Source organism: Podarcis tiliguerta, assembly GCF_965153285.1.
Source record: "Podarcis tiliguerta genome assembly, chromosome: 5".
Lineage (NCBI taxonomy): Eukaryota > Metazoa > Chordata > Lepidosauria > Squamata > Lacertidae > Podarcis > Podarcis tiliguerta.
Window position 1 is genome coordinate 94,803,056 of NC_139538.1, and position 121,896 is coordinate 94,924,951.

At 42.2% G+C, this 121,896-nt stretch overlaps 1 protein-coding gene across 3 annotated transcripts; it reads left to right on the forward strand.

Moving 5' to 3' along the window:
* The first annotated feature begins 27,700 nt into the window (after positions 1 to 27,700).
* On the forward strand, positions 27,701 to 118,780 carry MPPED1 (metallophosphoesterase domain containing 1). Of its 3 annotated transcripts, XM_083440940.1 has the most exons (9): positions 27,980 to 28,221; positions 29,833 to 29,993; positions 43,276 to 43,333; positions 44,599 to 44,873; positions 49,915 to 50,096; positions 73,552 to 73,777; positions 106,362 to 106,477; positions 113,221 to 113,334; positions 116,795 to 118,780. In XM_083440940.1, exons 4-9 carry the CDS (start codon positions 44,722 to 44,724, stop codon positions 116,911 to 116,913), a joined length of 909 nt encoding a protein of 302 aa, XP_083297066.1. In that variant the 5' UTR covers positions 27,980 to 28,221; positions 29,833 to 29,993; positions 43,276 to 43,333; positions 44,599 to 44,721; the 3' UTR covers positions 116,914 to 118,780. The 3 variants fall into 3 exon arrangements, with proteins under 3 accessions (XP_083297064.1, XP_083297066.1, XP_083297065.1); XM_083440938.1 differs by lacking the exons at positions 27,980 to 28,221; positions 29,833 to 29,993 and adding an exon at positions 27,701 to 27,825; XM_083440939.1 differs by lacking the exon at positions 29,833 to 29,993.
* The last annotated feature ends 3,116 nt before the right edge of the window (positions 118,781 to 121,896 follow it).

A 121,896-nucleotide genomic window follows, 5' to 3' on the forward strand; every position in this document is an offset into this window, starting at 1 on the left:
AATTCACAGCACCGCTAGATCCTCCACAGATAATAGTATGTTTTACATGTCTTTCTAGTCAACATCCCATCAATAACACAAAGTGGCCATTATAATCCAAGTGATCCTTCCTGCACCCAGAGGGGAGTTTTGTGCGTGTATGATGAGTTATTATAATTATAATTCAATTTCTCTCTTGGTTTTGCATTAAAGTAAATACACAGCATAGTGCCATTGTTTTTGGAAAGGAAAATATTAAGAGATAATTAAGCCTTTAAATGTCATGCTAACTGGTGGGGGGTTGGGGGGGGGGAGACAGTGTGGTCTATAGGGCACAATTGGTCCTCAGGTAAAGAATGCTAAAAATGAATGTTGGAAATGTAAAGAGACCGAAGGCACTTTCTTCCACCTTTGGTGGACGTGCCCAAGGATTAAGACCTTCTGGGAAATGATATATAATGAAATGAAAAAGGTATTTAAATATACCTTCTTGAAGAAACCAGAGGCCTTTCTCCTGGGCATGGTTGGCCAATTGGTGTCAAGGAAGGATAGAACCTTTTTTATGTACGCCACAACAGCAGCAAGAATACTCATCGCAAAGTATTGGAAGACACAAGATTTACCCACCCGGGAAGAATGGCAGATGAAGCTGATGGACTATATGGAAATGGCGGAAATGACTGGCAGAATCCGAGACCAGGGAGAAGAGTCGATGGAAGAAGACTGGAAAAAATTTAAAGTATATTTACAGAAATATTGCAAAATTAATGAATGTTAGAAGAATGCTGGAATGAAGCTATATGGTTTTAGCAGAAATGTTATAAAGAATTAAGTGAAAACTGATTGTTAATGGGCTAAAGTGGAAAATTTAAAGTTAGATTGAGTTAAGAAAATTTATAGAACAAAAACTGAGAAAGAGGGAAAGGATTTGCTGAATTAGCATTTGAACTAGAATACAAAAAAGGGAAGTGTGAGGAAGTTGAGGAAATAAGTAAATGAAAGATAATAATATGGAATTTGGATGTGTTTTTTTCTTTTTATTATGCTGTTTTGATGTATTGTTCTTTTTTCTTTTTTCCTTATTTTTGATGTATTGTTTGTTAAATTTTTCATTGTTTCTTTTTTCTTTTACACTTTTTTCTGTAATTATAAAACTTTTAATAAATTTTTTTTTTAAAAAAAGAATGCTAAAAATGAGTGCCAATTCATTTGAGAGCCTTGCTTTGAGAAAAGTGGGAGGCAAATGAACTGAGAGGTTTCAGAACTTCTAACCCAACCCCTCCACCAAAGCAAGTCATCTGAGGCCCAAATAATCCAAACAAATACTTACCCAGACTCTCCTTGAGAATCAAAAACATTTTTTTGACCATAAGAGAATTTTCTCTCTCTTTTCCATTGCATTCAGGCCAGGTTGTGTGCAGAAACACGCTGCAACATCTATTATCATTTTTCAAAACAAGCATGGTACTTCAAACAATGCGTTTACCGTCACATCTAAGCTTGGCCTCGAAGCACAGGTAACGGCTCTGGATTTCGGTCTATGTCTGATGGATTTGGATGCTCGACCCTGTACCACCCTCACAACAGATCATACCGACTCAAGGTTTATTCTCAGAGATGCCACCACCATGGAAGAGAGGGTTGAGAAGAGGGCTGTGACACATAAGGACAATGAAAACTTCCAGTCTGGACCAACAGCACCGTTGCACAAAGGACCCCTCAGTTTAAAGGACCTCTCAGTTCAGAAACTAGACTATACATGAATCCTGTACAGAAACTGGACTCAGAAACAACTCTCCTTGAGTTCAAGGGGGCTTCCTCCCAGGCAAGTAGGCACAAGATTGCAGTCTTCATTTCTTTACTGGGCTGATCTACTACAAGACTGCAACAGCCATGCTGTTACATGCAGAATTGCTTTGATGTTTATCGGAGCTAAAGGAATACAGCTTCTGTCTGTCTACCAGAGACAAGTAATAATTATCTGAAGGGTGGGAGAAATGGAAGGAGAACTGCATGAAGAACAATGGATAATAACAAAGGCTTTATTTAATCTGTTTCAAAATAATAATAATAATGAAAAAGGTCTAGACTTGTTACCACCCAGCTTCATCTAGAAATGCAAGGAATGTAAGAATTGGCGCAGTCTATCATTTGGCACCGATGTTGCATATGTTCTGGAGAATTATCCTTAAATTTGTCTAATCTTATAGCAACACACCTCCCATGGTACAAAGAGGAAAAACAACAAGGATATTTCCATTTGGACTGTTTTGTATTAGATTTATTACAATATAAAAGGTAGCTCCATACAGTAAGAGATCCCCATCTCTTGCAGACCTGCTGGCAGGGCCGGCCCACCCAGGAGACAAGGCAGCCCAAGGCCAAGAGAGGCAGTGCCGGCAGCAGCACTGGTTTCTGGCAAGATCTCGCTGAAATCTCATGAGATCTCACAGCGTGCACAAGATCTCACAAGATCTTGTCGGAAGCCGTGGTGCCAGCAGGGCGAGGAGGCAAGTTCCTGTTTCGGTGCAAGTGGCAAAATGGGACTCACCACCTCTGGTTCTGGGCGATCCATTGTATGTGAAGATCCCTGGAGAGTAATGGTCCATGTATTCGTCTAGCCAATCAAACATATTGTAGTGAACAGAATGATGTCACAAGGCTATAGCTACTCAGATTTGACTAACAACTTTATTGTATTTTATGCGCTGTAAGTCACCTTGCTATATTTTATGAAAGAGCAGATAATAATTGTTTTTTGAAAATAAAAGAATAAACAATACAACTAAAGGCAAGTGAAAGAATGTATAATTGCCAAATTTTCAAGTAGCACCAAAAAAATAAAGTTCATTTATTGAGATTCTGCCTGAACCACTTTGTAACTGATATTGCAATACAGATTCTCACTCTCTCCAGTTAAGTTATTTGGAATCCTTCAAGATTTGGGGATAGTGACTGATTACCTGAATTACCAAATGTTTCAACAGTGCTGATTTATTTAATTGCTATTTCTATAAATGCACACACACAAAGCGGGCATGGGGACGTGGGAATAATGCCATATAGTTAAGTCACAAGGTGGTATTGGATATAGTTCTATCTGAGTAGAGTCAGGATTTTTCAAGATTTTTCTGCTCTGGTTAGAGAGAGACAATGAAGTCCTTTCCCCACTTTCTCAGTTTACTTCACCTTAATGATTGCAAATGGTATTTATGACTTACTCAACTATTTAATCATGCAACCTGCAGCTGCTCATTTCCATTTGAATCATAGAATCCAAGGCAGAGTATACAAGGTTCCAGGTCAGTCACCCTCCTTCTGACCAGACCTAGTCCCTGATGGTCTTCAGCAAGATGTGGCCTTTTATACGGTCAGAGTCAGACCATGCTCTCATCATATACCCACCTGATCCGCTCTATGGAATATTAATCTGGCTCCCTTCCGATCACAAGAAAATAATAAATAGAGTTTTCCCCACCTCTGTTTTGCAGTCCTTTAGATGCTGGAATTTGTTTCTTGCGCTAAGCAAGTTGTACTCAGGCTACATCAAAAGCATGTCTATACAGTGGTACCTCGCAAGACGAATGCCTCGCAGGACGAAAAACTCGCAAGACGATAGAGTTTTTCGTTTTTTGAGTTGCTTCGCAAGACGAATTTCCCTATGGGCTTGCTTCGCAAGAGGAAAACGTCTTGTGCCTTTTTCTTAAAACTGTCAATACATTCCTGTGGGAAATCGTCAATGCATTTCCTATGGGAAACTGTGCTTCGCAAGATGAAAAATTCACAAGACGAAAAAACTCACAGAACGAATTAATTTCATCTTGCGAGGCACCACTGTAATCCCAATCACTGGTTCAGTTCAGAAGTATGATTACAACCTTAAGCATGATGGTTAAATGTAAGGATATCAGCTGTTAGGATTGCTACTGAGGTCAGGATTTTAATAAGTTCCGTGTTGTGTACTGCCAGGATATCAGATTTATGCAGTTGCAGTTTGGATACTAGCATTTTTAGCGTCAGCATTTTTGTAGCAACAAACCAGATAATGTCAGGGATTATTGAGTCCAGATAGTTTGGGTGCCTGCCTGCCTGCCTCCCCTCCCACTATGAGAACCTTCATCAAATTGGTCTTTTACCAGAAGGAGAATGCAACACTTTTCTTTCACCAAAACCAAGCAAGACAATACAAAGGCTAAAAAAGGAGACTGTTTAGCTTTATATCTTTGGAAAACGTTAGTGTTAACCACATACAGTACATTACATATGCATTTTATTCGCCGCTAATAAACTGCAGGGTTCATTTCTTTCCAGCAGGCAACATGTTCCAAGCAAGTTTCCAACACTTTTATTTTTTCCAGTTGTACTGCAAGACTCTGAAGAAAAGAAGAAACTGAATAGAAGCGTAATCGAATGCATTCCTATTTAGCTTGAAGGGAGCAATACACACACAAGATGTCCTGGGATTAACAAGTTAAGATCCAGCAGATCTCCGGCCCAGGCAGCCAATTCCCAGCTACACTAGTGCAACGCCTGCACCCTGGCTATGCCAGCTGAACAGAGACCGGTGGATCTTATGCTGGCGTAAGCCCTAAAAATATTGGTAATGCAGGAGAGTGACAGCCATGAGCAGGGCCAAGCAGTGTCAGGGGGAGACTAAGCTGCACCCTAACTCCATGTAGCTCCATGCAGCGCCGTCAGAGCAGCAGAATTTACAGTGGCACAAATGGTGTAATTGTCAAACTCTGTTTCAAAGGCTCGTTTTCCTTTTGCCAGGCTCAAACAGCTCAGCCAGCGGTAGCTGCACTCTGGAATGGAATAATTTTTGCCATCTTCCTAAAGTTATAGGAGGACTGCAGCCTGAACCTGCTGCCTGCTTTGGGAATGCCAGTGACCCCGATGGCATTACTACACCAACAAGGCTTTTAACATGTAAGGATCAACTGTATGAGGATTGATTCAGCTTTGCTGACCAACAAAATAATATGTAATACAACAATAATATTTAGTACACGAATTTCAATATTTATTGCAATCATTAACAGTCTCCACATACCACTAACTGAGAATTCCTTGAAGATGTATTTCGTGTTTAGATTGTTTATTATCCTGGGACATAAGACAGATTAGTGAAGCTGGACTATTCCTCTTAAGAGTGGAACAGAGTTTTTCAAGAAACAAAGGGTTCTTTCTGAAAAATTGAGTTCCACCTTGAGTACCATTTGCCATATCATGGGCCAATATCATTAAACTATATGTGTTTCCTTGATTCCCCTGGACATCAGCTGCTGCTGGTGGTGGAATCATATCATCACAGAGTTGCAGAGTTGGAAGGGGCCCTAAGGATCATCTAGTCCAACCCCCTGCAATGCAGGAATCTTTTGCCTCATGTGGGACTCGAACCCACAACACTGAGATTAAGAGTCTCATGCTCTACTGACTGAGCTATTCCAAGTCCAGACAAGGTAAAACACGGTGCAATGACTTCAGGACACAGCAGAGATAGACACTTCTCTCTCTCTCTCTCTCTCTCTCTCTCTCTCTCTCACACACACACACACACACACACACACACGGTATCTCATACATAATACACCCCATTACTTGTTGTGCATTCCAATAAGCTGCAATTCCATGTCTAGAGGTTCATTGAAATGAACTGCAAGTTCAGCTTAGGCTACTCATCAGTGTTTTATTCTTACCAGTCTTGTTACCCAGTGCTATTGCTATCTGCAATGAACAGATACTATGGCATACTCACTAAGAGACAGCGCTGCCAACCAGAAAATCCCCTGTCTGTCACCATTTCACTAGTGACCTCAGGCAATCTGCTCTACCCCAGCTCCCTCTCCTCTCTGCTAAATAGTGACAGTAACTTACCTAGTGGGTGGTGGGGTTGGAAGATTAAGTAAAATAATTGGCCTCCTGGCCACTGTCTTATTTTGTATTGTAATTTCAATGTATCTGGTACTGTATGTCACCTTGTGATTTCAAATGAAAGGCAGCATATAAATGCTTTAAATAAACACATTGATATAATATGTACCTTGATCATCTACAGCATCCAAGATTGTCAGCATGTACGTATTTCCTTGCCAGAAAACAGCAGTTTGTGATATTTACAGTCTGCACTATGCTCTCCTTTTGGTGTCCTCCCCCTGTTGGTTTCCTGTTGTGGCCTGGGAACAGGTGAGTGTGGAAATCTCGCAGTGCGATAGTGTGAGTGTGCTGCCTGGTTAAAAACTCTTTGCACTTTGACAACTAGCATGTCAAGGAAAAGGCATCCCTGGCAGGCTAGCTGCCTACATGCAGGATCTTGAAAAATATATCTGAGGAAAGATTTGTACATGCATCATCCTGCCTCCATCCAATCTGTGGGACGTTCCAGCAAGAGCTGCACCAAAGGATTCTACTCATTGTGTAGGTCTGCTGAATGTCAGAAAGGGGGTCACACCGAGGACTGGAGGGCTGGTCTCCATCTCCAGAGGTCCTTCCTTTGGAGCCGTCTTCCATGAAGCTGAGCTGGCTAATCTGTGTTCCTGCAGATGTGGATGAAATGAGCTTCCACCCCTCCCAGCCAGCTGGGCTAAGGGGCAGAGATTATGCAGCATCTGGAAGGCCAAAAGTTAGCCACTTGCACTATAAGGCTACATAAAGGTTTAAAATGCAACCAGGTTTTAACAGCGGAGGGAAACAGGTTATATGCATTCTCTTTGCATTGTGTGTTTTATAGTTTGAAATTATCTTCTTCTTGAGACTATGGGATAGGAAATTGGGCAGAGACAGTGAGTGGATATTGGTGATCATCTGCCACATGGTAACTTACTATGGCCATACTGCTAGAGGTGCAAATGTGTGATAAAAGGGGCATCCGCACGCACTCACCATGTGAACAACCACGCCACCACAAGGTTATTTCACATGCCACAAACTGAGTTAAGTCATTACAGAAGAGCTCCCCTAATATCTGGCAGTAAGATGTTGGGCTGGAAAATCACATGCATGGATTGAGCTCATTGCTTTTGGGGATTTAGGATATAACACTTCGTAGTTACATAAAAACTTTAGCTCAGAGTGGCAGAGAAGCTTTTACACTTATTTCTCCCCGTGTTTGACATTAGATGGATGGACAAATGTACACACACCACTCAGCCCCATCACTGATTGACAGCTTGGCAGCCTTTCCCTTCAGAAGTTTTAGACAACACCTCCTATCAGCTCTGCCCATTGGTCATGCTGGCTGAGGAGCTGGAGGCCAACAGTATCTGGGTACATCAGGTTGGGAAAGATGGCTCACAGCAGGATGTGGAAAGTGCTGAGGTGGGTGAAAAGTCCTGCATCTGATCGTTCACATTGTGTGTGTGTGTGTGAACTCATCCTCAGAACAAGAAAGTTCTGTTCTGTTTCAACCTCTACCCTATCAGCTACTGCAAACACATCCCCACTGTAACCATTACCGTCACCCCTGTTTTTCATTTGCTTTGTGGTTTGAATATTGTCCAAATATTCCTGCCTCCAGGGGCACATCTGCTTGTATATATTCCTTCTTGTTTATATAATGAAAAGCCAAATACTGGTGCCAAATGGTGGACCCAAGAGAACTTTAACAGGGCATCCAAGTCCTGCGATTTGGCACAACAGTGAGATTTCCATATTTGTACATTCAGGCTGCGTGTATATTAATTATTATTTGTCAAGTACTGACTGTGCTTGGCAATGTGGAAAGCATGGAGGCAGACATAAATTCTGCTACACACAAAAACACTCTCTTTTTCTTTCTTTTCTAAGTCTATACTGTAAACAAAAGAAAGAATTTGACGGTGATGGTGAAACGCGGTAACAAGTTGCTAAGGTGTCCTGTTGTCATAAAAGAACATGGCAGGAAAGAGAAAGCAATTCTGAAGATGGCAGCATAATGCTACGTTAGGAACCAACCAAGAACAAAGATATTTCACCAAGAACCCAATAAATTTGCTAGTTTTGCTGGCTACCAGAGACTGCAAAACTGAGGGGTGTCATTAGGGATCGGTAGCCAAAAAACAACAACAGGTCAGCTGCAGAAAAGAAGAGGCAAGACAGACTTCTTTTTATCCCACACTATCTTTTAGTTAGAGGGGACGCGGGTGGCGCTGTGGGTAAAAGCCTCAGTGCCTAGGGCTTGCCGATCAAAAGGTCGGCGGTTCGAATCCCCGCGGCAGGGTGCGCTCCCGTCGCTCGGTCCCAGCGCCTGCCAACCTAGCAGTTCGAAAGCACCCTCGGGTGCAAGTAGATAAATAGGGACCGCTTACTAGCGGGAAGGTAAACGGCGTTCCGTGTGCTGCGCTGGCTCGCCAGATGCGGCTTTGTCATGCTGGCCACATGACCTGGAAGTATCTCCAGACAGCGCTGGCCCCCGGCCTCTTAAGTGAGATGGGCGCACAACCCTAGAGTCTGTCAAGACTGGCCCGTACGGGCAGGGGTACCTTATCTTTTAGTTAATCTGTACATCTTAAATGAACAAACAGTTTTGATGCTGGGCTCCGTCAAAATTTGCTAGGCCTGTCAAAACCCATGGGACTCTTGCCTTGATCAGCTCTGGGCTCCGTTCCTGAGACCAGAGTGCTCTGCCCCAGCTCCAACACAAATTCGAGGGCAGAATGTATCCCAGCGTTACCCATCCGTCCGAGTCACAAAGCTTGTGGCTTCCTTTGGGTGGGTGGGCCAGGCATTTTGCAAGCCTGAGCGAAGCACCAAGCAGAGGCCTAAAACCATAAGCGGCCATGGGCTTGTTGACTATTGTCTGGCGTGAGCTGAAATGTTGTAGGAGAGAAACGTGTCGGTGAATGAAAATAATAAAGCTTTCGAGAGCAGTATGGGCGTTATGCTTAAATGTGGTGAACATTTCTTTTATTGTAATACCATGTAAATAGCAAAAACCATGAAAGCCTAACCGCCCACATGCAGTTCTTTTAGCCTGTGTTGGAGGGGGAAAGCGCAATTCTGTACGTTTCTCCTGCTATGGAAAACAGCTGAGCAACATACGAGTGGCATTCAGGAAGCAGAGAAAAAAGCCAGTTCCTGCCTCATTAGCACTTTATTTTTGTCAGTCTGATATACCTTGGGAAAAGATTTCTGCTTTTCAGGCTCAAAGGCATCATTTTACTTAGCACTATAAATGCAACCCTTCTTAATTTAGGAAATGCTCTGCCGCACATCTCATTTCCAGCAGTTTCCCCCACAGGATGAACCCACTTTCTGTACCAGACCCAGCCATGTTGTCCGGCTCCATCTTGGTTTTTAAGGATGTTTTAGTGACTAGTCAATCAGTATGATATAGAGCAGGTGTGGGGAACCTTTTTCAGCCTGGGGACCACATTGTCTCCTGGACAGCCCTCTGGGTGCACGTCCAGTGGTGGGTGGGGCCAAGGGCCAGGTAAAGGTAAAGTAAAGGTGCCCCTGCCCGTACGGGCCAGTCTTGACAGACTCTAGGGTTGTGCGCCCATCTCACTTAAGAGGCCGGGGGCCAGCGCTGTCCGCAGACACTTCCGGGTCACGTGGCCAGCGTGACAAGCTGCATCTGGCGAGCCAGCACCAGCGCAGCACACGGAATGCCGTTTACCTTCCCACTGGTAAGCGGTCCCTATTTATCTACTTGCACTTAGGGGTGCTTTCGAACTGCTAGGTTGGCAGGCGCTGGGACCGAACGCCGGGAGTGCACCCCGCCGTGGGGATTCGAACCGCCGACCATGCAATCTGCAGGTTTTACCCACAGCGCCACCCGCGTCCCAAGGGCCAGGTAGGTGGGGTCAAAAAAGAAAAGTGGCCAGAGCCACAGGTGTCCCTCTTACCTTTGAACATATTGTCGAGATGTCCCAAAATTCAGAACATTTGGCTAAAACATGATGAATGTTTGGAATGATGATGCTGTACAATCAAGTCATTGTAATACTGGGATGTCTGATAGATGTGGGAACTGAGCAAGTATATATAATTATAGTGCTGTTTTTCTAGAAAAAGAGGTGCCCAAGCTCACCTTGTTCTCTTAGAGTGGCCATGGCACCCACCTGAGAAGTGTCGGAGCTGAGCTCTGGCTGAAAAAAAGTTATACATTTATCATTTGTTATTGGCAGAGAGGATTTTGATAGTTCAGCATTGGACAAAAGTAAAAGTTACTTGGAAATTAATTATTTGTCCTTGTTGAATTGTTTGCAACTCAGTTATTTGATGCTTGATGTATGAGATGAGAGACAAAGATTCAGTCAAAGAAACTGTAATACAAAACAGCATAGGCAGCATCTCCTCTTAACTGTGATCTCATTCAGACTTCTCTGGACACTAATGACAACCTCTTTGAGAGTTTTAATTATCGGATGTGTTTTCATTGACTGGCGGATCTTTCCTTAACTTGTGATGCAATGGTGAGTCACCAAGGTGAAGTTTCCAAGCAAGCTCTCCCCCTGGCTCCTGATGACCCCACCTCCATTCTGCTGCCCCTCACGCCACTTCTTCCCACAGGCTCACCTTCAGCTCATTTCCAGAGGCACCTTTGGGAGGGTGGCTGCTTTATCTACTTGGAGGTGGGTGTGCACAAAACAAAGAGTTTGGCAGTCCAGATGCAGACCATAGTTCCCTTCCACTCCAACCAACAACATTCTGTCCCCTTCGCTGCCACATTCTGGACCAACATACGTTTCTGGAGATACTTCAAAGGCACATCCCATGCAGAGACCACTGCAGTAATCCAGCCTGGATGCAGAGAAGGCCTGTTGTGACCATGGCCAGATCTATTCTCAGGAACAGGACATGTTTTGGAATATTGTGCATTTTTGAAATTTTGACAAATGGGTACACTTAGAAACAAGCCAGCATTATAAACTGGGCTCAGAAACAGATGATGAGCCAGTGCAGTTTAAAAAAACAACTGGTGAGGCATATCGTCTGTGTGGTTCCAGTCAGCAGTCTAGCTGTCACGTTCTGTACTTTCTATAGTTTTACTCTTCACATTCTGCTGTGAGTAACCAGAGGAATCTGACTGGCCATAGCTGAAAACAGAATATTGTCCTTAATGAACCATGGCAAACACCCGAAGGCAGCCCTGTTTCAGGAAGCTTATAATATTTGATGTTTTGGTGTGGTCGTGGCTGGGGTAACCCGGTCAGATGGGCAGGGTACAAGAAAATAATAATAATAATAATAATAATAATAATAATAATAATAATAATAATAATGTCATTTAAATCCCATTGACTTGGATGTCCCATTGTCAACCTGGGTTACAAACTAGCTGGTAATGTTACAATGCTGCTTTTAGGAGTCCAAGAAAATTGGACTATGCAAGCAATGTCATCACCAGTTTTCCTTAAGAACATAAGAGGAGCTCTGCTGTATCAAACAAAAGGCTTATCAAGGCAGCATTCAGATGGCAGTTTATTCTATTTCCCCAATGTTTCCTTACCTGATAGTTTCTGCATTTTATTTGGTCTTTTGCATCACATAAAACCCACGTCTGGCAATCTAGCGGAATACAGTGAAAGTTTAGCACTCATTTCGGTGTTGATTGTTTCTGGAAAAAATCCATTTGCAACCCCATTAAGCCAGAAAATCACAGCAGTAAAGTGACAAAATTTGCAGCTGTATACTGGCAAAATGCTATTTCCTGCCATTTTCATGGGTGAATCAGAATCACACATGCGCAGAAGGTGTGGGGGAGTAGCAATGCTATCCGGTGATGTTCCTTGTGCCACACCGTGGCCCACTGAAATGAAATGAAATTTAGCATGACATGCTGGTGTATTGCTGCAACAGTCACAGTTTTATAACGCAACAGGTACTATAGTGTGAAAGAAACGTTAGAAATTGGGAGAGAAGCTCTGCTCTTTTAATCAGTTAAAAGAACTCATAACCCACCTACTCTCAGCAGCCAGAAGCATCATAGCCAGACACTGGAGAGACCTGTCAGGAGTAAGCATGGGCCAATGGTACCAAATAGTATGGGAAACAGCCCTCCTAGAAAAATTAACTAATAAACTGAAACTGACACAGGGACAAACAGAAGAAGACGCCTTCACCCCGGTATGGCTCCCCTTTATCACATACACAGCCCAACAGGACAATGACAATAACCCACCAACAGCATACAAATCAATATGGCTAACCTGATCCAAAACACCCACCCACCTCACTCACACACGAAAACAAAGATCACCACAGCCAACCACAAGCAAACAATCACACCCTAGGCCAACCCCAACCTCTCTCACCACCAAAGGAACACAAGTGAACAACACAAACAACGCTGACACCAAACTCTACATACATTACACATAATAGAAACACCGCCACCAGACCCCACCCCCATCCATCTTCCCTCTCTCCACCCCCCTTTCTTTTTTCTTTCTTTCTCTTCTCTTCTCCCCCTAATGCCTCAACAAATGAAATGGATTTGTAAAAATGTTACATGGGGAAAAAAATACGAGGCATTACACTTACTTCTGTAAAACAAGAAAATCCTTAATAAAATATCAAGATGGGGAAAAAAAAAAACTAACACAGGAAACCCCATGTCTGAATGCAGCCCTAGTCCAGCACCCTGTTCTCACAGTGGCAAACCAGATGCCTATAGGAATCCCCAGGCAGGACCTGAGGGCAACAGTTCTCTGCCCACCCGCAATTCCCGGCTGCTGGTATCTAGAGGCATGCGGCTCCCAGCTGTGGAGCTACAATACAGTCATTGATAAATTTATCCTCCACGAATCAGTCAGACCCTCTTTTCAAAGCCACCCAAGTTAGTGACCATCGCTAAAGTTTGCAGGAGTGAACACGGCATTTTTACTATGCACTTCGCAAAGGAGGATTTTCTTTTGTCCTGAATCATCCAACAACCTGTGCTGAATGATGGAAGATTCAGGATGGCTCTGAGTTCTAGTATTATGAAAGAGGGAGAAAATAATTTCCCTGTTTACTTTCTCTGCATTATGCTTCATTGGGCACTTTGCTAATAGCATAACCATCGTCAACAACTTAGAAGAAATAAAATGAGTGTGTTTTGTGTTCAACACCAGACTTTCTTCACTCCCTTTCCTGAGTGCCACACAGCCTTTTATTTTTTCATTTTTCATTTTTGGTACCTAAACCATAAAAAAACAGTGCCTTGTTGATGAGATGAAGATTTGTGATTAAGGAATAGACTGGAGAAAGAGAGACAAGGTCAGGAGATAGACATTCCCTTTGGAATCTTCTCCCCAAGCTGGCTCTTCCATGTCACTTGACAGTAACTTACTTCTAAGTCTCTATCTCACAACGGGTTAAGGTTTCCGCGGTGTCTCATGTGTTTCTGTGCCTTAATTGCTCTCTTATTAGGGTAAAGCAAAGCAAAGCTGCAGGTTTTCTTCTGCAGTATGAGTGTGGCTTAATTGCATTTGGGAAAGGCAAAGAGGGGAATGGGAGCTTGCCAACATTCATGCTGTCTGTCATCCACAACCTATTGATGACAAGGAGTTGAAAGCTTGGCAGCTCCTCTTATAAACAGCAACCTGGACGATGAGGAGTGGAAAAGATTATATGAAATATACAGACAAAAGGGGGGCATTCTTCAAGAGAAAATTAAACACGAACAAAGGGCACAGAACAACCCCAAACAAGGGCCTTATCAAAACAGGAGAATGTTACATAAAATAGTTGCCTTTTTCAATTAAAAAATAGATTTATGCTAAGCAACATAAGCAGGCATAAAAACACACAGTATTCTAGGGCTTGCCGATCAGAAGGTCGGCAGTTCAAATCCCCACAATGGGGTGATCTCCCGTTGCTCAGTCCCTGCTCCTGCCAACCTAGCAGTTTGAAAGCACAAAGTGCAAGTAGATAAATAGGTACCGCTGCGGCGGGAAGGTAAACGGCGTTTCTGTGCGCTGCTCTGGTTTCACCAGAAGTGGCTTAGTCATGCTGGCCACATGACCTGGAAAAACTGTCTGCGGACAAATGCTGGCTCCCTCAGCCAGTAAAGCGAGATGAGCGCTGCAACCCCAGAGTAGTCCGTGACTGGACTTAACTGTCAGGCGTCCTTTACCTTTATTCTTATAACTGTAGTGCAGGTAGATATCTTTGTCATACAGTAGTATGAGTAACAAGGTATTTTTCTAAAAACACATTTAATTGATTTGAATTGCAGCTCCATTGTGGTATATTAGCATAGAGACTGTGGGCATCTTCAGGCATTTGCCTGAACATGTGAATGCCAGAGTGTTTTTGGGGTCAGGGTGTGCATGCAAGTCCCACCCTATAGCCTCCTGCATTTCCTTCCCCATAATGTGTAGGACAGGTGTGGCTGGTGATTCTGCTTGCTTAAATACAAATGGAATTGTCCTCACAATCAGGGATCTCCTTTATCTAGCTCCCCAGTGTCACTGAAGGTTCGACTTGCAGTAAATGAAAAGGAGTGGAAGCCCAGGGCACACCTTTTCTATGCAACAAGGGGGAAGTTAGGGACTGAGCAGTGGGACTGGGCTTGTATGCACATCCCTGCTGTCATCCACTCTTTGACGCAGCTGTCTGTGCAAAGCAAGAGGCTTTGATAAGCACAACAGAGGAAGCAGCCATTGTTGTTCACTAGCTAGCTTCATTCATGTGAAAAAGACCAGTTCCTAGTACTTGAGAGGAACAAGATCTCTGAATGTATGCTAATGCTTAGCTCTGCACCGATCTGTTTGCCAACCACCAACACGAACACACACCTCCATTTGGCCTTTAATTAGTCCTGGCAAGAACAAAGCACTACCTTCAATGGTAAACTCACGCAAGTTGTTTGCATTCCTCCGAGCTAGGATGCCCTTTCTCTGTTTTGCTGCATTGGCCCCCTACTCTTTTGCACTTGGCAGACAAGGCCAGGAGCAGTTGTACCTAGATTGGCTCATGGTCTTCAACTTTGCTCCCCAAGAGTGCTCCTCCAACCTGTGGTAGAACACTTGTCTCATCGTACTCCGGGTTGTTGAGCACATTCACCTTGATCTCAAAGTCATCTCCTTCCTTTAACCTCAGTTTTTATTTCATTCATTGTCTTAAGAAACATCTTACAAGTTTGTAAGCGCTTGTTTCCAAGGCACCACATTGTTAAGCCTTTGTAGGATCTCTTGAGGACAAATTGCTCCAAATGTAGCTGGCTCCCTTCTTCCACCTTGCCTCCACTCCATGTTTGTTGTTTTATTCAGCTTACACAGAAATCTTAATGGGACATGAAACCATTTGTTCTCCCTTGTGGTCATTGTTTTATCTTCCACCATAGCATCTACTAGAAATCATTTCGTTTTACCCTAGAATATTTCAGGTGAGGCACATTCTGGGCTGTCGTTTGTGTCCAAGCTTTGTGATCAGTGCCTAATGGGCTAACCTATCACTTTTGGTTTCTCAGAGTTTGCCCTTTGTTCAGTCTTAAGTTCAGTCTGAAAACATGTTTTTCCTAATATGCACAATTTTGTATATGTACAATATACATTTGTCTAACGTGTATATGTTATATGCATAATATATGCATTTTTGCAAGGAATTTCTCCGGTGTATGTTATTTTCACAAACATATGTTTTTGTGTGTTTTCCCTCCTAATAGAAACATTTCATACTTTTGTGTGTGTGTTAGAGACTGCATCACTAAACTCAGAAAAGCGTGAATTTAAAAGGGAGAGATGCCCCTTGGTTTGCTTATTGGTTAAGAAATTTGAACAAAGTAGTCTCATATTAAACTATGAACCAATTGGATTTCTCCCTGACCTCTAGCTCACGTCACTGTGAAACAGGAAATCTCCTTGGAACAGGTAACAATTAGGTTTGCAGTCCTTCTATTACTCTCTAACTCCTCCATTTCCCAGACCTCACTGTATTACAGTATCTCCGGTCACATGGTCCAAAAGCTGCCATTTGTATTTGAGCTTCCCCCACTGTATCTAGGCTTCTGTTGCAGTCTAGATTGTGCATCAGTTCCATATACGGCAGCAGTAATGTTTCCTGCTTGCATCAATCTCTAGCAAAGAAACTCAAAGTAACCATTTTACTCTAGGCATTTATTCCCTTGCCCCCTTCAAGCAGCAGACTGCTCTTCAGTGCTGTTCTGACCCAAATACGGGACCGCCTCTCCTGGTATGCCCTACAGAGAAATCTACGATCTTCAAATAAAAACATCCTGAAGGTCCCAGGCCTCAGAGAGGTTAGGCTGGCCTCAACTAGAGCCAGGGCTTTCTCGGCTGTGGCTCCAATCTGGTGGAATGCTCTGTCACAAGAGACTAGGGCCCTGCGGGACCTGACATCTTTCCGCAGAGCCTGCAAGACAGAGTTGTTCCACCAGGCCTTTGGTCAGGGCCCAGCCTGACTCTCTCCTCTGGCAACCTGCACAGAATTTTGCTTAACGGTTGCCATTAATTTGATTTTAATTAATTTTTATAATGGAATGTTTTTAGAATGTTGGATTATTTGATTGTTTGATTATTTAATTGTTGTTAGCCGCCCTCAGCCCGGCTTCGGCTGGGGAGGCTGGGATATAAATAAAATTTATTATTATTATTATTATTCATTGGTCCAGGAAGCTCACCAGGAGGAAAACAATGGAACAGAGGATGGGTGCCCATCTTCGGCCCGAGCATTGGCCTTTCAAAGCTGGGAGCTATCGACAAGGGGGTGGGGCCTGGAAGAGAGAGCCAAGAGACAAGAGGCTTAAAGGGCTTGTTCTGCTTCCAACTTCTGTGGGAGTAAGTTGCTTGCTTGGAGCTATCCATGGTCCTGTAACTCACCTCCTTCTCCTTAGGATCTGGCATCAGACCAGAACATGGCAGCAGTAGTTGGGAAGTCTGAAGCCTCTGTGGGGACACATGTTAAAGGGACATATGGCTTGGTACTGTGTCTGTCTGAGTGGACAATGGCTTGGTGAATGCTGTATGAACCAAATTTTGTTTCAGGGAACCATAAATATCCTTACCTACAGGTTGGAGGAGCAGGTCTGGTAGATATGGACCTTGCTCATCTCTCAAAGCCTCCGAGTCTATCTCAAGTAGAATATATCCTACCTCTCATTCATTTAAGCAACTTTTTTTATTGTTTTAGAATACTTGTTTATAATATACTGAATTTTCTCTCTTGCTTTTAAGTTAGCTGGGCTGGAGGGAGGGTGGTGGGAAAATGATTGCTTTCTTATATTTTATTTTCCATCTTCAAGTTGTTGTTATATAAAACTTTCTATTCAGTACTTATAGTAGCTCCATTGTAATTTTTTCATCTTTTATATTGTAATCATCTTCATATATTTTTTCTGTTTATCCTGGATCACGCTTTCACTGTTTTAAAGTCATATATGTAATTTTTCACAATTTGTCAGCTTGCTAAGGTGCAACTTACAGTATACTTCCAGGATAGGCCTTGCAGTAACTTTTGGTGTGGTGCTGACTTTTGGCCACTATTTGTATGCTCACTGGAACAAATTTAAAGACTAGACTAAATTTAAAGCTGATTTTTCACATTGTACTATTGTTTTTCCTCACTCAGTGCCCCCACAATCCTCTGCATTCCACTGTGTCATCTTTGGTCTTGCATCATAGGAAATTTTGTTTTGATTGTAATATACTTGTGTGCAAACTTGTCTTTTGTGGGGGAAGAGGGGCTACTGTTTTGTTTTCATTATGTATTATGTATTTTTATCTTGTATTTTTATGTATTAATTAATTAATGGTAAATTATGGGTTCAGGTCTGTGGCTGTGACATTGTCTGGGAATAGCAAGAGAGGCCTCTCATTTCAGCAGTGTCAGGGACGCTCTGTGCTCTACCTCAAACTCACCTTATTGCCCACTGCATGACAACAACAACAACAACAACGAAAAGAACAGCTGGATCGCTGTTTTCTCTTGAAGCTGCTGAAGGCATAGGAGCTTTGTCAGAGAGAAAAAATAATTAACCTTCCTTGCCAGTTTAGTTGTTCATGCCATAAATAATAAATGGATAATAAATAAAATTGTTGAATGAATATGCGAAGAGGGGAAGGGGAATTTCGCAGTGGTTATTGTTTGATGTTGGAGGAAAACACTCCTTCGCTCAGGCATATCAAAGTGGTTTTTGCAATGTATGATTAAAAATAGATATAGGGAATATTGAAAAAGGGAGAAAAGTGGGGTCAGCTGGGAATAACAGCTGACACAAAATTGTAATACATAGTTCTTCTGCCATTTTTTTTAGTTGGGGTGGGAGAGAGTAACAAAGAGAACATATTGCAGTGAAAGAGCTGCTTGCCCAGTCTAGGATGGGCAGCAGTTGTGGTCCATCGCGTCTGGCCATGCAACCCCTCAGAGTAACCTCCATTAGGCGTCTGACCACTGATAATCCTCAGGCCAGCCACAAGGCACTATGGGGATTCCTGCCTTACCTCCTTATGAAATTGGCCAATCCAGCTAGGCCCATGGCTTGGGAGTGGCGTGTATCCCTCCCACCCAATAAAACATGGCTGGCCCTCTCCTTGACACCATGTTCTGCCATGGAGCAACACCCACCCACCCCACCCTCAGTCAGCTAAGCTTTTGTGTTAATTTCCTAACATTTTTCTTCCAGGACTCTTTTCTGCGGGCTTTTGCTGTGGTTTTATAATGGTTGCTGTATTTGGAGCCAGGAAGGAATTTCCCCTGCAGATTAGGCAATATTGGAATCCTTTAGTCTAATCTCTGGTGGTGGCGGGGGGTGTGTGTGATCACCACAGCAGCATGATCGCAGGGTATCCCATTAGAGGGGTCTAGAGGGAAGTCTCTGTCCAAAAGCTGAAGCGATCAGCAAATGGGCCATAGAGCTTCCTCCAGCGCTGTGGGAGAGCCGTCTGTGTAGACCTGTGTCTTGTGATGGATCCATTATCCCAGGACTGACCTTGTTATGCCTGTTAGTTCTTCAATAGGGGGCTGAGGGATACACGCCAAATGCCTATGCCAAATCCTACCTACACCTGAAATCAGTAAAGTTGTAGCCAGTTTAAAATCACAGTACCTTGTATACCTCACCTTCTCACATTGGGCCTTGCTCCCGGGAGTGGAGGGCACTGTGTGTGGGACCGCAAAGATCTCCACTTCTTGAACTTTGAAAACTAATGATGTCCGGTGTGCAGCATGTAATGCAACAAAGGGTATATTAACATTCATTTGGAATTATTCATTGGAAAGAAAAAGAATAGACACACGCTGATCAAACTTCTGCAAACAATGAATGAATATAACTAATCATGCACAGAATCATGTTCTTACTACTATGCCTGTTTTTTAATCAACAATTTTAAATGTTTTATTTTATATTGTTGTAAGCCACATATAAATTTTGCTGAAGAAAGCAAAGCAATGTACTTTCCCAAGATGAAATGTAATGAATCCCAGGAAGAGAGGAGGCCAAGAACCCTCAGGGGTGGCCAGTCGCATCGCTAACCACAAAAGGGACGTTTTAAAGCAGATAGTGGAGTCATCTGACCATCTGAAGAATGCTCCTTCACAACAGAAGTGGGATAAAACCCAGGAAGAGATGTTGCAAATTATTTGTCAGGGCAACTGCTGCATCAATTCCATGAGAAACAGAGCAGAATTAGCAATCCAACAAATTTTATTTATGAAATAAATATCAATCTGTGTTTGATGTTGAGCACAGTATTACTTGTATTATGTATGTCTGAGATAGTTTTTTACACAGACACTTTCAAAAGGAATCTCATCTCCAACACCAGGGTTGGGGAACTGGATCTGTGGACCATTTTGACACAGGAGTAGGGCCACTCACCTGCCAATCACCTGAGGTCACCATGGCATCAGGTGAAGCATATTCCTTTGCAAACAAGCTGTAGCTGACTGGTGGCATCCAGCCTCTGCTCCCTTTCCCCACATGGTTTTATTTCAAACTGTGTGTGCAAAGGAAGTATAAAGGAAGCAGAAAGGGATATGCTTGCCTTTATGCCCATGCTGTGTGAAATAAAACAATTTGGTCAAAGGAAGTGGAGTTTGCAGGCTCTGCCAGTCAGCTGATTGGCAGCTGCAAGCCCCACTTTTGGCTTCAGTCAGGATCTTCCAAGTGGATCAATTCCCAGAGGGGTTACATTTGGCTCCAATTTTAAAAGGCACTAAATGCAGGCCCCACATGCCAAAGAACAATTGCCAACACATTTTAAGTCTCCTGGTTATTTCTTGGCAGCTGTGTCTATGTTATACATGTCAGGTGTGGGGCAGGTTGGTGTGGTTTTGGGAAAACAGCCTTGCCAACCTAATAAGACCCATGGGACAAAGATGCCACATCTGGACCACACACCTATTCCTAACAAGAACCTCATCTGCCCTGGAGTGCTGTACAGTATATGTAGTACAAATCAGGAGGACAACCATTAGTATACACTTAATGACGTCTAACTGTATTTAGTAGAACCACTGTTAGTGTAGATATAACCTGATTAGGAATGGACAAACCTGTCCATTTCAGTTTCTCTCAGGTTTCTATTTTTCTACTCTTAAATAAGTTTCACCCCTTTTACTGTGGAGGAGAGCAGAGCGACCAAGACAGCGACCATGAATCCATCTAATACTCTTCTAAAGCCATCTAGAACTTTTCCATGGTTAACTGAAAAACATCGGGAACAAAATAATTAGTGGAACAATATTACTTTCCAATAAGTGTTAAGATACGAGAATGGTAAATAGCTTAAAATACTTGATCATTTAATCCTAAATCCTCACAAAAACTTCCCTTGAAGACCACCATTTCAAGTTTTGACCTCTCCAAAAGTCTTGTCATTTGTATTTTTTATATTTTTGCCCCACGTGTACGTAATGAAAGCCACAGAGGGTATAACAGAAACAGAACCCAACAGCTGGTATATAAATATATGTGAAATATAAATAGATATTCCTAATTTGATTTATATGTGTGTGTGCATCTGTATTTTTATATCTCTGCGTTGCCATACAACACATTATGAAATCATTGCTGATAGGTGGTAAAGAAATGTTTTTAATAAATGAATATATTGAAATAACTGTTCTGATACTTCCGTGTGTGGAGAGGACAATGATCAGAGGGACTTCAAATGTAATAATTATCAGACAGGCAGAATGAGCAGAATGCAATAGTGTAAATAAATAAACCATCATCGTGCATAGATAATGTGTTCCCTTAAATGCTCCATCAAGCCTTACTGTAAATAACAAAAAATGTTCTTTAAAGCAGCAATGGGCAATTTTTTTTCATTTTGTCCATGAATGATGATCCACTGTCCCATCTCACAGGAGTTGAGATACAGTTGCTACCTCCCCACAGCCACAGGTATCACACCATTCTGCTCCATATTAGTTCATGTGAACGAAATACTACCTGCAGCTTCCTGGCCACGATCACAACCATAATTCAAGATACTTGCTTGACAATAACCATACGTTGAAATGGTTTATGTGAAAAAGATCCAAAGGGCAAAACTGCAGACAGCAAGAGTATGGGTCTTCCTCCAATACATTTCTATAGTAGAGGAAAGTGCTCAAGGATTTTGGCAGTGTGGGTGGTTGCGTGATTTGCCTCTATGGTACAGCTGAAAAATAAGAACCTATAAGAAAAAGAAAAAATAGCAGCATGACACTTTGAAGAAGAAGAAGAGTTTGGATTTGATATCCCGCCTTTCACTCCCCTTCAGGAGTCTCAAAGCGGCTAACATTCTCCTTTCCCTTCCTCCCCCACAACAAACACTCTGTGAGGTGAGTGGGGCTGAGAGACTTCAGAGAAGTGTGATTAGCCCAAGGTCACCCAGCAGCTGCATGTGGAGGAGCGGGGAATCGAACCCGGTTCCCCAGATTACAAGTCCACCGCTCTTAACCACTACACCACACTGGCTCGCACTTTGAAGATTATCTATAGCAATAAACTGTAGGGCAAGGATTTCTACCTCTCAAAGTCCTTCAAAGCCAGCTGCGCTTTACAGGAACTGTAGGTGAGCAATGCAAACGACTTCTCCTTTGCTATTCTTCACAACCCACCTATTTTTAGACAGTACCAGGCCAGCTTTTATCATAAGCACAGGCTCTGGACATCTGCATTGGGACCAAGAGAAGAAAGACCTGTGATACAAATAAATCCAGCAGATTGAAGAGACAATCATAAATGTACCATGGCATTTCCGAAAGTGACAAGACATTTTGGAATAAAGCATAGGCAGCAATATTTTTGACCCTCTGTGCTTAATTTTGACAATGGAAAGCTTGAAGGTTTTCCTCCAGTTTATTGGGTTAAGTTTTGATCAGTTGTTTTGATAAGTAGATTGGAGAAGGAAGGCTGAGGTCTAAGTAGATACATAGCTTTGAGTGCAGTAGAGCCCCCACTTTGACCCCCAAAAGTTATGAAAATAACAGTTCAACTGTAGCCTAGGACTAAACCACGGAGCCTAGGGCTTGCCGATCAGTAGGTCGGCGGTTCGAATCCCTGCGACGGGGTGAGCTCCCATTTTTTGGTCCCAGCTCCTGCTCAACTAGCAGTTCGAAAGCACGTCAAAGTGCAAGTAGATAAATAGGTACCACTCCGGCGGGAAGGTAAACGGCGTTTCCATGCGCTGCTCTGGTTTGCCAGAAGTGGCTTAGTCATGCTGGCCACATGACCCAGAAGCTGTCTGCGGACAAATGCCAACTCCCTCGGCCTATAGAGCGAGATGAGCGCCACAACCCCAGAGATGTCCGTGATTGGACCTAATGGCCAGGGGTACCTTTACCTTTAATGTTTTAAAAGCAATATTGCAGTTACTATATGCATTTTTTAAAAAATAAAAAATTTTAAAGTCAATTTCATTATTTTAAATCCAAATTTTATTCCTTCCCAAACCCCACCATGCTAAACGTAGAGTTTTTGGAATAAGCAGCAACTGCTCTGCCTGTCCATTATCTTCTCTGGTATTGAACTGGGTATTGATACGAAACACTCCCCAACCAAAGAAAATAACAGCCACCCCCAAATTCTCAGATGATGTGTGTCTGAAAATAGCAAGAGTGCAAACTGTCATTGTTTAGCAGTTCTAGGAGACAGATTCTGTGAGCTTACAGGACAGCCTTGGCCAAGTCCCTGTCTGGGCTAAATATTCAATAATTTTTCCTAATACTTAACTTGTATTACTAAGACTGTATTTAATGCCTATCAGTTTGGAAGACAAATAAGGCCATGAAAATAAGGGAGTAAATCTTCATATGATGGTAAAGGGAAACATAGCAGTAAAATAAAAAATAAAAAGTGGTTCTACATTGCAAATCAAGCACTGCTAGTTGTCTCTTTTTGTTTCCCAGTGTATTTCTTACCAATATAAAATTTGGTGTGGCACGAGCAAATTTTTCATCTGAAAGTGTGGCTCAGAGGGAAAAGTTTGGGAACCACTGCCATAAGGGATGCCAGTGGCTGCCCCCTGGGGGCCCTGTTAATGTCTGTGGCCCCTGGCATTTGCCCCACCCTGTTGGGTGCTGATGCTAGGCCTGCCAAAGCAAGCTGGCCCCCAAGACTGCCATGCTAGGAAGAGCAACGGCCTTCAGGAATCCTGCTTCCCAGCCATGCTGACTTTATGCCTTGGGATGTCAGCCACTGGGGAAGAGCAGTGGCAAAGGCCTATTGGTCGCATGTCCTGCATGCGGCCTTTTCATAGGCATCTGTCTGGCCACTGTGGGAAACCATGCTGTGCTAGATAGGCTTGGTGTGATTCGGCAGAGCTCTTCTTATGTCTTTATAGCTTAGAAATAATGTTACATAGTTACTCCTTAAAACCAATTAGGGAGTGTCTGGTCACAAATTTCCCTCCCTGATACTGGATATCAGCTCCATGTTTTCCCTTTCACTCAGGTTTGATTGGCAAAGATCAGGAGTAGCGCTTTATCAATAATAGCACCCACTCTACAGCATGCTATCCCTGCGGAGATTTGTCTGGCATCTTCCCTGTTGACATTTAGTTGAAATAATTTCTATTTGTGAAGTGTTTCTGTTCCTGGGGGTATATTTTAACTGGCACTGTGAGTTTTTGATTTTGGTATTTTATTGTATGCAACTTTCATCCCCTTGTGGCAAACGTATAAATATCCTCAGATTACAGTACAAATATCCCGTTTTTCCTACTGTTTTCACAATCACAGTGCTAAAAAATAGCAAAATGTTAATTTACAGAACCATTCCAATGCATTGTTTTCTGTGATTTTTGTGGGATTCTAAACCATTTGCAAAAAGTGATGTTTAAATTGGGTGTTTGCATCTTCGACATGTGTACATTGGGGCATAAGTGATTTTTAATCTCACATTAATAACACTCATACATGGAGACAGATAATTTAGTTCTAAAGGTAATTGCAGGCCGTGTACACTTCCGTTAACTTTGCATACAGTACATGCCTACAGCTGGTTTGGAACAGGGGTGTAGTGGGGGGGGGCAGCTCCCTAAATCAAGTAAATAAATAAAAATACTTAACTGACCAATTGCATCACAGATAACTTGGTTCTGTCCCTACTAAAATAAAGCCTGGCTATGCCCATGTTTGGACGCGGGTGGCGCTGTGGGGGACGCGGGTGGCGCTGTGGGCTAAAGCCTCAGTGCCTAGGGCTTGCCGATCGAAAAGTCGGCAGTTCGAATCCCCGCGGCAGGGTGCGCTCCCGTCGTTCGGTCCCAGCGCCTGCCAACCTATCAGTTCGAAAGCACCCCTGGGGCAAGTAGATAAATAGGGACCGCTTACTAGCGGGAAGGTAAACGGCGTTCCGTGTGCGGCTCTGGCTCGCCAAAGCAGCGATGTCACACTGGCCACGTGACCTGGAAGTGTCTCCGGACAGCGCTGGCCCTTGGCCTCTTTGAGTGAGATGGGCACACAACCCTAGAGTCTGTCAAGACTGGCCCGTACGGGCAGGGGTACCTTTACCTTTATGCCCATGTTTGGGAAGTGGCCCTTCTTTGTGTGCCTCCACTACGCGAGGTCCGGAGGGTGGCAACCCAAGAGTAGGGCCTTTTCAGTGGTGGCTCCCCGTTTGTGGACTGCTCTCCTCGGGGAGGTTGGCCTGATGCCTTCATTATACACCTTTAGGCACCAGGCAGAAATGTTCCTCTTTAACCAGGCCTTTGGCTAATTGACATCCCATGCTCTTTTAAAATGTGTTTGAGGGGGTCTTATTCGGTTGTTTTTGTTTTATGTACTTTGTGGTTTTATATTCTGATTTTATCCTGTGAACCACCCTGAGACCTCTAGGTATTGGGCAGTATACAAATTTAATTAATTAAGAATAAGTGTTGTACCCATGACATTAGCTACAGTCCGCACCTATTCTGTACCTGTCCTGTCATTTTTGACAAAATGCTGTGTTCTGATGTGTTCCCCGTGCCAAACCTGCTTCAATCTTAATTGAGAAAAAGAACGACCCTGCCTTGCTTTAAGTTGGTGATATGTACAAAGCATTTGTGTCAGGTCTGGAAGTTGACTACCGAGAGATGAAAGTAAGCCAGAAGAGTTACTAAGGGTAAATTCTCCCTCTGCAGTAGCCACTGAGGAGTTTGGGACACGGACGGCTGATTCTCTTGTGCAGAGGTTTTCAACCTTTTTGGGTCCTTGACTAACTACATTCTTTCTGCGGCACCCATGTGAGGCTCAGGAGCCCAGTTGGGTCACCCTTGCCTGCAGAGCTGGCAGCCTCTCACGCTTTTTCAAACACCCTCCCTTGTGAAGTGTTCCCTCTCTGAGCTGCCCCTCTCCTGCCCCAAAGAGAGGTGCCTCCTCACACTGCCCCACAGGGGCCTGGGACTTGTCTGTCCCTTCCCAACAACGAGGGACTGGCAGGCTGGGCTCCCTCACCCACTAGCTTGCTTACTCCAAGGATGCCTCAGCTCCTGGAAACCAGCACCCCCTGGCCAGCCCCAGGGACACCATTCACATGGAGAGCTTATAGCCAGGGCTGCTGCAACAAACAGCTGTGCAAGCGTTGGGGAGGCAGAGATGCAAGAGGGAGGGAGGGAAGGAAAGAGGGACAGAGGCCAGCATTGCCTGGGGCACACTTGAGCATCATTCAAGGCACACTGGTTGAAGACCACTGCCCTAGTGTACTGTTACCAGAATGGCTTTTTGATGACTCACAAGAGCATGCTACAAGTCACAGTAGCCCTGTGAGGTAGATTAAACTGAGCCATAAGTGACTTCTGGCTTTGGGTGCAGAGAGTTCTGCGCATTAGTTTCCTCTGCATTCTCCCCCCCCCCCCACTTCATATCATGTTTGATTGTAAGCCATGACTTTACAATGTTAGCCACATTGAGCACATTAGCAGAAGGGCAAAAAGAGAATGTAGCAGATAAATACATAATGTATGAATCACAGAACGGTAGGGAAGGGACCCTAAGGGTCATCTAGTCCAACCCCCTGCAATGCAAAAATCTCAACTCAAAAAAAACCTTCAAAGGAGGAGAGTCCACCACCTTTCGTGGGAGTCTGTTCCACTGCTGAACAGCTCTTACTATCAGAAAGTTTTTCCTGATGTTTAGCCGGAATCTCCTTTCTTGATGGCATTGGTTCGAGTCCTACCCTCCAGAGAAGAAGAAAACAAACTTGCTCCATCTTGACAGCCGTTGAGAGATTTGAAGATGCTTCTCATATCTCCTCTCAGTCTCCAGTCTTCCAGGCTAAACATACCCAGCTCCTTCAACCATCCCTCATAAGGCTTTGCAGACCCTTGATCATCTTGGTCGCCTTCCTCTGCACCTGTTCCAGTTTGCCAACATCCTTCTTGCCAACAGGATGTGGACAGGCTGCTTGGACGAGTGAAGCCAACCACCTGTCTCCTTGATCCTTGCCCATCCTGGCTTATAAAAGCTAGCCGGGAAGGACTGGGCGATGGGCTTCGTGGGGTGGTGAATGCTTCCCTCCGTGAGGGAGCCTTCCCAGACCCGCTGAAAGAGGCGGTTATTAAACCGCTTCTTAAAAAAACATCTTTAGATGCGGCCACAATGGCCAACTATCGCCCAGTCTCAAATCTTCCATTCTTGGGCAAGGTGATTGACCCCTGACCATTAGATCCAGCCGTGGCCGACTCTGGGGTTGTGGTGTTCATCTCGCTTTATTGGCAGAGGGAGCCGGAGTACAGCTTCCGGGTCATGTGGCCAACGTGACTAAGCCGCTTCTGGCAAACCAGAGCAGCGCATGGAACGCCGTTTACCTTCCCACTGGAGTGGTCCCTAAGGGAGAATAGAGGGGGACTATTACTTCCCTTGATCTGGACACTAGAATTCCGTTGATGCGCCTAGAATTGCATTAGCTTTCTTTCTGCTGCTGCATCACACTGCTCCCTCATGTTCAGCTTGTGGTCCCCCAAGACCCTTTTCACACGTGCTACTGCTGCCCAGCCAGGTGTCCCCAGGTGTCTTTCTTTGGTGCAGCTGGTTCTTCCTCACAGCCCTAGACTTATAGGGCAGGGAGGGCCCCCGAGGGTCAGACCCCGAACTGCTGAGCGCCTCGGACCCCAAGGTCCTTTCCACACGTGCGGCCGGCCGAATCCCTCACACCACTCCGCCCCCCCCCCCTGTGGCGCCGCGACCCAGAGGGGGTCGGCGGGCGAGGGCGGCCCCAATGCGCCCCTCGGAGTGGTCGTCGTCCCCCCTCCGCTCTTTCTCCTCAGGCCGGGGAGCGAGCGAGGGAAGGAGGCGCCCGGAGGCGCGTCTCTGAGGGGGCTGAGCCGGCGGCGGCGGGGCTCTGGCTCGGGGATGGCGCCCCCCCAGGAAGAGGTGGGGGCGAAGGGGGAGGGGAGACCGGGAGCCCCGTTGCCAGAGATGGCTGCGCGCTTTAAAAGGAGGAGGAGGAGGAGGAAGAGGAGGAAGAAGAAGGGGAGCGAGAGGCAGAGCCGGGCTCCGTGAGGAGAAGTGAGTCTTGGCGGGAGAGCGAGCGAGCGAGCGAGGAGGCGACGCCTTGGCGGGACAGAGAGAGAGGCGGGCGGGGGGCGCTGAGGGAGCCACCCCGCCATTGGCGCGGGGGGCGAGGCGGGCACCCCCTGCCCAAGGAGGAGGAGGAGGAGGAGGAGGGCCGGCCTGCCTCTGCCTGCCTGCCGGGGAGGCGCTTCTCCCGCCCGCCCCGCCGAAGCCGCGATGGGGGCCGCTTCCCTCGCGCGGGCGAGGCAGGCGAGAGAGGCAGCGAGCGAGAGCGCGGCGGTGGCGGCGGCTGCTTCTTTTTCTTCTGGGAAGCCCCTGGGCGCCTCTCCTTCCCCTTCCTCCCCGCCGAGGGCTTTTGTTGTGTTTCCAGGTTCCTCGTCTCGGAAGAAGGTAAGGGACCTGCCTGTCACGCGTCTCCCTCGCCCGGCTCGTGTGTGTGTGTGCGTGCGCGCGTGTGTTCGCGTGTCTGCGGCTCCTGCCTTCCGCTTCTAGATCCTTCTTCCCGGCTGCTTCGGGGCTCCGAACAAAGCGGAGCGGGAGGCGGAGGAGACGGGGCGGCGGGGGTCGCCGGGAAGTTAGTGCGGAGTTTGCCGAGTTCCCGCGGAGGCTCCTCCGGGCGAAGGAGGCATTGCAGGGCTGGGCGGCTGCAGGACGCCGACCTCGGCCAGCCGGGCTCCCCCGTCCCTCCGCCGCGCTTCCTCCGCCGCTCGGCTCTTTCCCGGAGCATCTCCTCCTCCACCCCCCAATTTCTTAAGAGCCTCCTGCATCTTGTCCGCGGGTCACTCTGCAAAGCGGTCCCTAAATCCTCGGAAGCACATGCTCCCTCCAAACCCGGCACTTTTTCGTTCCTGCGCACATGCTTGGTTTTTTTCTTCCCCCTTTAATAATAGCAATAAAATTGGAAATGTTTAAAGAATTCCTTGGAAACCGGCTCCAACCCGGATCATCCTGCAGCCCCGGCAAGGCTTATTAGGGATGCTCACTGAAATCATCAAGTGTTTCTTCCGGGTAAAATGTGCATAAGGTTGGCCTCTGTATCCTGCTGACACCAACGCGAGAAGTTAAATGTCATTCAAGGGGGGTTCGCAGGTCAAGTCCTGTTTGCTCAGAAGTAAATGCCATTGGCGCTCTCTGCCACAGGACTAACTTCAGCTGCGTTGGGGTCTTGGAGTTTGGGTTAGAGCACCGCTCAATGGATTTCTTCTGGGCAACTTGTGTCCTCTGCCCTACATTTGTCAGTGGTAGTAATAAAACAAAAATTGAAGTCATGTCAGTGGCTAGTAACCTAGAGCATTGTTTTTCTGTTTGGGGTCAGTAAGTGAATTCATTGCCTTCACCCTGCAGAAGCACTGGTGTCTGCTTGAAGCATAATTGTTATGTCCCAGTATGTTAGTTAATGTTGGATGTAGCAAAAGTCACTAGCCCAGGGTGTAACAGACTATTGTTCTCGCACATCTGTCAATGAAATTGAGGGTATTAAATTTTGAAAGTTCCTTCTAGTAAAGCACAGTGATATGTATGTATGTTCAAGGTAGCAGGCCATTGATAATTCCTTTGGGAAAAATACTGGAGAAACTATATTGGAGTTTAAGAATCTGAAAGAGAACAGTAGGATGTAATGGACCTGGAAAAACAAAAACAGTAACAACAATAGTTTAATGTTTTTGGACATGTAAAATTTGGACACTTAAATTCATACTGTGTTTAAAATGCTTTCGCCTTAATAAATGTATTTTCTTGAAATCTTATTAAGTGTGATCCCATATGCCGTTAAGTATGGCAAAAAGCTGGTATATGCTAGGCTGTAATTTAGCCATGGAGTCGTAATGATATGTTTAAACTGTCATCTCAAGGTTTATTTCATTATCTCACATGATAGGCAATTTTTATTAAATTGCAACCTTAAAATTTCTACCTGCAGGGAATGTATATTGTATGCATATATAAGTTAGTGCAGTGCATATTTATGAACACTCACTCTCTCCTTTTCTCCCTCTTAAGGTTTAGGAAGTGATATGACTGCTAGGATTTCTGACATCTTGTAAGCAATGTTCTATCTGGTGTGACTGAGGAATCTATCTCACAATTGATACCAATACCTTTAGCTGCTTTTCTGAATTAGGAATTCAGTTTTATAATAATAATGTGATCCAATCTTAAAGGTGAAATCTGTAGCTTGTTCATTTATGGTAGTGTTAATGTTTATTTCTATAGTTTACGTCTGCTTTGTTATATTGGAGGTGTTATTGGTCTCAGTGTAAAGATGGCCAATAGTTGTTACAGTCCTATCATCTATAGATATCGGGGTTGTATATCTTGGAAACTGGTTTACCCCTAGTTACAATTCCCAGGGCCCTTAACAGTACAGTTCCCATGATAATTGGGGGAGGGAGGGTCATGCTTTAAATGTATTGTGTGTACATGGCTTAAGTTTCTGGGCCACTTATGAGAAGCAGCATATTATGGTTTTGTTGAACAACCTTTATGTTGCAGTTTTTTTTATAGGCAAGCTATAACAAATAATACTCACAGAAGTTATGGAAATAATTGTTCACTTCAGACAGTCCAGGAAGTTCACAGACCTCATTTGCATTGTTTTACCTAAACAATTTCAGTCCGACCATCTTTAGTAGATGAGGCAAAAACTTCCAGGGGATGTTGCTATCCACAAGGGAGAGTTAATTACTTTTTATAATAGAATACATGAATACCAGTGTCATCCTTGTTTAGATTGTGATGTGCCTGGATCTCGTGTTTTGTAAGATCTTATGTCTGGTGGCTTACCTGAAGCATAACAATTAACCATTACCACCATCCTCTGCAGTTTAATTACTTAATTTGATGATAATACCGCATGTGAAATTTGTTGCCAAATCTTGTTCTAACAGTCTTGCAATGGAAGGCCATCATATTAAATATGTCACCAATTTCGGTTAGGATTTGGAAGGAGTTGGTTGATTGAGGATGTGGAATACAGTACTTCCTTTCTGCATCATAAACACGTTAGTGAAAATTTGAGTGTAAAACCATCTACCCCTAGTAATGAAGTCCTCCTACTCTCTCTTTGTCCTTACATGAGGTGTGTAGGAGAGAAGAAGGGAAAAAAGGTGGCACTATGCTTGGCAGCTTTAAGCTGTTTTCCCCCTCCCTACATCTGCTCACAGAAGATAGATAACGAGTAAATTGATTAAACGATGGGTTAAGAGATTTAGGTTATACATTAGAAATAGTGATGAATAACCTGCCTAAAGATGAAGTAGAACCCTTCTAGAAGTGATATGGAGAGCCATGTCAGATCCACTGGTGCGTTACTTTAGAAAACAGAAAGGCAGTACTTTGTGTTGTGGAGGTGTGTTAATAGTGTGGTAAGGGTTATAAGGGATCAGTGACCGAAGACAGAAAATGGGAACAGATTTGGACCCAGAATTGGTGTGTAGGGGTGGGATTGGAGTGCTCTGGGATTTATTTGTGTGGGGACTATGGGGCTGAAAAAGTGTGAGACTTGAGTGTCACAAGGCATTTGGAAGTTGCAAGCTAGTTTTTTAATGTTTGGATGTTCCTTTCCACTGAAAGTAGAAGGCACTTTTCCTTTTTTTTTTGCTAGGAGTGCTATTAACTTTTGTTTTTGTTTAATTTATTTATTAAATTTGTATATTGCTCTTCATCTGTTGATCTCAGGGCAGTTCACAAAATACATACAACAAAATACATAATAAAAAGAAAAACAGAAAACAAATTGACTATGAAATTATTTATAGGTGAATATTTTTGCCTGAATTTTCTAAACATAAATCCTTAAACGAATTGGTCACAAAAATCACTGTCTTAGTTTCTAGTGATAGTACCAAGCCAGACAGCAGATGAAATTACTGCATTTTTACTATTTTAAATTCCACTATTTCACATTTAACTAATACCAACAGTGTAAAAGTTCATTGTTCAAAAATTATAAAGCTCCTGTCCAAAGGCCTTACAAACCCTTTTTTTCTGTCGGGGGGGGGGGGTACCCTAACTCTAATGTGTAGAACTGCAACCTAAATGATTTGCACTTTAACTCATTGGTATTATTAAGGAGAGGATGAAGATTTTTTTAAATTATAGGTTATAACATATACCTATGTTTCTTTCTGATTGATTGAAAACGAAGAGACCTGTAGCACTTGAAATGCTATAATAATAATAATAATAATAATAATAATAATAATAATAATAATGGCTTTAGCTTTTTTTGATTACAGCCCACCTTGTCAGGTGCCAAATGATTATTTGTTGCTTTTGCAGCAAAGATTTGTGAATAGATTTCTGGAAACCTGCATCATTTCTTGTGTTACACAAGGCATCCATGCAACAGCATCATTCATTTTTTGTTTAAACTTCCCTTTATAAATGCTTTTAAATAAAATGACTAATGTAACATAAGAATAATTTTTCTCCATTAGTTTTAGAAACTAATTAAAGAGTGAATGTTTCCTTTTTAAAAAAAATAAAAATCCTGTTAAATTCCTTAGGTAATTAACCGGCAGCAAGGAAATGAATTGTTCTTAAAATCAGGGTATATTTTGAGTTGTAACAAATTTAAAAAGTCTAGCACGGTAAAGGAAAACCATTTTTACTATATCACAATTTGATCATTGTAGAAAGTAAATCATGGAAAAACATTTAATATCTGGATTTGGAGTCATTAAATAAATAGATGGTCAGGTGTCATTTTGATGCAGAACACTGACAAATATAATTAGTCTTCCACTGTGAGTCCTAATTTTCCTGTAAATGAACAGTTCCTTTGTTTTCCTCTTACATTTTGCATGGAATTAGTCTGATTTATAAGAACTTACCAAGAAAATGTTATCCTTCTTGTCTACAATTCTTTATTTATGGACTTAATTAGATTTGGAGCCCGTCTCATTTTACAGATATAAAATGAAGATAGATTGTTCCTATCCTATATATATGTTAGACAAGGACTTGGATAAGAGTGGGCGACAATTTATGTACAGTCACAGGTGTTCATACATGCTGCACTCAAATGGAATTTCCTGGGGAGAAAGCAAAACAGAAGTAGGGGAAGGGAATGCTTCATAAGAAAAAAATAAGGAGAGATGTTGGCATATGAAGGATCAGAAATGAGAAGTGAGAAGACAGGGAGGCTGCTCTTCATTAAATTACTCCTAGAGACAAGTGATGGTGCCACAGAAATGTCAACAGAGAAAATTAAGGCACGGGATGGTAAGGAAACATGCAAGGGAAGAGAGCTTTGAGGAAAGGGACCAGGATGTCTGTCCATGTGTCTTCTTTAATAGCGGACAGTCCTCTATTTGAAGGACTGTGCCCAACTCCAATAGAGAAGGGGGCTTACCAACACCAACTGGATGGCTCTTCAACAATACCTGGGCAGTAGACTGAGAAGACTCACAAGGAACCTGATCACTGTCCTCTCTTCTATGATGAGATGTGTTTCTAGTCGTTGAGTCTGAATTTGCATCTATACATTTAAATCAGTATCTGCAGAGTTTATGGTAACGTGTCCTTGTTTGTCCTCTTTTTTGGTTATGCATTTCTTAACCAATTCCTGATCCACAAGAGGACCTACCCTTGTATTCAGTGACTGCTAAACCTACTCAGGCTTCGGGACGCGGGTGGCGCTGTGGGTTAAAGCCTCAGTGCCTAGGGCTTGCCGATCGAAAGGTCGGCGGTTCGAATCCCCGCAGCGGGGTGCACTCCCGTTGTTCGGTCCCAGCGCCTGCCAACCTATCAGTTCGAAAGCACCCCTGGGTGCAAGTAGATAAATAGGGACCGCTTACTAGCGGGAAGGTAAACGGCGTTTCCGTGTGCGGCTCTGGCTCGCCAGAGCAGCGATGTCACGCTGACCACGTGACCCGGAAGCATCTTCGGACAGCGCTGGCCCTTGGCCTCTTTGAGTGAGATGGGCGCACAACCCTAGAGTCTGTCAAGACTGGCCCGTACGGGCAGGGGTACCTTTACCTTTACCTTTTAAACCTCCTCAGGAGTCTTTGGTGGGATACTTTGTCCAAAGCTTTTCGAAAGTCCAAGTACACTATGTCAGCTGGATCACCTCTATCTGTACACTTGTTGACACTTTCAAAGAACTTTATCAGGTTTATGAGACAAACCTTCCATTTGCAGAAGCTATGCTGGCTCTGCTTCAGTAAGGTTTGTTCCCCAGTGTGCTTGGTTATTTTATCTTCAACAATAGTTTCCACCAGTTTTCTGGGGGCATTCCCTGTAATTTGCAGGGATCTCTGCTGGATCTATGTTTTAAAAAACATGTTGCCTTGGCTACTTTCTAGTCCTCGGGTATGGATGCTGCTCTGAGAGACAAGTTACATATTTTTGTTAGAAGATCAGCATTTTCACATGAGTACTCTCAGTTGGATTCCATCTGGACCCAGTGATTTCTCCATTTTTGTTTTGTTTATTTGTCCTAGAACCTCATCTCTCATCACCACTATCTCCCTTAGTTTTACAAACTCACCTCCTGCAAAGGTTAGTTCAGGCACAGGGACCTGCCCTATATCTTCTATCATGAAGACAAATGCAAGGTATTCATTCAGCTTCTCCTCAACCCCTATCATTCTTTAGCACTCCTTTGACTCCTTTATCATGTGTGACGCGGCAGCTAAAAAAGCCAATGCAATTCTGGGCTGCATCAATAGGAGTATAGCATCTAGATCAAGGGAAGTAATAGTGCCACTGTATTCTGCTCTGGTCAGACCTCACCTGGAGTACTGTGTCCAGTTCTGGGCACCACAGTTCAAGAAGGACACTGACAAACTGGAACATGTCCAGAGGAGGGCAACCAAAATGGTCAAAGGCCTGGAAACGATGCCTTATGAGGAACGGCTAAGGGAGCTGGGCATGTTTAGCCTGGAGAAGAGGAGGTTAAGGGGTGATATGATAGCCATGTTCAAATATATAAAAGGATGTCACATAGAGGAGGGAGAAAGGTTGTTTTCTGCTGCTCCAGAGAAGCGGACACGGAGCAATGGATCCAAACTACAAGAAAGAAGATTCCACCTAAACATTAGGAAGAACTTCCTGACAGTAAGAGCTGTTCGACGGTGGAATTTGCTGCCAAGGAGTGTGGTGGAGTCTCCTCCTTTGGAGGTCTTTAAGCAGAGGCTTGACAACCATATGTCAGGAGTGCTCTGATGGTGTTTCCTGCTTGGCAGGGGGTTGGACTCGATGGCCCTTGATGGCCCTTGTGGTCTCTTCCAACTCTATGATTCTATGATTCTTCTATGATTCATCCAAGGCTCCAACTGTCTCCTTGCTACTTCCTGCTATTAATATATCCAAAGGACTTCCTGTTGTTGGACTTAACATTTTTAGCCATGTGTTCTTCAAATTCTATTTTAGCATTCCTTACTATCTGCTTGCACCTCCCCACCCCAAGTTTGTGTTCTTGTTTCCTTTTTTGGGACAAGCCTTCAGTTTTTTGAAGAAAGCCTCTAAAAGCTGCTTTGACTGTCCTTCCTTGGAGGTTTTTTAAGCAGAGCTTGGATGGCTATCTGTCATGGACGCTTTAGCTGTGATTCCTGCATTGCAGAGGGTTGGACTAGATGACCCTTGGGGTCCCTTCCAACTCTATGACTCTGGTCATTAACCAGACTGGTGTTCTCTTGACCCTCATGGTACCTTTCTTGATCTGTGGTATACACTCCAGTTGAGTTTCTAATACTCTGTTTTTAAACAACTCGCAAATATTTTGAGGTTCTTTGACCCTCTTGACTTTCAACTTCCTTTTTACCAACTTTCTCTTCATTTGGGGGAGGTTTCTTCTTTTGAAATCAAATGCACTGTGTTGGATATTCTTAGATCATTTACATGTATATTTAATTTAATAGCACCATGGTCACTGCTCCAAAATGGCTCAACAACACATACATCTCACATCAGGTGCTGGGGGGGGGGGTGCCTCTCAAAATTAGGTCCAAGGCTGCCACCCCTCTGGTTGGTTCTACTACCAACTGTTCTAGGCTACAGTCATTTAAGATCTCTAGAAATTTTACCTCCTTGTCATGACTGGAGCACATATGCAGCCAGTCTGTGTGAGGGTAGTTTCAGCCACTCATTACTACAATGTCCACTTTTGATGCTTGATTTCATTATTCATCTCAAGATCTCCCTGGACCCCTGGGGCCCAGTATCACCACCCACAATGATTCTATAGAAGTATTCGTCACTTTTGGGATTTCTAGCTAGCGGGATTCAATGCTGTCTGTGACGTTCAGAGTGACACAACCTTAGGTACACCCTTCTTTTTGCTTCCTGTAGACTTTATATCCAGAGATAACAATGTCCTACTGGTTCTTTCCATTCCACCAGGTTTCTATTGTGCGTACTATATCAATGCCATCCTCCAAGACAAAGCAGTCCCGCTTGGAGGCGTCTAGCATTAGCATATAAACACTTATATAAATCTCTCTTTGGTACTTGTGTTTGTCTTGTGGTCCTTTGGCCTCTCTGAATTTCTGTCCTGTCCCCTGAACTCTCAATGCCTAGTTCTCTGCCAGCCGATATAATTTTTCCTCAGTTTCCTCAGTTTTGCTTTGTGGTTGAACTGCTCACTGCTGCAATATCATTTTAGCTGATCTGCAACAGGGTCCACTGACCCAGGCAATCACAGACTTACTCCTTCTTGCAAGTATGGATGCAGGACACTCAGGAGATTTTCTGCCTAATAGCCTCTTGCCTTTTAGTGACTAGTCCTACAAATCTGGAAGTGCACTTAGTTGTAATTGACCATTATATAAATAAACTGCTCAAAAACCAAAGTGGTTTAAAAATGTTTCATGTTTACTTCTAGTTAGAAATAGGCTTAGGTTTTTTGGTTTTGAATACTAATCCATAATTGTGCTGTCTTCAAGAAAGTTATGGGAGTGGAGAGAGAAAGTGAGAAATCACTATAGATTGCAGTTTAAAGTGTCCCAAAGGATTTGGTTCTCCTTTCAAGATGCTTTTTTAACTCCCATTGACAGTAATGGCAGATATATAATGCAGTCAAATTTTAATGAGTTGGCTTGTAAGTGCATATTTCCATGCTAGGCACAGTTTCAACTTAAAATTACACTTTTGAAAAAGGTTCATTCATTTACATTTTCAACTAAGACTGTTATTTCAGGGTTCTCAGTTCTGCCAGTATTTACGCACATCATTGACTTCAGACTGCAGATGCCTAAATGTCAGTTCATACTAGTATTGATGTCAGTTCCATAAATTGGTGGAAAGTTACTGATTAGGTCAGTGGTTTTCAACCAGTGTGCCTTGGCACCCTGGAGTGCCTTGAATGATGCTCAGGTGTGCCCCAGGCAATGCTGGCCTCTGTCCCTCTTTCCTACCCTCCCTCCCTCTTGCATCTCTGCCTCCCCAAGGCTTGCACAGCTGTTTGTTGCAGCAGCCCTGGCTATAAGCTCCCCATGTGAATGGTGTCTCTGGGGCTGGCCAGAGGGTGCTGGTTTCCAGGAGCTGAGGCATCCTTGGAGTAAGCAAGCAAGTGGGTGAGGGAGCCCAGCCTGCCAGTTCCTCGTTGTTGGGAATGGACAGACAAGTCCCAGGCCCCTGTGGGGCAGTGTGAGGTGGCACCTCTCTTTGGGGCAGGAGAGGGGCAGTTCAGAGAGGGAACACTTCACAAGGGAGGGTGTTTGAAAAAGGGTGAGAGGCTGCCGGCTGTGCAGGCAAGGGTGACCTAACTGGGCTCCTGAGCCCCACATGGGTGCTGCAGAAAGAATGTAGTTGGTCAAGGGACCCGTGGACCCAAAAAGGTTGAAAACCTCTGGATTAGGTAATAGAAATCCCAAACTTTTAAACTCCAGTACCTCCTTCACTCCTGAAGGCGGAGGTGGTCCTAGAAGCTGGGTTCCTGGGAGTGTCACTGCCGCTGAGAAACAAGAAGTGATGCGCCTATGTTTGAGTGAGGAATTAATTGGAACTCTTCAAGCAGCAGTTCTAGCAAAGTGCTTCATTGCACAGGTATTCTCTGTTGTCAAGCAAGAGAATGAGGTGAAGGGGGTAGTGCTTCCTCCATGTGCAGGAACTTGCATGCATGAAAGTGCCTCCAGACTGTTGGAGGGGCTGAAGTGCTTACCAATAATTTAGGTTTGTGCAGATGTAGGTTTGCACAATCAAAGTGGGTTAAAGTGCTAGGGCACCTCAGTGGAGCAAATCAACATATATATATATAAATGCAGACTTCCTGTAGTTAGGGAAGTCACAGGGAAATGCACTGGAAAGTGTTGGATGAATGAAGGGTTAATGGGAAGTGGCTCAGCATGTAAGCTTCATGTAAGCAAATCTGTATGAGGCTCAGTATACACGCCATATAGAGGAGCACTGAGAAGCACACACAGATGAATTGTGAACAGGCTTCAGAAGGTAGAAACCTGCCTATCTTACTTGGAAGCAGATGAGATCTCGGGTGCTCCTCCATCTCTCTCTCACACACTTTTTAAATTGTCTGGAGAGTTCCAATATGTACAGGGACTGCAGCACAAGGGAAGTGAGAATTTAACCCTTCCACGTCCAAGAAGGTCAGCCCCCCCACCCCCTCCGTTTTAGCAGAGGTGGAGCTTGGTAATATGGCTCTCTGTGTGACGCCAAAATTTGACATCCCGCTGCCTTCCCAAAGTTGGGCAAGTGCTAACCAGGCTTTGGGAAGGAGTCACACCTCCTTCCCAAAGCCCAGCACTTACTAGACTTTGGAAAGGAAGCCAGGAGGTGCCCCCTTGCCCCCTGCGCTCTGGGTTGGGGAACCATTCGTGCTGCCGGAAATCTGCCTCTACTGCTAGGAAAACCATATATGTGTCAATTCCAAATAGCCTCAGGGAGGGATGGTGGTAAATCTGCTCCCTCTGTTGTACTGATTAGATTAGGCCTCCAGCATTTCTGTATGAAGAAAATGTCAAAAGACAAAGGTGCATTCAGACATCTCTGCTGCATATGTAGCTTAGCCCTTGAATGATTAATAATTTTATGAAATACTTTTACTTTTACCCATCTGCTTATACCATCTTTTCCCACTGGATATCAATTCATTCCTATCTCCCCCTAACATTCAATTTATCCTTGCATCATCAGCATGTTATAGATTTGCAAATCTCATATGAAAATGCACTTGTCTTCTCCACACTTTAACCTCTTAAATTCCACCTTCTCTTTTGTTATTTTTATGTATTTCCAACCTTCATTATAAATATTATGCTGTATGTGAGCAGTTTTTTGTTTCAATATTAGTTTGCAGTTATAAGAGGTAATCACTATGGGGGTGTATCTCTGGGGTTTGTGAAATACACTGTATAGGTATAGCAGAAGTTGAACAGGGAGCAGTAGATAGTGGAAAGGGAGACATTATGAAAGCAGAAGCAAAGAGTTAGAAAAATGGAAATCAGGAAGAAAGTGTTCAGAGAAATATTGCCTTATCTGTAAATAAAAAGAGCAACTAAAATGTGATTGAAAAATGGCAAAATGCAAAAGATGGAATTACTTTTTGTAGTCATGTCAACAATGATGGAATATGTTAGAGTGAAGAATAAATATTCTTCAGCAAAAAAAGCAAAAACCCAAAGTCCTATAAACACCTATTCATCTCATAGAATGAGATTTCTTTATTAAGGTGCATAAAACAAGAATGTATTGCCTCTGAAAGGTCACAGCAGGATAAAAACTGGAGAAGAGGAAGTTAAGGGGTGATATGATAGCCATGTTCAAATATATAAAAGGATGTCACATAGAGGAGGGAGAAAGGTTGTTTTCTGCTGCTCCAGAGAAGCGGACACGGAGCAATGGATCCAAACTACAAGAAAGAAGATTCCACCTAAACATTAGGAAGAACTTCCTGACAGTAAGAGCTGTTTGACAGTGGAATTTGCTGCCAAGGAGTGTGATGGAGTCTCCTTCTTTGGAGGTCTTTAAGCAGAGGCTTGACAACCATATGTCAGGAGTACTCTAATGGTGTTTCCTGCTTGGCAGGGGGTTGGACTCGATTGCCCTTGTGGTCTCTTCCAACTCTATGATTCTATGAAAAACTACAGCTGATTTTACATGCCACAGATAGTTGTATTAGTCCTTTTAGTGCAGAAAGCAAGATGTGGAAGCTCTCAGAGCATCTACTCACAATGCCACTGGTTTCTAACACTCCTGGCTGTGGCCTTGCTGCTTGAGGTTTTCCTTGCCTCTTGAGGCATCCAGTGCTCCATTTATCCCTCCACACATCAGAGTTCCATGTACAGGGGATTTGCTCATTCTTTTTATTATTAAATGTATATCAAACAAAACTTTACAGTATTCATGATTTGTGGAAAGGAGCTCAGAGTCTTGAAACAAGACAAACTGTATGGGTTGTATCCAGTGATCCTGCAAGTACTTTTTCCGGCACAACACTCTCCTCTCCCCTTGTCCCTGTGTGCCCTCCAAAAGTTCTCTAGAGGGTTGGGGGAAAACTCAGAACATATCTGGAGTGTGCATGGAGCGAGGAGAGGAAGGGTCAGTTCTATTGCACAAGCAAAAGCCAGTGTGGTGTAGTGGTTAAGAGCAGTAGTCTCGTAATCTGGGGAACCGGGTTCGCGTCTCCGCTCCTCCACATGCAGCTGCTGGGTGACCTTGGGCCAGTCACACTTCTCTGAAGTCTCTCAGCCCCACTCACCTCACAGAGTGTTTGTTGTGGGGGGAGGAAGGGAAAGGAGAATGTTAGCCGCTTTGAGACTCCTTAAAAAGGGAGTGAAAGGCGGGATATCAAATCCAAACTCTTCTTCTTCTTCTTCTTCTTCTTCTGTGTTCTTCTTTAACTACAACCCTGTGAGCCTACTGTTGTGCTTTGGCAAAAATGACAGAGAGGAAGATTTTCGGCTGCGGCTCCAACCTGGTGGAACGCTCTGTCACAAGAGACAAGGGCCCTGCAGGACTTGACATCTTTCCGCAGGGCCTGCAAGACAGAGCTGTTCCACCAGGCCTTTGGTCAGGGTGCAGCCTGACTCCCTCCTCTGGCAATCTTTACAAAACTTTAGTTTATGGTTGCCATCAATTTTGATTTTAATTAATTTTTATAATGCTTTTATAATGTTGCACTATTTTAGTGTTGTTAGCCGCCCTGAGCCCAGCTTCAGCTGGGGAGGGCGGGATATAAATAAAAATTATTATTATTAGACCATGGGCAGGCAAACTAAGGCCCAGGGGCAGGATGTGGCCCAATCACCTAAATCTGGCCCGCGGACGGTTCGGGAATTCGCGTGTTTTTACATGAGTAGAATGTGTCCTTTTATTTAAAATGTATCTCTGGGTTATTTGTGGGGCATAGGAATTGGTTCATTTCCCCCCCTTCAAAATATAGTTTGGCCCACCACATGGTCTGAGGGGCAGTGGACCAGCCCTCTGCTGAAAAAGTTTGCTGACCCCTGGTTTAGACCAACAGGTTTGCAGATCCCTCCACTTGCAAGCTGTATGCAAACGTGGGCTCTCACAACTATGTTCTCCTTGAGCAGAGGGCAGAAACTACAATTGTCTTTTGATACAACAGAATAACTAACATATGGGAAATCTTCTCCAATCCAGCAAGACGTTTAACTTGCATCTAGTTTTAGACACTTGACTAAGTTGCTTATAAATTAGGTAAATATCTACAAACCTTCTCATTTTGCATGTCTTAAAACATTAACAAAACAAATTATGATTGTCTATTTTTGGATCAGAAAGTATCACAACCTCCCATTTCATGGGAATTTCCCTCAATAGTGCTAAGTGCTGATTGTGCTGTGCTTAATGCCAAAACCTCCATCTTCATAGTTTTCAATTGCCACAAAAATGCTAGGTAGGACCTTCATGAAAACCCTTAAGCCGTCATGGCCTCTCACTTTGTCACGCAGAGTCCCAAATTCCCAGTTGCAAGCCTTCCCTCCCCATCCTTGTAAAAAAACCCACCCAAATCTTTCCCCACCTTTTCATTCATTGCTCCTTCCATCTCCGGGCCAGGAAAAGAGAGAAGCAGCACCCTACTTCAGGTTCTCTTTTGCACAGATTTACCAGCTTCTCAGCAACACTGCACACAATGGGGAGGCTCTGCTCTGCGTCCAAACCTCTTAGGTCCCGGCCCAATTTGTTTTCATTGCTGCCTCACCTTTCCTTGCCAGTTTCATTTGGGAACCTCAAGTGTCACTGAGGTGTGTTGCGGGCATTTCCTCTTTGGGTCCTTCTTTGAAAAAGATGCAAGAGTTCTGATCCTGCAGTTTTTCCCTCTCTGTGGCTTAAAATGAACCAGACTAGATTCCTGGAGTGTAGGGGCATTTGGGGAGATGGGGAGGGGTCTTCCGGAGCAAAAACCCCTCCCTCCAAAGCCCTTTCCTGCCTGGCTTCTCACTTGGATGGGAAAAAGACATTGATTTCTCCCATGAGCTAAATTGGAGTCGCCTTCTGAATATTGGGGCATGTGCAGAGTGCCCATTCAATATACCAGCGTTCGAGTCAAGAGGCGGGGGCTTAGGGCAAACTCGCTACAAACACAAGGGTCTTTATGCTTTAGATTGTGCTGAGCCAATCTCTGACTCAACTCTGCAACTCTGCTGACCCACTCTTTAAGGAACCAGCATATACACGCTGGTACTAACCCATAAAACCTTTTTTAGATGTCAAAATCAGCATTTTGAATTGTTCTCAGAAGTGGAATGGTTGCCTATGCTTCTGTTGATAAATTGCATGATTTCATTTCATTTCACTTTCAATTTGTATACCACCTTTATACATTAGTGTGCTCAAGGGTTAGAAATGACAAAATATATAACAATAATCACATTGGTTCTGTTTTCTACTATAATAAGGTAACAATCACATTGTCATTCTATAACAACTCAAAATGTCTTTAAAATAGGTGATCGGCTAAATAAACCCAAGATATGCAATGTTGTAAATCCTTTTTGAGTTTTCTTCTGAAGACTATGGTTCTATTTCTGTGTTACAGGGTTTCCCTTCTTTATGCAGAAAATAAAATGTTATTGGGCTGATACAACATATTTTATAAAGAGTAAAATATTGCACTTACGATGAAGCATGCATTTTGCTTTTACAGCATATATATTTTATGAGCAAACATGGATAATAATTTAAGTAATAATCATCTCCAAACTGTTTTCTGAATGATGGTTTGTTGTCTCACAAATTGAATGTGGCCTTCTGGACTTATAATAATGTTTTCAATATAGCTAGCAAATTGCCCATTCCCAGTTTATTACAACTGAGTCCAAATAAACAATGAACATTTTTTCACGCAGTTTTTGGTGTCTTTATTCTTTCAAATAGAAAATGTAATTTTCCTTCAAATCAGGTTGTCAACTCTCTCCCCCCCCCCCGCCCCCTGGTAAGCCAGGGCTATTTTGGAGGGGCATAACCATCACTGTGATCATTCCAGTGATATTAATTCTGTTAATTTTTTGTGTTTTTCAGGAGGTGCAGCAATGACAATGTGAATGTGCGATGATGAAAACATTTGTGGTTTGAAACTGTAAGTTTCCACTGTTGGTGCTTGCAGAGAAAAGTATGAGATTTTGAGACTGGAATGATGAAATTATTTTAAAAATACGTTAGATTGGGAGGTGATAAAATTCTGATACAGTGAACAAACAAACTGATGCCACTGATATGGTTAGAATCCAAAGGGGAAGCTGCACATGCTCATTAGTGCTCATGCCTAATTTTTCCAGAGTTTTCTGCAATCCCCCCACAAGCTGTTAAACATTTTTTTAAAAACCTACTAAATTTACATATAGTTTGATTTTACGAAGGGAAACTTGGCAAAAGGGAAAGTGCAAAAACAGCATTATTTCCATTGACATGTTCATTTACATTTACACCATTGTGTGTATGTTCCACCTCAACCTGCAGATCTCAGGCTATGTAATAACATACTTTTAAATACACTGGAAGTGGATAATCAATGCAAAACAATAGGCTGCAGGTTTTGAAAATGGACTACTTTGGTGGAGTCTTGAGTAAATATATAGAAAAGCAGACAAAAAAGCACAAACCTTAGATAGTCATTATTGTGCTACTTGTTTGTCGTATTTTTAAAGATGTGGGAGCCACAATTTAGGTTTGGGAGATCCAGTCTTCATATAAAATAATTTCATGAAAATTCATAAAAAATATTTACTGGTATGTGAGGAAAAAATAATCATTAAAGGAATGTACATCTGTGACACCCATTTTCTGGATTCAACAAAGCATGTTCAGTTATAACTGTTACAACATTCCTCTGGGTAATTCATGGTTTTATGAGTGCCATTGAACCATAGGAGAAAACAGACCTTATACTGATTTCTTTGGAACACACACTTGGTTGTAATCTCTTCACGCACAGGCATGCGGTAGATTGCAGCAATAATATAAACCTTCACTAATACGCTTAGACTAGGGGGAAATTAAAATTAAATAATTGTGTTTGCAAAACATTAAAACTGACATGCAATTTCTAAGCATTACTGCATTGTTCAGTAGATTTGTGATTCAAAAAGTCCTTACCATTGGAACATGTTGTGCCATGTGTTCTTTGATAAGTTTGTTTTCCTCCTTACTCACTAAAACACACACACACACACACACATCAAATCATCAAGTTGCTGAGTTGGAGAGATTTGTAATGAGATGTTCAAGTTGTTAGCATTTATCTTCCTCTCCTAAATCTCCTTCTGACATTAAATAAAGTGTATTTCAGGCAGATTAACTGTCAAACACTTATGCCAACTACATTTCCCCCCAATCTGCTTCTAGGTTTTCAGAAGGGAAAGTTGTGCATGATGAGGTACGGAACGAACATGGATATTTTTAGCCCGTATAGGAAGATAGTGGAGATGACCCCCTGAAAAAGCATCGCCACCCTCACACAGAGCAAGCATGGCTTTTGCCCAGTCGCACATTATGACAGCTAGAAGGCATCAGCACAGTAGACTAATAATTGAAGTTGATGAGTACAGCTCAAACCCGACACAGGCATTCACGTTCTACAACATTAACCAGGGACGTTTCCAGCCCCCACATGTGCAAATGTAAGTATTCTAGTTCTGTTATTGCTATACACAGACTTCTGAATGGTTATTGCTATGTCAATGTGGTATTTGATGGGCCAGTCAAAAGCCGGAATCGAGGGAATAGTGTTTTGGGGAAACATGTATTTTTATTAACAGATGCAAGGGGGAACACTGTGTTGTTTTACCTTGATATCTAATAAAATGGCAATAGGCAATTGCAGGAGCTTAGTTCTGTATTATACCCTTAATCAGTAACCACCCCACACCCTTATATGAACAGTTATTTTAATATGAAGCCTTTTAAAGAACAAAACAAGTCTCATTGTTTGGCTAGAGATTCAAGAGATCTGCACTGACAAAAGAATGGCAGCAACTAATGAAATAGTGTGAGCACCCATATGACAAATCCTAATTTGATTCTGACAGTATGTGAAAGGCACAGGGTGCTTAAAGTGTAATTAGATTAATGTGTTTGTTTTGACTTTTTGTGTACCGTGAAAACATCTGTAAAGTTAATTGCTCTGAAGGGTGATTTACTTTTAATGTAACATGGAAGATCATAACTGCAAAATGAACAGTGCTAATAATGTTGAGAGCCAGAAGGAAAAGAAAAGAAAATATTTAGCCATAACGGTCAAATGAAGTATTGACATTATTGTAATATATTTTGGTAAAGAATAAAAACTAGTACAATATCTTCTCTTTAGGTTCGTGGACTGTAACTTAATGAGTTCCAAACTATAGGTCATGTTTTTCAAAAACCAAACATGCACTGCGCATATTTGACATGCAAACAGAATTATGTTGGCCCATTACCTGGGTCTTCTGTCCCTCCCCTTTTGAATATGGGGACAACATTTGCCTGTCTCAAGTCTGCAGGGACCTCACCTGTTCTCCAATAATTCTCAAACATCATAGACAAAGGTTCTGAGATTACACCCATAAGCTCCTTTAGTACCCTTGGATGCAGCTCATCAGTCCCCGGAGATTCGAATTCATTTAAAGTAGCTAGGTGTTTCTTTACTACCTCTTTTCCTATCTTGGGCTGCATCTCCCTCTTTACATCATTTATTCTGTTATCACTTTCCTTTTGGGTGAAGACAGAGGCAAAGTAGGTGTTGAGTAGTTCCATCTTCTCCCTGTTTAGGTTTTGTTGGGTTAGTGTTGGTTAATTGTTTAGTTGGGGTTGGGGTTTATTTTAATTTGGGTAAAACTGTAAACTGTTTATTATTATTATTATTATTATTATTATTATTACTGTTGATTTATTGGTTTATCTATTTAATGTTTCATTTTTTTATTACGTTTTCATATATGCTGTAAGCTGCCCTGAGTGGCTGGGGAAACCCAGCCAGTTGGATGGGAAATAAATAAATAAATGATAGCTTTTCTCTGTCTTCTCCACGCAGAGGACCTACCACTTACCTATTTTTCCTCATGCTTTGGACATAGCCAAATAAACCTTTTTAAAATTTATTTTTAACCTCTCTTGCAAGCCTGAGCTCATTCTGAGCTTTAGCCTGCCTGTCCTCTCCCCTGCAACTGTTGGCTACTCATGTATACTCCTCCTTTGTTATTTCCCCTTTTTTTCATTTCTTATATGTGCCCTTCTTAACTCTCAGCTCATTGGTAAGCTTCTTATGCAGCCACACTGGTTTCTTGTTGGAATTGTTGCATTTGGGTCTTCATTATTTCTGCTTTTAGAGACTCCCATCCATCTTGGACTCCCTTCTCTTTGAGTATTCCTGACCATGGGATTTCATCCAGTAGCTCCTTAACCTTTTTGAAATTGGCATTCTTAAAGTCCAGAATGTATGTCTCTTGCCTCTGTATCATGAAAACCTGGAAGACATGATCATTTTCTCTCAAGTTTCCAAATCCTTCCACTTTGTTGATCAGTTCTTCACTGTTGATGAGGACCAGGTTCGAGATAGATGAACTCCTTGCTGCTGCTTCTACCTTCTGGGAGATGAAATTGTTGGCGAGGCCGTGGAGGAATTTGTTGGACCTTACATTCTTGGCAGAGTTTGAGTTCCAACAGATATTGGGGCATTGGTATCCCATGACTACTGTATCTCTCCTTTTTGAATGTTTGTTAATCTGCTCTAGTAAAGCATCATCCAAATCTTCAGTCTGGCTTGGCGGTCTGTAGCATCATCCAAATCTTCAGTCTGGCTTGGCGGTCTGTAGCAGACTCCCACAGTAAGGTCGCTGTTGTTTCTCTCTCCTGCTCCCTCTAGCTGTTCTGGCTTCGTGGGCTACCCCAGAGCTGCTCAGGAGCACAGGGCATCTGTGCCCAGCCTGCCCGCTGTTCCCAGGGCTGGAGGAGGAAGCCCGGGTTTCCCCCCCAGCCCCAAAGAGCAGCTCAGGAGCGTGCCGCACTCTGGCAATTTAGCTCCAGGGACCACACATTCGCTCCATAAGACGCACAGACATTTCCCCTTAGTTTTTAAGTGGGAAAAAGTGTGTCTTATGGAGCGAAAAATGTGGTAATTATAGTGGGAAAGTAGGAGAAACGGAGATTACTTTCAGCTACAGTTTCACCTCTGAAATTGCTTCAAAGATCTTCAGAGAATATTTGGCCCATCTACCTTACCTGTTCTGTAAGGGTTTTTTGAGTTGGTAATTTATTATTCATTTATTGTGTACAATAATAAAAAAGGTGCTCATAATTTATGTGAAGTGCTTTATAAATACTAAGTTTAATCTGAAATGTCTTAATGGTAGCCTGAACTGGGACTGGAACATTGCAGGCAAATTACTGTGCACAGTGTCTCCTTTTGCTGATTAAAAATACCTAGAGAGTAGAGTCAAAAGACTGGTGATTTCTTGGGAAATTTGGACTGAGGAAACCTGAAGCTACCAGTACCTAGTTCTGCCACACTTTGTATATTAGTATTGATATTTTTTTGCCACCCTATCTGGGTTCAAGCCTGGTTTTTCTTTATGTTCTGGCTGGCTTTTTCATGATCACATATTTTGTTCCCTTTGAACATGTTGACTACTTTTTGGACTATGTTATGCATCATGAAAATATATAGGAAATAGACTGCCCTAGACTGATTTATGAAAAGGGTATGTTTCATTATATCTACCGTATTTTTCGCTCTATAAGACGCACCAGACCACAAGACGCACCTAGTTTTTGGAGGAGGAAAACAAGAAAAAAAAAATATTCTGAATCTCAGAAGCCAGAACAGCAAGAGGGATCACTGCGCAGTGAAAGCAGCAATCCCTCTTGCTGTTCTGGCTTCTGGGATAGCTGCGCAGTCTGCATTCGCTCCATAGGACGCACACACATTTCCCCTTACCTTTTAGGAGGGAAAAAGTGAGTCTTATAGAGCAAAAAATACAGTAACTTATATGAAGTAGTTACCATCCAGTTGCGCTGTGAAACGTGGGGGCTTAATACTCTATGCAAAGGTACACTGTGCTAGATAGTTTAGCATTAAGTGTTTATAATGTATTACAACATGTGCATATGAAACTTAACAAAAAATGGCTGGCGAAGCACTGCTATGGGGCAATTGAGAGAAAGAGGAAAGCATGCCTTTCCAGTAGCCATTGGGAGCTGGCAGTGGATAGTGCCGGTGACTCTGTCAGAATTGTGCAGGTATGTGGCTGCTGACAGCTCGCTGTCCTCTGGCACAGGTGCAGGTTGCTGACTTCAGCAAGGGCCAACAATAAGCTTCCAGGCTGTTAACTGAGCCTTACTCCCCACTGCTGTCTCCTGACAATTATCAGTAAGGATGTGACCTGCCCCTAGATTGTATTTCAGTGGCAGCGCAAGCAAGATTTCCAACAGCAAACTGCCTCATCAGCTGCTGGTAGACACAACTCCATTTATACGCTATTTTTATGTTTGTGTTTCAAATGATCTCTGTTAGAACTGGGCAATATCTGCTTTCCAACATTGTAATATATCGCCAGCCACGGAGATGCACATCTTTTGCCTCTTCTTGGTGAGGCCAGGCAGGCAGCGCTGCCCTGGGTGGAGCACATCAGCTGGTGCACTGCATGCCATGGCACCACAGAGCTGCCGGTCTCCCCGGAACCGCCCCAACAATAGTCTCACTGTGCAAGCGGCAGCTACCAGGAGCCGCCGTTCTACTCAGTGCAAGGAGGAACCAAGGGAGGGGACAGCCTGCCAGTGGGTGTATGGCCAGGGGGAAAAATGAAGTCACTGGCTAGCAGGCAGGCAAGCCCCATTCCCGAGGCTGGTGGCTGGGCTGCAGAGGGAGGGTGTGGCCAAGCACCAGGGGGTCATCAAGTGGCCTGACTGAAGTGTGCAGTGCTGGCTGGGAGCAGCACTGGGGATTCATGAAACATTGCCTGATAGGAAATTCTGAAATCGCTCTCTCAATTTTATCTTTAAACCGGCTTCAGGCAAAGTTTCTCTATATCGCCCAGGCCTAAACTCTGTACCTGTTGTTAAACAGCTATTTTTCTTGAGCTTTTTCAGACTGGTTTTCCTTGAAAGCTTATAGACGTTTCGGTTATGTATAATCTATGTTAATGTAAATATTACAGAATTGGTTATTTAGGCTGTAATCCTAACCATGTCTACTCAGAAGTAAGACCACTTAAAGCAGGTTTACTCATAGGTGAGTGGGATTAGGATTGCAGCACACACTCAAAATATCTGTAGATCTGCAATCCAGATCATGTAAACTGTTCTCTCTCCAAATCAATATCACTACAGATAAGCAAGTTATTGATTTAACTATTGTGAAAAGTTGAAAAAAATGTATTTGAAAAATATATTTAAAGGTTTTCTCTAAATGGTATGTTAACTGAACTTCAACAAGAAGAGGTATTTATTCATTTGCAGTAAGGAAAAAATAGCTATAAAGTAATAAACATTTCTGATTTATTTTTACAACAATTTTGTCCAACAATTATGAAAACTCTGAGTTAAAAAATGTACTGCTTGTCTGCTTGACTATTCTGATTGCTGTGTCATACATGGTGAGAGTGTATTGGATTTGCAAACTAGATGTGTGAAAAACACAGTCATGTGATTACATTTTGTAATAATTCCTCAATATTTTTTACATAGGGTGGATCCTGTTCCACATGACGCTCCTAAGCCTCCAGGATACACACGTTTTGTCTGTGTATCTGATACTCACTCCAGAACAGATCCTATCCAAATGCCATATGGTGATGTTTTAATACATGCTGGTGATTTTACTGAACTGGGACTGCCTAGTGAAGTTAAAAAATTCAATGAGTGGTTAGGTGAGTATAGCGTTACAAATAATTTCTAAAGCTAGTTTCATTTAACCATACCTCTGCTTCTGAGAATTATGAATATTAATTTTGTCTTGGTGTTGAAGTAAGTGATCAGCACAATGACAAAATCAGATTACTGTGTGCTTCAGCTGTAAGAAGCAGCAGTTTGAAGTCATGATTTTTTGCTTCCTGAATTTTTAAACTTTGCTGCAACTCAACAGTTGAACCTTTGATGATTTGCATAGCAACTCTTGCAAACATGGCAAACATTTATTTACCCCAGAGGCTGATAATTTTTCTGTTTGTGGCTCAGCTGCACTGCAGTCCTGAAATCCAAACAAAGCAAAGCACGAGCATGTAGTTGCTGCCTTGGCTAGAGATGCAGATGCCTTTTGTAGGAACTGTTGGCATTGTTCACTGAAATTCTCTTCCATTGGGCAAGCAAGCAAGCAGTAATCTACATGCACTCCTGTATTGTTTGGAGTAGGCTTTTAAAGTATAAGCTTTAGTTTTGCTTCACTAAGTGGCTACCCCACTATTCCCATGAATCATGGATTTCCACTTTGACGGATATTTTCCTGAATTATCTCTCAAAAGAATAGGAAAAATGGCTGAAAACTGAGATTCATACATAGCATTGAATATTTTTAGACCCCATTAAAATGAATGGTCCTAAAGTAAGCACGTAGGATGAAAAAAATTCTTTTTGGTATGAATGAACACAATAGACTTCATATGTCATGAACTGATTGAAGCAGTGGTATGAGTTAAGACTTATTTTAAGCAAAGCAAGAAAATGATGAGTAGTGTATATTTTTAGCACTGTTGAACCTCTTGTCATTAGAAGGCTAGCCTAACTGGTATAATGATGTGTGAATTTGTATATATGCGAATATATATCAGTGACCAGCTTTAATGATGGAAAGCTTTGCAGCAGATGGAATTAGAGAGGTGCAGCAGGTCAAACAATACAGAAAGCATTTTGAATCTTAAATCCTTTCTGCATCCACATTAGATTATGATGGAATATTCAGATGGGTAGTTTGGATGTGATCAGAGATTATGCCCTGCTCCTTTAAACTGCTTTAGCGAGGCAACAACTTAGCCCTTGTTTCAGTGTTGAACAGTGCTGATGTGTAGAATTTAAAGTCAGTTTTCTGTTTCATATCATGTTGTGTCCCTGTGCATTAGGCATCTTAAACATTGAGGGCATTTTCGCACATGGGGCTGAATACAGTTCTTCCTTTAACAGCAAATTCGGTTGGTGAGTGCCAACAGGGAATGGATCTAAAATAGGGCCAATGAGAAACATATTGGCATGTCTGGAAAAGAGCGTAGGGAAAAATAGAGTAAGATATAATTGCTTGAAGAAGGAACCTTCCAGGCACACAATGAATACCAAAGAATACCATTTACATTTGCTGTTCCCTGTTGTTGAGGAGTCACAGCTACACTAAAATTCTGATTTACCCCCCCATTGTTTTCTGTGGGCACCTTTGACTTTTGTCTAGGGGTGAATAAAGATATAAAAGAATCAGAAGTTGGGCAACTTATGTGTCATTCAGTTTAGTGTGTGGTTGAGAGAAGTTGAGATACAAAATGTGAGGGTGTCAGTTGAGGAAGGGAAGAAACGGAGGTTTGGACTGGTGTTCAAAATTAGCCAGGCACATTTTGCACCCGGCTTTTGACCACTTGCGACCAGGTGAAGATTGCCTGGGTGCCAGGATGATGCCTGACCTCTCCACCATCTGGAGGTGCATGCCTCGGGATCATTGGATCTGGACTGTTTTCAGACACTAATACCTCATCCTGTAGAATTCTAGCAGTTATATTTTATCTGCACAATAGGGAATAAATTTCTGGAACCAAAGTGTTTTTTCTGTGCAGCCTGAGCAGGAGCAGTCACCATTAAGAAAAAGAGGTAGGAATTGGCCAATACAGTGGTGCCCCGCAAAACGAATGCCTTGCAAGACGGAAAACCCGCTAGGCAAAAGGGTTTTCCGTTTTGGAGGTGCTTCGCAAAACAAATTTCCTATGGGCTTGCTTCGCAAGACGAAAATGTCTTGGGAGTTCCTGCGATTTTTTTCCGCTCCCCACCCCCTTTTTCTAAGGCACTAAGCTGCTAATAGCCTTTTAGCAGCTAATCCGCTAATCCCTTAAGCCTTTAATAGCCGCTAATAGCCGCTAAACCGCTAATAGCGCTAATCCGCTAATCCGCTAATAGGGTTGCTTCGCAAGACGAAAAAACCGCTAGACGAAGAGACTCACGGAACAGATTCTTTTCGTCTTGCGAGGCACCACTGTATATATTTGGACTGTCCCTGGATCAAGTGACTTTTCTTCTTGATGTTCTCAGAGCCCTTAACCTAGCTCAAGGTTGTCATTTGAAATAGCCAGACGTTTAATCAATCACAGTCAGTCCATTATTTGAAAAATAAGACTTAAGAGCCATCTTGCCCCCAAAGGGGAACTAGACGTTCCGTTTTGGTGACTGTATCCTTGGTTTAAGGAGCCATTTGGCACCCAGCTTATACACCTGAGTTTCTAACACTGGTTGGTGGAGGGGAAGAATGATTTGCTTAGTGAGTACTCTGGAGTGAGGGGGTGGGTGTGCTATATGGGGATGTTTTAGGAGGAAGGAAAGTAAAAAAGACACCTTTGCTTTTCCCCATTCACTAGCGGGAAATGCTGTTTCACCACTTATTGCGAGTGGAGGGAGTTTGTCCCACTGTCTGGGAGGGTGGCTAGGACCCTCATCACATCACCAGGGTGGGGTTGTGCAACCATTGAGAGCAGGCTTCCTCGACCTCGGCCCTCCAGATGTTTTGAGACTACAATTCCCATCATCCCTGACCACTGGTCCTGCTAGCTAGGGATCATGGGAGTTGTAGGTCAAAAACATCTGGAGAGCTGAGTTTGAGGAAGCCTGATTGAGAGCAAGGCTCTGGCCATTTCCTTGCTCCCTATAAAAATTCAGCCTACTGATGTTCAGTTTCCAGCCACAGATCCTTTGTTCTGTGGCCATTTAATCCAGTCCAATGCAAGACAGTTCTATGAGCTGACCAGGACAATTATGTTTTCTAGTATTCTTTTCCTGAAAGTTGTTTCAGCTAGCCATTCAAGCAAGAATGTTTACTTTTAAACACACACACACACACACACACACACACAGACACACAGTATTTAGAGTCATTAGTCCCATCTCTTCCAACAGAGATTTGACAGGCATCCTTGCTATGGACTTTCAGGTGTCTCTTGAAGATCCTATTTAGGCTGACAGGTTTATGCAGCTGTTTAAATGTTCTTTACCAGCCAGTCGTTGTCAGAGTTACTTTGTACTGGTCTTCTAGTCTTTTATGTTTTAGTTCAATCATTGTACACCACCTTAATATTATACATGCGGTGGTGGTATATAATTTTTTAACATAAACAAATAATATAGGATGGTGGGACTGTGCAGAATAGGGCAATAAAACAGAGTGGCTCACAGATGAGGAAAGCAGAAAAATACTAGTTTGTTAAAGAAAGAAAGGAGTCCTCTTTGGGAAAACTGAGGACTGCCCCTATGTAAGCCAGCTTGAGTCCTTGTCAGGGAAAATGTGGGGGTGGGGGGAGAAATGAGTAAGTAAGTAAGTAAGTAAGTAGACAAGAGGATAAGCAGAGCCACCCATGTAACCATCTAATCAAACTCAGAGTTTAAGAGAAAATTAGGATTGGGGGAGCATGTGTTATTATAGCCTAACCCCATTTTTGTTCTCCTCCCCATTACTCTCCCCCCCCCCATTGCAGTCCTTTGGGGGTGATTAATTGGAATCAGATGGGAAATCATTTTCACTGATCCAAGTTAATGGGAGTACAGTCCCAACTGTTTAAAGGATCGTGGATGGTGAGTGAAATTAGTATAATGGCCATTTTCCAATCCAATGGTTATGAAGAAGCATCTCTAGCAGTATGTGCTACCCAAGGTATGGCTTTAATTCTATTGCAGTACAAGAACTGTCAGCCAGAAGGACTCTATGGGAGGCCAGTCATCGACTCAGAGCTCTTAGCCAAGTTCAGATGTTTAGGAGATGAGTAATTATATAAAATTTAGGAAACATCTGAAGGCAGCCCTGTATAGGGAAGCTTTTTAAGGTTTAATGTTTTACTATGTTTTTATATTTGCTGGAAGCCACCCAGAGTGTCTGGGGCAACCCAGTCAGATGGACGCGGTACAAATACTACTACTACTACTACTACTACTACTACTAAATTATTTATACCCCACCCATCTGGCTGGGTTTCCCCAGCCATTCTGGGCTTCTTCCAACAGAATATTAAAATACAATAGTCTATTAAACTTTAAAAGCTTCCCTAAACAGGGCTGCCTTCAGATGTCTTCTAAAAGTCTGGTAGTTGTTTTTCTCTTTGACATCTGGTGGGAGGGTGTTCCACAGGGCGGGCGCCACTACCGAGAAGGCCCTCTGCCTGGTTCCTTGTACCTTGGCTTCTCGCAGGGAGGGAAGCACCAGAAGGCTCTCGGAGCTGGATCTCAGTGTCCGGGCAGAACGATGGGGGTGGAGACGCTCCTTCAGATATACTGGACCGAGGCCGTTGAGGGCTTTAAAGGTCAGCACCAACACTTTGAATTGCGATTGGAAATGTACTGGGAGCCAGTGTAGGTCTTTCAAGACCGGTGTTATGTGGTCTCGGCGGCCGCTCCCAGTCACCAGTCTAGCTGCCGCATTCTGGATTAGTTGTAGTTTCCGGGTCACCTTCAAAGGTAGCCCTACATAGAGCGCATTACAGTATTCCAAGCGAGAGATAACCAGAGCATGCACCACTCTGGCGAGACAGTCTGCGGGCAGGTAGGGTCTCAGCCTGTGTACCAGATGGAGCTGGTAGACAGCTGCCCTGGACACAGAATTGACCTTCGCCTCCATGGACAGCTGTGAGTCCAAAATGACTCCCAGGCTGCGCACCTGGTCCTTCAGGGGCACAGTTACCCCATTCAGGACCAGGGAGTCCTCCACAGGGAAAGAGCACATCTAGCTGGCTACCTTTGAGGTCAGTCACCTTTTCTTCCCTCTTAGCCAGTGGTGAGGAAAGAAAGTTGAAGGAAGGTCGTGTATTGGCAGCAGGGGGAAATGGCAGAGGAAATGTTGTTTCTTCCTTTGCCCTGTTTCCACTTTCTTGTTGGCCCTGTCTTGAATGCATAATGATTCTGTTAGTGTGAAAGGTTACATTAGAACAGTTCTCCAGCTTTCTTGTTTAGTACCGTAGTCCTAAAGTTAGCTTTTCAGTTACTCATTTGATTTTCCTGTTCCTGGCAGAAACTCATAAAGAGTGCTTTCCCTTCAAATACTCTAAAAAGTTGTATGTGGTACAATATATGAATTCTGCGGTTTTAGCTGGAATGCCATTTGAGACAACATGTTGATTTACTTCATACGGGTTCTATAGTAGAGAATTGTTCTCTCTTTTGCTGTTTCCTTATTGTTGCTAGGAGAGTGCATGCTCTTTTAGTGGGATACGGTTTTAAATACCAGACAAATAGTTCTCGGGGTTTTAATTAGTATACAATTTATTTACACTAAGCATATAAAAACTTACCCAGATTCCTTGAAAGAATTTCTTGTTTTCAATAAACCACCCCATGTGCCTCTTCCACCCTCCTTCTCCTGCTCTCTTTATGTCTGTGATCTTGCTAATTTGTTTGAAGGAATAATTGACACCATATGGCAAGAGCTTTCACCCTTTCCCACATATTCTTGCTGCATCCCAGATTGCATTATTTAACCCTCCCCTTACAACTTTTTTTTATTACTTTCTTAGATTTGGTTCCTCTCATATTCAAATATATTCTGCCATTTTCTCTAGCCTCAGAAATCCTTTTCTCATCTTTTAATGCCTATCAAACTGTCCTTCTTTCATAGTTGTGTCCCTTTTCTTTGTGTTTGCTTATTACATTCTTCCAGAAGTTTCCAGGCATTCTTTCAAGTGTTGCCCAACTTTATTTATTTTATTTTATTCTTTTTATAAATGGCTTCCCATAAAATAGCTCAAAGTAATTTCACAGTAAAAACATCAACTGTTAAAAACAATTCCATATATACAGAAAATTAAATACAATTCAAAATATTAAAAACAATTTCAAATCCAACACAGATGCAGACTGGGATGAATATCTACACTAAAACAGATTGTTTTAAAAGGAAGGTCCTAAGTAGGAACCAAAAGGCAACAGAGGTGGTACCTGCCTGTTAGTTAATGGGAGGGAGTTTCAAAGAGCAGGTGCCATCACCCTAAAGGCCTGATTCCTGTATTGACCTCTTGATAAGATCATATAGATGGGGTATATAAGGGGTGAGAAAGTCCTTTAGGTATCCTGGTCCCAAGCTGTGTATGACTTTGTACACCAGAAACAAAATATTGAACTTAGCTCAGCTGAACTGGCAGCAAGTCCAATTCTTTCAGCACTTGTGTAGCATGGTGATTCTAGTCTGCCCCAGTGAGCAATTCAGCTGCTGAATTCTGCACTAGCTGCTGCTTCTCAACCAAACTGAAGGGCAAACCTACACAGAGCACATTGAGGTAATCTAGTTACCAGCAGCGGTCTGATAATCCAGGTCCAGAAATGGCCATAGCTGTCTCACAAGCTGATGCTGGTCAAAGGTACTCCTAACCACTGAGGTCACCTGGGCCTCTAGGGACAGAGATGGAGGACCTGCAAACTATGAACAACTGAGCAATAACCCAGACTTGGGAACCACCCACCTGCACACCTCTGTCTTGTCAGCATTCAGAGGTAGTTTGTTCTTCCTCATCCAACCCACCACTGAGTCCAGGCAGCAGGTACATGGCTTGCAAGCATGACCTCTCCTGCTTCACATCTTAGAGGTAGATAGCATCACTCTACTGATGACTCTTTGCTCCCCAACCCCTAATGGCTTCATATTGCTGACAAGATGGCAGACCATGGCACCCCACAGCACAACTGCCAGGAGATTGAGCAACAATCATCTAATACTATTCTCTGAAACTGATATAAGATCTGAACCTTGCCTCCAATAACCACCTCACCAAGACTGTTCAAGAGAGTAACATTGCATCAAAGACCATTGGGAGATCGAGTAAGGACAACAGGGTCACGCTCCTCCTTTCCTTCTCCCAATAAAGGCCATTCTTCAGGTCAGCCAAAGCCAATTCAGTCCCATAATCAGGCCTGAACCCAGAATGTTGGGGGTTGAAATACGCAAGAGTCCCTGCAGCTGCCCCACCACACCCCTCTTAATCACCTGAAAGGGGGTATTTGCCACCAGGTGGTACTTGTCGCAAAGCAGTGGGCCCAGGCTTTCATTCCGTGTTTCCTGTTAGGGTGTGAAACCTAAGACGCTGGCAAATTAGCAATGTCATGTGACTTTAAGTAGTCAAGCTCGTTAAGTTGTTAAGTTGCTCAGTATATAAAGAGTGTTTGTTTTTCTCTGCCTGTTGTTGGGGGAGTGCTGGACGTGAAGCAAAATGTGTGAAAGCTCCGGAGGTGTTTCTGTTATCTTTCTGCAATAAACCTGTCTTTGGAAAGGCAGGCTTCCCTGTGTCGTTATTTCTTTTGCTGCTGAGACTTTGGAGCTTGTACTGCAACAAGAATCTCTGCACTGGACTTAATTAATACTCTGCAAAGAAAGCTGTTGCTGGTGGCGCAGCGGAAGCGCTTACTGGACCAGTACACGGACTCTCTTAGGTTATGGATCGTGCTACGTTTCTACAGCTGTATTGTGTGCAGAGAAAGTGAAAGCAGCTTTCGGATGAGAGAAGACCGGCTTGGTCGTAAATCCAGCTCTTAAAGGAACTGAGAGGCTGGAGGCGTCTGAAAAGTGAGTAAAACAAATCCCAAGGGGAAAGAGAAGCAAGGGCACACAGAGGGAGTAGCAGCAAACCCCAAGAATGGCAGTGGAAAATTTCCAGGTTCCCTTTACAAAGTTGAACTCTGCTAATTACGTGCAGTGGTCTAAGAGGGCTCAAGTCTGGTTGGAAGCCAAAGAAGTGTGGGCTGACTATGTCCAGAGGCGAAAGCCGTTTGTGGCTGTTGCAGCAGATGCCACAGCAGAGCAACAGGCTGCTGCACATGCTCAGAACAGGGAACATGATAAAATGGACACTAAAGCTAGATGCATGTTGATGGTATCGATAGACGATTCCCAATTACCTCATGTGGAAAATTTAAGGTCTGCATTTGAAATTTGGGAAGCTCTTAGGCGAATTCACCATAGAGCCACGCCCGGAGAGAAGGTGAACATTATACGTGCTTTGTATGAGTTGAAACTGAAGCCAGGGGATAGTGTGGTTGAACACACGTCACAGATGACTGAGTATTTCAACCGACTGTCATCTCTAGGTGTAAATTTTCCTGAAAATATTAAAGTTTATACTCTGCTTAGCAGCCTGCATGCAGGGTTTGAAAACTTAGTACTAACTTTACAAGTTTTGCCAGAGGACCAGCTGAATATGAATTATGTGACTGGTAGATTGTGTGAGCAAGAATATCAACATCATCGAAAACGTATTGCTAATTCAAATACCCCAAGGGTTGGATGTTCAGATAATTCCCAGCGTGAGGGAACTAGCAGGCAGAGCTGTAAGGAAGCCTCACAAGTGTCTGCTATGGCCAGCAAGTCATGTTTTCGATGTGGCAGCAGGTTTCATTTGATAGCAAAGTGTCCAGAAAAGCAACAGGAATTTCAACAGTCCAAGGCCAGTTTCCGGAGCTACAGGGGAAGACGACGTGAGAACTACAAGAATCAACGATCCAGAGGGGGAGCAGGTGCTGATAAGGGACTATCTGCAATGGCAGCACAACAGAGTCCTAAAAGGAGCCAACAAACCTTGAAGTGGATAATTGACAGTGGAGCAAGTCACAGTTTAGTTCCAGCGACATCTAGTGGCAGCTTGATGAACTGCAAGACATTGCCAGTTGCAAAAACTGTGACTATAGCAGACAATAGTAAACGAGAAATGAACCTTAAAGGCACAATTTATGTTAACTGTTTGCAAACTAACCTTCCTGTTTTTGTTCTTCCAGGAATGAAGAATGGACTTTTGAGTGTGTCATGCCTGGTAAAAGGTGGTTTTAAGGTTGAGTTTGAAAATGATGTGTGCACCATTTCGAAACAGGGGAAGGAGCTAGTTAAAATTCCCTGTGAGGATGGGCTTTTTGTTTTGGATGAAGAGCAGTTAGCAGCAGGTAGATGTTCAACAGGTGAAGCGCAAGCTAAGTGTGTAAATAAGGCTCCTCATACAGGTTGTGTACATCTACTACACAGAAGGTTAGCTCACATATGCTTTAAGTATGTAAGCAAGATGCCAGATTTAGCTGAGGAATGTAACATTAAACCCTGTCCAAATTTTCTGGATTGTTGTGCTTGTAAACATGCTAAGGTTAAGACATGTAACTATCCTAGATCTGATAGAGTAAGCAAGAAACCCTTTGAACTTGTGCACACGGACGTGTGTGGCCCTATGCCAGTCAAATCGCTTGGAGGTGCGAGATTTATGCAAATTTTGGTGGATGATTTTTCAAGAGCTAGTTGGGTTTTCTTTCTGAAAGAAAAATCACAAGCAGCTTCCATCCTGATGGATTGGATTGAAGAAGTCGAATGTAAATTTGACACCAGGGTACGTAAAATACAATCAGATCGTGGTGGGGAATATGTGAACCACACGCTGGAGACGTGGTTAAAAAGGAAAGGTATAGTTCATAGACTTACCAATCCCTATTCACCACAGGAGAATGCAGTTGCCGAAAGAAAATTTCGAACATTACAGGAAGCCATTGCTGCTTTGTTGTTTGATTCTGGACTTCCACAGAGTTTTTGGGCTGAGGCTGCACTGTATGCGAATTATACATTTAACAGAGTGTACAATAGCGCAGTAGGCAACACTCCTTACTTCATGCTATTTGGAAAAAAACCAAAAATTGATCATCTAAGAGTTTTTGGATGTCGTGCTTTTGTGCTGGTGCCTAGGGCACAACGTAGGAAAGGCGATCCTAGGTCTAAAGAAATGGTTTTCTGTGGTTATCAAGCAAACACAAAAGGTTGGAGATTTGTGAATGTAGAAGGCAATCAAACGAAAATCACAATCAGCAGAAGTGCGGAATTTTGTGAACAGGATGGTTGGAATAAAATTCATGGAAATCCTGACATACTATTTGATGTGGTGAACAGTAGCAATGAAACTCAGGCCCCAGGGCAGGTATTAGTTCCAGAACAGGCTGAGGAATTTGAGTCCAAGGACGAGGGTGAGAAATCGTCTAGTTCACCCAAGTCTGTAAAGTCAGAATCTTCTAGCTCTAAAAGTTCACCTGTACAGCAAGAGAGACGTGTAAAGTCAGAATCAGAAAGTTCTTCAACTACTAGTGACAAACAGGTGACTACTAGTGACAAACAGGTGACGACAAGTGATTCTGAGTCAGAGGGGGAAACTGAAGGAACATCGCAGGAACTGCCAAGGCGTTCCAAGCGTGCCAACAAAGGTAAACCTCCTGAAAGGTACCAAGCTATTAGTGTTTGGGCTGGTTTGGCCAATTGCGAACCTGAAAGTTTTGAGGAGGTTGAGCAATTACCCCAGGAGGAGGCCAGTAGGTGGCGTGAGGCCATGCAAAAGGAGTTGAATTCTATGAAAGAACTGGGTGTGTTTTCCATCACCAAACTGCCAGAAGGTGCCAAGGCAGTAAGTTGTAGGTGGGTGTACAGGTTAAAGACAACAACGATGGGGAAACCAGAGTACAAAGCGAGACTTGTAGCTCGAGGTTTTACACAAAGAAAGGGGTTACATTATTCCGAAGTCTATGCACCCACTTCAAGGAGTGAAACCCTACGGGCACTATTAGCAGTTGCTGCTCAGAAAGGGTTTAAAGTGAATCAATTTGATGTCTCTACAGCTTATCTTCATTCAGACTTGGCTGAAGAGCTCTATATGGAGCTACCGCCAGGATTGAAAGTTAGTAAATCAAATCAGGTATGGAAACTACATAAATCTATTTATGGACTCAAGCAATCTGCTCACAATTGGAATGAGTGTTTGAATGACGTTTTGGTAGGCATTGGTTTTAGCAGGAGCAAGGCTGACAATTGCTTATATTTCAGAGGTTCAGGAGATGCTCAAGAATCTTTGCTTGTTTATGTAGATGACCTGATTTATACTTCAAAGACACAAGAACAAGTAAAAAAACTAGCCAAAGAGTTAAATAAACACTTCAAAGTTAAGAATCTTGGTGATGTGAAGGTCTATCTTGGTGTTCAGATAGATAGGACCAAAAATGGCAGTTTTCTACTGAATCAAAAAGGCAAGATATTGCAAATGTTGAAAAAGTTTGGCATGACGGAGTGTGCAGGTGTTAGAACACCAATGGAAATGGGTTTTGTAAAAGACAATGAGTTCAAGGATAGTGCTGAATTCAAGCGTGCTGAAATCTTTCAGTCAGCACTGGGAAGCTTACTTCATCTTTCGCAATGGAGTAGACCAGATATTGCTTACGCTGTTAACTTACTCAGCAGAGAAGCTTCAAAACCTAGTGTAAATGCATGGAAAGGAATTCAAAGAGTGTTAAGATATTTACAATACACCAAAGATTTTTGCCTTGAATTATCTTCGGAAGGACAAGCACAGATTACTTGTTGGGCAGATAGTGATTGGGCAAATTTAAAGGATAGAAAATCAGTGTCTGGCTGTGTAATAAAATTTGGTAACTCTCTGATTGGGTGGAGATCCAAGAAACAGAACCTGATTGCTTTGTCGTCAACAGAAGCTGAGTTCTGTGCCTTATCTGAGTTATGTAGAGATCTAGAATTTTACAAATGCTTGGCACAAGAGATGTATGAAAAGGCCATCACTCCAATCACTGTATGGGGTGATAATCAACCGTGTCTTAAGTTAGCACAAAATGGGCAGTTTAAAGGTCGTACAAAACATTTGGATATCCGCTTTCAAAATGTTTGTCAAACGGTAAAAGCAGGAATTGTTAAATTAAATTACTGTCCCAGTCATGAAAATCAAGCTGATGGTTTTACAAAACCGCTTGGGTTTCAGCGGCATGAAAACTTTTGTGAAGAAATGGGTCTGAAGTAATTTTGTTTTTGTATTGCCAGCGAGAGGGGGTGTTAGGGTGTGAAACCTAAGACGCTGGCAAATTAGCAATGTCATGTGACTTTAAGTAGTCAAGCTCGTTAAGTTGTTAAGTTGCTCAGTATATAAAGAGTGTTTGTTTTTCTCTGCCTGTTGTTGGGGGAGTGCTGGACGTGAAGCAAAATGTGTGAAAGCTCCGGAGGTGTTTCTGTTATCTTTCTGCAATAAACCTGTCTTTGGAAAGGCAGGCTTCCCTGTGTCGTTATTTCTTTTGCTGCTGAGACTTTGGAGCTTGTACTGCAACAAGAATCTCTGCACTGGACTTAATTAATACTCTGCAAAGAAAGCTGTTGCTGGTGGCGCAGCGGAAGCGCTTACTGGACCAGTACACGGACTCTCTTATTTCCTGCCATCTACCGCAATTCAAAATCTAAGTATTGTTTGCTTTTAAAGGCAATATGCACAACTTCTCGGAAGTATCTCTCTACCTATTCTCATTTTTTTACTAAATCCCCCTCTCGACTTTTTTGGATAGTACCATTTCTTTAGGTACTCATTTCCATTCCATAATAATAAAATGGCATTTATTTTAATAGTAATTAACTGTAAGTTAGGGACGCGGGTGGCGCTGTGGGTAAAAGCCTCAGCGCCCAGGGCTTGCCGATCGAAAGGTCGGCGGTTCGAATCCCCGCGGCGGGGTGCGCTCCCGTCGTTCGGTCCCAGCGCCTGCCAACCTAGCAGTTCGAAAGCACTCCCGGGTGCAAGTAGATAAATAGGGACCTCTTACTAGCGGGAAGGTAAACGGCGTTTCCGTGTGCTGCGCTGGCTCGCCAGATGCAGCTTCGTCACACTGGCCACGTGACTCGGAAGTGTCTGCGGACAGCGCTGGCCCCCGGCCTCTTGAGTGAGATGGGCGCACAACCCTAGAGTCTGTCAAGACTGGCCCGTACAGGCAGGGGTACCTTTACCTTAACTGTAGGTTAGCGATGTACTTCAGAAACAGCACCAGTAAATGTCCTCCATATAAGGATTGTAGAGAAGATTTCTCATGTAGTTCATCCCATAGTTACTCTCTTAAAAATCCTCTACGTGTCTATAGTCGGAAGCAGTGATGTGGAGAGGTAAATTATCCAGGGCTTTATTTTGTTGTTGAAAAAAAATCTGTTTCAAAAGTCCATTAGTAAGAATGAATGGGTGCAGATTGCAAGCAAGTATGGCAGTTTCAATGTTTTTAGCTTTGCCTGAATTTGCCCAGGGATTTCCCCATAGAAAATATTGATTGATTTTTTTCCAGAAAACCCACATCACTGGTCAGAAGCAAGTCCAATTTAGTTCAGTGGAGGTTATACCAAGTAAGGTAGTATACATTAGTCAATTTTCTTAGAAAATGACTTGTCTGACCACTATAAATGTAACATTGGATATGGAAAGCTGTTATCCTCATCACATGTACTTGGAAGTAACTTGTATTGAAATCAGTGACACCTTCTTTTAAGTAAATTGGTCTAGTTTCAAAATGGAGGTATATTTTTGAGCCAAGACAATTTTTTCCCCGTGTGTGTACATATACACCCACACCCACCTTTTTCCTTCCTATTAATATTGGTGCTGGGTTGTAGTATTTATTTGATATTTTAATGTTTAATTTAATTGCTAGCTTTTATTATTCAATGATGCTTAGATATAACAGTTTATAGGTTATTTAATAAGGTGTATTCATTTTCAATGTTCATGTAAATTTCCCAGACATCAGCCGAGTGTTTAAACACAGAACTGTCAATGAGATGCTTAAAATGCAATCTAAGACAGTTACACTGTCTTTACCGTATCACTCACTTCAGTATTCTAAAAGGTTGAAATGAGAAAGAGAAAGCGTTAAGTGAGCATTTATATGGTTGCCAGTGCTCTTGCAGAATACTAAAATCTGTTCAATAAAATATCTGCAGAAAAACAGAGCACAAACTGCTGTTAGGAGCTTGTGTATATGTCTCACTGAGGTTAGTTTATCATTTGTACTATTTATTTTCACACACAGCATAGGAAAGGCTACAAAAGCATAGCCATGTAAAGTGATTAGGCTCGGTTCTAGAACTGATGCTCCTTGCGGCAATTAAAGCCAACAAAAGAAGGAACAAGTCTGTGTGGAATCTAGAGCAGATCAGAAAGGTAGTGCACACAGACCAAGAGTAAACACTGGTAAACCAGCCTGGTCTAGGGCAGAGGGGAAGTAGCTGCCCTGCTAAACAAGGAGCTTGCCCCCTACTTGCCCCCCCCCCCATTGCTGGACTTTGGCATTAACATATACTGTTATTTTTCTTTCGGAGATCTAAACATGTCTTACACAGCTTGTGTGTGTATATGAGAGAGAGAGAGAGAAAGAGAGAAAGTTTTCAGTGAGAAAATGAAGTGAAAGGAAAGAAAGAAATATTTGAAACAGTGATACAATACAAATTATAGGTATACAGGTAATGCAGTTATTCCAACTAATGTGAAATTATTACCTGACCTGATCATTTTTTAAAATGCATTCCAAATAGAATTGTATTTATCTGTGCACTATCTGCTTCTAAAAGTAAACCGTTCATGTATTGCGATAGTTGTCATCTCTTCTATCCATTGCTAAAAGAATAGAAAATCCAAGCCATAGAAGAATTCCCAGCTTCCCTCTACTATCTGTGCTGTCTCTCTAAAATCCTTACTACAGTGGTGCCCCGCAAGACGAATGCCTCGCAAGACGGAAAACCCGCTAGACGAAAGGGTTTTCCATTTTTCAATGCGCTTCGCAGGACGAATTTCCCTAGGGGCTTGCTTCGCAAGACGAAAATGTCTTGCGAGTTTTGAGATTTTTTTTCGCTCCCCACCCCCTTTTTCTAAGCCACTAAACCGCTAATAGCCTTTTAGCAGCTAATCCGCTAATCCCTTAAGCCTTTAATAGCTGTTAATAGCCACTAAACCGCTAACAGCGCTAATCCGCTAATCCGCTCATAGGGTTGCTTCGCAAGACGAAAAAAACGCTAGACGAAGAGACTCACGGAACAAATTAATTTCGTTTTGCGGGGCACCACTGTACTTCCCAAAACACCCTCTCCCTTTCTCTGGAAAATAGCAGTGATTGACAGAAGAGAGGAGATAGGTTTGACTCTGTCCTCCCCACTTCATGTGCGTGGGGCACTGACCAGAAGAATGCTGCACTACAAAATCTAAGGACATTTGGCCCATTGGCTTCACAGCTTGCCTGGGAAATGAAGATAAAAGGGAAGCAACAAGCCTTCTCAGTCTCTTCTCCCTGTATTATCCTGCTGCATGGGCGGGCAGGCGGGCGGGCAGTGAGATCTTTCAGGAATGGGGAGGGCTGGTGGTGATGGGGAAGTTCATTTTGTCAAACCATGGATTACATTGGCTTAAAATAATTTTTCTTCAGATTTTGGGGGCAGAACTTGGCTCATTACTGGTTGTTGTTATTATTACTTATTTTATTTATTGACAATTTTACAACACACAAAGTAGAAAAACCCATACAACACAGCTCAAGGAAATATAACATTAAAATCAACAATAACAAACTAAAAGCAATGATCACTAATAGATAGGAAAAATATCTCCCAACCGAACCATAGATTATAACAAATTATAAGATTATAACAAAATTCCTAGTTGATCTACAGCTAGTTTGGGAGAGGTCACCCATCAGTACTTTGCATCCAACAAAGCAGTAATAGATTTTGGAATGATGTCCTCTGCCCATTTTGTGCACTGCTGACCATTCAAAAGTTGTAAACTTCAATGTACAACTGCAGCTGCCCCCGCTTCTCCTTTCACCCTCCGTCCTCTGCCCAAGAGCTTGCAATTAACCTCTTCCTGCTTTTTATAAAACGTAGGGCTGTTGGGAAGGCTGTGATCAGGAAAGATAGGGTGCCTAAGTGCTAAGGTGACCTTTCTGGTGTAGGTGTAATAAATCAAAGCTGGGAATCATTTTGAGTAATATAAGTACTACAAACGGGTTTTCAGAACCTTGGCAGTATTTTGTTTATTCTTGAAAAACATGATGAACAATAAGGTGAATGGGGCCCTTGAAATGTGGTAATATCCTACTTTTGTTGCTCCAGTAATACGGACCACAGTGTCTCATAATGCTGAAATCCTCACTATAAAGTGCACAGTAGTTTGAAAATTGGAATACTGTGTTTTAGCTGGCACATAGCATTTCCTCCCCCAATCCATTTCATATTCCTTAATTTGTAAAATAAATGTTCAAAATGAATAAACAAAGCAATAATCAGCTATAAGCTATAGACAGACACATGCCCATTAGACTGATACCATCAAATTAAAGAATGAAGTGAAAAATGAAAAACAGAACTCACACTCACAAAGTTACTGGTAGAGAAGTTAGGGATATAGAGAAGATGCAGTTACACAAAAAAATCAGAAAAATGGCTAATTATATTTTGCTCTAGTTATAGATGTATATACACCTGCCAACTGAGGATTAAATTTCAAGCATCTGGTGAATTGGACTTTAGTCCCCAAAAGCTTATGCTACAATAAAAACAAGAAATACAGCAGATTTATAAAGATAATACTAAAACATGTTGGAAGTATGGGCAGTGGAGCTGAGAAGACTCAGAGCTGGTGTCAGGTGAGCTTCTTTGGAGAAGGAATTCTATATATGAGCTTTTACAAATGAGAAAACCCTGTTCCCAGTCACTGTTCATCTGCCATCAGATGGTACGTGGACTTGGATGTAGACTTCTGATGATAAATGAGGGACTCAGGCAGGTATCTGTGAAAATGGCAGTCCCTTGGGTCCCTTGACTATATTCTCTATTCATTCCCAGCCTAACTGGACTCTGGTAACTCTTCAAATGCAACCCCATGTATAACACTTTGTAGTAATCAAGTTGGGAGGTTAACAGGTGATTGGCCACTGTGACCATGCTAGCTCATAAAGGGGTTGCAACTTACGTATCATCCTTACGTGAACCACCAAACATTGAACCTAATATTTTAGAAGGTTTGCAACTTCATTCAGAATAGATTGAACATCATCTCCCTGGTTAGGTGAAACATCTACAATGTCGCACCTAGACTAAACTTCATTTTATTGGCCCTCATCAAATCCATTACTGCTTTCAGATGTTGTTTCAACATGTCTACTATCTCACTTGAGTCCCAACAAAAAGGAGCTGGGTGCCATCAGCATACTGATGGTTCCTCACTCCAAATCTTCATACAATCTTACTCAGCAGCTTCAAATAGATGCGATGGGAGACAAGACGGAACCTTCGGGATCCAACAGCATAAACACCAAGGAGCCAAACTGCGATTTCCCACTACCGCTTTCTGAGCTGGCCAATAATCTACAGTTTCCCCAACCCACATTCTTCTTGGGTTCCTATATTACAAGTGTTCTTCTCCCTCTTATTACACCAAAAACATAGGCAGTATACAGAACACCATAAAGAGAGGCAGAAAAGGTTTACATTGAGGGCTTCTTTTAACCTGATCATATTAGGAGATATATCAAAGGGTAAGAGCTTTCAAATTTTATATATTAGGCTAATCACTGTGCCCGGTTATTTATTAATAATTTGCACTATTTGATTTAGCATCTGAAAAGCTAATTTAGACATGCCTAAATGGGCACCCAGTCAATTTCTTCCTCTCCTTTGAAAGGCAGGCTCTTTTTCTATGTTAAGAACTGGTTTTCAAACTCCTGTAAGTTTCAAAACTGGTTTGTCATGCAGTAAAGTACTTCTGCTGCTCAAGAAAAACTTGCCTGTTAGGCAGAGAAACAGTTGCGTATTTCTTTACATCCTGGTCTTGGAAATTAATTCGAAATCATTGGAAATAATACACAAGACTTTCTAGTACAGAAGGATTTTCAATATTTGTGGTAATTGCCATGCCATGTCTGTTATGTTATGCTTAAGTGATGGGAAATTGTATGTTATCTTTCTAATTCATAAAAGAAGCCCAAATGCAGAAGCAATTTACCTGGCAAAAGAATGCTTTCAGAGTACTCTGAAACGGCAAAAGTATTCTGCATAATTTAACTTTAGATCATAAGACTGCACTCCACCAACCAGTCTATACTGGAGTAGCTATGGATTAGTGTTAGTAGGATTTTAGGGCAACCACATAGAATCATAGAATCATAGAGTTGGAAGAGACCACAAGGGCCATCGAGTCCAACCCCCTGCCAAGCAGGAAACACCATCAGAGCACTCCTGACATATGGTTGTCAAGCCTCTGCTTAAAGACCTCCAAACAAGGAGACACCACCACACTCCTTGGCTGCAAATTCCTCTGTCGAACAGCTCTTACTGTCAGGAAGTTCTTCCTAATGTTTAGGTGGAATCTTCTTTCTTGTAGTTTGGATCCATTGCTCCGTGTCCGCTTCTCTGCAGCAGCAGAAAACAACCTTTCTCCCTCCTCTATGTGACATCCTTTTATATATTTGAACATGGCTATCATATCACCCCTTAACCTCCACTTCTCCAGGCTAAACATGCCCAGCTCCCTTAGCCATTCCTCATAAGGCATCGTTTCCAGACCTTTGACCATTTTGGTTGCCCTCCTCTGGACACATTCCAGTTTGTCAGTGTCCTTCCTGAACTGTGGTGCCCAGAACTGGACACAGTACTCCAAGTGAGGTCTGACCAGAGCAGAATACAGTGGCACTATTACTTCCCTTGATCTGGATGCTATACTCCTATTGATGCAGCCCAGAATTGCATTGGCTTTTTTAGCTGCCGCGTCACACTGTTGGCTCATGTCAAGTTTGTGGTCAACCAAGACTCCTAGATCCTTTTCACATGTACTGCTCTCAAGCCAGGTGTCACCCATCTTGTATTTGTGCCTCTCATTTTTTTTGCCCAAGTGCAATACTTTACATTTCTCCCTGTTAAAATTCATCTTGTTTGTTTTGGCCCAGTTCTCTAATCTGTCAAGGTCGTTTTGAAGTGTGATCCTGTCCTCTGGGGTGTTAGCCACCCCTCCCAGTTTGGTGTCATCTCCAAATTTGATCAGGATGCCCTTGAGTCCATCATCCAAGTCGTTGATAGAGATGTTGAATAAGACCGGGCCCAAGACAGAACCCTGTGGCACCCCACTAGTCACTCTTCTCCAGGATGAAGAGGAACCATTGATGAGCACCCTTTGGGTTCGGTCAGTCAGTCAGTTACAAATCCACTGAGTGGTAGCATAGTCAAGACCGCATTTTACCAGCTTCTTTACAAGAATATCATGGGGCACCTTGTCGAATGCCTTGCTGAAATCAAGGTAGGCTACATCCACTGCGTTCCCTTCATCTACCAGGGTTGTAATTCTGTCAAAAAATGAGACTTACTTGATTGGAATATCCCATCCTGCTCACTCCAGTCCAATGATTTACTTCAGATGGAGTAGCTTCTTCACTTTGAATGGTTTCTCCATGCATTTGATTAGGAGCATAAGAAGCTGCTGCCTTGTACCAGGACAGAATGTACTTGTCCTTTTAGATAAATATTTTCTACTTAGGGAAAGGTATTTCATATCAGCTGTTACTAGTTCCTTTTAGCTGGAGATGCCAAAGACTGAACATAGGATCTTCTGAATGTGGGATGCAAAGCTCTGCTGCTAATTTAATTTATTTCATTAACCTTGACTGTACTTCATTTCAAAAGAATCAGAGCCATTTCCAATGTACTATAAAACAATATGTTATACAAAGAAACAACAAACATATAAAACTAAGTTAATTTTAAAACCACCATTGATGACAAACCAGCAGTGGTTGGACACATCTCAGGATCTCAAATTGTCTAGATTTCATTCACTAAATTCCTGGGAGAACAGATAGATTTTAACCTAAGGTTACCAGACATCCCCGTTTCCTGGGGACAGTCCCCAGATTTACAAATCAGTCCCCATACAAAATTCATTGAAGTTGAAAAGTGTCCCCGGATTCATTGAAAAAAATCTGGTAACCTTATTTTAACCTTATTTTAACCTTATTTAATAGAATTCCATCAAATCTGGGTCATTCTATGCCTACTGAGGGAGAGAGTTCTAGTTGGGGTTTTTATTATGGATAAGGACTGATCCGGTATTGCCACTTGCCATGCAACAGCTGACAACAAAAAGGGTGACCTCTGCCAACCTCAGAGTCCAAATTGGTTGATATAGGAAGAGGTATGGCCAGGCTATCGTGGTCCGGGAACAACCACAGCTAATACACAGTCCTAATACACAGTGGAAATAGTCACTATTTCAGTTCAGAGCCTCAAGTTCAGCACTGAATCTGTCACTTGAGGGTAAGTGCAACTCTGAGCCTCTTGGGCTTGCTAATCAGAAGGTTGGCAGTTCAAATCCGCTTGATTGGGTGAGCTGCCATTGCTCTTTCTCAGCTGCCTCTAACCTAGCAGTTTGAAAGCATACCAGTGCAAGTAGATAAATAGGTACCACTGCGGTGGGAAGGTAAACAGTGTTTCTGTCCTCTCTGGCTTCTGTAATGGTGTTCCATTGCACCAGAAGAGGTTTAGTCATGTTGACCATGTCTGTGGACAAACGGTGGCTCCCTCGGCCTGAAGTGAGATGAGCACTACAACCTCATAGACACCAATGACTGGACTTAACTGTCCAGGTTCTTTACCTTTAGCTTTACCATTCACCCAATTTCCAGGCAGGGAAAGCACCCGTGCCTCTGTCTTGTGAGGATATGGCTTAAGTTTATTGGCCCTCTTCCAACTCATTACTGCTTCCATGGACCAGTACCTCCCAAGATGTCAAATACTGGGGACCGGGGCTCCAAGCAGGCAACTATTTGTGCATCTGAACATATATAGCTCTGTGAATGAGAACTACTGAACAGCAAGTTCTTCTGTGGTTGAGCAAGCATGAATATTTATAATATTATGGCCTAATATTTAGTTTGGGGAAGATAATCAGGTCATTTTCTGTAATGTAAGGCTTACTGACTTGCCGATAGGTATGGAGAAGCTTGAAAAAAGCTGTGCTGCAAACTCATCAAAAACAGAGTTGTGAATTGAACAGCTGACGGACCTATAACCACAACAATGCAGCTACCTCTGTGATAAGTGTTGCTGTACATTTAAAGTCATTTGATAATTTGCTTAAGTAACATCCTTAGACAGCAGCATGACATAAATACATTATTTGAAGCAACAACTCTATCCAGCTTACAGGTTTTAGTTTAGTAGATTTAGTAGGTTTAGATGAGCTGGAAATCATTTAGAAATCACAGTGGAAATGGAATTGTTCATGCAAGTTTAGTACAGTGGTACCTCTGGTTACGTACTTAATTCGTTCTGGAGGTCCGTTGTTAACCTGAAACTGTTCTGTTTTCATCCTAAAGCAAAGTTCTTAACCTGAAGTAATATTTCTGGGTTAGTGGAGTCTGTAACCTGAAGCAAATGTAACCTGAGGTACTACTGTATTGAATTTTCTTCTATATTTTACAGTGGTGCCCCGCAAGACGAATGCCTCGGAAGACGAAAAACTCGCAAGACGAAAGGGTTTTTCGTTTTCTGAGGTGCTTCGTAAGACGGATTTTCCAAAGGGCTTGCTTCGCTAGACGAAACAGCCCTGCCTCTCCTGTCATGGCGACGGTCGCACGCTCGCTTCCCCGCTCCTCCGGCTCCCTCCCACCTTCCTGCTGACGGCTCCTCCGGCTCCCTCCCACCTTCCGGCCGACCTTCCGACCTTCCGGCTGCCTCGTGCCGCTGCCCACCGCCCTCACGCGCTCCCCTCAGGAGCCGTTGCCGCCAGCAGCCAGCACTGCAGCCGGAGTCGCGCTCCTGAGCCCCGCGGGGACCAGGGTGTTGCCTGCATGCACGCGTTCTTGGAAAGCGCACGCCTGCGTCTGCAAGGGAGAGAAAGGATCCCGGAGCTGAGATCTCCTTGCAGGGTGGGGTTGTTGGGGCAGGCGAGGAGGAGGAGGAGGAGGAGGGCTCCTCTAGTCTAAGCGAGGTGGGTTCTTCCCAGCCCATGTGGTTCTCATTAGAGTCGGCAGCCAAGGAACTCTGAGCTGGAGAGACCAAACCAGAGAGCGCGCGCGCGAGAGAGAGGATTTTGCAGGAGGGGAAGAGGGGAGCGAGAGGGCAGCAGCTGCGTCGCGCGGTGTCCACAAGGCGCGGTGAGTCCAAGGACCGGCTGCGGCAGCTGCCCTGCTTCTCCCCACCCCTCCCCGCCGTGGTGCTTCGCAAGATGAAAAAACTTGCTCTACGAAAAAACTCGCGGAACGAATTAATTTCGTCTTGCGAGGCACCACTGTATAAGGATACTAGTTTGAAGCTTGTTAACAGCTATAGGACTTGTGTGATATTAGCAGCTCATGTTGGTGTCAACATATATATATATTTCAACTTATATCTTAAATTTCAAGAAGAGTTTTGAATAAATCTAATTTTATCATAAGGGCAGAAAATCCTGATGTGCAGTAAAGAAAAGAGATGAAAGAGGGTGGGCTTTTTTATTTTACAAAGTACATATGTCCAGGTTATATTAAATCTAGATTTGTTAGTTATCATTTCAAAAACAATATTCATGTAGATGAGTAATTTTGATAGGATTTCAGGGTAGGGGGATCCATTTTAGCTTGTATGGAAAAATAGGTGTCTAGGGGGGAAATGGGTAAGAATGGATATTTACCGAAGTACTATACTAATGTATATTGACAGTTAGGGACACGTGAGATGTGATAGATGAGTTTTGTGTGTTTAAGTACGGAAATGTCATAAACACAATAGGAGCAGGTATTTCAGTAGCAAAATATGTACCTGAGTAAGAGGTACTGTTTTTTTACCTTCCAGGTGCTTTTTGTGTAGTTGACCTCACTTCTAGTATCACAACTCAAATGAGGAGAACAGTGCTTGGGGAACAAAGTTGGATCATAAATAGTTGATCAATTGACTAGTCAAATAATGGCCATGCATTTAAACAACGTAAAAGATACTTAAAACCTGACCGTGTTTGATACTTTTAGTAATGACACAAACAGATTTGTCAGCTATTCTTGTGAAACACTGAAATTAACTTTTAATTTGCAATGAATTATAACTTTTAATTATGGTAAGTAAAATTTCTACAAATGTGCAAAAATTGCTGAACAATTCTTCACTTTGGTTATTAGCCCACAAGAAGCAAATATTTAAAGGGTTTGACTTGCCAAGAACTTGAAGAAATGCAAGCCGTATTGCTGTCCTAGGTATAATCACTATGAGTTTCATCTTTGGACTTCCTTTGGAATGATTGGCAACATCGGTGGCATAATTTGAATATGCATACGTCATTTTGGGGTTTTTAAAAATAAGTGTAACAATAAATGGGTTTATTGTGTTTTCTCCCTACCATTTAGGCAGCCTACCATATGAATACAAGATTGTGATAGCAGGCAATCATGAACTGACGTTTGACCAAGAGTTCATGGCGGACTTAATCAAGCAGGACTTTTACTACTTCCCCTCTGTATCCAAGCTGAAGCCAGAAAGCTACGAAAATGTGCAGTCTCTCTTAACAAATTGCATATACCTTCAAGATTCAGAAGTGACAGTAAGGGGCTTCAGGATATATGGCTCCCCTTGGTAAGTATTTAAAAACTTAACAGAATTGATTAATTCGAAAATTGTTCTCATTTTGATGGTTACACAACAGGAAAAAATGGAAACCCGGGGTTTTTTTACAGCCAGAACTTGCTGTGTGGTGAATTCCGGCACCCCTTTGTTGCGTTCCGGCACCTTTTTAGTGTTGCTGCCGGAATGGCTCTCATAGCTGCATGCTGGAGCCGGCATGCAGTAGGCCGCTGCGATCTGGGCAGCAGCGCACCTCTTTTTCTTGGGAATTCCTGCACCTCTTTTTCTAGAAAAAAAGCACTGTAGAAACCATTCCATATATTTTATAATAAGGTTAAAGGTAAAGGTACCCCTTCCCCCTACGGGCCAGTCTTGACAGACTCTAGGGTTGTGCGCCCATCTCACTCAAGAGGCCGGGGGCCAGCGCTGTCTGGAGACACTTCCGGGTCACGTGGCCAGCGTGACAAAGCCGCATCTGGCGAGCCAGCGCAGCACACGGAAACGCCGTTTAGCTTCCCGCCAGTAAGCGGTCCCTATTTATCTACTTGCACCCGGGAGTGCTTTCGAACTGCTAGGTTGGCAGGCGCTGGGACCGAGCAACGGGAGCGCACCCCGCCATGGGGATTCGAACCGTCGACCTTTCGATCGGCAAGCCCTAGGTGCTGAGGCTTTTACCCACAGCGCCACCCGCGTCCCACATAATAAGGTTACAACAGTTAAATGATTTATAAATTAGATGAATTAAGAACTTTTGATCAACTAAAAAGTGTCTTCAATTTATCAGGGAGCAGATTATAAATATTTGAATACAGGTCCTTATAAAAACTCTGCATAGCATGGAAGGATATACATATTCTGCCTTCCCTCATACACAAGAGGAGGCATGATAGATCTTTTGAAACCCAGAATAATCCCTGGCATTTTCAGATAGGACTTTGATCGGAGGCAGGGAAGCCTTTTCCTTACTGGCAGACCCCATCTTATATAAGATATCACATAAAAACAAAAGAATGATGATAGGTTGCCACCAGACACAGTGAATCTCCTGCCATATCCAAGGACCGATCAGCGGCCCGAGAAGCTTCTATACCCTACTGCCAAGGGCTCTTCCCTTCAACCCAGTTTGAAGTCTATGGGAACCTGAGAGCAAAAGAAGCAGGAAAAGATTGATGTTTTGCCCAGTCATTAGATGTGCTCTATCTGTAATGGCACTGGTCTCTGCAGCCAATCAGGAATTTACTTGGAGCCTAGTTATTATGGGTGCCATCCTGGGTGCCTTCAGGAGGGATATGAATTGAATAAATAATAATAATAACTAATAGGTAAAGGTAAAGGGACCCCTGACCATTAGGTCCAGTCGCAGACGACTCTGGGGTTGCGGCACTCATCTCGCTTTATTGACCGAGGGAGCCGGCTTACAGCTTCCGGGTCATGTGGCCAGCATGACTAAGCCGCTTCTGGTGAACCAGAGTAGCGCACGGAAACGCCGTTTACCTTCCCACCGGAGCACTACCTATTTATTTACTTGCACTTTGACATGCTTTCCAACTGCTAGGTTGGCAGGAGCAGAGACCGAGCAACGGGCGCTCACGCCGTCACGGGGATTCGAACAACCGACCTTCTGATTGGCAAGCCTTAGGCTCAGTGGTTTAGACCACAACGACACCCACGTCCCTTCTCACTAATAGGTACCTACAAGTAAAAAAAAGCTAATCAGTTCTGGCCAGTTAATCTTTGTGAAAAGAGGCTTAACTTGAGGGTGTATGTTCAGAAATACAGTCGAAACTTGGTTCTCGAACTTAATCTGTTCTGGAAGTCTGTTCGACTCCCGAAATGTTCGAAAACCAAGGTGCGGCTTCCGATTGGCACAGACGCCCTGGAAACAATAGCCAACAGCCACATCAGATGTTCAGCTTGCGAAAACCGTTTGAAAATGGGAATACTTACTTCTGGGTTTTCGCCATTCAGGAGCCAATTTGTTCGTCAACTAAGCTCTTTGAGAACCAAGTTTCCACTGTAACTACTAATCCAGGTTCACGGTGGAGGTGAGAAATCCTGGACGCTCCGGGTGGCGCTGTTGAGCTACTTTGGAGTATGTGGAACTCATCCTATTGGCTGTAAGTCCTGGAAGACCAGCTCCCTTCATTGCAGGCCTTTTCCCACCTGACCTGGGAGGGCGGGGCCCTGACTAATTCCAGCTACAAAAGTTGAGGCTGCTGAACAAACTCTTGGGCTGGGGTGTTGTTTAGGACGTTTTGTTGCAATGGTGGTGGGAGGTCGTTTCTGTTATTGATAGCAGATTTTTGTATTGCTATTTTAGCTTTCTTATTTATATGGAAATTGTTCAATATGTCCGTGTGTATATATAGAGAGAGAGCAAGCTGCCTTGAGCATGGTTTTAACTTTCAAAAGGCAACATAAAAAAAAAAAAGATTGCTTGCTCATGGGTGTGAGGAGAACTCCTGTATGAAATTCTGCAGAGTTGTGTTTGATTCCAACGTTTTATGGTGTGAGTCAATGGCTACATAAGAAATTTGAGACGGGTAGCCCTGATAGTTACAATGAACAAATAAGAGTCTTCAGACACCTTTAAGACCAAAAGATTTATTATAGCATAAGCCTTTATAGTCTACAGCCCGTGTCATCAGAAATGTGAAATATTATTCTTGGAGCCAAAGTTGGCATGATGCCAGAGATGTATGTGAAATACATCTCCCCAAATCATCACTTTTGTCTTACTCTTTTGATTAAAAGCAGCTGCAGGTTATGGAGAGCCAACGTGGAAAAGGGGGGGATATCCAACTCTTCCCTTTATGTTGACACCCTGATGCAAATCCCCATTCCAAAGCCAGTATTAGTTGTGGAATGGAAAACATGCAGAAAATGTATTTCCCTGTGTTTTTTCCCAGTGTTGATGGAGGGTGTGAATTAAGGAATTAAGCTTATTGAGGGCCAATGTTTTTAAAAAAAACATTGGAAGAGAAATTGTTTGATATATGTGACAATAGAATATAGTGATGGGGTGGTTTTGCTTGATGAAGCATCAACAGAAGTATAGTGTCCAGATCAAGGGAAGTAATAGACTCCAGACCACACCTGGAGTCCTATGTCCAGTTCTGGGCACCACAATTTAAGAAGGATGTTGACAAACTGGAGTGTGTGCAGAGTAGTTGGATCAAGGGTGTGGATGATCTAGGGTCTGGAAACCAAGGGTTTGGAAACCAAGCCTTATGAGGAATGGTTGAAGGAGCTGGGTATGTTTAGCCTGTAAAAGAGGAAACTGAGAAAAGATATGATAGCCATTTTCAAATATCTTAAGGGCTATCACATGGAAGATGGAGAAGTCTGTTTTCTCCTGCTCTGGAGGGTAGAACTCAAACCTATGGCAAAATTTCTGACAGTAAGAGCTGTTCGGCAGTGGAACGGTCTCTCTTGGGAGGTTATGGACCTTCTTTCCTTGAAGGTTTTTAAGCAAAGGTTGAATGGCCATCTCTCATTGATGCTTTAGCTGAGATTCCTGCATTGCAGGGGGTTTTACCAAATGACCCTCAATGTCCCTTCCAACTCTACAATTGTATAAGATGTATCCAGCCACGGTGATGCAGGAACTCTTCTTCTTTGCCGATCACTCGTAGCCAAGTAAGATTGTCTTCCATGAACATGGTCTTAACAGTGAGCCCGTAAGTGACTGTGGAGGCCAATTCTGCATCCACAAATCCTTCCACAATGGGGACATAGGTTTCCAGCGGGGAGTTGATCATGGTGAGGGTTTGCCAAGCATGCCTTCCTCTTAGCACGTTTCTCCCTTTTGTTCTGAGTTTGAGCGTCTTCAAAGTTCATGACACCTTTGGTAAAGGCTGTTCTCCAATTGGAGTGCTCGCAGGCCAGTATTTCGCAATTGTCGGTGTTTGTGCTACAATTTTAAAGATTTGCATTGAGAGAGTTTTAAACCTCTTTTATTGACCACCAGCATTACAGTTTCCATTTTTAAGTTGGGAATAGAAGTAGTTGCTTTGGAAGACGATAATTGGGCATCTGAACAACATGACCAGTACAACAGAACTGATGTTGAAGAATCATTGCTTCGACACTAGTGATCTTTGCTTCTTTCCAGTACACTGGCATTAGTTCGCCTATCTTCCCAAGTGATTTGTAAAATTTTTCAGAGACACTATTGATGGAATCTTTCAAGGAGTTGGAGATGGCATTTATAAGTGGTCCATGTTTCACAAGCACACAGTAAGGTTGGTAGTACAATAGCTTTGTAAACAAGTATTTTGGTTTCCCTGCAAATGTCCTGGTGCTCAAACACTCTGCCCTTCAATCGGGAGAAAGCTGCACTTGCAGTGCTCAGGCGATGCTGGATTTTGGCATCAACGTTGGCCCTTGTGGAAAGATAACTGCCCAGGTAGCAGAAGTGATTGACACTTTCCAACGTTACACCATTGAGTTGGTTTTGTGGCGCTGCAGAGAGGTTGTTTTGTGCTTGTTGGCGCAGCACTTTGGTTTTTTGGATGTTGAGCAATAGGCCAAGCTTTTCTGCAAAGATATTTTGGATGGTTTGAAGGTCATCCTCCGAGTGTGCACACACTACATTGTCATCAGCATACTTAAGCTCTATGATGGAAGTTATGGTAACCTTACTCTTTGCTTTCAGCCTACTCAGATTAAAGAGCTTTCCATCTCTTCAATATATGATTTCTACTCCGGTGGGGAGTTTCCTTCAACAATGTGTAGGATCATGGAGATGAAAATAATAAATAGAATTGGGACGATAACACAACCCTGTTTATCACCTGATCCCACTGTGAATGGTTCACTGAGAGCCATTGTTATCTGTGATTGTTGCTGTCATATTATCATGGAGGAGCTGAAGGATGTTTACAAATTTATCTGGGCACCGATTTTCATAAGGACAGTGCACAGGGCATTACGATTTACTAAGGCCTTAGTCAGGTCAATAAACACCATATACAGGAGTTGGTTTTGCTCTCTGCATTTTACTTGAAACATTCAAGCAGTGAAAATCATGTCCACTGTCCCCCTAGAAGGTCTAAAACCATTTGGGGATTCAGGAAGGGTAGCCTCGGATATTGTGAGGTGACGGTTTGCTAAGATCCTTGCAAGAATTTTGCTGGCTGCAGCTAATAAAGAGATACCTTGATAGCTTCTGCAATCCATTTTTTCACTTTTTTTTAAAGAGATAATTTTGGCATCCCTAAAGTCTGTTGGGATCTGCTCTCTCCCAGATTTTTTTTATTAGCTTGTGAAGTTGTGTAAGTTCAATTCCACCCACTTTGAAGACTTCAACAGGTATCTTATCAGGTTCGCTGGCTTTGTTGTTTTTCATTTGCTTAATAGCTGTACACAACTCTCCCAGTTTTGGAGATACTGCAAGCTCATTTCTAATTTGTTTTTGTGGGATTTGTGAGAAGACCTCAGCAGCTATGGGGGAGTTGTGGTTAAGGAGATGCTGATAATGTTCTTTCCAGTGCAGTGCAATAGCTTCTTTATCTTTTAGAAGTGTGGTACCGTTTGTTTAGCTATGATTTGTTGGCCCATAGATAGTCTTTGTGGCTTTAAAGAAACTGTGCATTATGATTGTCGTCTAAGTGCTGGATCTCTTGAGCTTTTTTTACCCACCAGGTGTTTTTGCGTTCTCTGGTTCTTCTTTGACCCTCAGCCTTAGCGTTGGCATAGAGTTTTTTCTTAGTGGCACAGTTTCTATCTCTTTGCCAGATCTGAAAGGCCTTCCTTTTCTTGTCAATCATGCATTCAGTCTCACTGTCATTCTCAGCAAACCAGTCCTGAGGTATAATCTTCATAGCCATCGTGGAATTGCTGATCTGTCCAGCAGTCGTTGGCACTCGGCATAGTTCTGGTAAGGAGCACATCACGATGATCTTCAGCTCATACAGTTTACAGCTCATACAGATAACCCCACCAAAGTGGATTTTGTTTTTTGTGATTTTGTTTCTATGTGTTCTGTAGGATTGGAATGTCCCAATTTTTCATGAAGAAGATGTGTATTCCACAGTTCCATTGAAGTGCAAAAAAGTACAGAATATGATAATACTGTATGTGAAGAATATTATGTGCTTTGGGGGGATCATCTTCTGTTTTAAAACAATAAGATTTCTAGTACTGCAATATATGGCTGCTAAAATAGAAGTGAAAGCATTTGCAAAACATCTGGTAAAATATTAGAAGCCAGTATTGTGGTTACATAACATTTTCCATTGGTCTTCAGGTAGTACTTTGGTGCCTTGCCAAACTTCTTATCTCATCCCTGGTGAAATCAGGAAAATTTGTTTTATTTATACAGGTTGCAGAATGCAGTTTTTTCTTTGCCATTTTGGTAGTTTTAGTACAGTATACAGGGAATACTGGGTGTGCATAAGGTGTATACTTATATTGGAAGTTCAATAAATCCACAGTAAACTTTGTTACAATTTTAACCTTTTAAAGAAAATACTGAGGTGTCTGGTTTACGGTTCTATATTGTTGTTCTTTACAAGTCACATAAGTCTGGTATATAGGAAACAAGTTGTCAGACCTAATGCACATACCTCAGTGTAAATTTTCACAGTGTGAGTAAACTGTGAAATATATTGCAATTTTTTTCTAGATGAAAATTGGCATTCACCAGCTTGATGCTTGTATTGGTGTTAATCCACCCCACCTGCTGATTGTTGTGCATTTATCTAAATTTAAAACCACATTTCACTTGAAATGCACCCATTTATCTCCAATATCCAAATGGTTTTGTATTTTCTGCCTATCCACCTGCTGTTTTCAGTTTGATCTTCCAAGTTAATTTTGTGTCTGTTATACATACAGCCAATACAAAAACTAAGATTGGCTTCTAAAATTACGAAGAAAATAACTACCATTCCCAATAGTATTTTTTTCTGTGGCATACCACTTTTGGCACCTATTACTAATTTGTAAATCTAATGTAAACATAGTAATTATCCTTTGACAATATTTCTGGACTCTTTCTTGGTATCTTCACAGTCGAAACATCGAATCATGGATTTAGATGCAAAAAAGACCTGCATTGCAGGTACAAGGAAGGAAAAGTAGTGGTGTTCTTAAATAAAATATTCTGCACTGCGGAAACAGTAGATGATGTTATACAATAGCAAACACTTCCACAAATTGCAGGGAGATCCTGCTGAAGCAGAACCTTGCTTTTTCTAGTGGCAGCTGCTGTGCCCAAATGGCTAAATGAACTGGGCTTCCCTCCTCCTGACAGGTTCTGTTCAGTGTATTGCTGTCATTGCCCAAACAAATAGATATTGCTTAATCAGTAATACTTAATCTTTGGAATAAGAATGGGGTAAGATGCGAGACTCAGGTCATTGTTTTGTGGAAGCTCCTCACCCCTCTTGATTTATCCTCATCTGGACTACCAGGCAAAGGGCAAGTGCTAGGAAGAGGTTTTCAAACACCTGCCTCTTCTTACTGCATGAAGGAGATTGCTGCCTCTTTCCAGAGGCTGTTTTGGATGAGTCATTAGGCAATGTGTTAAGGAGTAGTAAATTGTTCCCTTGTAGGTTTTCATATATAGGATTGTAGCTTTCCACCATATAACTATGGTTTCATTGTTGCTTTCCAAAAGTGATTCTGGAAGTTAGTCATCCGCATAAAGCCTCAAAAGATCAGAATTATAATGTGGTGGGTTGATGCAAAGATATACCCTGCATTTCTCTTATGTGCTATCCATTCTTCTCAGAAGGAAATGAGCTTTCGTCAAATAAAATATTTTAAGAGGTGAGAAAACAATTGAACACTCTGTTCCTTGATAAGATTGATGTAGAGTTTCTTCTAAATTTGCTGACTGAACAGGTTATTCGATGAGGGAAAGTGTGCAATTATTCCATTGCACAAGTGAGGTTCAAATAAGCTGTCAAAGAAAACTGGATTCAGATCTTTACTCCTCCTCCCAGTTGATAGATGTGATTACTCCTTTTCTAATTGGGTTGCACAAACATCATCCCAACAGTTGCACAAGAGCACATCTGCATAAGGCATCTGGTCTTTTGCCTATGTTTTCCCAGCTGTTACTGTGCTCTTTCACATATACAGTATAATTAGCGAGCTTGCTAATCACATTTATCGGCCAGCAGCACAACCTCAGAATTTGAAAAAGTGTTCCTGTGATCACTGAAATTGACATCCAATAACTGATCACCAGGTTGCGAACCAGGATTGCTCATGGAATTTAGAACTCCAGATTGGCTGGAATGATTCACATGATCATAAACACAATGTTTGAACCTTGTGTTAGGATAATCTGTTAGGATAATCTGACCACTGCAGTCTCTATGTTACTTACAGCAACTACCAGTCCACACTGTCACCTCATATTCCAGTTATTTCATTCATTCCTCTTCTACTGATGATACTTCTCAGAGCTTCTTTCATCGTTCATTAAACGTTTCTCCATAAGTAAAATACAATGCATAAGTAAAATACTATGCAACATCAAGACTGATAGGTTTATTTCATACTAAAGATCCAATCCCAGTTCTGCTAGTGATTGTCTTTTCTCAGACACTGTGCAGATTTTAACTATTGTCAAAGTGCATATCAATTGAAATAAAATACCTATTTAATTAAATGTAACTTATTTAAATATTAGTGTCCACTCCTATGTTGAGAAATTCAGGATTTCATTTCTGTCTTCAAATTAATGTTGAATTAATCTGAATATAGCTTTTAAACTTACATGCCTAAAAAGACCGCTAAAGTTCCAAAACGTTTGAAAACTGAAAGCTGAAGCCTCAAAACGGAAGCCTTAATACGTAAAACTCAAAGCAGAAGCTGTGTTTCCTGTTTGACTTCCGAGGCATATTAAAAAAACAAGGCATTTACTTCTGGGTTTTTGGCGAAGGTGTTCGAAAACCGAGGTGCCACTATATTGCTATATGATGGGAGGTTGATGTCTTAAATTTGATGAGGTTTAGTATTCTTTGGGGAGGGACGCGGGTGGCGCTGTGGGTTAAAGCCTCAGTGCCTAGGGCTTGCCGATCGAAAGGTCGGCGGTTCAAATCCCCGCGGCGGGGTGCGCTCCCGTCGTTCGGTCCCAGCGCCTGCCAACCTAGCAGTTCAAAAGCACTCCCGGGTGCAAGTAGATAAATAGGGACCGCTTACTAGCGGGAAAAGGGACGCGGGTGGCGCTGTGGGTTAAAGCCTCAGTGCCTAGGGCTTGCCGATCGAAAGGTCGGCGGTTCAAATCCCCGCGGCGGGGTGCGCTCCCGTCGTTCGGTCCCAGCGCCTGCCAACCTAGCAGTTCAAAAGCACTCCCGGGTGCAAGTAGATAAATAGGGACCGCTTACTAGCGGGAAAAGGGACGCGGGTGGCGCTGTGGGTTAAAGCCTCAGTGCCTAGGGCTTGCCGATCGAAAGGTCAGCGGTTCGAATCCCTGCGGCGGGGTGCGCTCCCGTCGTTCGGTCCCAGCGCCTGCCAACCTAGCAGTTCGAAAGCACTCCCGGGTGCAAGTAGATAAATAGGGACCGCTTACTAGCGGGAAGGTAAACGGCGTTTCCGTGTGCGGCTCTGGCTCGCCAGAGCAAGCGATGTCACGCTGGCCACGTGACCCGGAAGTGTCTCCGGACAGTGCTGGCCCCCGGCCTCTTGAGTGAGATGGGCGCACAACCCTAGAGTCTGTCAAGACTGGCCCGTACGGGCAGGGGTACCTTTACCTTTAACTTTAGTATTCTTTGGAGCATAGAGAAAATACTTTATTTCAGATGTTCAGTAAATTAAAGTTAAACGTGACAGATGCTTAATCTTTTCATAAAAATACAGAATTGATCATCAAGTTAAAAAAAAAAAATTAGCATTCAACACACACCGTTTTTATTAGAGCATTGAATTGACATTTTATGCCCAATGTTGTACTTACTCGGGCTCTCCATTCTAGAAGCCACCATTTCTTTTCAAAACTCTTCATTACCCTTTCAGGTATCATTCTCAACTCTGACTCAAACATACTCCCAGCAAATCGCAGATGAAAACAGATACGTGCTTGCACCATCCCTGTTCTCACAGCATTTGCTACTTTGTGAACACCACATCCTTAATAATGGCTATAGATTACTGAAGGCTTTTCACTGCCTAGCTGTATACTGCAAATATTTACCCAGCATTAGTCTACCCACTGATTGTGTATAGGCCAGGCTAGGTCTGGGGGGGGGGGGGAACATGGGTGACTATCTCAGACAAAACAAGCATGCAGTGGTTTTGCAACAATGTCATATAGATTCTCCATAAATTAATAAGTGAATGAAGAATTACAATTCCAGAGAAAGGGACTAGTGTAGAAGCCATGCACAGTTTGTGTAATTGTGTTATACTCAAGCAGCATACAGTTAAAACTTCATTCAATGTGAATGCTACCATTTCACACTCTTTTAAACAATATAATGCAAAAGTATGGACTTCATATAACTTTTTTCAACTGCATGGGCCTTACAATAATTTATTTAATTTTTAGCTATTTTGGGAATGGAAAGGAAAATAACTGATGTCTTGAGGTGTGTCTATTGTGGACCTTTATGCTTTTCACTTCTCCTTTAAGGGACACATACTATACACACTGTGCCTAGTAGCTGAATGTTAGAGGCGATTCCACTGAAAAGCACTGTGAATGTGATATGAAAGCTCAGTCCATGGAATACAGTGGTGATATATTCACTCACAGTAGTCATCATTTGAGGCTTCAGTCATCAGATGATGTTCATGCATTGTTGGAATTCCTGCTGCATGATTGCAGTTATGGGATTTTTGTCTATCACATGACGGTGTGTATTTTGACTCCACAAAGTGCGAAGTGGCGGAGACATGATGTTTGTGTTACTGTGTTCCATGAAGTGGGACTATTGTCCTTTGTTTTTTCTCTTTGCTGTCTAATGCTAGAGAGAGAGGGTGCCATGTTCCAGTGCTCCGTGTGTGTTTATATGTAAATAAAGTAGATTAGCCAAAATGCTGAGTTGCTGAGATCTGCTACACAACTGCGCAAACTCTGCGGATCCCAAAGTGTGCCGGTGTCTGTTGGCATCGATCGCTGTGATGTTCCGGCAGAAGAAAGCTTTTGAAGCTCCTGAATAATCGACCAGGAGGGAGAGAACATGCTAGTCGAGCATGCGTCTCTGCCAGGGTCCTACTCGATTGTAGGCTGAGCTCCTGACATGCATATCTGTGCCCTTTGTCCCAGAAATAATCAATGTATGTTTCCTGCACATTCTCAGGGTTTCCATATGTTGTATTTGCTTGCCTGGGATTAAAGTTTCTAGGATCTAGTTTTCTAGGAATGTGAAGTACCCAAATATGTTTCTGGAAAGTATCCAGCATTTTAGCTTGTACTAGCAGACAGAACGATCACTGTATGGCTGAACAGGTACATTTTGTTGTTGTTGGCACAAATGGAACAAATTCAATGCAAAAATGCGACTACAATAATACTCAAGGAGGCTGGGACAGTGACAAGGAAGTAGGTCAATGGGTGAACCTATGCCAAACTTGCATGAAGAACTTGCACCATTTTAATGATGTATGGGGCTTTGTGTAAAAAACAACCGTGAAGTGGAATGCAAACAGTGACAGATTATAGTATGTTATACAGCATGTGTCTCCTCAGCAGGTACAAAAAATGGGATGAAAAGCTCCTCCTCAGTCACAACCAGGAATGAGCATCCTGTTAAATTTAATTGTTTGTTTCCTTGCTTATTATAATGGTCATATATGCAGGATAATTTCAAAAGTATACCAGACTCTTACTTGTATGATTGTGGTATGAATTTTCTTACTTCAGCACAATGTTTTTAAATCTTTATTTGCTATACCGTAATCATAGTCAAAAATCTTTGCTTATTTTTGAAGGGAGTTAATCCTTGCATGCATGTATTATAACACGTAGTTCAGTTTTCAGTTACTTAAGAGAAAATAATTGAATTTTCAGAGTAAGTTAAGAAGTGTACTCCATTCAGCTGTCTTTTGATTTAAGGCCTACAAAATAAGAGACCTGTAATTTCACTATGGGGAATTGCTTCATTTTCAAGCAGTTCATAAAGCACAGGAATTTTAAAAAACCAATCCCCGAAAGCATTTCTTTTTCTTTTTCTTTTTCCTCGTTTCCTTAAAAGTTTAATTTTATGAGGAACATCTGGGGTTTTTTTTACGTTTTAGGTGGTTTTTTTTGTTTATGCTATAAAATAAAAACTTCTGCTACTAATTGTTCTTAATTTAATAGGGTGTCCATTCTTAAGGGGCAATCTTGCCATTGTGCATCCATGGATAAACCCCATTTACTTGCCATAAAGGCGAAAGTCACTGTACAATTACTTATATTTAAGTTCCATTCATTTCTGTGGTATATAGGCATATGCAGCTGGGTTGGAGTCATTTAAACTAATGGGTTATCTCCAGATGTGCAGTATAATTCTGCACATGTTTACTCAGATTCAAATCCCAATATGTGTGTAGAATGAGACTTACTCCCAGGTAAATGTGTATAGGATAGAAAGCTGCCTATGATACTCCAACAATGCTTCCCTCCAGCCAATAATTTTTAATCTGAGTAGAATTCTCCCTTCTCTTCTGGCCACAGTTCTGGTCCAACGGGGCGAGGTAGACTGCCCATTGACTTAACAAATCCAAACGGCCAGATTTTGGTTGTCTCTGTAGAAATAACCAGCAGCTCACTACTATATCACTACTATATCACCCATATGTGTACAAATGAGAAGGTGCATGGCAGAGTTTTTTCTGAAATATAATGTTTGTGCCATTGTTTTAGTGCACTTAATTTGTCGTTAACCAGATAAACAGAAGGCAGAAAGTCAGAAGAGGTGCTTTTTGTCCTCTTTATTTTACTGAGATAGCTTCAGCTTTTAATAATTTTTGTGTACATATTAGACATATAATATACATGCACGCACACACACACGCGCGCACACACACGTTTCAGTTTATTATTTTCTGCTTATTTAACTGAAGCCTGCTTTGAATTAGAAAAAAAAGTTGGCAAGCAGCTAGTCCATATGGTCTAATTACTTTTGGTATTTTGGAAGGGGAAAAAATGAAAGCCTTATGTGAGAAATTAAATTGAAAAGTGGATCTTATTTAGGCATTCCTTGTAAATTTTTAAAATATGTTTATTATACATATATCCTACTTTCTTTAGTCTTTTGCCCTTCTCAAATTTATCCCCCACCAGCAGGAGTTCGTGGAAATTTATCAAATTATGTAAGCCACAGAGGTTGATCTTCAGGATTCCTGTTCACACAGGGAAATTCCCATTCTACAAAGAGTCTCACACATAGCTTGTTCTTGGCTTTGTTTGTTTCAGACTGGTCTGTGTTTCCTAAACCTGGTAGTTCAGGCACAGTTCTTTTCTGAATTACAGCTGAAGGCACACTTCACTCTTTTACACCACAAAAGTATAAGGCAGTGTGAATAAGCCATCATTAGAGGAGTCCAACCTTTGTTCTTCATGGGTATACCTAAAAAAAGCAGTGACTCGTGGAGAGATGCCATGAGTGTGTGTTGGTACCTACATTCATGAATAAACAGAGCTGCAGAGATGGGATTCCCACCCCCACCTCCAGAACCAGGATAAAATGGTCCCTTTTTTCTGGGAAATATTTATTTATTTAGGAGTATTTATACCCTATCTACTAACCAACATTATAAATAGGTAGAGCACTGCAATTTCCTCCATATTAAAAATGTATTTATTTGCACATTAGCAAACCCATTTTTAAAAGGGGAAAAAAATAGCTCGCAAGTCCAAGCAATAGGGGTCTCAGCCACCTGTGTTCCAGCCAAGGCTTCGCCCATCTACTATTCAGAGCTGGCTAGCTTGCGGCAGCTGAGGGAAAATGGTGCTTGCTTCTGCTCATGCTGTTTTTGCTGTAAGAATGAATGAATCTTTATTTGTGTCAGCCATCGGCCATAGCAATAAAACAACAATACGATATACAAAGAATAGAAATAAGAAGTCAATTATATAAAATACACTTTAGGGTTTTGAATCAATAGTCACATAGTGGATCTTATTCTAATTGCCCCAGCTAAAAACCTTGCAACCTTTGCTGACACCTGCTTAGTTTGATCCGCCAAGAGAAAGGACACTGTGGCAGTGGTTGGGCGACCTGGCATGGACAATAAAAGAGGGGTGATAACTTCATTCCTCAGGCATTGAGAGTTTTATTGCAAGGTGAAATCTTCCTTTGTTTCCAGGCTCATAATGGTAGTTTCCCTTCCTCCAACTACCTTCCTCTTCCATTTCCTCCCCCTCTGAGCTCCTATGACAAATGAGTGCTTTGCTGTCACTCAAAGAGGAGTTTATAATCTTCCTGCTTTTAAAAATGGTTGTATTTAAATGGGGGATAGACATTGTGGGCCACATGGTCAGCCCACAACCTGCATGTAGCCCTCATGGGGCTCCTCTGTGACATAATAATAATAATAATAATAATAATAATAATAATAATAATAGCAATGTTATTATTTGTACCTGCCCATCTGACTTGGTTGCCGCAGCCACCCTGGGCGGCTTCCAGCATATACAAAAACATAAATAAAACATTAAACATTAAAAACTTCCCTGCCTTCAGATATCTTCTAAAGGGTATATAGTTACTCATCTCCTTGACATCTGATGGAATACCATTCCATAGGGTGGGCTCCACCACTGAGAAGGTCCTCTGCCTGGTTCCCTGTAACCTCACTTCTCGTAGTGAGGGAACTGCCAGAAGGCCCTTGGAGGTGGACCTCAGTGTCCAGACTGGACGATGGGGGTGAAGATGCTCCTTCAGGTATACATCAAATATTTGGCACCACATATTTTGGTACCTCTAGCAACTTTGCTGCCACCACTGCCAAATAGGGCTAAACCTCCCCTCCCCACATTCAAGCTTACCACATAGCCCAGGCACCAGACAGCGCTGCCTCTAGCCATGCCCATTGGTTTGTGGCTCCCAAATACTCATCCACTGGCTGTACATGACTCTCAGGGCAAAAAGTTTCCCATCCGTCTTATATGACTGTGTCTAAAGCTTTAATAGCTCTTTACCTGTTTCCCCTAATAGTTTGATGTTGCAATTGTATTTAAACTATATATTTAAAAGTACACAACAAGATTTGACAAAGAGGTGAATGCTAAATGGAGAAAACTGGAACAGGTTGTCAACAGCGACATCTGGATTCTCCATAAAAACTGAGTGGATGAATGATGCCAGACTACACAGCAGGGTGGTTCCTTTAGAGTAAATGAAATGCACATGTACACGGGCAGCTGGACGTGATATAGATGCACAATATCCCACATATGTTGGGACAGCCTTTAATGTGGATACCATATTTAGCAACTTAATCTGCCTGTTGTTCTTTCTGAATTCAGCTGTATGCTCCTTCATTATTCAGAGTAATGTGGAACTTGCTTCCAATTCGATTGACTTGTACAGAGGCATCCCAGACTACTATTCCAGTAGCAAGCTGAAGGAGGCAGTATTTCTTATGTCTCATGTCTGGACAGACACTGGTTTCCTACAACAAACCTGGTGGTAGAAACCATCTGTACTCTGGAACAAATTGTAACAGTTCTTTCTAAGATGTCCTTACCCTAGGAAAACCAGCTGGTGTAGACCTTCCCTATACTTATGGTTGGCTCATTACCTATTTGTTTGGCCGGTTGGTGGGTCCCGTTGAATAATTTCTGAGCATAGAATTTCTGCTGATTCTAGTTATGCACCCCTCTGAAGACGGATAACAATAATCCAAGTGCACTGGATGCTACAGTAGAAGTTTAGCAGCAAACCTAGTCAGTTTAGTTAGGCCAGGTGATCTGTGTATTATTAATTTTTAAATGAATTTTATTAGGGTTTATAAAGAGCAATACAAAGATTATTGTCAAAGATCTATTTTTGTCCAAACTAAAACGTGAATTCAGAGACTAAAAAGAGAAAGAGAAGAGGAAAAAGAAAAAGGAAGGGGAAAAAGAGAAAGTGAGAATAAAAGAGAGGGAGAGAGAGAGAGAATGTGTGTGAGAGACCGGGGAGAATTTTATATATACAGTTGTACCTTGGTTGTCAAACATAATTCGTTCCGGAAATCCGTTTGACTTTTGAAATGTTCAAAAACCAAGGCATGGCTTCCGTTTGGCTGCAGGAGCTTCCGAAAAACGTTGGAAAACGGGAACACTTACTTCTGGGTTTTTGGCATTTGGGGAGCCAAAAACATATGAGTATCAATGCATTTGATACTCATTTGAGAACCATGCATTTGAGAACCAAGGTACGACTGTAGTGGACAAAGAATCAGAAGTTCCTTAGCTTTTCTCAATCTGTATACAAATCTAAAGCAGGAGGGTGTCCTCTCTTATTCAAAGTTCTGGGTTCTGTTTTCTGGAGCCTAAGATGTAGCAAGCACTGACGAGGCAAGGACAGAGTTAACAGGGACATGTTTCCTTTGTCTGTCTCTCAACAGAGGTCATCATACAAGGCGACCAAAGTAGTTTCTGTGCCAAAACCAGGCCTAAACCCCGATTGAAATAGATTCAGAAAATCAGTTTATTCCAAAAGTGCTTGGATCTGGTCTGGGACCACTGGCTCCAGAACCTTGCCCAGGAGAGGGAGATTTGCAGCTGGCCGGTGGTTAGTTAGGTTTTCCAAATCCAGGGAAGGTTTCTTAAGGAGTGGTTTTACCACTGCCTCCTTCAAACAGGCAGGGACCACCCCCCTTTCGTAAAGAGGCATTGATAACCTCCCTGGCCCAGCCAGCTGTTCCCTGCATATCAGACTAAATTTTGGCAGAATCGGGGTGGGTGGGGGAGGTAACACAATTGTATATATTCAGCATTCTGTTAACACTATTTTCTATGTGTTCCTATCTTGTCTGTCTTAGTTATGGAGATAAAACTTACCTAGTTTTATTTTCCATTGTTTTATAACAAATTAATTTTTAGAAACAATCATTTCACATTAGTCACAGCTCGAGTCTTTCTTCTTTCCAGTCAGAGATGCATGAATTCTCTTGTTAAACAAAAGGTGAATGATTCCATGTGTAATTTGAAAAAGGAGGGGGAAAAAACAATAGTTAATACCAGAAATGCAAAAAAGAAAAGAAAAAAGTACCAGCAAATTTTGATTTCTGTGTCTCATTTTCCCTTTCATTTAAAAAATGTTAATTTAAGACAGAATCCCTTGAAAACTTCACCTGTGCCTCATTGAAATTTAAATGCGACATGGAGTTCTGCCATACCCTTTGGGGCAAACAAAGATGGTTAAGAATGTTGTGAATATTCGAGTAAAACAGTGTGTACTGCTATTAGAATACTTACAAATGAAATTGAAGAGAATAGGTGCCTGTTCACACTGACCCTGTCAGCCTCTGCTGCCACTTCACACTTTTCCTGAACCAGGGACCCATTTGCTTAATTTGGGACAGAGTAAGTCACTTGCTGTAGGGATGCAGGTGAGTAGGGACGTGGGTGGCGCTGTGGTCTAAACCACTGAGCCTCTTGGGCTTACCGATCAGAAGGACGATGGTTTAAGTCCCCGCGATGGGGTGAGCTCTCGTTTCTCTGACCCAGCTCCTGCCAACCTAGCAGTTTGAAAGCGCGCCAAAAAGTGCAAGTAGATAAATAGGTACCGTTCCGCCGGGGAAGGTAAACAGTGTTTCCGTGCGCTGCTCTGGTTCGCTAGAAGTGGCTTAGTCATGCTGGCCACATGACCTGGAAAAACTCTGAGGACAAACGCCAGCTCCCTCGGCCTGTAAAGGGAGATGAGCTCCGCAACCGCAGAGTCGTCTGCGGCTGGACTTCCTGTCAGGGGTCCTTTACCTTTACCTTTACCCTTAAGTCACTTGCTAGACACCCCAGAGACCCCAGCAGAATATCTTCTCGTGAGAAAAGGAGCTAGGACTGCTGGCCAACACGGTTAACTTTTTCTGCAGTCACTCTGCACTTGACCTGGAGGCATCAACACCTGGAGGTGGGAGGGGGGCTTTCTCCTCCTTCTGCTTTCTCTTTCTCCTTTGTGGAGTTTAGGGAAATAACTTTTATTAGGCCAACCAACATGTCACCCAGTAGTGTGTAAGGTTTCAACTTGCCCTGGTGCTCAGTAGTAGAGCACTCTTTGCATAATGAAGAACCGAAGCTTAATCCCCAGTGGGAAGAGGTAGGGCTGGGAGACACTCCTGCCTAATTCCTGAAGGGCTGCTTCCAATCAGTGTGGGAGGTTCTGAGCTAGATGAATCCAAGGGTCTGACTTGCTATAAGGCATGTTTGTGAAAATGTACTATTATCAGTACATTTTATCAGTACATCAGGGACGCAGGTGGTGCTGTGGGTAAAAGCCTCAGTGCCTAGGGCTTGCCGATCGAAAGATTGGCGGTTCGAATCCCCGCGGCGGGGTGTGCTCCCGTCGTTCGGTCCCAGCGCCTGCCAAGCTAGCAGTTCGAAAGCACCTCTGGGTGCAAGTAGATAAATAGGGACCGCTTACCGGCGGGAAGGTAAACGGCGTTCCGTGTGCGGCTCTGGCTCGCCAGAACAGCGATGTCACGCTGGCCATGTGACCCGGAAGTGTCTTCGGACAGCGCTGGCCCCCGGCCTCTTAAGTGAGATGGGCGCACAACCCTAGAGTCTGTCAAGACTGGCCCGTACGGGCAGGGGTACCTTTACCTTTACTATTATCAGTACTGGCCCACCCATCAAACAACGAGAGGTGACTGCCTCAGATGGCAGGATCCACAGGGGCAGCAGATCCTGATGTCCCCCCCACTCCTCCCCCCAAATTCCCTTGTTCCTGATGTAGATTGTCACTCAACCCTTCCTCCCTGGCTATGGCGGGGCAGCGGGAGGTGCCAGAATGTCTTGGCGTCCCTGATTAATATTGTTTGTTCACTAAGTTTCTGAATCATTTTAGGGCTTCCTTTTGAATTATTGCTTGTTGACACTTTCAGGACAAATAACAATATTCCGCAGCTATCTGTAGCCAAATATTACTCTGATGTTATTGAACTTGGTTCAGTAGATTGTTAGGGAAGTTCTTCCATGCCAGCCCCATTAGACGAATAGGAGCTGTGCAAAAGGCTGGTTTATAACTCGTTTCTTTCAGTGAGATGCAGAGAATCATGACCAATATATTTAGAACCAGGGTAACTGGAAATAATATGATGGAGTGTGCAGGATTGAAACAATTTTATTTCATCCGCATAATAGGATGATGACAACAATAAATGTGTCTTAGTTTAATGTGAAAGCCTTAGTTTAACGTGCAATTTATTGATGAGCTATAGACCACTACAAGAATACGTTGTTTGATAAACTGAAAGAAGGGATTCACCAGAACAGTCTTTATAAGGCATTTTTTTCCAATTTTGGGACAATTACAGCAATGTCTTCCTCTTATATAGAATAGATGGTGTATTGTCCAGATTACAGAATATCTACATTCTACGAGTAATGTAGGAAGTTGAAAGCTAAGGTTGCAATCCTGTGCATACTTTTCTGAGATTATCTTTAGCAGGGGTTGCTTCTGCATGTATATGTGCCAGATCAAGCTCTAAGGGTGTTTTGTTGTTTATATTTTGCTCACCAATTTATGTAAGGGAGCATTCTTACATTACTGTCAGTGGCTTGTTTAACTTACATGAATGAAGGCAGGTATAGATTCTTTTTTTAAAAAAAATAATATTTATTCCAATTTTCACAAATACAGGAAAAAAAGTTGGAAAAGATAAAATACAGTAGAATAAAAAGAAAAAAGCCAAAATAAAAATTTAATATAGGTATAGGTATAGATTCTTTATTACACTTACAGTTATCTGCAATTAAACTAGAAAAAATAATACTTCATGTTCTTGGGCCAATTTATGGAAACAAAATAGTGAAATTCTTGACTCTACTTTTCTGAGAAATGAGACCACAACCAGATTCCATCTGCACCTTTCCCCCCCTGTGTTCATGCCCTGTTCATTTCTGCAACTGTTAAAGTCATTTGAGGGGCGTAAACCCTCAATTTCCATGTCAATTAAAGATCAAATCCACAGAAAGCACAATAGCCATGTAAAGTAAATTACATGTACAAATGTGGTGCGTCCCATTTAAATAGCACCATTTGAATGACACTGGCCCTTTTTAAAGCAGAAGTTGAATAAAACAAGAAACTGATAAATAATTAGTCTGAAATTCGTTTGTCCACTTTTTTTTAGTCTCGCTTATTTCTGTTATTATGGTAGCAGAAATGAATACTTCAGAGAAAACTAAAGTGCTAATTATAGCTAAAGAGGTCATTTATAAGAGGTTAAATTGGTTTAATTAGAATTTATTTGAAGGTTACATAGGAGTACAAAGAGATGTTAAGGGGTTAACCCATAAGAGATTATATTGTAGTCAGTGTTCTGTTAAAGTTTGAATTAATTTTTCCCATGGGTTTTTCACATTCTAATTTTCAACTAAATGAGACATCTGTTTCAGAAAAGGAAAATTTGCTATGGTTGTCATAGCAACTATCATTCTGTAGGAAAATTATTCCAATGGTTACTTTACAGCAGAGAGGCAGACATTCGGTACATAAAGCAGCATCCAAGAGCTAGCAGAAATTCAGTCCTTTTGTATTTGACCTGTAAAAGTTGTTCATACATTTTAACATAAGGTTAATTAGGCTGTAAACAATTTTTTTTGCCATTCAGTTCTTCTCCTTGGAGCCTTGTGTGTAGGAAAACCTTTTCTGTCACAGCATTAACAACATTCAGTTTATATGGGATACAGAATACTGAAAGAGATTTGTTCTCTTTTGGAAAGGAAATCTGTCAGAATACAGTGCTTTGCCATGAATACTTTTGTTTCTTTAGTGAAATGCATGGCCATTTAGATACATTAAGTAGATTAACGTTCCAGAAATATGTGAGGGAATGTTTTCCAGACATCTGGTTAAATTTTACTTCTTTTATTTAATCAAGTGAAAGTAAAATAAAAGTATAAAGTAAAATAAAAAGTTGTATGAGCCATGTTCTTTTTAAAACAATCACAGAGAAGATCCTAGAAGGGTACTCAAAACCTTAGTTCCAGATATTTCGTCAAATGCTCTAAATTAAGTGTGAATATCTTTTTTAAAATCAAGTTTCATTAAGAGTTTCTACATGAATACAATAACAGCCAAATTGGTCTAAAGAAGATAAACAGGAAACAAGCAAGAATAAGCAAAGGAAGGAAATAAAGAAGAAGAAAGAGAAGAGAAATAAGAGAAAACAAACACAAAGCCCTCCCTCACAATGATATCTTAACCTAGGGGTGAGCAAGGTTTATCATGCCGGGGCCAGATTGGTCCCGCGGAGATCCCTGCATGGGCCAGATTGCGCGTGTGCACCTGCAATTTTCAGCGCACCCGTGATTTTTGGCATCTGCATAGATGTGATTTTAGGTGTTGCAGAAGCGAGTCCCCACGCTGTGCCGATTTAGCCCAGCACACAAGCTCGGTTTGGGGGCGGCTCGGGGGACGGTCAAACGACCTCCGTGGGCTGCTTCCAGCCCATGGGCCTTAGGTTGCTGACTCCTGTCTTAACCCTTATTTCACACATCCTGTAGAAGAGTGAACCCTCCCAGCTCTCACCGAGGAGCTTCCCCCTCTTCCCCCAGCCTCCCACCCTGGGAGATCCTCTCTCCCTGCCCCTCACACAGGGCCCTTCATCTTCCGTTCATCACCTTCCTGTGTGTATCTTCATTAATCCAAGGTAGGAAACTTCAAAAAACAAAGCCTAAGTACAGATAGAATTAACAGAGAGAAAACAAGAATTAAAGATAATAGAAAAGCAAGATAAGAAGAGACAGGCGGGGGAGGAAAAGAGGGTCCTCCGATTCTCTGTCTGTCAATTATGTATGACAATTGTTCAGAGTATGCACTCCAGGATGACACCTAGCTTGTATTACTGTCCATTTTTTTCTCAATCTGCTAGGTGTTGTTTTCTCAATCTTCATGCCAGGCATCTTCATGCTCGCCTTTTTCCATACAAAAAGTACATAAGTACTTCAATTATTGTTGTCGTTAAGTGCCCAAAATAATCCCTCTCCAATCCACTGTGATGAATTTCTCCCCAAGGGTTCTAGCAAATCTTAATAGTGTAATAGTCCGTACTTATTTGCTTGTTGTGTCTTCATTAAACCATACTCAGTTCTATATATTCCAGTCCCATCATGCTTCATCCTGGTTTGAGGAAATAGGGGGAAATCCTTTTTCTTCCACGTCTTCCGTTCTTTTTCCAAATCAATTGCCAAGAGCTTAGAAGCTTTTTCTTCTCTGGTCACCTCAGTTTTTGCACTAGGCCCTTTCTCTCTGCCATCTCCAGTTGTCTCTTAATGTCTCTGATCGTTAATCCATTAATCTCTTCCGGCATCACAACAACATCCTTTGTCTGTTTAATGCCTCCAGGCTTTCCATGGAAATCTAAATTAGGGGTGAGGATCTTGTGGATCTTCAGATGTCACTGGACTCCAACTTCCATCAGCCCCAGCTAGCAGTCCTAAACCCACAAACATGGGAGTAAGCCCCATTCATAGAATCATAGAATCATAGAATCATAGAATCATAGAGCTGGAAGAGACCACAAGGGCCATCGAGTCCAACCCCCTGCCAAGCAGGAAACACCATCAGACCACTCCTGACATATGGTTGTCAAGCCTCTGCTTAAAGACCTCCAAAGAAGGAGACTCCACCACACTCCTTGGCAGCAAATTCCACTGTCAAACAGCTCTTACTGTCAGGAAGTTCTTCCTAATGTTTAGGTGGAATCTTCTTTCTTGTAGTTTGGATCCATTGCTCCATGTCCGCTTCTCTGGAGGAGCAGAAAATAACATTTCTCCCTCCTTTATGTGACATCCTTTTATATATTTGAACATGGCTATCATATCACCCCTTAACCTCCTCTTCTCCAGGCTAAACATGCCCAGCTCCCTTAGCCGTTCCTCATAAGGCATCGTTTCCAGGCCTTTGACCATTTTGGTTGCCCTCCTCTGGACACGTTCCAGTTTGTCAGTGTCCTTCTTGAACTGTGGTGCCCAGAACTGGACACAGTACTCCAGGTGAGGTCTGACCAGAGCAGAATACAGTGGCACTATTCCTTCCCTTGATCTAGATGCTATACTCCTATTGATGCAGCCCAGAATTGCATTGGCTTTTTTAGCTGCCGCGTCACACTGTTGGCTCATGTCAAGTTTGTGGGCAACCAAGACTCCTAGATCCTTTTCACATGTACTGCTCTCAAGCCAGGTGTCACCCATCTTGTATTTGTGCCTGTCATTTTTTTTGCCCAAGTGCAATACTTTACATTTCTCCCTGTTAAAGTTCATCTTGTTTGTTTTGGCCCAGTTCTCTAATCTGTCAAGGTCGTTTTGAAGTGTGATCCTGTCTTCTGGGGTGTTAGCCACCCCTCCCAGTTTGGTGTCATCTGCAAATTTGATCAGGATGCCCTTGAGTCCATCATCCAAGTCGTTGATAAAGATGTTGAATAAGACCCGGCCCAAGATAGAACCCTGTGGCAACCCACTAGTCACTCTTCTTTATGTCAGCAGGACGTGAGGCTTATCCACACTTACCTTTCCTGCATGCTTTCCAGGCATGAGCTGCACTTTAAAGCAGAATCGGAGCAAACAGCAATCTGTGAAAAACCAAATTGCTGTTTGTTGCAGTTCAGCATTAAGTAGCAGGTTTACACGGGTAAAGCCCTGGGGCAAAAAGAAAGTGTGTTTGGACATGGTGTTTTAAAGCATGGACCTTGTGAGTAGACACTTTATAGGATTGCAGTTTAAATCATCTTTAAATGGAGGGGGGGGGGTGTCATAGGATTATTCATAGAATCATAGATTTGTAGAGTTGGATGGGGAACCCAAGGGTCATCTAGTCCAACCCCCTGCAATGCAGAAATCTCAACTCAAGCACCCATGACAGGTGGCCACCCAACCTCTGTTTTAAAAGGAAGGAGAGCCCACCTACTCCTGAGGGAGACTGTCCCACCGTCAGAAAGCTCTTACTGTCAGAAAGTTCTTCCTGATGTTTGGTTGCAATCTCTTTTCTTGTAACAGTCTCCTTTTTTGTTACAGTGCACAAAGAACAATAGTTTCCTTCTTTACATTTTAAAGATTTTTTATAATGATTCACGAAAAGGTACCTCAATGCTCTACTCCTAGAATGGTTTTGAATGTGTGTCTGTTAGGCCTATGAAGTGTGTGGAGAGGTTTCTTTCCAGAGGCAAGAAAGAACATGAGGCTCGTGCGCCAGATCTTTTCTAGGGTTTCATCTTTCTAGCCAGATTTTGGTCTGGTTTGAGATTATCATAAGAGAGACAGAATAATGGCAAACCACTCGCCTTAGCGCTACCTTTGCATAAAAGAACAGCTTCAGCTTCCATAACTTGGCGGATCTTAATATATATTACAGTTCCAAGGGAAGAGAAGGATGGACATTTCTTGTCCCATAATAAGCTGATCATTTCTATTCATAAAGGAAAACACATTTTCTAAGAAGCAAAATGTGGGTTATGAATATTAGGACTAATGGAAGATATGATAGCCGTAGGATTTTGCATGTATTGCTTAGGACCGATGAAACCCTCAGTTTCAGTGGTGTGAAAAAATAGAGGTTATATTTATTCCCTTGTTATACTTTACTGTAACTATAGATTTCTCTAATATTTGACCTTTTCTATATGATAACTTTGTTATTCCTTATTCCATTTGTTTATCCAGTATCAGCTTTAAAAATGCACCAAAAACTCCAATGATATCTATAGATCTATCTATTTGTAATTGGGGGCACCTAGTCAAATATAGCATCTGATGATCCTGCAAGCAAACCCATATCACCATTTTCATCAGAAGATGCACCCAGGAAATTTAGTGGGGCTTAGATGAGCGCCGTCCACTGGAAATCCACTGGAAATCACTGGGAATCTGTTTGTACATTGCAAAGACATTCATTGACACAGTTCCCATAACTAATGGCAGGGAAAACAATAGAACAGCATGATTATATTTTCATTAAAAGCTCATTTTTTCAGATTTGTTGAAATATGTAATGAAAGTGAAGCTTTGTTTAGACAATTTTGAGGGAAGCCAATTTCAGGCTAAGGAATGGTCATAATTCCAGCCATACTTTGGTCACTGAGTACTGTAGCCTGGCAAAACAATCCACAAATGTTACTTGCTTGCAAAAATAAAAATGACCATTCTGCTCCTGGCTGCAAGTGGAGGGGTGGAGAACTGTGCCCATCCTGTAGCAGCCTATAGTGTTTCTATTCTGGGCATAGAGCAGGAATGGAATAGAACATCTTGTGATGGACAGACCCTGGGTCCACCTCAGTGGCATGCGGTCAGTGAACTAGTGGGACTAGGCTAATCCCCTAAATGTGGTTGAAACTAGCATGATCTGCCTCCATGACGTATTCTCAATTTCTCCAATGGAAGGGCTTGAGATTGAGTGACCTTGGATTGCTTCTCACCCCACCCTTGCCATTCTCCAATAGTCAAAAAACCACTTGAGAAGCCCCCTGACTTTCGAGTTATAGAGCCCGCCTTTTAATAGCTTTTAATAGGCCAGGTGTTGAGGCCGCCTGTTTCCTTTTGTACCCACTGGCCTGTTTGACCTGCCAGTCAGCTGGGGCATGTGTAAACGATTGAGCCTTCTGAGGGAGGTCAAGAGGCAATGGGCCATAGTCCTGTCTCAAGTTCAAAGTGAGTGGACACCATTTGTCCACTTCCTGGTGACCTGGCAACCAGTGGGATAGACCTGGAATCAGAAAGCGATTAGACTCTCAGTAGGAGAGGGACTAACTGTGTCTGTGTAGGCGGTTGGGGTTTTGAACTATCTGAGTGGGGTCAGGGAGGGAAACCCAGTTTTGGTTCCCTAAGCATTTGGAATCCTAGAATGGGTTGAGTGGATGTTGTACGGATAGCTAAGCAGTGCAATTTAAAAGTTTCTCTAAAAGGGTTCGTGTCTTTAAGTATTAATTACAGTGTAATTAATTAAATAAACAAAAAGTTTTGTTCCAGACATTCCTCCTCATGCTTTGACGCTCTGGGTGGAATGAGTGGACACTGGGCAGCCTTCGCTGAAATGCAACACCTTGCTGCTGGGAAATCTGAAATAGTCAATTGTAGACCTCTGCTGTGTAATACAGGATTTTTTAAATTATCTGTTAACACATCCAGAATATCAGTCACATTACCCAGCACCCATCTTAAGTCAGGGTGTCTGTCACACATCTCTCCTCTGCCAGCCAGATGACTCCCTTCTTGCTTTAAATATAAGGTTGGACTACTGTAATGTTAGAGCTTTGAAGTCCTGTATGCCATTTTAAATAATGAAATTTAATTTTTGCAAATTTCTTCAATGAGAGGACGTTAAAATATGGTTTTGGATGTGAGGCATTCAAATTTGCTATTATGTTTGTGATTAGACATTTAGCTTGGTAAGTCTACGTTGGATGAAGAAACACATAAAGTGCTTTTGGAAAACCAAAGGATTTTAATTTTACCTTCTGAAAATGTCAGGTAATGCTAAATAATAAAAATAAATATTAATATTAATATAACTGCATGTACTTGAAGTCATTTTTAATTATTTCCATGCAATTTTACAAAGCAAAACTAAATTAGATTAATTTAATTAAAATATCTTTTGAATTTCCAAGTCTTGTTTCAAATTTTTAGCACCCACCATTTTTTGTAATTTGAAAGTTGAAAAAATCAGCACACGCCTTTCATCATGCCTTAGTCTACATGGAAACAGTGGTGGACTTTAAAATTTCAATGGTGCCCTGTGCAAGGCCAAAATCTGGTGCCACCTCTCACCTTCTTTTCTACTTAATTCAATATGTTATAGTTGCAAATCCCTGCAGCAACCCAGTGCAGCAGAACCAGTAGCTCTGGCCAAAATCCACCTCTGATGGAAACCTGTTTGGGGGGTTTCCCATGCAAGAGGAATAAGGAACTCACATCAATTCAGGAATCTCATACCATTCTGCTCACACAAGTAGACTTCTACAGTCTGTGTAGTGCAAGGCAACTGCTGACTTACTGTGAGAACCAGCCATCATTGTGTCTATCTGAAATGTTTTGTGTGCAACCAAAAAGAAAAGCAGCCACTATCTAATATATTCCTTTTTTAAAAAGTTCTGGGCTGTATGATTGTGTATTGTTGCTGCCACTATAGAAGGAGAAAATTAAGGGGAAAGGTGATAATTGAAAATCTGGAATTGAGAGGATGACAGGATAGTATACACCTATTCATGCGTAAGGAGAAACAACCTCTGTCCAAGTTCTCTATAGAGCTGACAACTTTTGAATTGTCTTTCACAAAGACCTAGTTTCATTGAAAAGAATGTAATGTACTACACTCATGAATGTAAAGGTAGTATATATTGCATTTTATGTTGCTATATTCACACATCCCCAGTATGGATTGACTGGGTGGGTCCTTGGAGTGCCTGTGCCTCAGTGCAGGAGGGAGTCATAGCCTTCAAAGCAGTGGTGGGGTGGCCCCTTTTTAAGAAGTCCTCCCTGGACCTTTAGTTGTACTGGCCTGTTGCATATATTCCTTTCCTGGTTAAGGTGATTGAAGGGTTGGTATCTAGTCAGCTTCAGACATACCTGGATGAAAATGATTGTATAAACAGTTTCAGTCTGACTTCAGTCTTGAATTCTCTACTGAAACACTCTTGGTTGCTCTTGATTAATAACCTTTATTGGGAGAGAGAGATGGGTGGCGTGGGAGGGGAGAAGTGCTGTTCTGTTGTTTCTCCTAGAGATCTCAGCAGCTTTTGATACCATTTGCTTTGGAGCAGCGCAGGTTCGGAGTTGGACCACCCGTCCTCGCTACAGGTCCACTCCTAGAAAGTGGCATTGGGGAACTTTGGCTTGACCCCATGGCATTTGTGCTGTGGAATCCCACGAGGATCCACCTTGTTCCCCATGCTATTCAACATCTATGAAAGCTGCTGGAAAGAGTCATTCAGGGATTTGGCACAGGATGTCTTTCTCTCCATTCCATTGGAATTGGGGGAGGCTGTGCAAAGTGCTGGACTAGTTTCTGGAGACAGGCATTGGCTAGATGCGGGTCATTAAGCTGAGACTGAATCCTGATAATACAGGTAACTCATAATGTCTGGGAATTGGAGATATTTCCCCTGATGAAGCAGATGTGTAGCTTAGGGGTGCTCATTGACCCGCTGCTATCACTGAAGGCCCATTGGTGAGGAATGCCTGTGCCCAACTCCACCAGTCATGGTCATTCCTGGGCAAGGATAGCCTGACTTCAGTACTCCATGCTCCAGCAGTGTCACACTGGAGTATTGCAGTGTGCCCTATATGGGGCTAGTCATGGAGATGGTCTGGCTGTTATGCTATGTAGTGAAAGGGATCATCTAATAATGATTCTTAAACCACTACACTGACTGCTAGGGCCAATTCAGGGTGTTAGTACTGGTATATAAAGCCCTAAATATCATGGGGCCCATATATTTTAGGGCGTGCCACTCCAGTATCTGCCAACCCATGCTCTGAGATGTGCACGAGAAGCCCTGCAAATTTTGATCCATTGACAGCCTGCTAAGCGGTAATACAAGATACGGAGTCTTACCTGTGGCAGCACCTCATTTGTGGAATTCCCTCCTGATGCAGCTGTGATTTTGAGCCTCAAACCTAGTTTTCCATTTGCTTATGAGTTCATTTCATTGTTACAGATTGATGCTGGTATGCAGCTGTGTGTGTTTGTAATTGGTTGTATTTTGCATGATTTATTGAAATTTTTGCAGGAGGGATGGTGGTCTAGAAGTGAAAATGGAAATAAGTAAATATTGGTGAGCATATTTCCTATCTTAACTTAATAATTTATGAGCTTTTCTATTGCTAGTTACTGGCGTGGGACAGGGGTTGGACATGCACCATAGGCCATAAAGGCAATGGCTGTTTACAATAGCATAAAGAGCACCATGGAGTGTTAAGGAGATATGTTGTTGTTGTTTAGTTGTTTAGTCGTGCCCGACTCTTCGTGACCCCCTGGACCAGAGCATGCCAGGCACTCCTGTCTTCCACTGCCACCCGCAGTTTGGTCAGATTCATGTTTGTAGTTTCGAGAACACAGTCCAACCATCTCGTCCTCTGTCGTCCCTTTCTCCTTGTGCCCTCCATCTTTCCCAACATCAGGGTATTTTCCAGTGAGTCTTCTCTTCTCATGAGGTGGCCAAAGTATTGGAGCCTCTGCTTCACGATCTGTCCTTCCAGTGAGCACTCAGGGCTGATTTCCTTCAGAATGGATAGGTTTGATCTTCTTGAAGTCCATGGGACTCTCAAGAGTCTCCTCCAGCACCATAATTCAAAAGCATCAATTCTTCAGCGACCAGCCTTCTTTATGGTCCAGCTCTCACTTCCATACATCATGACTGGGAAAACCATGGCTTTAACTATACACATGGGATCAGTTCCAGGTGTACTTGTATGGAGACAAAATGATGCTTAGGAAATGAGAGCCAATATATGCATATTGACTTCTCTCCCTGATGTTGGCAAAAAAAGAGGAAGCCTGTTAGATTATCTTTCTGTCTGTAAAATAGGATCATGCACTAATATTAACCCTATATGTATTGCATATGCCAGTCTCTTCCCCATCTGTAGTAGAATTTAGTTAGAACCTTTGAGGACTGGAAACAGGAGTAGGGAGGGATGGTTTTCACATCTGTCTTCAGTAAAACCTTGTAGTTCTGATAGTCATGGAATATCGAACTTTAACATTAAGGACTTCCAAGTGAACAAGCAATACTACAAAGACTATAAAGGGGGTGACATGATCAGAGAGAGAATATGTGTTCTCAAAAGAGGGGAGAAGCATTCTGGAGCATTTCTGCCATTTCTTTTCTACCAGTAACTTGGAACTTATTCTCTCAAATAAAATTTATTCTATATTCAGGCTAGTTTGCATTTATAATAGCTCCTGGAATGCAGTATTCTGCAAACATTCCAAAATACACACACACACACCCAAAGGAAATATGAAAAAAGCTTCAGAAAGATTGCAGACAACACGTTAATTTCTGAAAGCACTAGCAATTCATCAGTAGTGGAAGAAGATAAATTGCAGCTTCAGGGCCACTTCCTTTTGTCTTTGCCATGCAGTATACAAAGAATAGTTCAGAGCATTTCTTGAAAGAATTCTCTGTCTTTTGTTGATGTAGCAAGGAAGTAATGTAAAGCCTTCTCCAAAGTAACATCTGTAAAAGAAGTGTGGTTGATGTGCCTATATTGCTAAGCACTAACATTGCAATTATCATAAAACTTATTAAATTATAACAGTCTGTTGTTTGTTGTTCCTTCTGTAAGGGATATAGCAAAAGCCCCATTCAGCAGAAAGATGAAAACCCACAAACATATTCAAGAGTATCAACCCCACACTCCATTACTTGTAGTATTGCCAGGAAGCAATTCTTTGCCACTGTAGTGATAAATTTTAATTACTGAGATTGCCATCCCTTTAACTTCCTTACATAATGAACACAGTTTAAAATAGTAACTTCAGAGTCAAATATTTGAATATGAAGGATTGGAATAGTAATAATTAGCATATCAAATGCCAGAATAAAACGTTATATACTAGTAATTGAGTAATTGGAAAGATTAGTTGTTAATTTCAAATTTTGGAAACCAGAGATTTAGTTTTTTGTTTTGTTTTTATCAGATTCTTCTTAGAACTGTCCCCCTCCCTTCAATAGGGACTTCAGTGCTGCTGACATTGCTGTTAATACACATCTCGATTTAGGCCTTTCGGACCATTAAAAATGGTTGGACATGCCATCTACAGGTGAAACTGCTATCTTAATTAAATACCATATCAACTGATGTATTTGTTTTAATAAGATAATTTAGCAGGTTAAGCAGGCATGGCCAATTAATTTATTAAAAACATTTAAGCTGTGGACAGAGTTGTGTATAATTTAATACACATTATTGTTTCCAGTACAGCTTTAATAATTGGCAAGGATCTTGCTTTTCTATATTGCTAAATAAAGTTTACATAATAGCAGTAAAATATGTTTTGATTTAGCACACATTTAATGTGACCCTGTGCAGGGAACAAATTATCCTGTGTTGTTGTTTGACTCATTAACAGGCTGATATTACAACAAGTTGCACATCCCTAATCTCCAGCTTAATGTTCATAAGGTTGGATGGCAACTGTTTAGCTGTGTATTACTTGAGGAGTTGCTGTAGGAGGGTTGTGTGTATGTTTCTTGAATAACTATAGAAAAGGCAAGTCGGGAAAGGTCAGTTTGTCACGTAATAGTGCTATGCCGTAGGATACGAAAACTTGAGTCCCTCCCAGTGCCTTCTTATATTTATTCCAGGGCTGTATTGCCTCAAGGATAATCCATCAAGGTCTGCAAACTGGCAGTGGGTGGAGCCAGAAACAAAAAAGCTAATCCAGCATAGACAGCGCTACTTCAATTTTCACCATGGCTACCTCACATTAGAATTCCCAGTTTATTCTTCAGTAAACTACATTGGGTTTGATTGGTTATTCTGAAGCAGGAATGGGAGGAGAAAATTTATTCAGTTTGCATGTAAAGGTGAATCTACCTACTATGCACTTTCTGAAATGATACACAACTAAAACACAGCCATCCTTTAAAATTTCTGCGTCTCTTAATTTTGCAGTGGCGTGCTCCATCCAAATGCAAAGTGCATATATGCTAAATTAAAGAGTGCATAAAATGCACATATCAATGAAAATAACATACAAAAATGTATTAGGTAACATTGCTTTGCAATAATGTGTGAAACAGGCAAAATTGCATATATCCCTGTATATTAGGATAATTTTGCACTAAAATGCAAAACAGTATAATATTTTAATACACTGAAATTGTAAATGTTTGTATGGATTACTCTGTGTTTAAATTTGGTTGGTAATTGAATTATTTTCATGAGTTTGGCTAAAGTTGGTCACATGGGAGGTATCTAGTGAAGGAGATTATGTAAAGCAAGATTACTGTATTTTAGAATTTAGCCGTGAACACTGCTAAGTTGAATAGAGTGTTGGGAGTGCATTTTCTCTGCTTGAAAGAAACAGAGCAAAGCTGCAGAAGAAGGTATGTCCTAATTGCAAGGTATGTCCTAATTGAGAAACAGAAGGTCTCTGGAAAGAGAGGAAGATACAGTTGTTTGGAAGTTAGAAGAAGAGACCATAAGGCCATGCTTAGAGAATCATGTGCATTTAAATATTATGTTCTAATTCATCTACAACTATAAGTTTCTGCAAGTAAAATTTTTGAATGTTAAAGTCTGGACCTTGGTTTAATTTCCAAAGAAGGGTGTCAGTCATATATCGGTATATGATTTGAGCTTCTTAGCTGCGTTTTCATTACTCTTACTTCAACACGGTATTCACAAACTGATATGGAAATGTGTAAAACTGAATTTACCCAGAATATGTACTTGTATCCTTTATGAACAAAGTTGAACGGAATGTTTCGTGGTTGGTCTTAACTGACTAATCAAACGTGTATATATAGCACTGAAGAAAATCTCTCCCTTTTTCGGCAGGCAACCTTGGTTTTATGGCTGGGGCTTTAATCTTCCGCGAGGCCAAGCACTTTTAGAGAAATGGAACCTAATTCCAGATGGAATAGATATTCTTATAACACATGGACCACCTCTTGGTAAGAAAACACTGAAAAATGTTTCGGGTCATTATTTGTCTGTGTTGTGTCATTGCAAGTAATAGTTTGTAGATTCTGCTGCCACTTAGAATGTGTGGGTTTAAAGGGGTGTGATTCTGCAATGCTTTAGTATTCCACTCATGCTTGCAGTCCTCTTTTCTGTTTTTTATACAGTGGTACCTTGATTTGTATACATCTTGGTTTGCTTACGTTTTGGATTACAAACCCGTCAAACCCGGAAGTGCCTGTCCCAGTTTGCAACCTTTTTTTGGCTTACAACCCCCCCCCCTTTTTGGGGGGGATTACGAACACATTTTTTTGGGAGGTCCCATCGGCAAAAGCGCACCTTGGGTTACAACCTGCTTTGGTTTACAAATGGACCTCTGGAACGGATTGTGGTTGTAAACCTAGGTACCACTGTATTAGGATTTTATGTTGTGAAGCACCCTGAGATCTATGGGTATAGGCTGGTATACAAATTTAATTAAATAAAATAATAAATAAATAATTACAGGAAGCTTTAGTGATTTAATGATTGAAATAACCAAGATTATAACAATGAAATAGGAAAACTATAGTAACACATTGCTTATGCAGTGTGAAGTTCTAGTGTACTGCTACAAGATTTTGTTTCTTTGCGGTGTCTGCAGTATGCGCTATACTGCAAAGATGCATGCAGAGCTCAGTGGGAGCAAACAGGCATTCCAAAAGCACACACATAAAATATATGCTAGCCTTGCATCCCCAATGTGTATGTTCATTGGAACATTTGAATTCCTATGCCTGGAAGTCTTCACATGTTTGATGAACATGCTTTAAATCATAGAATCGTAGAATTGGGAGGTTTCCAAAGGTCATGTGCAGCAAAATCAGCTCATGTTCCTCAGAGAATGGGATGCAATTTTTTTTCACAACAGGATATTCATTCACTGAATGCCAGCTTTTTGTAATGAGCTGTGGAGTCACTGGTTTATCTTGAAAAACTGAATCACCTCCCATACTTGCCTGCATATTTAAAAGCTAGTGTAATATAGTGGTTCATGTAACATGAGCTATGATCTAGACTTTCCCAGTTCCAAGTAGATCTCAGCCATAAACTCACTGTATGATCTTAGACATGACACTGTCACTCAGCCCTCCATTTGCAATGTGATGACCATAATACCAGCCTGTCTTCCAAGATTCCAAGGATTAGTGAATGAGTGCATGTGAGTAAGATAATTTATGAACTTCCAGAGTTAAGCACTTTAGAATCAACTTTAGATGGAATACCCCCCTCCCATCAGATGTCAATAACCGCACAACTTTTAGAAGAACTTTGAAGGCAGCCCTGTATAGGGAAGTTTATAGTGTTTGATGTTTACTTATGTTTTTATATTTGTTGGAATCTGCCCAGAGTCGCTGGGGCAACCCAGTCAGATGGGTGGGATATATTAATCATAATATCATAATATCATGGAACTGTAGAGTTGGAAGGGACCACAAGGGTCATCAAGACCAACCCTATGCAATGCAGGAATCTTTAGCCCAACATGGGGGTCAAACCCACAACCCTGAGATTAAAAATCTCATGCCCTACCAACTGAGCTCCTACTTATGTCAATAGGAGATATTCGCCTACATGCTTAAATTCACTAGTTTTGAACAATGGAATATAAAGCTAGATCATGCTCTAACTCCTAAGTGTTAGGAAAGACCTCTGGAAATGCGTTCTTATTCCATTCTGAATCTTTGTTGAGACTTCTTAAATTTCCTGATAGATACTGGTTGCTTATAATTTATCCTAGCTGCAAAATATTATTGATGGCAACAGTTGCTCCATTAATATCTCTTTTTCTTGTTGACGTACTTTAATGAGCTGATAGTTATGGTGCCATATGCTTTGTAAAAAGACGAAAATTCGCTGTCTTACTATTCCCCCCCCCCTCGCAAAAAAAAATATTACAATACTGTTGAAAGTTTTGGGGACTTTCAGCAGGGCACCCTAGAAAGTGCATTGGAGATGGTTATTGCTGTGTGACATTAGATTTATTATAGACTCCAATAAGATGTAGCGGCTGTCTGTTTCATAATTCCAGTGACAGCTTATTTCTTCTCTATAGGGCCCATGGGATGACGTTGCAACAGGCTGTCTGACTTGAATCCTGCTCCTTGCATTAAATTACAGACAGCTTTGAGCCTAAGCCAAAGAGGTTAACTGCAAAGTTTTTTTATAGCTAAAAACTTTCCAGAAATAACGTTAGAAGTACCTGTGAAGATACAAGCTTAGTTGTAGTTAACAAAGCCCCAGAGATTAAAGCTAAATTGCCCACCCAAAATCCTTGTAGTCTTTGTTATTCATTGTGAAAGTTGGAGAATGAGATGAGAGCTTGGGAGGTATGAAAGGAATGAGCAAAAGTGTATGGCTGTAGCGAACCTGAGTGGTGTAAGGAAGTATTCAGGTTTTGAAACTCATTGAATGCTGAAGGTCTCACTGAATGTGACAGCAAATAGTGATACCGTGTCCTCATCACGAATAGATATGGGGAAAAGTTCAGGAGTTACGTTGCCAAATGAAGTTAGGGAATCAACAATAGATGTCTGGAATAAACCTAGAAAATTGACATCAGAAATACCCTTTTAATGCCCCCAGTAACTGGGGGGGGGGGCAGTTACTCATTCCAACAAGCTAGGTAGCTTTTTAGGTGGGAGGAATGGAGGCAAAAAGTCTTCGTGAGGATTTTTGACTTGTTTAAAACTTTTATCATAACTCTCTCTCCCCCCCTCCCCAGAATACCCATGATCTTTTGATGAAATTGGTTGCTTAAAGGTGCATCAGGGGTTCTAAAGGCATGTTCGTTGATGAGAAGGAATGAGGGATTTGCAGATCCTAATCAAGAAATTTCATTTTCATAGAATTATTGAATCATAGAGTTGGAAGGGACCACGGAGGTGGTCCAACCCCCTTTCATGTTCTACCAACTGAGCTATCCCAGCATCATGAATTTTGTAGCTTTAGTGATTTACCCAGTTTTGGAATTATCTTGTATGCATGTTTCACTTGAGAGTTTAAAGATGGTTTGGTACTGCTTAAGAATGCTCAGATCAACATATTTCTGGCCCATGTCATCCATCTATCTTACACTTTAATCTGTGAATATTGGGGGGGGGGAAGGTTTTTAATAATGGCTTTCTACGTGTCCTCCTCTCAAAAATCCGTGTTTTTTAAAAAATGAGCAAAAACAAAAGCTGCCAGAATATTCAGGAAGTGCAAATGCCAGTGAAATAACTAAGTTCCCATCTAGTTTGGGAGGAGGTATGGATCAGATCAGTTCATATCAGAATCCTCAAATACCAGAATCCTCAACCAGAGTGCTCACTTGCCCACAGAAATGCACTTTGCTTTTTCTCTGCCACCACTTCCTACAAGTATATCCATTTATAACTAGTTTTACATGCCTGGGGTTATGCTGGTAATAAGGTGGTTAGGCAGGAATATTTTGAACTTGTTGGGACCCAGTGGATTTTTACTTTGAGTAAAAGTGCATTGTTGAAAGCGAGTTTGTTTAAAGTGCATAGCAGGCCACCCTGAGCCCTTGGTTCAAGTTAGAATACAATATGAATAAATCTCTACATCCATCCCTGGCCTAATTCAAAATTCTTTCTTTTCTCCAGGGGGGACTTTTACTCCTTTTGTCTTTTGTTTTTAAACAAGCTTTCATTTCTCCTTTATGTCTTTATCAAACAGTCTGTTTGATTGTTGGTGACAAAGATTTATACTTTCCTGCCAGTTACAGATCCCTGTTTTCAAGTAACCAAGCGTAGGGAAGGAAGGGGGAATCTAAAGCAATCTCTAATTGTTAGCTAGGTGTAATCAATTATTCTTAGTTTGTGTAGTCAGGTGTACATAATAAGCTGCAAACATATGGGAAAGCTTCAGAAGGCTGATATTGCATGCAAACAGAAACATGTTCAACATAAATAATGCTTAATTTAATGGAGAAGTTAATTTCATGGATTTTAGTTTGCAAAGTTTTTGAAGTGGAAATACTTTTTGTCTTTACAGACAGGCTTATTTATAATTAACTATTTCCAGCCACTGGACCAGCAGCGGTTTGAGTTTCAGTCTCTGTTTGCTGCTCAGGACATTCTATGTGGGAGATACTTTTCCCATTATGTACTTTCCCTTCCTTGTCCTTGGCGGAAGGGTGATGCTGGTGATGTTCTGCCTCGACCGTCGGAGGCAGTGTGGCTCTGAATACCAGTAACTGGAAATCACAGTCGGGTAGGATCCTGCATGCTAGCTCCTCACAGACATCTGGTTGGCCACTGTGAGAAAAGGATACTGGAATAGATCGGCCTGCAAGACTTGATTCAGCACAGCTCTTCTTATGCTCCTAGAATGGCCATTTTGTACCTTGTGCGAGAGGATTTCATGAGAAAAACGAAACGAAATAGAACAGTTTTTTCCACTTGCACAAGACCCTGTGCACCCTCTTGCAACAAGTAGAAGCATGAAGAATCTAATATGTATTGCAGCACTTTGCGCAAACTTTGCCTTTGATTTGAGGGTTGCTTTAGATCAGGGATGTCCAACAGGTCGATCGCGATCTACTGGTAGATCCCCGCGAGGTTTTGGTAGATCGCGGTTGATCTCCAGTTCCCTTTCCTTTCCCTTTCCTAAAACTGACTCCTGCCACGACCCCTCGCCCCACCCTGCATTGTTGTATGATCTCTGGAAGGGAAGATGGAGCTTTCTCTGTCCCTTTGTCCCTATCCCTATCCTTTAACTATCCCCAGAACGGAACTCCCCCCCTAAAAAAGGTTAACCCCTAAAAAAACCAGGGCTTTCCTCCCTCCTCCCTAAAAAAAGCTCAACAATTTTGAACCAAACCCCTTCTTCTGAAAGTAGATCACAGTCTCTTGAGAGTTGGCCACCCCTGTTTTAGATTATTATTATTATTATTATTATTATTATATTTATTTTGCATATTGAGCACCATATAGATAACTTTTAAAAGCTTTGCTAGTCCCAGCAGAACACAAAACTGAACAGAAGCATTTGGCATGCTATAGGTAATATGCACAGAATTCTGGTTAGAAACCTTCCATATGGCTGAAAAAGCACAAGAGCATTAAGGAGAGGCTGCTGGGTCTCAAGCTAAAGGCGCACCTGGTCCAGCATCCTGTTCTCACAGTGGCCAACCAGATGCGTGTGGGAAGTCCACAAGCAGTATCTGAGCACAACGGCCCTCTCCCCTCTTGCGGTTTCCAGCAACTGGTAAATGTTACAGTTACGATGTCGCATGTTTTCATTTCCTTACCGTAAGACTCCGTCACTGTAGCTCTTCAGTCTCTAGCCATTGTTTTAACATAGTAAGCATCACAAAGAGGCAATAGGAACAAGAATGGAAATGAGAGGGAACAGACAGAAAGGACTGACAGAACTCGGGACCAGGAAGAAGAGACGGTGGATGAAGTTTGGCAGAAATTTTAAAAATTCATCTAGAGAAGGATTGTAAAATTAATGACTGTTAGGAAAATCTTGGAATGAAACTATTAGGCTTTAGTAGAAATGTTATAAGGAGTTATGTATAAATATTTTTTTAAGTTCTAGGGTTTTTTCTTTCTATGGTAAGATAAGGCCAAAATAAATTAAGACAATTAAAGGACAGAATATAGTGAAAGATGGAAAGGATTTGCTGAGATAATTAATAATTAGAATACAAAAGAGGGAGGTGTGAGGAGGTCGAGGAAATAAGTTAATGAAGATAAGGATATGGAAATATTGGATTTGTTTTTAAATTTATTCTTTTGTTCTTGTTTTTGATTTTGGTGTGTTGTATGTTTGGTAATTTTTTTTTATTCTCTTTTTATTGATTTGTATTGTTAATTCTGTTTTTTCGCTTTTCTTGTTTTTCTTTCTTCTTTTTTCCTTGTAACTTTAAATTTCCAATAAATATTATTTTTTTTTAAAAAAAGAAAGAATGGAAATGAGAGGTCATTTTCTGACCTCAGCTGGCAACTGCTAACATCTCTGACCCTACTGAACCACAGCACTAACAATGAGTCTTTAAAAATGGCGTGCTATACTGCGGATTAGGCACTTCTATTCTGAAGATTAAAAAAGAGTAACTACAATATTCCCCACCTTGAGATAATTTTATTCTTGTCAGGAATGTTGTTAGAAACTCCAGTATACTATGCATGAGATTAGGTACTCTTTTCTTCTCGCATGGGGGCCACAATACATTAAGTCATCAAATTTCCATTTCCATTCATTTTAGGTGTTTGCCTGTACTCCATGAGAACTTGATATTAGGCACCATGGTTTGAACATAATGGCTGGTATTCAATTTATTTCACTAGGACTCAAAGCAGAAGAATAGCTGGATACAGGAAAACAGCAGATATGTCTTAAGCTTATTAAACTATACATTTAGTTTAATATTAAACTGTACATTTGTTAACAAATATTTATTAGCATTTATTTAAAACCATATCTACCATATACATACACACCCACACACACACACACCTTTGTTGTTAGCAGTAAGATTAGTCTTAATCCCTTTTGTTTGCATAGTTTGATTATTCCATTTTATTCAAATGCGCTTTCAAAGATAATTCTTCATAGAGACACAGTCACAAGAACTAGGGAGAGAGGTTCAGTGCTGTGCATTTTTAAAATTCAGGTTATAAAATTTCTCAGATAATATCTGTTTTCTTTGTTCTTCTTTTGTACTGTATCTTTTATTCTAAAGGTTTTTTAGATTGGGTTCCTAAGAAAATGCAAAGAGTGGGATGTGTCGAGCTGCTGAATACAGTCCAGAGACGAATACAACCACGTCTTCATGTTTTTGGACACATCCATGAAGGTCAGAAAGCCTCTTTTTTGTATAGATTGAATTCCAGGTCAAACTTTCATTAGATGCCGGACCCTACCAAATACAAAATTGAAGAGGTCCAACTTCCGTTACTATTGTTGAAGGCCTAGGTTGTAACATACTGTGTTAATACTGATTTCACCTGAATTATGTCCACTTTAGTTCCCTAAAATTTCTAAAATAAAAGCTATAGTCCGTGGATCCTGAGGGGCAACTGTCTGCTAGTTACTAAACAATGTCAGTAGTTTCCTTTTCCAGAACTGATCTGACATATTTATCTATCTTTTTCTAAAACAACAGTGCCTTTATTTCTGTTACAAACATCACATTATAAATAATCAGTTACACTGATTCTGAAGTCAGTTTATTTAACAGCACAACGCTTTTGAAACTCAAGGAAATTTGAAAACCAATATGAAATATAACATGGTGATAGAATCATAGAATTGTAGAGTTGGAAGTCCAAGCCCCTGCAAATACAGGAATCTCAACTAGATCATACAAATTTCACAACTCCCCCCAGGCACATGCATGTCAGCTCTGGAGCCGACTGCACGTCCAGCGCTGGCTCTGCCCTGCTTATAAAACCCCAGAGCAGACTGGAGTGAAGCCTTCTCACTCATGGTTCGCTCACCTGGCCCTGGCCCCAGCAACACTGCAGATTGGCCTGTTTTAATAGGGGTTAGGCGGGAACCCCAACGGCCCGTGGCGCCGGGAAGGCAGGCCAGGTGCGGCAGACTAGCTTGTCTCCAGGGAGATCATGGGTGCTGCACACTGGTCTGCAAATGGCGCCCACCGCCAGATGGGTGAGCGGTTATTTCCACACATGGATACTTGAGATAGACTCTCTTGCAATGTGCATAATTAGTCTTTTGCGCCAGCAAAACCAGTCAAATCAATGCTGTCACAACTTGAAGCACAAATACTACCCAGAACTAAATAGTCCACTACAATGCACTGGTGAGTATGTAGTGTTTGCTTTGGCAACAGCATGATAAAGGATACAGAACATTATTTATTGCAGATGACAGGAACTTAAAGAAAACGGCAAGCTAGATGGGACGTTCAGGTTCCTCAGGGAAGAACTCCCAAGTAAGTTCTATAGACAGCCTTAGAACAACAAGCTCCTCTTTATAGTGTCTGCATGCTGTGAGCAGTAGAAATCTTCCGCCAGCCAACCAGAGCTACATCTGCAGTTGTCATTTATAGAACCTTGGGGAGGAATAATAACATACTGTTCTCTCCCCTCTAAAACTTTTTTCCTATCAAAAATGTCCCACCTGAAACTATATTTTCTGCCGCTCCCTTCAAATGGTGACAGAATCACCATTATTCGAGTGCTGTTGCCAACTGCTCATTCTTCAGCCAGGGCTCAGTTTCAGTTTATTGAGGGCTGATGAAATCCTAAATTCTCCCTCTCCCCCCCCCCCCAGAATTTCTATGAACATTTTTTCCCATTCTTATCTCCAGCAGCTGTTCAGTCTCGCCCCTTTAAAAACTGTTTAGGAAAAACTACTGAACTTTCTAGGCAGCGCAGCTACTTAGGAGCTGAAGGATGGAGCCTGCAATGTTTTCATGGCATTTCCAGCCTTTTGTTTTTTAAAGGTCTCAAAAAGTGCAGGAGTATTGCCAACTTTCTCATGCTCTTGTATGCATTTATAAGCCAAGACCCATATATGAACAATATCTATAAACTGAACTGGTTTGCTCTTAAGAGTCCATTCATCTTAAAGATACAGTAATGCATATCATTGTGAAGTAAGTGCATAAAGTAGAAAAGAGGCAGCATGGAAATCGGGGTGATCTGTGTGCAGTGGGGAGTTGAGAGGAATATGGAGAAGGCTGGAGGAAAAGGAATGGAGGTGACAATAGGAGCGAAGGGGGGCTGCAAACAAAGAGGGAGCAGGAGGCATGGAAATGCGGTTGAAGATAAAAGCAGGGACATGGAAAAGGGGGTGTCTTCATAAGGGCTGGTGAAAAGCAAGCTTAGTAGTTGCCTGGGGTGGGAAGAGGAAGCTCTGGAGTGGATGGCAGTCCAGCAACACCTGCAAGAGTGACATGCAAACAAGCAGAATAGAGACAGGAATTGCTTTGTTCCTTTTTTTCCTCCTCCTGCACTGTGCTGAGTTCAGCTAAGATTTGGCTTACTGTGTCATCTGAACCTGGGCTTTTGGCTAAAATCTCTTCTCACTAACCACAAGCTGTAGCCAACCTTTGTGATGTGTGAAAGCTAATGTTTTGAGTCCTTAATGCCATTTAGTTCACACTGAGGGCAGGTAATGAGGAAGAAACAGGAATGTGGACCTTCAAGCACAGTAGTAGCCTAACACCTCCATTGTTTCCTCATGCAAGAGGAATAGGAACTATTTCCTCTTCCAAAACCAGGGTTTTGGCAACTGACACATGTTACTATTGTTCATTTCTAATCCAAAAATGTCCATTAATACAAAATGGATTTGGTTATTTGAGCACATAAGTGACCTTCAGGTCCTAATGTTCACCACCTGGAAGTCCAGACCCTGCTGTGACCTTCAAGCCGGGCCAAGGGCCTCCACGTCATCCCTGCATGCCAAGTGGCAGTTTAGTGAGAATGGCCTCATTCACACCCTGAAGACCACAGCAGGGTCTGAGTTCCCAGGCCTTGGCAAGATGGCTTCCAGAAGAAAGGTATTGGGGCTGGGTTTCAACACAGAGCTACTTAAACCGTAGGAAACAGAATTTGAGCATACCTCCACACGGCTTCCCTGGACACCGTCCCCCTGGGTGACAATGGCCAGTATTTTATATTGCTTCTTCTTGAAATGTTTTTGAACGTTATGGAAGTTAGAATGCTGTTTGCTTATATTCCGGTGAAGACAGCTGGAGTGACATCATTCAGTAGAAAAGGGTGCTTTAGCCTTTTCAGCACGTAGTGATGCTACAAAGCCCTTGTCGTGGGGTGTGATGGAATGAGGTCTCCATGTAAAACACCACTGCGCTTTCTGCTTTCTGGACTCTTTTCGAATTCCAGGACACAGCAGAACCCTAGATGTGGTCGCTGAAGCTCTTTTCCTGATGAAATGCAGAGTCAAAATACTTGAAGAATATCAGGCTAGAATTGCTGTTGCTGCCTTTGCCAAACAACCACCGTTTTGAATTCCCCGATTCCCTAATGCCCTCCAGTGAAAGTTAATTTGAAGCCAAAAAAGAGAGAAGATTATATATGGTCTGGCTGGTGGTTTTAGCTCCTGTGATTTGTATTGCATTTTATTGTGCTGGTCTTTTTGTATTTGAATCATATGCCAAGCTGGATTTTTCAGATTTAACTGTGATGGGGGAGGGGGGAGGATCACAGTTTTTCTGTATATTATTTATTCTGTTTTTGTTACAATGCTTGGCAAACTTGTTTGATGAGATGTCTTAACAAGTACAACTGAGTAATAATAATAACTACTATCTTCTTAAATTCTAGGTTACGGAGTTATGGCTGACGGAACGACCACCTACGTGAATGCTTCTGCATGTACAGTGAATTACCAGCCACTCAACCCACCTATAGTTATCGATTTGCCTACTCCAAGGAACACATGATTATCACACGCAGAAGTATGAAGCCTGCAACCTGCGTAAAACATTGGCTAGCAGCACAGAGCTGCTGATGTAAAAACTAAGCATACGCTAAATTATGAACGCGTTTTTCTTTTCTCTTTATGAAATAACTGGAGAGGCAAGAATGGACAGACATCAGAGGTATCTGGTATCACAGCCTTCTAGAAATACTTCAACAGATCTAACATTTCATCATTTTAAAAAGACTTTTTAATACAGAAAAGGGGTGTGCATTCCATGTTATATCAAGAAAAATCAATGTATTATGTATATTCCATGTGCTATATTGAACTTACTAAAATGACATGACTCTTCAGCCAAGTGGTTCTTTATGAAGGTTTACAGTTTTCATGTGTGTTAAATGCTAGCATTTGCTCATTTAAACCTGGTTTCACACGATAATCACAGTGAGGGGAAAATATAATTGTGCTAGATTCTTGGAACTATTATTACAGATATAAAATGACTCCCCATGTATTTAAGAGGTCAAAAGAAGCACATTATTATGGCACATATTTTTCAAATCTATAATCTTCCAGTCTTGTAAAACCGAGTATAGGAGAATTTTTAAAATCTTCTTCCATCTGATATTAAATATGGAAAGTGATATTATGGTGGAGATTACCGAAATGCAGTATACAGCACACAAAAATTGAAAGAGAAGTAGTTTAAATTAAATGTAAACTCAGGAATTAAAAAGCCCCCTCCCCCCCAAAAAACCCTAATGAATTCTGCAGCTCTTAAATCTCATACAGGGCAAACCTAATCATGTTTCCTTAGAAGTAAGTTCTACTGTCAGCAACTGTCTGTACAACGATGTGCAAATGCGACTTGAAATGCTTGCTGCATTTTCAGCCACTACTGTATCCATAGCCATAGCTTTTGCCCTTGCAGCCCAGTTCTCAAAGGTCAATTCCACACTCACTCAAGCTGGAAAATGTGCGTGCATGCAGCTGATCCAAACATGTTTAAGAACTGCGGAGCAATCCACATGAGCACATCACAGGGAACATAAATGTGGATTTTAACTACTATATATATAGGCACATAACTTCAGGAATGTGGAGTTCAGGGCCAAATCTGAGAGAGGTACAGAATGATAACTAGACTTGTTGCTTGTTCAGTACTCAATTTGACGATTGGTTGGAATCCATGGAACAGGGAGCACAAAAAGAAGACTTGTCATTTTATGGCAACCTTATGTGTTCTGAAAATATATATTACTGTGGATCAAATTTATTCACAAGATCGGATGTGCAGATATAACTTTGCACAGAAAGGCTACTGCAAACCAGGCTACATGGCAGGTAGATGGCAGTATCTCTGGCCACCCTTGCAAGAAAAAGCAAAGCCGCTATGACAAGTGGCCAGTTTTCACCAGCCTTTCAGCACATGGTCATTCCTCCAAATGAAGGAATTCTACATTCTCAACCAGACTTTTAATGTGGCTATTTTTATAATAAACCTTTACTTAAGTTTTCTAGTGACAACCCCAGAAAATAAAATAAACAAGCTTCCTGAAACAGATAAATGAGTCTAAAATGTTTACAATAACTCATAGCACTTCAGAAACACTTAAAAAGGAGGTGGAGCATATTATTAAAATAAGAGGCCTTTCCTTTTTTTGCCTCAAGAACATTTCTATGTAAGTCAGGATATATTCTCTGAAGAATATTTTTCCCCCTGAGAATATTTCTTTGGAATATTGTGCATTTTTATGTATGAATGACATTAAGAAGCTTTTGAGGTCATGAAAATTTTCAGGTGTGTTGGCTCATTTTGGCATAACTGGATTGTTGTTGTAATTTTCTGTCAAGCATGTTAGACAAATAAAAATCTTTTAAAGCTACTAATTGCGTGGTGTGCACATAGACAGGAACAGGGCATTTCACATTCAAAATGCTGCAGTTGTGGACTCACTTTTTGGTAAGTGTCTGCTTCATCATACATTAGAAAGCATTTACCAGCAGATCTGATGAGGCTTGGTGTGCCATTTAAGGCAAAGTGCCCCAGTCAGCCATTCTTCTTTGCTCCTGCTGTCACTAGACACAGCCTCCTAGTTAAATTGTTGACAACGCTACGTCATCAGTCAGTGGGCTGTCATGGATGCTTGTAGGCCTTCCTGGGCCATCTTATCCCACGAGGTCTCATTCCGTCTGAAGAACATAAGGTCCTTCCACAGAACAGGGTGTTGTTTCAGCTTTGACAGTAGTAAACTTTGAGCAGGCACTCTCTGGGGCCACCTCACCCACATTGTCTTCCTCCCAGGAAGGGCTACCTTGGAGCAAGGCATGGCAACCATGGGCTGCTTTTTGGTTGTTGGCTAGCCTAGGGTTCTAGGCACATGCTGTTGCTACTGCGTAGAAGCCAGGCTTGGGTTGGGAGAGGGCCTGGGCCCGGCAGCGGCAGTAGTAGCAGCCGGTGACTTGTGAGCAAGAAAAACGGTCATGGGTGGCTGGAGTAATGCCAGATGTTTCAGGGAGCACTGATTCACCCTTCATGCACATACAATTTGCCACCTGTGGCAAAGGTCTCATCTTGCCCAATGGGGCAGCCACTGGCCTTATGTTGGGTTAATACACTACCATGTTGATGCAGCTACCACTGGGGGGGGGAAATGCTTCTGTTCAGCTGGTATTAAAGGCTGCAACTATAACATATGCAAGGACCTAAGCAATCAGGGACCTGAGGAATTCCTGCATTGCAGGGGGTTGGGCTAGATGACCCCTGGGGTCCCTTTCAACTCCATGATTCTGTCAATTGCCTTCTCCATACCAACCTGTCCATTCGCTGAAATCTACATGTGTTGCTCGTGCTTTCACCTGCCCATCTTATGCATCTCGTAGCAGCCAGTCGGAGGGCCTTCTCTGTTGCAATGCCAAACTGTTGGAATTGCCTGTCCTGTGAAATGTGACAGACACGAGCCTTGAATGTGGCTTGTGCAGGAGAACTTTCTGTTCGGTTGTGTTATCTTTTCTACAGGGAGCTTTTCTACGTAGTTCTTTCCCTCCCCTCCCCATTCTATCCTCAGAACAGCCTGCGAGGGAGGTCAGTCTGAGAGGCAGTGAGCTTCATAGATGACGGGAGGATCTGAAGTCCTTAAGTTGCCTCAGCCCCCTTGCTGATCATCATTTCTTTACTTCAGTTTTTCTAACTCTTCAAAATAAGGCAACCAGAGCTCTTTGCTTGATTGCAAAGCCACAAATTTCTGTAAGACATTTAATTTACTCCAGAACCTATACTGGGTAATATTCATGGCAATGCAAAAGCTGCAAATGTTGGTCCTCTCCAAGGTCATCTCAGGCCATAAATAAAATTATCTCTCCCCTGCCGCACCCCCCGCCAGAATAAAGCATTTATTTACGGCCATTATTTGCATGCTGTTCCACAAAACGATCTTGCAAATAAAACAATTTTGAGCAAAAATAAGGCATAATATTGTAAAATCAAGGCAGGTGTCAACCCTGATGTCATTCTATGTTTGCCAGTAATTGTGGCCAACTGATGTCTGTTTTGGCCAATCTTTGCCTGCTATTTTTTCCCTTCTGCTTCCAGAATGTCTTGCACCCGGGTCCCACGCTTAAATTTAAAATGCAGCAACATGGAAGGCGTATTTAGATTGGCAAGCACTAGTAAAAAGTGAAACGGGAATCCCCACTTGCGCACAATCGGCGCACACGCTCCCACTTGTATGCATGCCAAAAATGGGGGGATGGAATTGGGCAGGGGCGTAATGGGGAATGCCCCTTGACGTGCACCCCTGTGACACACGTGATGTCCTGGAATGGAGCCCCCGTGTAAGTGGGGATTCTCCGTGTCCCACAGGGGAGCCACTGAAAGAATGTGGTTGGACATTCTCCGTGTCCCACAGGGGAGCCACTGAAAGAATGTGGTTGGACATTCTCCGTGTCCCACAGGGGAGCCACTGAAAGAATGTGGTTGGTCAAGAGAGACATGGACGCAAAAAGGTGGAAAACCACTATCCTAAACCATTTCCATCTTTGCACAAATATATTAACCGCTTGTCACCCCCTCCTTCACAAAAAAATGTATTTCATCCACTTGATAAGAAATCACTGAATCGCAAAGTTACAGTCTAATCACAGAAACTTTCTTCTGCTCCCAGAATTTAATTTAAACTAACATCATGACCATTATCACACGAAACAGCTGTTCTTTAATAAAATATTTTTAATAAAACATTTGCAAACGTATTTGAGGTCAAAGGCGATATTAACATATGGTATCTCATTAATTTCAAGTGTTGTTTTTGTTTAAAAGTCTTAAGTTTGTCCCCCCCCCCTCAAAAACAACAATGCAAAAATAACAAACGTCCTCAAGACATTCCTGGTAATTGTCACTACACTTTCCAAATGACTTCCATATTTTACATGAACTTGAGGACCACTGAGTTGACAATTTATAACAATTTACTCTTAGCAGTCAAACATAAAGAGCTCTCTTTAACCCCAGAACAGTTCTATATACCCATTTGTGAGCTCATTCTTAATAGTATTCTCCTATTCTAATTTACAACTTTGTTTCCTCTTGCCATTCAGCTGCAGTAATGTTCCATATAATACATCTGTGGCAAAGATCACTCCTAGGGATACAGTGTTCCTCACGCCTTGATTTGCATTTTTAAAAATTAGGAATTTATATGCCACCTTTCAAAACAAAAGTTTTCTTAAAGTGGCTTAGAGTTAATATCTTTAAAGCATGCAACCAGTATCTAAAAATGTTTAATATATATTGACTGCTTAAGTGGTTAAACTAATAATAACCACATTACACTATAAAACAATTACGATTTTAAAAACCCAGCTCATAATTTAAACAAAGAGTGAATTGAAATTGATCTTTTAAACCTGCATGATGGCAAACAGAAAAAAGAGGGTCCAGCATAACAGATGAGCTATACCAAAGTCCAGCATCCTATTCTTACAGTCTCACTCGCTGGACCAT

What these genes read in the sequence shown, in the direction of transcription:
- MPPED1 (XM_083440938.1), top strand. Translation starts at nt 44,722, where the DNA reads ATGGCTTTTGCCCAGTCGCACATTATGACAGCTAGAAGGCATCAGCAC. An exon ending in CAGCCCCCACATGTGCAAAT is followed by an intron (nt 44,874 to 49,914) that starts GTAAGTATTCTA and finishes TTTTTTACATAG; the next exon opens with GGTGGATCCTGTTCCACATG. An exon ending in AACACATGGACCACCTCTTG is followed by an intron (nt 106,478 to 113,220) that starts GTAAGAAAACAC and finishes TTTATTCTAAAG; the next exon opens with GTTTTTTAGATTGGGTTCCT.